General features: G+C 37.4%; 2 long non-coding RNA genes across 2 annotated transcripts; one reads left to right on the forward strand and one right to left on the reverse strand.

Moving 5' to 3' along the window:
* The first annotated feature begins 13,275 nt into the window (after positions 1 to 13,275).
* LOC311431386 lies at positions 13,276 to 69,163 on the forward strand. The gene is made up of 6 exons (XR_014689386.1): positions 13,276 to 13,337; positions 23,578 to 23,689; positions 26,709 to 26,787; positions 53,776 to 53,820; positions 55,544 to 56,388; positions 68,938 to 69,163. It is a non-coding gene; the product is annotated as an uncharacterized lncRNA (long non-coding RNA).
* Positions 13,961 to 23,557, reverse strand: LOC311431387. The gene is made up of 2 exons (XR_014689387.1): positions 23,503 to 23,557; positions 13,961 to 14,316 (listed from the first exon to the last, which is right to left on the reverse strand). It is a non-coding gene; the product is annotated as an uncharacterized lncRNA (long non-coding RNA).
* Positions 69,164 to 144,179: the final 75,016 nt, after the last annotated feature.

The following is a 144,179-nucleotide window of genomic DNA, read 5'->3' on the forward strand; positions in this document are numbered from 1 at the left end:
TTGCATGATATTTAAAAGTAAGCTACAGATTCAAATTCTGGAAAAAACTACTATAATGCAGGTGTAAACACTAAAAAATTGTGCTGAGTTTGTTTTCAAGGTAGAACATTATGTATTGTATTGGCTCAAGAAGTTGTTTTGTTCTTGTCCTGAGCTTCAACTTGCTGAATGTTTTGATTTGGTTTATGGCTAATGAAATGAAAAATATGTTTATTAAATTTATGGATGACATCAAGGTGGGAAGACCTGGAACTATGCTGGAGGACAGCACTAAAATTTGAAATGAGCTAGGGGAAAAAGTAAGATACAATTCAATACTGAAAACCCTACTTTGAGGCATGTATAATCAGCTGCATAAAGACAAAGTGAAGAAGAAGATCATCTATAGAAAAGGGTCTGCAGGATATAGCAGGTGTAAATTGCATGAATCAATGAAGTACCTGCTGTTGCAAACAAATGTAGATCTGCTGGGTTGTATAAATCATGTCTGCTAGATGTGGTCTTACAAAACAAACACTGTAATGTTAATTTTGGACACCATGTTTGGAAAAGGCGTTAACTGACAAGATACAGGAAATGTCTATACTGAAATCAAGAAAATATATGCTCTCTAGAATAATTTGGGATGCATTTATATCTTCCCATACAAAAAGAAAAAAAAAAAGCTTCATAAGAGAGGTTCGGTTTCCAATCAGTTTCTCCTACCAGGAGAAAGGCAGGAAGTAATGATTTCAAGTTATAATGAGGGAGACTGCAATTAGGACTCAAAGAAAGTAAATAAGGATAGCCTAACCTGGGAAAAAGCTTTCTTGAAAACTCTGGGCAACTTGTTATAAGAAGTTTGTAAGAGATTGAGAAGTGTCTGTCAGAAGCAGTGCAGAAATAGTAGGATAAGAGATGAAACAGGTAAGGCCTGGAGGACTCTTTCAGGCTTTTTTTTTTCTAATTTTTTTTTGTGCTTTCTGTTTGAAGGATGCAATGTTTATACCCAAAAGAGAGACTTAGGGGCAGATCTTCCCACCCTTGTCCTGTCATCATTTTACTTGGCCAGATTCCAAAGAATTGGTTCAATTTCTTCTTATTAATGAAAATAAACAGCTTCAATAAACCCCTTTAACCTTGCGGTTTTATTGAGCAGGATATGTTATAGTGGGCCCAAACTAAGGCTAATATCAGCGATAATATCAGTGACAAAAATCTTTATCATCAGGGCTTTGGTGCTGATAAGATTTATAGATTTCCACTTTTTTTTTTTTTTTTTTCTCTTCCCTATAAAATAGGACTGAAGTTCCTCCCTCCTCACTCTGAGGCAGGTATTGATTGTTGCCTCTTATACATGTAATATATTATAGCACGAGTCAATAAATATCAGACACAGTTAGAATTTTTGGGAGGGAGGCAATGAACTGCACTTTAATCCTACACCAGACATTTTGGTGATGCTTAAGTGTAGGTAAATTTTCACTTACAGGTCTAACATTTTCTCATGAACACTTTTGGATTTGTAATTTTATTAAAACAGTTTAACATCAACCATTGCTGCTTCTGTGCTATCTTTAAGTAATTTGTTATAGAATAAGCCCATTAACATGGCTCTGTTTACAGCCTAACAGTTCAGATGCAAGATTTTGTAAAGATGTTGTGGGGTAGATGTTTCTTTGGCTTTTGGTTATAAATAATATATGATTTCTTGGAGAAGTACATTGCTTCTAATTTAATAGAAAATACTTCAGTAATTGAACTGGCTCTTTGAATGTTATATTGGCAAGCTTGAGAAAAGTATACTAGATAATTTGGGTGAGATAAATAGAAGTATATGTGTCCTGTATGATGATTAGACGATTACCATGTTTATTCTCCACTATAATACCACTACTCCAAGGAAATAGTACAAGAAAGACACTTTTTTTTTTTTTTTTTTTCTTCCCATAGTCTGATATGACTCCTTTCTACAGTCTTTTTCATAACTGAAAGGAAAGTCATACAGCATAGCAGCCACACACCTTAAATTCGAGTCCAGCCAAGGTGGTTGTGTTGAAGAGTTCTGAGAGACAGAGGTACTCATTTGTGGAAATTTATTAGGAAAAATCTGCATGCTCTGTGCCAACAGGTGTAATATAAAGGCAGGGACCCTGTCATCTCATATGTTTGGCTCTTCTGGTAGGGCATGCAGCTGGGTATTGGAACCCAGGCTCTCCCGTGTTGCTATTTTTTTGTTACAGAGAGCTCCTAATTTGGGATGTTGGGTATCTGTAAGAATAGGCATCTAATCTAGATGGGATTTGGGTATCTTGCCCTAAAATAAGGAAAGATTCTGTCAATTGCTGTTTTTAGGAAAGTCATTATTCTTCCTTCAATCCATTCCCAGGTCAATGGACATTTTTTCCAGCAGACAAAAAAAAATTGGGCTGGTGATGCTACATGTGCTCTGCTTTCCCTTTAGTAAATATTTAGTAAGTGTTTATCTTGTTCATTTGCTCTCTCATGTTCTCATTTGCATTTGATCCCCTCAGGAACTGGGAAGGAAAGACAGTAAGAGAATGGTTTCTTGTTTCTGATTCTGCAAAATGTCAAGCTTTGTGCAGCAGTACTGGGATGGTCACTATCCCCTATAGGCAGTGCTCAGCAAATCAAATGGTCACTTGTTTCTAAGAGGAACTAGGAGGTACTAATATATAGTTAAACTGGCCCTTACTTGTCTTCACATTCGTTTGCTGCTATTTCCATTCCTCTTTTTAATGGTACAAACAGGAAATACTGCAGAGAGGCACTTTCTCTCTATCAAATGATGGTGTGAAAGCAATGATACTGAGAGTCGGATGTTACGTTGGCTCCCAGAGGGTCAGATCCCATGTGGTTATTACCTGTCTGAGCTGTCAATGACTCTTTACCTCACATGGACCACTTGGTAAAGGATGCACATTCTCAATCAGTGATTGAGGGTGAATTGCAGAGAATGAATTTACATGGTAGTACTAGCTTGTTTATAGTGATACTCACAAGGCAGGCATCAACAGAGCAACTGCTGCATAAAAGGCTCAGTGATGTCAGAAATGAAGCTGCATACCATAGAAACACTTAGGATGTGATCATTGTCTTTCCTTTTATTTGTGGTCCTAATAAGATGTTAGAACTGTAGGTGGTTTTGTGGTATTTCTTTTCTATTGGCATCAAAAAGGCAAATATTAATTTCTTTACTGAACTGAAATCCAACATTTCTCAGCACCTTTATTGTTTAAGCAGAACAGATACAAAATGCAAGGCCACAGGCTTCTCATATTCAGTGCTTGAATAAGAGCCAGGCTATGTCAATTAATTTCTCTAAGTGGTTGGACCCTTTATGGCCTTTTAAGAATAATGGCACCCACTGCATGTGCTGTGTTAACACAGCTGAAATATCAGCACCCACTTCTTCAAGAGCATCTGTGTTGCCATATACTTAAGTCAGCAATTCAGGTAATTCAAGGAAAAGCATATGCAAAGTCGTTGAGGGAGACTGGTGAACAGGCAAGAAGTATCGCTTGTTTAGGTGTTCCTCTACTCTGTGTGCTGACTTTGGTCAATCCAGTCCCTAGAGTTGTGGCCATAATTCCTAGGCACTGAGGCTGTTAACCATGTTGATGTTTAAATCTCAGTGTGACTACAAATGTTGTACACAGAAGCATACAGGTTTCTGGAAAAAAAAAGAGCAATCTTTGATTCTGTGTGGTAGTAACATATTTTAGAGTGAATAGTTTCAAGCCCCTGTTGATTCTCAAAAAGGAAAAATATTATGATAACTTTTATTTCACTTATGTTGTAATAAACTCTCAATTTAAAAATGAATTATCAATTAAGAAATATAAAAAAATTAAAATGAATTGTAATACAATCCTTTCTCCCCTCCATCCTCAAGAAATGGAAACACAAAATATATTTTAAGGAAAGCTGAGAAATTAAAAAAGCATTGTCATCTGCATTCTTCTGGGAAGACAGGAATTTCAGTCCCAAAATTGTAGGGATAAGATAAATTAATTTATTTTTATTTTCTTTATTATTTTTTTTTTCTTCACGGTTGTGTACGTCTGTCTTCATTATGTATAAAATGTGACTTCATGTTTTATATACATATAGGCAGTTTGGCTCTGATCCTACAAAGCCATTTCTTTCATATCTTTCATGACTTTTTTGAAACAATAGGAGCTCAGCACTACTGGCACAAGGACATTTATTTCAGAGCAGAACATTGCATATCTCCTGAAAATCTTGGTATTGATTCAAAGTGGAAAAGGAATGTGTCTGCATTAAGCAGATTTAGTGGGCTGGGGTTGCATTCTGTGACCCATTTCCCTACACAAAGTTGGCTAGTATATTTTATTTTAGCATTTTAAAGTAGCTGAATTCTTGTCTTTGGTTAAGATAACTGAGTACTACACAATGGGAACTCAAATGTCATGAAGACTGAAAAAAAACCACTGTATATCATTCTGTCTTCTTGTATAAAATTTAATAATAAAGTATTATTTTATTTTAATTTTGATTATTTTTTTTTAAATTACATGGTAATCTGGGCATGAATGAAAGATAATGCAGCCTTTGAAAATTTAATATAAAAATAATATTATAGCAAGACAAATGCTGGATCTAGTAATTTTCCATTTGGCTTTGAACAAGTCTTACTTGATGTTTGTTTGTTTTTGCTTGTTTGTTTGTTTTTGTATTTATTTATTTATTTACTTATTTTTCCTCTGGCTTTGTTCCTGAATGATTGTTCCTGAAGTTCCTTTGTGCTTGACCAATTCAATGTTGTACCTCTCTTTTGGAGATCTGATTATTGACAATTCTTTCTTGCTGGGTGATAGGGTACTTGACACCAGCTGTATGGTGGGACTGTCCCAGGGCATCTCTGTAGGATGAAGGTCTCTAGTGACTCAGAGGAGAGAAGGCATTAAACTGGGTATAGTCTGAGGGTTTGCAATTACTGCAGAGCTGCCTTAGGTAAAACATACAGGCTGTGTCACTGCAATGCCTAAATGTTGCAATAGGAATATGTTTCTTTTATATTTTTAGCATTTTTATTTATTTTATTTTATTTTTTTGCTTTTTTTGCTTTTTGCTTTTTAATTGATTAGTGCTCTTTTACATTTTTTATAATAATTGTTATTGGTCTCACTGCATCACAGATTAACAGGAGTTGCTTCTGTTTTAATACTGCTTTATTGCCTTTAAGGAGCTACAGTAAACAGCCAGACTTTCTTGTACCGGCATGTTTTATGTTTTATTGGAAGACAATTCTTTGTGGTAAATCCTCATCCTGTTAAGCACTGATTAACTTGTATGGAGTTAGTCTTTGCCCTTTTTTATATTTTAATAATATATTTTTAAAATATTTTAATATTTTATATTAATTAGTACCTTGAGATCTTGCTAGAGATGGGGCTGTATGTGCAAATCCATGTACAAATGCACTGTGAGAGATGGTCCTCAGTCCTTGCCTCCACCAATTTACAGTCTGAAGAGGCAAAGCAAATGCTGTGTGAGCCAGCAGAGGGATGATGAGATGTACCCATGGTTTCTTTCCAAAGATCTCTGACTATAGTCAACATTTTTAATATTAGATCGACCCCCCTTCAGACATTTCAGATACTACCCTGAGTCCTGAAACACCCATTTATTTATTTATGTATTTATTTATTTATTTGCTTTCCCTTGAAAAATTCATTTTCCTATGTTACCGTTTAACAGATCTTAGAGCTTTAAATACTATTCCTAATTGGAGCAGTATGGAAGTTATCAATATCTACATCCAAACATGAGAACCATAGTGTGCTGGTTTTGTTACTCTTTGTCATCATTTTGCTTAGTAATGTATACAGTTTTTCAAGGGCAAAGAGGTAAAAATCAGGCTAGGAAACATAACTGAGAGATTGTGCTGCATGAAAGACAAAAGGAAAAAAAAGTCACAAAGCCCTGGGTTTGTGAAAACTGCTCTCAATATATGTGGAAACAGTAAAAAAAAATAAATCTATGATAAAACAGAACTGACAGAAATGTCATTTTTCTTTTCCAGGTGGCCACGTGAATTTTTCTATACAGCTTTGTCATGTATTTTATCTGGTAACACCAGACTTCTTAACACTCTCAGCTCACTTGTGAGACTAAACAGTTCCTTCACGAGACAATGCTGTACTTTTTGTAAGAATCACATCATTCTCATTAATTTTAATGAGCATTTAATGCATCTCAAGTGTGTTATTTTTACATCCTGAAATTTGTGACTGTTGAAGGATTAGAAGAATTTTTATTATTATTATTTGGCCTGTGTGGCACTGTTCCCAGCTAAGAACTCACTGTTCCCAGCTAAGTGATGGAACAGTACTGTACAAGGTATATCTATATTCCTTCTGAGTGAAGAATTAAAGGTCTGGCACATCTGTGCCATAATACAGATTAATGAAACAGAATTTTAAGGCAGTCAGAAGGCTTTTACAGTGTTGTCTTCTTTGGTTTAATTGAGCATTAGAAATTCATAGGGAAACAAAGAAATTCAAGTTGTCAGAAGAGTATCATTGTCCTGTCAAAGCACCTGGTCCATTGACACTGTCTTGCTGTTATGCAGTATTTGACTGTGTTCAGTTATGGTTATTTATTTATATTTCAGAAAGATGGGCATCTTTCTCTTATTTCATGTCAAAGAGTTTTACTGGTAATGTCAGTCTTTTTTCCAGGCAGTTGACCACTTAATCAGAGAAAGCTGCTTCCTTAAATTATAAAGCTGGACTTGGTACCTGAATATTAGATCATATCAACTTGATTAAATTTTGCTTTTATTCATTTTCATTGGCAGAACTTTCTGTGAATAGAATGAACACCTTTTGAATTTGCCTCTTTCTTGATCAGGACATGCTGTTCTCCCCTTGCATTCTTCATCCTTCCCATTCTTGATCAAACTATAGCCTACCAAATTAGGAGTAGTAAAAGACAGGCAAAAACTAAATTCAATCAGCAATGCAGATATCAAAAGTAGGTACTAATATCCATAGGGGGAAAAATTTTTCCCTTACTGCCATTTACAGCTTAGCTCTCAGGCTGAGTAATTACTACTGCAAGATAATTTAATACTGTTTTATTAACGCTGACTTACATCTCAGAGAGAAGTTCATGGATCCAGGAGAACATCCATTTTCTATGAAATACTGTTTCATTTAAGGAAATTAAATTATAATCTACCATTTAATTGCAACAACATAAAGGAATAAAGACAGATTAGAATTCGAGCGTACAAGAATTACTTTTTTTGTTTGTTTTGTTTTTGTCTTGTGATCATACTCATTAAGAAATTCAGCATTTTGGTTGCACATGTCCTTACTTTTCTTGCATTCTTTACTAGTTTATGCAATTATGCAGGTGTCAGGTTAGTGAGACGGTTGAAAAAGAAAGTTTCTCTTATGGTTTGTTGCCACCAGGATTCATCTATATCAATAGAGCTAAGTGTGGAAGGCCTGTGTAATAAAAAGCAATGTTGTGCAGCTTGTGCCCACAGTATCCTGCAAGTTCAGAGTTCAATGATGCATGAGTTGTTGAGGCTTGTGTTGAGTAAGGCAGCTATGCTGCTGGCAAAGCAGAATATCTTACATGGTTCCAAAGCAGTAAAACACAGGGATTTTTTAGTGTATGATTTTTAATTTTCCACTAATGATAATGTGTCACTGGTATTATAGTTATTCAAAGGTGGTAATATTTCCCTGCATATCTCTGTAGAAACCAAGGTTCAAGGCTGTTGAAGCCAAGGTTCAAAACTGTTTCATGTAGAACAATGAAGCACATGATGCAAGGTGATAAATATGTGAAGTGCTGACATTTATTCTAGTATTTATGAAATTAATCATTCATAGATGTTTCTCTGGGTTTTAAATACTTTTTTTTTTTTTTTTTGATAATATTATTGGTCACAGGTGATTTCAAATATATATATATATATTTTAGGTAATTTAGAACTATGGATTTTTCCCTCTAACATTTTTTTTTCTGTGCATAAACATTATGTCCTTGTTTGCAAGGCTGACTGTCAGGTGCAAATGGCTACAGAAAGAGAATTCCCAGTGTAAGAAAAGCAGCAGTTACAGGCAAAGATTATAAACAATCAAACAATTAGTTGGCTGAATTAAGGTTGCAGAAAAGATTTGTTGGATAGTATCAAGTAACAAACAGTCTTCTGAGAATGAAAGTTGCTCAGTGTTTGAACAGTGGCCATGTTTATTCAGCAAGGTCCAACTGGCTGCCTCAAACCCAAAGAATTTGTCCACGTCTGGAACTTCATGTTTCCCCTGACCCCAACAATAGTGTGCTTTGTGGGTCTGAAGGAAGTTTCTTGGGCTCAGGTGAGCTCTCTTGCTGAGGGGAAAGTGCCGGTGGTGTGAGTACAGGGTGGGAGGGAGGAAGGGTCTGTTGGGGTAAGCAGGTGCTTGCTGTACTGTCTCTTCCCAGTATGGACCAGGTAATTTGCAAGTTAGTTGCAAATTTTGGCATGGAATGAAATACAGTGAATTTCAACTGTGATTATAATCACAAAATGGAGGTCAGGCTATGGGTCTTTCCAGCCCAATATTCGGTCTCTAGCAGCGGGTGAGAACAGATGCTTAGGGAAGCATATAGGCACATAAAGTCCTTCCCCTGTTAAACCTGCTCAGCAATTTAGGGATTACGCAGTACAGCACTCTGCTCACTGAAAAGAATAAAAAAATCTAGGAAGATTCCATGTATTGGACATCTGTACAGTCTTTGTGGAAATTGAGTGATTAATTTTGTTCCAATGGAGGTCAGTTCAGGCAAAGCAATAGGGTTTGTCATGCTTTGGAGTAAGAGGGCTTGAGTGGGTCATAAATAACTCACTGCTGTGTTATATTTGCAATACAGCAACGTGTAGGTACTTCAAGGGAAAGGGCCTGCTATTTTGGCCTGTACAATATTATGTCTGTACACAGCAAATCTATCCCCATTTCTAGTGAGGTTTAGTTTAACATTCATGGTGCATGCATATCAACAACTGATCAGTCTTAGTCAATCTCAACAAAAAATACAGGAAAACAGAGGATGATCATTCAAATAAGGAACCATCATAAAACTGTCTTCTTCAGTGAAACAGCAGGAGAAAGAAGGAGAGATGATTCTATCATTTGTGAGAGTCATAAGCTTTTGCAACTGCTATAATGCTGTGTGCTATAGCTTTAAGTGTATAGAGAATGCTTGGTGCAAAGCATTCTTGCAGACATCATTCTGTAAGGTGCAATTGATATAGGACCTTATAGCAGATCTGTGGATATATACTTTTCCACTCTCGTGTTCTGTTTGTGTGCACATATGTGGGAAGTTAGGTATTTGTCAGGCTTAGGGAGAAATGGCTGCATTGCAGTTAATGAGAGTTAAATCCTGGCTTTATTGAAATCAGTGGTTAAACCCAGAATGTAAGAAGTTGTTTTTTAAAAAACAGAGAGAAAAAAAAAAAAAAACTCCAGTTTGAGATTTCTGCTTGCTAAAATGGTGCAAATATAATTCTTGTATATGAATTATCTTCATGTGTCTAAAGCAAGAGAATATAGGGATAGTTTCCCCCAGAGCTCTGTCAGAATTTTTCATCAGCTGAATTTTATCATTGTCACTGATCTATTTTTCATCCAGGATTTTTCTTTACCAGAGTCTGATAATTATGCTGACTGGTTTGGTAACTATTTCCATGGGGAGCTAATCTAATAGCACTGTCATTCTTCTCACTTGCAACTGCAGTATGTTTTGAAGCTCTAATGGAAATGTTGGTGCATTAAATACCTCTGTGGAGGGGCTAGGAGGGGGAAGCTGGACCAAGACATTAACTTTTTCCAGGTTATTTGGAGTTCAGATTCATGAATAAATTGGAACATTGCCCCGAGGCTTGGGATGCAGGATAGCATATTGGAAATGACCTCATAACATCCTGCCTTGCTGAGCTCAGATAACGTTAAAGCACTATGGATTTGAAGGAGAAAAGGCAGTTACTTCATTGTCTGGTATGGGAGTTACCAAATGCTTGCCAGCTTTAACTTCTGACGGAAAGATACTGCCATCCTAACTGACCTTCTGATGACATTGCACACTTTGGGATGCAGAAGAATCACGAACAACCATAAAATAGCATTGTGCAAAATGAGAGGTGATGATTTTAATATGAAATTTTCCTTCAAGTTTCTCCCCTTTGTTTCTGCCCTTACCCCTGTTACTGATTTTGTTCTTATTTTGAGTTCTTTTATGACACTACTTTTTCACCCAGTTACCTTGTTTCTAAAATGCTGAGCATTGAGGACCTGTAAGTATTAGAGGCAGGCAGTACCATAAAACAATAAGAAAATTAATTATAAGAGAACATGAAGTAATTCAGTTAATCATAACAGCCTGAGGGTGGGTGAGCACTAAAGTGTGAGTGGACGTGCAGTGATTCATCTGCCTCCTTTTAACAGCTACCATTCAAATTGAATTTAAATACTGTAAACACAAGTCTTTTTGTGGTGTGCTTGGAACTGTAATACAGCTGCAAAGTTCCAGAGGAAAATGCTGCATTGCAGCTCTCTTTCTGTTTCGTAGCAAATCTCTGCTGGCATGTAACATGCAGGGGAGGAGCTTCAACACAAGCAGGCTGTTTTCAGCTTCATTATGCAGATCAGCCATCTCTATCAACCACATTATAAAAACATCTTTAACTTCTTTTGGAGATGGAGGAGAGAGAGTAACAGAGGAATGAAAAAAAAAAAAAAAGAGGTCAGAGCTTACCCACTGATTTCCCCTGGTATTACTGTTCCAGAGTCTCCCAAAGCACAGAATTTTTGCCTTTGTAGATATGCAACAGAATCTGACATCTACATTCTTTAATTTCAACTCCTGCTCACAGGAGCTTACTGTTAGACTTTGTGGCTGTGTTTCGGGTGAGTCTGAAAGGGGTACTTCAGTAATGCTTTAACCAACAGGCAGCCTTTGCTTTGCTCAGCATTGTGGTTCATGACTAGAACACTTTAAACTTATTTTCCGTATTACACTATGGAAAGTGAAGACCTTCAAATACCCTTGAAACAGAGCTGACCAGCAGCTTCTCACACACTTAAATGTGGTGCAGGAGAAGTAAGAGGGATTTTGGAGTTCCATGTTTACCACACTCATGCTTGGCAACTTGCCTCCCAAAGAAAATTCCCTGGTTGTCTCTAGTTCCTTACGAAAGGAAAAGCAAACACTGCATGCAGATAGAGCCAGACTTAGAGGAGGGTAATCCTTGGATGTCCCAGAGATCAGATTTGTGTAAACAGGAAGATTTAGTGCTGTGTCATTTCAGGTGAAAAATGGGATTTAGGGGAGGGTGCTCTGACCCTCTCAGCAGGATCCAGCAAAATGTCTGGAGGGGCAGGGAGAATATCAGGAACTTGCAGGACAAGAAGTAATATGGGAACTCCCAAGGTCCCATCCTATCCAGCAGAGACTAAGAAGATTATGCCTTCCAGCAAGAGCAGATTGAAAATGGAAGGAGAAGAGCTGCAATAAGGCTTTTTGCCATTGATACACTGCAGGTTAACAGAGAATATATTCTGTTGCCTTCCAGAAAGCTCAGATTTCCTAAAAAGATACACAGGGGTCCTTCTCTCTGTATTTTCACAAAGCAGGGAGATCAGAATGGAAACCTTTGTTTTCATATTAGAAATAGAAAGCTTAAAGAAAGAGAGTAGTGATGTGTTATCACTTTTTGCCAGATATATTTTCAAATGTGTTCGCCTTCCCCAAACAATATCTCGCATTGAAATAGAATTAGGAAGACAACAAATGCTGAAAAAGCTGGTTTTCTCACAAAAAGGAAGCATTTAAGCAAAACAAACAAACAAAAAACAAAACAAAACAAAAAGCTGCAAACCCACCACCAACAACAATAAAAAAAATGGTTTGTAAAGGTAGGGGAAGGAGTTTGTGCACAGAGCTTTTGTTCTTGTCTGTTTTGCAACCCAGGCCTTTTGCAGGCCTGTGCGAGTTCAACTCTTGCATTTGAAGCCTAATGCTGAATCCATTACAGGGCTCTGGTGAGCCTGCAATGAATTCTAGTCATTCCTAGGAGGATGCTCATGGCTCAGTTAACAAGGTTGAAGTTGCCTGGCCCCAGGCAACATCTCCTATTTTAGGGGGGAAATAGTACAAAGGTTGAAATCACTTTTTTTTCCTATGTCTGTCTCTTAACTTTTCATCAGGGATACATCATTTTTGCTACACTATTAAAATATTTACAGAATTGTTGGGAAACAGAAGAAGCATTCAGACAAAATATTAATAATCTTCCCCCATAGGTTCTACATCCCAAACTGCTTCTAACAGTGCATTAATTAATTAAAGTACCTTTCCTATTGTTTTTTAAAGTATCTGTCATTGCTGGAGTGCATCTGCTATTGAAGCAGTTGCTCTGAAAATGAGAGCACAATTATACAATATGGGTATTGTTTTAAAATTAAAAATAGAGAAAGAAACTGAGCTTCAGCTCTCTTGAGAATCAGTCTGAGTGCTGTAATTTGGATACCCAGCCTAGACAGTGCCTCATCCCATCTAAGATAAATGAAGAACTTGGGTCCTCCAAATTTTTACATTTAGCATTTAGAAACAGTTTCTCATGCTTGATTATGGACAGCATGCCTTGTTTAGATAAAAACAAAACCAATTGTTAGAATAGGGTAAAGATTGCAGAAAATGTAGGTATGTTGAACACTTTCATGTGGAAAATCTGGTCTGGCAAGCACACTGTGTTTGGTAATTGAATGCAAGAAGCAGCAAATATGGTTAATGGCTTACTAGTGTTCAGGAAAGCCGTGTGGGGGAAAAAAAAAGATGTGCATTGTTCCCAAAGGTGATGAATATCTTTTGCTTGAGTGATTTGTTTGCTGCAAATGTAAGTGCAGGTCAGCTGAAACTCTTCATAAGTTTTTGATAAGCTAGTTGAATTCATTTGACCAAAAAACATACAGAGAAATAATAATAAAAATAAGTTTAAACTTAAAAAAAAATTTCACTTTTTTTTTTTTTTTTTCCCAATAGATTTTCACTTCTTAGGAATAACCTCCCCATTTTTTACATAATAATAAAAGAATTTATTTTTCCATTTGAAATTTAGCCATGAAGCCAAATTATCAGCTTTTTCACATTGCTTTAATTGATCCCCATCTGGTAGCACCTGATCTTTTCCAGGAGAGAATACGGTGAGGACTGTAAATCCTCCAGTCTTCATTCTGCAGCACTGAGAGGTCACTTGTTACTTGAGACTCAATTGTTTGCACACTAAAAAGCACTGGATTCCTCAATTGTCAAAGGTAAGAACAAGTAATTCTCATTAATTTTAATGGGAATTTTAAACATAGATTTTAAAATAGATCCCCTTAAGAAAACTTCAACTGTTCTTTGTTGAAAAGGTTAGTTCTTGTCAAACCATATGTCTTCAATATTTTTCATATGGACAGATAAATCCAATCATTTTGATGATTAATTTTCTAGTGTTTTGCAAAGACAAAGTATTGTCTACCACTGAAAGTACAGCAGGTAGGACAGAAGGGTGGTGCGACTGGGAATAACATCAGAGCTTTGAACAAAACTGATCTTCAAGAAGTGCTTTGCACCTTGAAGCATTATTTTCTGAGGAAGTGCGGGGTCTTAAAATGTCACAACTTAAAGAAGTGGAAGTGACAGAAACAAAACTAAAAAGAAAAGAAACAGAAATGATGACTAGACTGAATGTTTTTGTAAGTTGCTACAGAAAAAGTGCCAAGATCCTCTTACCTGATAAGTGGACGAGATTGACAAATAATACCAGTTTGATGTGCTTTTTAGAAGATCTGCAGTTGAGAAATCTTAACTTCCTAAATCTGTTCTGATGGAAAAAAACTCTCAACTGGCTGTTCTCAATTGTTGTGGAAAGGTTAAGAAAGCAAGTACTGTATCTTCTTGTGAGCTGACAATTTACTTCATATTCACATTTATATTTAAATGCATAAAAACTTGTATTTTTCCTGCTGCCTGTAATCTATTCCGTATTGTAGTTTTCATGGTCAAGTATCTAATCCCTACCACTGCTGGAGTCTGGGATCAAGCAAACTATTGTTACCAGGTCTTGATCCTGAAGCTTGTCTCCTTCTGGGCACAGGAACCATCTGGAAAGCATCTGAGTTGAAAAGGGGCTTTCAAGTGTAGTCAGTCTTCACCAGAAGTTGCTTGCACTGAAGTCAATGGCAGAATTCTCAGAAAAAGTCGAAGTCTGTGACAACCAAAATTGTTTGCTCCTTGAAGTCAGCCATCCTGAAGTCCAATCACATAATAATAAACATTGAAAACAAGAGCACAGGGGAGATCTGGGGAATGTAGAGATAGAAACAATGCACAACATTTCCTAGAAAATTATTTCTAGAAACAGCTCAAAGGTCAAATGGTTTAGAAGTCCACCTACTATACACCTTTGAGAAAGCACTGAGTTTGACTCAGTAAAACCATCTTCATGGAGTAAGGAAAAAAAAAGCCAACCTATCAAACTTCTGTAGCAGAAAGGTGTTAGTAGGCATTGTCTCAGCACAGCACAACTACAGAATTTGGATGGATGGACCAGTCTGCAAGCTCATAGTGCAGAACTCCAAAATACATGACATGGTTGCAAAATACTTACAGCAGGTAACACTTGAATGAAGTAGACAAATAATATTTAGAAAGAGATTTTTTTTTTTCCCATTATATATCTGCAAAGTATTGTGGTCTTTGAAAGTAACTTCTCACTCAGACAAATTTATTATTGATAGAGCTTTTCTTCAGCAGTCTTATATTAGGTAAATAAAAATAAATGTCTCAATGTTGGCTAAGGGACTGAGAATAATATACTTGTATTTTCATTACTGTAGCTAGCTCTGTGCTGGTCACTGTGGAATATTAAATATTGGAAATCAATAGCATAGCTGTATATGTATAGTGCATTTTAAGAGTAATTACTAATACCTTACTGCTCTGCATGTCTACATTCACTTCAGCAAATAATGCTGGTTTTAGTGTTGATAAATGTGTAGTATGAACCGGCTGGTTTAATTAAAACTGCTGGGATGGAAAAGCTAAATGCTGTGTGATGTTTTATTCAGGATTACAGTAGCTTCTATGACTGTTTGTGTGGGTCATTGTAAAACCCTGAAACCTATGCCACCAGTCAAGGCAAGGAACATGTCAGTGTTTCTAGGACCCACACAACCTGCTGTAAGGCCAAAACCTCTCACAGCCATAGAGGAAAGCGATGGCAGCAGGAGGCTTTGGGGATCAGGCCAGAGCTGAGGCTCCCATGCCTGTAGGGGCTGGTAAGGCCACCTCCACCCAGCACCATTTCCCGGGATGGCTGCCCACTCCCCCCCTCACCAATATTTGCTCTATGTCCATTAGGTAGGAGGATACCTGGAGAAGTCACGTTGATGCTATCTGTGAGGTTAAGTCAAAAAATGAAAAATTAATTTAGATCTGCCCTACCTAGGAGCTTTGGGCCACTCCCAATTTGCCGTTATTGTACTCAAGCCAGTTTCCTGCTGTCATAGCATGAGAATGCTTCACAAGCATGAATGAATTTTCCCTTAGAGGAAAATATCTTTATTTTTATGAAACTGAGGCACATCAGGATGTACTGAAATTCTGGACACCTCATACAGGAAAACAACAACAACAAACACCAAGTAAAGCACAACCATTTTTTTCTTTCTTTTCTGTTGATACCGTAATGTCTTTTTGGATTATATTTTTAAATGATTCCCTGTTTAGTGTTTCAAACTAATATGAAACTTGAATTCATTATGAAGTTAATTTGTATTCTTTGGTATTAGATCAAGCTCTTGTATACGAAATACTTTTGTAGCTGATCTCTAGTCATTCAGTGTGCCAGAAAACGATGTACAATAAAATGGACTTCTACCAGGTTATCTCAGGCTACTGTTTTAGATGACAAATGTCCACAGACCTTCTTTTTTTTTTTTTTTTTTTTTTTTTTTTTGCTAAGAAATAAGTGGCCCCATTAATGAAGAAGGAAAACAGTTCATTTAAATTTGTGGTTGCTTTTTTTTAATTATTATTATTTTATTTTTTATTTAAAGGAATTCCCTGAAACAATAGTGGGGTAGTGGGGAAAAAAGAAAAGGAAAATAAAAAAAGAAAAAAAAGAGGAAGCGTTTGGTATTGGAAAGATGGAAATATTGGCAAGATGAGTTATCACAGTGCTGGATGGTGTCTAAAGGCTTCTGTGCTGAAGACCTGCAAAGGACACCAGGGTTGATATTGTCCTTATTAGGCTCCAAACTAAATAATGTTTATGATGGACTTCATTATTCTTCTATCCTTTTGACAGGGACTAGAGGTATGGTACCATTTCTGCCACCAGGCCCTCAATATTCAATTTTGTTATGTCAAGGTGCTGATTTCTTTCTACAGAAAGGAGTTCACAAAAATTTCTGCCATAACTTGCCTCATTATTTTAAAGCTCATTGGAATTATGCAATAATTTTCATAGTAAACCATGATTGCCTCCGTCCTTATCCTTGTCTCTTCTTACAGTGGGTCCTGTGTTAACTCATCTTTTCTGTCAAATTCAAATTCTATCAGTGGATCAATAATTTGGTTTCTACTTAGGAAACCCATGAGCCTTGCCTTATAGCTAGCTTATGTCAAAAGCTGCTTAGATCTGAATAGTTGCTCATCAGCATTTGTGAAAGCTCCTTCCTTGCTAGCTATCTGCTAAAAAAGTATTCTCTGGACACCTTCATTTCTTTCCAGCTCTACTTGAAGACTATGAAGCTTTCAAATGGTTTTCAGAAAACAAAGTGAAGGTTGTACTTAGATATATGGCATAAACAGTTATACTAAGTAGTCAAAACTGACATAAAATAGCTAGTGGATCCATCCTTACAGTCTCTTTTTGGTACTGCTTTATGCTTGATCTCTGCAGAAGTGTCCAGCTCAAACACCACGTATTGTTACTTAAGAAAATAGATTAACTTCTCTGCCAGAGTTCTTCAAGGAAGAATATAAAGCATCGGGATGCATCCTCCTACAAAAAATAACAGCTCCCTCATCTCTTTCTTTCCTTCCTGAACAATCATTGCAGTATTTAAACAAAAGATCTCAGTAAAATGCAGTATTTTATGGCATTATTTCATACAGCCACAAGAGGGTGTGTGAAGAACATGATCTGTTTTGAAATTTCTCCCTAAGCCTTTCCTTAGCACATGATATGTTAGATGTATCATGAAACCAGTCATTTCATGAAATGACTGAAATTTTCAGTCATTTTGCAAAATGACTCCTTCACTCACTCATTTGGTAAAATGACTAAAAGTTTCATGCGTTTTATGAAATGACTGACGTGCTAGATATTCTGCTACACTATTTGACTGTTTGTTTCACTCAGTAACAGGCATATTGTGAAAAGGTGTGGGGGGGGGGGGGCTACTGAAGAAGGATCCTTTTCTTGTTCTGCATTTACTGCAGAAGATGGCTCTGAATTTTGAAAGTAATTTCAGAAAAGAACTTTACAAAAAGTATGGGAAGTGCCCAACTACCTGATACTCAGGGAAGAATACTGTGCGACTACTGCTGAGATCAAAAAGGCAAGCCAAGATCCCAAATCAAAGTCCAGTCATGAGTACTATCTGCTTGCCAAGTTTTAAAGAACACTCTATTTTTTGCTTTCTGCTGTTATTATTATTTGTCTTTTCATTTGTTATGGATTTGACCATTAATTCTTCTATATTTCCTCCCCTGCTCATAGGTATGAAATTCTGTAGTTTGGTGATAACAAGAAGCTTATTAAGAAATGTAGGACTAAAGAAGCATTTCCCATATATTGTGTGAGCACTGAAGATGTGTGATATCAGAAGAGTGCGTGTTGCTACAGGCTATGGTGGTTGTGATCATTTTATAAATCACTTATTGTCTAAATATGCAAACATCACAAGAGAAGCTGTTGAGCTCTTCAGATCTTTCTGTCTTAAGTGCCAGAGGAAGAAAAAGAGACCCTTGATTAAAGGTGTTTGTATAAAACCAGCAATGAATACTCATCATGTTGACCACATTGATATGCAAGCTTTGTCTCAAGGGGATAATAATGTGCTAAGGCTACCTGCCCAAATTTTGTTTTCTGTGGCCTTACCTCACAGGGAGTGCAAGTAGTGATCTTTCAGCTTTTCAATATTTTTTCTCTTATGTGGTACCTTTGCTGTGTTTCAGAGTGATAGCAAGATTGAATTCACTGATGAAGTCATAAAATCATATAATCATTAAGGTTGGAAAAGACCTTCAAGGTCATCTGGTCCAACCATCACCCTATCACCAATGTCACCCACTAAAACATGTCCCTAAGCACCATGTCCAACCTTTCCTTGAACACCCCCAGGGATGATGACATCACTACTTCTCTGGGCAACTCGTTCCAATGCCCGACTACTCTTTCTGAGAAGAAATGCCTCCTCATTTCCAACATGAACCTGCCCAGGCACAGCTTGACGCTATTCCCTCTTGTCCTATCACTAGTTACCTGTTAGAAGAGGCTGACCCAAGAACTGAAGATTCTGTGGCCTCTGCTTAGCCTGATGCATGCAAATGTAAGATGTCCACAGAGCTAGGGCTCTTCCAAAGGTCATATTAAAAAGGTCCTAGCATGCATGGTAGACAGTAATTTATAGAACTGAACTGTAGGGATTTTCTTAGTCCCATTCTCAAAAGCACCTCCCACAAATATAGAATAAACTGTACATTGTTTAGAGCTGATGGTTACCAAATGTGGGCTTAGTTCAACCTTTCTACCACCAAGGATCATCAACCACCTCCACAGTGTGTACAATCCGCTCTCGGTGCTCAGCAGTCTTTCTATTAACTCTATTGCATCAACATATCCAGAAGATGCACTGGCCCCTGTGACACAGCTGTAGGTAGCCAAACTGGAACTACATCTAAAGTAAAGCTTCAACCTCTTCCTATATCTCAAGGTCTGATAGACAAGATTCATCCAGACACACCAAATGCTCCATCCACTGATATCCTGGCCCTTTACTTCTGGAGCACCATCCCAAAAAACTCCTGCAAAATCCTGCCCCGGGTGCTGCCCACAGTGGCAACAGGAAGGAGCCTGCTCAGCACAGGCTCTGCAGGTAAAGTTCCCAGCAAAGCAGAGTCATCTGTAAATTCAGATGGATGAAAACACTGAAAAGCAAGGCAGATATAGTAGCTAATGTCACAGTTGTCTCAGTTAGGAAGACAAGTTTTGTTCTGGCAGGTGTTGTATTTTATGGGATGATTTCAGAAACAAATGCAGAAATTCACTTGACTTTAGAAATAAATAAATAAGAAAAGTAATCTTACATATTGTCTTTTAAAGTTAATTCAACTAACAAGTTATGAGATGTTTTACATGGTGCCTCCTTAATAGTTTCACTAACTTCATTAAAGGTGTGAAGCTTTCTCTTATTTTAGAGTAATTGAATGAAACTGCCATTTTGTGAAATGGCTGAAAATTTTAAACATTTCCTGAAATGATTGGTTTCACAATATGACTAACATATACATCTCAGGAGTCACCCATTACATTTTCAGTAATATATACTTCCCAGGAAGGCATGTGGAACAGAAATACTACCCATAGTGTTGTTTTTTGCCATGTTGAGAGAAGAGAAGAGAAAAGTAAAAGAGGCATGTGTTTTAAACCCATTAAGACATTTTGTGCTGTACCAAGTGAAAATTGTTCTCTAATGATACAATATAACCTATCCTAAATTGGATTAGAATATCCAGCCTCCTTTGCGGTATGTATTTAACTATAACTTGCCTTTCTGGAAGGCAGTGAATGATATCACAGCAGTGGCATAGTTTAGAATAAAATAAATCATACAAGTTGGGGAGAGTTTTTTCTGTTCAGTTCTGTGTCTTCTGAAGGAATAGCTTTGATGCATGTTTTTGCTGTGCACTCCATCATAGCAGCATAAATAACAGTTCCTCTGCCTCTGTCTTTCCTCCCCTCCTTGCTCCCACCTTGCTGTTTTCTTGAAGTGTCTCATGGGTCAGATGTGAATATCCTGGCTGCTGTCTACTCAACCTTTTCATTAACATCCCCATTTCATTTCATTTCATTTCATTTACCCTTCTTCTGCACATTTTCTTTAGCTCTTTTGGTTTTATGTTAAGTAACAATTTTATAATTAAAATACTGGCAGCTTTTAACCATATTTTTTTCTGTTTTTCTTCCTCCTTTTTAGAAAACTTAATTGCTGCCTTTTTAACTTCCAGGTTAGAGTAGCAGGGCACAGGAGTGCAGTTCATTAAAGCTGCTGTATTGATGCTGATGCATAAACTGCCTGGCATGGGATACCACAGAGTAACAAAGGTTCATTATTTCATTTGTATTTGACACATGACCTTGAAAAATGTAAATGTTATATCTATGGTAATTTGAGAGTTCACCCTGTCATTTAATATGCATGGTCCCCTTTCTCCTGCTCTTTTTCCTTTTCTTTTTACTGTAAATTTGCTATCCCAAAGGCAAAAACAAACTACAAGTTATCTGAATTTAATTATAACTGAAAAATGATACCCTAAAATGTTATGTTTTGAAAATCTTAGTTGAGAGAGTGGGTCTGAGAGAAAAGCACTGTGGTTCTTTTAGGGAAAAAAAAATCAGTGAATGAAAATTTTCAAAAATGCCTGTGGGTACTGAACACCTGAATTCTTGGCTGTCCAGCCTGAGATGTTCTCAGAGGAGAACCTGTTCTGGAGATATTGTGGAATTACTTCCCTCTGTACATAGATTTCTTGCAGATGTCTGTCTGAAAAGTACTGAAATTTTGGTACCAAAAATAATTAATAAATGTTGAAATTTTTGGCCTTAGGCAAATGTTTCAAAAACATCCCCCTCTGTCTCCATCAATATTTGCTGTGCAGATCTGCGTTCAGAAGGATGTTTGTGGGAAGCAAACATCATATGTGGCTTTACATGAGGATTTGATTTAAAACATTTGGTGGCCTTTTGAAGCTCTTTAGGAGTTGTTCTGAGAGAAAACAGAAACCAAGCCAGGTGACTAGCGTGGCTGAGAGTTATAGTGCTAACAGCTAGCAGGCAATAGGAGCAATAAACAGATTGTGAGCCGCCCATTGGCTGCAGGATGTTTCCATGAACCATTTGCAGATTAATGTTTATTGACAAGTAAATCTGCAAAGCTTTGAATCTTTCAGTGAGTTATTTTCAAACAAAAGAAGCTGCTAAATATGTCCAACTATTTGGTAGAAATTTAACACTGTTAGTTGCTTAGTTGAGCATAAATTTCAAGTATAAGAGTGTATGACTGCCTTACACTGCTTTAATTCTGAATTTCCTGTCTTGCTGAGGATCTGTCAGGAAAGCATAATGTTTTTCTAAACACATCTGAAAGAGAGGTAAGTCAGCTTAATCAAAAAACTGTGGAAGGAGAGTTGTAGCTGAAAAATCAGTTTATATATTCAACATGTTGAGTCACAGAATACCTTTAAATATTGTAAATATTTTCAAAATGACATACAGCATGAAAACACAGAGTTGTTTCCTTTTCCAGCTAGAAGATTGAGCATTGAGAGATAGAGAAGTTAAAGAATAATTGACAGATTGTTTTGACTGAGGCTTATCCGTGTTGTAAAGCGGGCACTGGAAAGAAAAAAAAGCAATACTTTCTTCCCTATTCCTTGTAATACCTGCACTCTGCCATTATGGAGTTGTGCCCTGGCTGTGCACCTTACCTGTCAGCCATCACACCTGCCTGTCACCTGTAAATCTGCTTTTACAGACTGAATCGGACCTGATGTCACAACACTTACAGCACTTAATGCACACATTCTCAGGTCTCTCTCTTTTTAAAAAATATTTAGCACCTTAACACACTAACTTTTGCTTCTGCATTATAGCCATCCTTCGAAAATACTTTTCTTGCATTTCCTCAGACAGTCATGAAGGACTTGATGAAGAGAACATGCCAGATTAGGGATGAATTGGGAAGGAAGGTAGCCAAGAGTAAAGTAATTATCGTCAACTGAGTCCAAGCAATCTAGACATCTTATGTATGACCTTGTTGTAAGGAACTAAATGGAACAGGGCCAAGGAAGTGTGTGTGTGTGATTGATTGATTTAATCCTACCGAATTCTTAATTTTTGAATGGAGTCTGAGAGGTTTGTGAGCAATCCTTTAATTTCATTAACCAGGCACTTTCAACACATGATAAAACCAGTTTATTTACTGCTTACATCTAAAATATTATCTTCCAATACCTGGATATTTTTCTCTGCAACAGTAATTCATATTTCATTACCACTTGCTATTTCATGCTGGTCATTACTTCTCTGTATAAGATTAGGCTGCAATGCAATTTACATGTACAATCCATGGGCCGATTTCATCTGAAGCTTGACCATGTGACATTTTCACTCTGTGGTGCGAGAATTCTTAAACTAAGGTTGCCTGTGTCTGAAGGGATACGGCCTTCAGTTCTAATGTCATTTGTTATTATTTTGCTTGTTTTGTTTTGTTTTCCTGAAAGCCCTAAGCATTTTCAATAGTGTAGAATTAAACATATATCACTTGCATTTATTATTTGTAAACCAGGAATGACCAGAAGTCATATGTTGCATGTTGTTGCTGCTGTAGAAACATCTACATGAGCATGGGAAATATCCTGGAGGCATTATTTATCCTTTTGTAGTTGCTCCTGTTTACACTCACAGAGATACCTTCCCCCCTCCTTTTGTCACACTGGAAGGTACCAAAATCCTTCCCATTTCACTTTCCCCGGTTTTGAGTGAGGCAGTCTCCAGTTGTGTCTAGTCCAATCTTATTGCTGCATTGCAAAGATTTCTTCTGCTGAAGATCTGTAAGCTGCAAGCACAAAATCACAAATATTCCCAAATCATACTTACACCTGGACCTCTGCATTTTAACTACTGCAAAATCTTTTTACTTTGGGTATTGCTGCTGTCAACTTGCCTTCCCACTTACTCTTGGAGTCCTGCTGCAAAGGTGATTTTCTTGTCATGCCACTTCGCCCTTCGCACTCCTCTCTCTGCACCCTCCATGGATGCACTCTTTTTTCTTCAAACTAAGTATTAGCGTTCCCTTTCACTTGTAGAGCCTTTCACAACATCTGTTTCTCATGCACTACCAGCACTGCATAGGAAGAGTGAGGCCTAAAACACCAATAAAGGTAAGTCTGGATGACACCTATGGCTTTGGTCTTAGGTCTATTTTGCACCTCTAACTTTTCCATGGTGCATCTGTAGTCCATATAGTTCACACTCATACATGATTTACCTTGGAGGGAACTTTGATCTCTGGAAACCTTCCTCTTCCACCTAACCTGCAAAGTTTCATTTTGCCTAGTCATGGCAAAATGAAACTCAGCTACTGCCCACATAGTAACCTTTGACACAAGCTCCTTAGGAAAAGTATATTAATTTTTACTCACCTGTCTCTGCTGGCCACCCACTGGTGCCTCTATGGAGTTTCTCTGCATCTCACTTCACTTCCTCTCTCCGCACAGGAAGTTAGCACCAACTCTAGATAACTTGTGCAGACTTCAAAAGAGAGTGAAGAAGAATACCTCAAGCCCCGTTTTAATAGGGAAGCTTTCCCACCCTCCCCCACCTTTGCAGGTAAGTCAGATGTTTTATGAAAATTCAGCTTAAAAAAAAAAAAAAAAGAAAAAGAAAAAGAAAAAAGAGCCCTAGATCAAAATGGAAACACTGCTGTTTCTGGAACATAAATGTCTTTGTTAAACATGTCAGGCAGTCAGCCTGTAAGGTAATTTCTGTGGGGCATATAGAGACAGCATATTACATGTTCATTCTCACCCAACAAAAACCTCAAGCTCAGATGTGCCAGAAAACAGAGCTAGAGGCAACCTTCTTGCCCAAGGACCCTTTAACTGCATGGGAAACACTTCAGTTACCTTTCTTGGAAGAATTTGTTCTCTTTATCACTGGGCAGAGTGGAGCAGGTATTATGTGAAGATGAGGTTATTGATTGTGCCTGTCTGGAACTCACGAACAAAGCCTGTGTGAATCAGCATGTCAGTGCTGGGGGGCTCTGTGTGGAGATCAGCTCTCTTGTACTGCCTCCATGGCACAAGCAATGACCACATTTTATATGCCATTTGCAGGGTCTCAGAGTATGATTTGTTATTATTTACACCTGAGACAAGATACAGAACAATCTAGAAAAGACTGTAGGAGAGCTTTCTGCTAAGAGTGTTTTTATAAAAGTTGCTTCCATTCCTGCTTAAACAGAAATAATCCTTATAACAGCTGTTTTATGGTTGTTTTTGGGTGTAAGTTGTGTCAATTCAACTGATATTTAAAAAAAAAAAAAAAAAAAAAGAGCATGATTGTGAAAAATAAGCCCTCAAAACAAACAAACAAAAACCAAAAACCCAAACCAAAAAAGAAAACCTCAAACAAAAAACACTCCCAAACCGCAAACCCATCACAGTGCTTGTTTAGGCTGCACTTATAACTGTATAACTGTATAACTGCAGTTACACAAAGTCTGAAAACCTTTGGCTGTAATGGGGGATGTAATGACTATCTGGAGACAAATCAGAAACGTCCTAAAGCAGATCTGTCACAACAGTTTCTCATCTTTCTGTTTTCCAGCTTCAGAAGCTCTTGCTGCTTCAGCTGCTCCTCACACTGGTTCCTTGTTGGGTACCAGAAGACTTTGTGTGTTCTGAGAGCAGGCTGGTTTAATTCCCACATTATTTATGTGCAACTTGTATGTTTAGAATAAGCTGCAGCACTTATCATAGTGGAACACTTAAGCACTGTCAGCAACTCACTGTGAGTCTTAATTCTCATTTATACAATCTGTTGTGACAATACCAGGTGCATTACTATACAAAACACCAGTTGATATATATCTGGAGCTTGAACATTTCTCAGATCAGTGTAAATACCTTCAGTATGACCTGACTGTGCTCTAACAGCAGCTGTAATGGACTGGAAGCTACAAAGGTCATGAAAGCCAGTGTTACCCTGTTAGAGGCCTGTACTGAGCTCAGACTATGGGTGCATCCTTAGAGTGTGAGACAAGAATTAAGCTTATTTAACACTTTTGAATTCCATCACAATCCTTCTTTTAGGAAGAGACACACTGCAATGTACTGTTTCATTACATGAACTGAATTTGTAACTTGTAATCCTACGCTTTTTTTCTTGAATTATAGGGGCATATAGTGTAGTGATTTCAAGTGGCAAATCTAATAAATGTATTGTTTGTTGGAATCATATCTACTTTTTCCTTCATTTAGGCAGTTTAGACTAACTTAAACGAGTGTTTATTTCTTTTCTGTTCTCCTGACAGGTAGGAAGATGACAAGAACTTATGTTCAGGCTGTTCATCCTAGAATAGTTTTATATTTGTCATGTTTTTCTTTTCTCTCTTGTGGCAAAGCAGGCAACATGAAGAAATACCAGCAATCCATTTTTACTTTTTTTTTAATAGTAGATCCTGTCCAGCGCTTACAGATGGAAGTTTTACATGAATAACTGTCTGGTCAAGCAGAAATATGTCACTGAACTGAAATCATGGAGAGCTTTCTTGGAAACTGTGGTCAGTTTCTGATCTAAAGACCTCTTGGTCATGTATTCATGATGATCCAGCATATTGTTTCTTGTAATTTTTACAATTAAAAAAATCATAACATTTAATTAAAAATTAAAAACATGTACAATTTACAATTAAAAAATATATGGTGTTCATGTTCCTGCTTTCCCCTACGACTGTGTTTATTGAAATGATTCATGGTGGTGGTATTTAAGGTGTATTTCCCTGGCTTCTGCTGGCCTTGAAAAAAACAGCAAGAGTTTTATGGCAAACTTTCAGACTCTAGCTTGTTGAAGTTCTGTGTAACCAAAATCCTTTGTCTATATTCCCCATTTCTTTCTATTTTATGAAAATGAGAAAAGTCATGTTTGAAAGCCAGCACAGCTATTTGTGACTCCTAAATTTGTTAAAATGTTTAGTTCATCTTGAAGTATCCTAAGCATGATATAAAAGGGGAAATCCCAGGCTAATGCCCTGGTATGTGATATGTCTGCTTATCCCGGCTGTCTCATACATTGGAGGTTTTCTAGGTGAAGCTGACTGTCATGGCTCTCCATTAAGGCAGAACATTAGGCAGAGTGTTCCCACTCTTGTCCCTCCCGTATATGATAACAGTTTCTCTTTTTCCTCTTTTTTTGTCTGTTTGTCTGTTTAGGTGATAATCATAGGAAACCATGTGATAGCCTATGACACTGCAGCTGTTTGCAGTTTCACTTTTTTTGTATTTATGCAAATCCCCTGAGACTCTAGTGAGGGAGTATTTTGCTGCCAGAAAAAATCTTCATGTTCATGTGTTTGCAAACACATTTGTATATCTTTTCACAAACTCTTTATTTTTGATGGGTGGGGAGAAGAGTGGGAAAATCCCACTTTTTAGTAATTTAAAGTTATTTTTGGTTAATGTTGCATAAGCCCCACAAAACTCTTCACATGCATAGAGTAAAGCTAACAATATCAGTTACTGTTTAAGCAAGTGACACTTGCTTTCCTTAGCACCTGTGGTGTCTAAGACTCTGGTCTACGTAACACAAACTTGTTTCAGATAAATTTCTCTGATTGGTTTCCTTGTAGGAAAAGAGTAGTTGAAGAGAAAAGAACAACAACTGATAGGAGGAAGAAAATGTTACAAGAAGTGGCATGCAAATTCCAGGTGACTTTGGAAGAGAAATGTTGACCCAGTCCATGTCCTAAACATAAGTTATTATTATGATTTATTTTATTTTATTTTATTTTATTTTATTTTATTTTATTTTATTTTATTTTATTTTATTTTATTTTATTTTATTTTATTTTATTTATTTGTGGTGGTTGTGGTGTTTTTGTTTAAGGATGTAGTGTGACGGAGGTATGTGCCCTTCCATTCTTCCCTCAGTTGAATTTTTCCTGTCTAGGATAAAAAATAGCTTCCAGAGCTTAGAATCACAAAATTATTTTTGGTCACAAATCCCTCAGAAGTGCAAAGAGCTCAGCACTTGGTTCACTGTGGTTATTTTCTAGGCCTAATGATTTTTATATCAGAGGTATGGAGATGTAGCTCAATCTATAAAATGACTCTAGCTGATAAAAATAAAAGTAGCCTGTAGTCTTCATGGGTTTTGCTGTTGTTTTTTGTTTGTTTGTTTGTTTCTCAACAGTAGTTTGTTAGTTTGTTTCTCAACATGTAGTACCCCTAATGCAATCTACTTTGATCATACATGTATTTTGACTGAGGTATAGAGATATACAACCAGTTTTAATGTTCTGTAGGAAATAAGGGGCATTGCCAGTTCCAGTGCATGAAAGCATCAGCTAAGTACCTGCAACAGACCAATAGCTCTTCTCTGGCACTGTGGGCTCTGCTGCTTGAAGAACAGAAACAGAGTCCATTAGGAGTTATCTACCCTTGGATAAAGAAAATAACTCAATTTACTTGTTATGAATGAAATTAGGATGACAGTTTAGGAGCTGAAAGTTGTCTTCCACAAAGAAGATGAATGAATATCTTGCAGTACTTTTATAGGAGGAGAAGCAGTTAAGTTAGTTTGAGAAAATGTCTGGTAACTAGACTGGGAAGGCAGTACTTGATAGAGTCTTCTGTCCAGCTTCTAACACTGTATGCTTTTAAAAAACATTGATTGTTTCCCATTTAATTTAAAAATTAATGGTGCAAGAATTCAAGCTTAAAAATAAATGTTGGTATAGCTTTTTTTAGACACGTGGGTAGTATAATTAATTTTCTGACTGAGCCTCTGCCGTGACCTGGATGAGAGGTTATTTATTTTTTGCTCTGGGAAGGAAATGGGTTGAATATTCCACGGAATGTCAATTGTGCTCATATGCAATAATAAATTCAAGGCAAGATTTATGGGTCAAGTAAGATCTTTTATTAGAGCAAGTCATACAGTTGGAAGAAACAGATGATTTCAGACACATAAGCCCTCTTTCAGGTCTGAAATAGTAGTTATCTTCAAAGCTAAACACAGGTTAAGAACAATTATTCTGAGTTTAATTAGATTGTTAATCAGTTAGACTATCTGAGGGAAAATAGATAGCTGAAACTGCAGTTTCTCATGAAATTTCTGATCATTATTTCCCATTAAATTGCCAAATCTCAACTAGAAAAAAAAGTGATGTATGGTGATTTTCTGTATTGTTGTTAGGGACGATATGACTGACTTATTTCACCTGCTTATTTCTTTACCTTGACCAAGATTAGGAGACCTTGACAATCTAAAATTAATTCCTTCTGGAGAAGAGGCAAACACACAATGAATATTTGAACATAAAAGTGTGTGTTAGTATAAATGAGCTATCGAGCTCTCAGTGTGTGAATGGAATTGCACCGATGCCAAGAAAAGCAATGGCTGCACATTGCCTTCCAGCAGAAAAAAGGAAGAAGAAGAGAAAACAGTGCTGAAGGCTTTGAGGTGTTCAGAAATGTGGGATTCTTCCTAACAGAAAGTCAAAGTCTTGAGGCTTGCATGGTCTGTTAAAACATAAGAGAAGCTGTGGTTGTATCTGACCTGAAGACTTGAGACACAGCAGAAGTACCTGTTGGTCTCTACTAACTCACTGTTAAATGCATTGAATTCCATGCAATCTTCAATGTACTTACTCTAACAGCACTTGGGGGAGGTCAGTATTATCCCCATTTTATGGACAAAGAAATAAGAACCAAGGTGATTCTCTTCCCTGAGGCAAGAGATTCCAACCAGTGATGTCTGAAAAAGCAGAAAGACAAAATATCTGTCCTTATCCTTCCATGTCTCAATATTCAACTTCTTACACTTCTTGTGAGTACATGTAGTACTTCTCTTTTTGTCATTGCTGCTTCTGTGAGACTTACTGCAATTGTTTGGTTGTGTCTTCTGAAATCCGTGCTGGATTTTCCTTGGATGATAAAGCATGGAAGAGCATGTTCCTGCCCTGCAGTAAATGCTCTCTGCTCTTTTGTGCACATGGCCTCAGGACTTTCAGCAATGCTTAGACTCAAGAACACAGCCTTGTTCTATCACCTTGGCATGTGTGACCCATATTAAAAAAATTACCACCTCTGTTCACATCTTCTGTACTTGAAAATCTTAATTCCCTCATGTAAGGGAGGTACTTAATTCAACACTCCTACAGTGAGAATATTTAATTTTAGAATGTAACATGCAGGTATTTTATTTTATGTTTTCATATTATTAAAGGTATTTAAATAACTGGAGCTATGTAAAATTCTGTATCCTCAGGTTAAAAAAAAAAATCAAATAAGCAAATACACACAAAACCAACCAGCCAACAACAACAAAAAAAACTCTATCACATTTGCTATCCAGATCTGTGACCTTGATAGACCGTAAGGGTAGCTATTCTTTAAAACTGATAAAGGCAAACAGTTGTATCTCACAAACAGCAATTTTGTATTAGACATTCTGTTATTATCCAATGAGTATTCTTGGCTCTAGTACGTCTTTTTGATTTTTGATTGTGTATCCTCACAATCCACAAAGCAAATAGACATCTGAAGGTGTCTTTAGCATAACTCCATTTATTTGAACATTCTGATTAATGACAAATGTTTGGCTATGGGGTGGCAAGCGGACTTACTCTTACCTCTGTCTGGTAACACAGCCTAAATTCAGTCAACTGGAGATAAACATAAAGCTCTAATACACCCTTACACTAACCAAGTTTGTCATTATTTATATAAATTTAGGAGAAAAATGTGTCTCACTCTTAGGGTCAGATATTTTTTGCCAAGTTGCTGGCCAGATCAATACCAACTGTGATTCTGGGAAGTACATCACTATAATTAGTAATAAATGGAATATAAACAATGTGCTAACTAGTGGACAAGCATTTGTAAATATTTTAACGATGGAAGAATAAAGCCAATATTGTAATTAGAATACTATTAGAATACATAGAACACTGGAGTCACAAATAAAAATTGGTAGCCTTAAATAAAATTGAGGAGGTTTATTGTAGTTTCATTGTACCAATAATTTTACAAACAGTCTCCTTGCATCATGGAAATTAAAAAAAAAAATAAAAAATCAAACAACCAACAAACCAACTCTGCAAGGAACTTGTTTTGATTTGAGACATTTTCAGAGGGCTATTTTAATTTAATTAATGAAAAATCATAGGTTAATTGCTTTCAGCTTTAATGTGAGGGTATTATGCATGCAGGCATATTTTATTTATATCTTGACTGTTTGATGTACACAATCAATTCAAAAAGGGATAATGAAGAAGTGTTCCACCCTGTGTAGAATAGTAATTAGGGACTCTAGTGCAGTTTTTTTTTTATTATTAATTGTGCAGTTCTGTAAACATGTTTGACATAATGCTGAGAAAAGCATTTGTCAAATTTTGCTATTCTCCTCTTTTCTTCTTACTTCTTCCCGTCTTTTCTACCCCCATCCTTTTTCCCATTTAGTCAAAACGCATGCTATGGTATTAACCCTCGCTGTCTCAGCAGTATTCTGACTTCATATGACAGATGTACAACAGTCAACAAGACATCAAGGAAAAGCTCCCCCTTGAAGAGCCTGTCATGGGAAGTATGTACATAGTAGTAGTAATAGTAATGTTAAGATTGGTGGGTTTGGAAGGGTCTATAATACCTCATTTTCTAGATAATTTGAAATAAGTGTGTCATATTGGTCATAGAGAAACTTCTATATGTACAAGGTACCTCTTAAAACAGATCTCACAAAGAGGATAATAGTCTTCAAGAAACTCCTGAAGAGCATCCTTATTTTATCCTGGGTCATTTCATGGCATAAGTGAAAGGTTTTGTTGCCTTCAGCTGAGACACAGGTTCTAACCATGCACCCTAACATCCTCTCATGTTCTGAGCATTTGAAGATGATCTTTTTTGAGGTTACTTGCTTCAGAATTAATTTGGAAGGGATATCTTGGAACCAGACCAGTTTTATCTGCTCCCCAGACTATTCTTAGGGTCTTTTTCTACTCCAAAAGGTCTCATGGTAACACTATCAATTTGTTTTCTTGAGTGAAATTCCTCAGCTCCTGCTGTGATAAAACTCAGAATAACAGTCTTTATTCATGCAGTCTGTAAAGACTATGCAATGCTGTCACATGGAAATAATTCCTTAGGGCAACATTGGCACTACATATGATGATGTAAGGAAACGACTGAGCATGTGCAGCTGAATAGAGATCGTCTAGGTCCAGAGTATTATAAACTTGAGACTATTTTTAAGGTAAATAACAGCCAATATTTGGTCCACAGGGAACTACCACAGCTGCTCATGTCAAACCCTCTGTGGGTTACTACAGAATTAAAGGCGTGTTTGTCTTGCTGCAGGTGATCTGATAAAATATTACCTAATCTTGAGAGGTATGAACCCTCACCAAGAGAGTTGTTTCTGACATATTTTTGAATGTTGGAAGTATAGATAAAATAATTAAATAAGGACATTGAAAACACACTCAAAGTCTCTAATTCTCTTGAATAAAGCAGGGTAGAAGTGAAATGACCATCTGAATTCATTGTTTTTTGGTGCATGCTGGAGAATGACAAGTGGCAGAAAAAAAAGGTACCTGAGTTCACATGTGCACATGCATGTGAACACTCTTCTTTGTCTTGCTATCTTGGAACTTCAAGACCAGGAAATAGTGCATGATGTCAGCAGTTCTTTGATGGTCTCCTTCTGACAGCATGTGGTAGAAGTATTACTTCAAACGTCAGAACTGTAGTGTAAATGGTGGGCTATGGATTCTTAGCAAGAGTAGTCTTTACTTCAGTGGTACCAGCCTTCTCTACCTCCCTGACTTCCTCAGTGTCTGAAGACTGAACTGATTGACATTTGGTAGCTTTTTGGTAATTGTGTTGTTATTGCATGATGGCAAAGCGATGCCTGGAGTTCTTGTTCTATAGTTGGATTTACACACATTCATGTCGACATGGTCTCCTTTTTCTTATCTGACATAACAAGGAACATATAATCGTAGTTTGTATCAGTTGCCTGGCTCAATAGACACTCTCCAATGGGAGAAGACAGACAAAAAGTGTCTTACACATAGAGGACATGGATGCTGAAACCACAAATGACTTACAAACTGCTGTTCTTTTCCCAACAGAAAAAAAAATGCATTGTTTGATTCTTTCATTTTGTTTCAACACAGTATAATCAATTCCACATACATGATGAGCTTCTTTTAAATACTCAGATCCCAGAGGAAGATCCTCTAGTTTCATTTGGCTTTTCTTGGAATGATCTGAGTCCTCACAATAAGATAATAAAGTCTTGTTAATTCATACTTACTAGGCTATTGTATTTGAAAGAATTTCAGACGTCATAAGTAATGGCTTATCTTAGATTTCTAGCTTACCTTTATAAGGAAATATCTAAAGCTTTTTACAAACAGAAATGAAGCTTGAAAATCACCTGAAATAGTGTCATTCAAGGGCAAGTCCACTCTTTTGTCCTGTGAAAAAATAAAACTAAACCTGTTAAATAAACATTAATGGTGAAGAAACCTAAGAATCTATCAATGTTAAATTACCGGCAACAATGATTTTTTTTTTTTTTTTTAGATGGTCACCTGTTATTTTCCAACTCTAGTTTAATGCCATCTCCTAGAAAAGGCAACAAACTATGACTATATCACTAAATTAACTGAATAATGAGACAGATTTCACGAGGAGTAGAACTCACATCTTTCTTCATATAGAAAGAGACAAAAGTTCACCTAAGTACTTCTATAATACAGTCACTGAACAGAATTTCTCTGTGTTTATATCTCTATAATTAAAACCATTGGTTTCCTTAAAACCTGCCAGGTAAACTGAAGGAGGTTGCATGTCCAATGAGCAATTACTTCAATAATCTAGATTTGAGTTTCTTGAATTCCTGACTGTGTATGGTTTACATGATCCTTGCAATTAATACTTCTTGACCTATATTCTAGTGATGTGAATATGAAATTTTAAGCCATCTGCTCCTGGTCTAATTATTTTCTTTAATAGCTTAGGCAAGCCCCTAAAATTTTAATTATCCATTTTGTCATCGGTAAAATTTTCAGAGTTTGAATGAGGCCTATTAGTGGACATGAAGATAGATCACTGTTGAGCATGAAAATGCTACCTCAAAAAGGACCTGAGTTATTACCTACTTGGATATAAGATCATCTAAGTTTCTAAAATTGTAAAAATGATTTATCTATAAAAAGTAATAATTTTTGATTGAAACATGGCATCTATTTTTAGAGATTTTGTTATCCTGGTTTCTATATGTGGCAGAGAAAACAATGCAAACCTGGCTAATTTGTCTCACTCGTTGTTTCTCTTTACTTTTAAAATTATCTTAACTCTAATTCTAGCACTGTATTTATTGAGCATAAGCAACCAAGCTCTGACTGTTGCTATACTTTTGACTACTTAGATAAATAAGTTTACTAACACCTGAAATTTATGTCCTATTTAAGTAATTACTTGATCATATTTCCTCCTGAAATATACTAAATATACTGAAATACACTAAACAGCTTTAGCTTCTCACAGTAATTAGGTTTTCTAGTTACTGAATTAATTCTTGGAGCCCTCTTTCTTGAATTTCTCATGTGATAAACTTAGGAGCCATTAGCAGATTTTGCTAATGATCTCACTGTAGTGTAAACACCTCCTAGTTTCTATCTGACATTCCCTTGATCACTCAGTCAAGGGCCACATTTGCTTCTTTAGCTGCCACATGACACCATGTCTACTCTTGTGACCGCAAAACAATTTCTGAAGTATTTTCCTCTCTCATAAATATGTAAAATACCTTGATTTGTAGATTAAGTTTTATTAAAATGCATATTGCTAAAATAAGCCATTTTCTCTCTGGAACTGATCTGTCCTTGTTAATGAGTGTAGAAATTTTTATCTTATTGGCAAAATCTACCTTCAAAATCTTCCTCTTGACTGTTAAATATAGCAAAGGACTAAGAAAAATTACTGCTTAAAATATGCCCAGAAGATTATGCTTTACTATTTTAAGATTTATAGATTTACCTGGTTTTAATCCATTTGATGTTTTCTAGATAGTGCTGACCAGTCTTTCAGAAAATAAATTAGTTAACTGAAATTCAGAAAGAAAACTATTAATTTCATCAGACTGAAGGAAGACTAAGTCAGAAACATTTCAGAAGCTAAAGTATATCTATCTGTCTTGGGTAGCCAAATTATCTCATTAAAAATGATGCAAATTTTGTTGGACAACATCTGTTTTCCATCACAGATGTAAAGATATCAACTAATCACTTTTTACACAATATGTATCAAAATCTTTTGCTACTTTTGCATCACTGAAAATATTACCATGCTGACGTAGTATTATGCTCTACCTTGTATTATAATATGAATTTATACAATTGCATGTGTGATAAACTCCAACCCCAGTAGACCATTCTGTCTACTGTAGAATGCTGATTGATTTTGGTAATTGGTGGAAAATAGGGAGGAAAACTGTTAAGGAGGGCAGGCAGATGGATATGCATGGTAACAGATTACATTGGAAGCAAATATTCTCATAATTATATTACATTATTATATTAGGTAGGTCCCTTCCAACTAAGGTATTCTATTCTATTCTATTCTATTCTATTCTATTCTATTCTATTCTATTCTATTCTATTCTATTCTATTCTATTCTATTCTATTCTATCCTATCCTATTCTATCCTATCCTATTCCTGCCTGGTAAGCAGAATAAGAAAGAAGAGAACAGAGACAGAATTAAAAAAGAAAAAAAAAAAGTACTCCCCAGTGTTTGTTGTTTTTGCTGTAGAAGAAAAGAGGGTTGCGAGGAATAAGTCCAGGAAAACTTTAAAATGCTGCATTCTGGGGACAACCTACCAAAAGGAGAGCTGAAAGTCTCTGAGCTCACTGGGCTCTATTTAGAGGGCTGTGGATTGATGGGGTTGTGAACCCCTCTGAGGGGTAGGTGTTGTGAGCTGTCCCAGCTCTGGTAATTAGATAGGTTCAGCAGTCTTTATGAGAGGCTTACGTTTACTGATTAATGTTCCACTTGTGCACAGATGTGATTTAGCTTTCTGCTGAATAAACACAACATGAGGATGGAAAGGTGATAACTGCCATACTCAGCAAAAAAAGAAGGAGCCTATAAATATGCCAGTGGGTCAATAGAAGTGATTTCATTCTGCCTTCACAAGACTGCTGATGAAGTCTGACAGGGAGCTCTACTTCATTAATGCATCACAATGGTGAAGAAAGCCTGAAGGGCAAAAAGAGCCACCTGCAGCAGATTGGAGCCTGGGCTGCAGCTGTCAGAGAACAGCCAGGGAGAAATGAAAAGGGCTGCAACAAGGAAATAAAGAGGATATCATAGGCAGATAGGGTGTGTTTTCCCTCCTGCCTGAAACGGTTGATAGGGGAGGTGCAGTACTCAGGGCACTGACTGCAGATGAAGCTGTATTGTCGATCAGAAACAATTTGGGGAGGAAGGCCTAGCGGTGTGAAAAACATTTTAGTTATGGCACTGAACAGAAAGTACTGAGTCTGAGTTTGGGTAAATAAAGATGAGTTTAATGATTCATTAAAAAGTAGGAATGTCTACTGTAGAAAAAATTGGTCAGACTGCAGTAATAATAATAATAATAATAAATAAAAAAAATAAAGAATTCACTTGGGAGGAAGCACTGGGAGCAGTATCAGATAGTCTGTATATAGTGGATAATTACTGTTACATTTGTTCCTTTTCTAAAGGTCTTTCCATAAACATTTGCTAATGGCTGCTGCCTGTACTGGTTTCCCATCCTCCTGAAACTAAAATTCCTGTCTTGCATGGGAGAAGTATGTGACTGAATAACCAAAGTAGTGCAGAGGATGAATAAAGGAAAAAAAGAGAAGGATGTGGTGGCCATATGCTAAAAATAGTCTCCATGAAAGCCACCCATGGAGGAGGTTGAAGCTGTGCCATCATGATGTGTCCTAGCACACATCAAAGTAGGTATCAGAAAACAGTCCTGTGGTCACCAGGATCCATTGGGCTTCCTATGCCTGAAGCCATAGGTCAACAACCACAGGGAAGCTGATGAAAAGGCCCTGTTGCTTTGTGGTTCCTTGGCTGGGAAGCACATAAATGAATGAATAAGGACAGATGTTCAGCCAGGACCTAGGCAGAAACACCTGATCCATTCTCAGAAATTTTAGCCTGAGTCATCCATATCCACTGTTACATTTTCATGTGGGCACAAATTCTGATCCACACACAACTACAGAGAAACTCTGAAACACCCTGGCTCTTCTGAGATCAGGATTAAACCCACACTGTCTCTGGCTCTTTATCCATCTCCCATTCCTTGCAAGCCTGATCCTGTCTCTAACTGCTGGATCATAAGAGAGTCATCTATGCTCTGCTTGTTAGCTGTCTGCTTTTATTTTATTTTATTTTATTTTATTTTATTTTATTTTATTTTATTTTATTTTATTTTATTTTATTTTATTTTATTTTATTTTATTTTATTTTACTTTATTTTATTTTATTTTATTTTATTTTATTTTATTTTATTTTATTTTATTTTATTTTATTTTATTTTATTTTATTTTTCCCTATTGTGTTTCCATCCTATATGCACAGTGGCAGGAAGGAGATACAGGCAGATTGCTTACTGATCCTTTTGAATGCTTTCAGAAAATCCCAGGATTTCTTATTCTCCTTTTATCCTGCTGGGCTGTCTTTCTCCATCACTATGGTTTCTATATAGATAATTATTACTTACAGGCAGAAGTAAATTACTTACTTTCACTAACGGAAAATATCTGAACTTTCAGCAATGTGTTTCAAAATGATTTTTTTTTCTGCCTCCAACACTTGTAAGTAGACAGAGGCAAAAGCTGAATCTATCACCTGTGGTACTTCCAATTTTCCTCAGAAAAATGCCACTGTTGTTATACTACATTTTAAATGAGATGGTCTGCCACAAAGCTGACTTCCTGAGGTGAAAAAGAAAATCCTTAATATAAAGATATTACACTAGAGAGGAGGCCATTGAATATATTTTTGTACAAGCCACAGCTTGGGAGATTAAAATTAGAGACACTTAGAAAAATGCTCATAATCTACAGAGGGCAGAGATCAGTATTATATAGCCCTGAATCCTCCCCAGCTGACAGTTCCTCTCTTGGCTATTCAGTGACTAATGACATATTCAGATGACACAGCTTGAGCTGCAAACACTTATGAGGATGGTGAAGTCAAGAAAAGAAACTTAGAAAAGCTAAAAACAGACTGAGAGCAGCCACCAGGCATGAAGAACAGCTATTTCCTTTGTTGGAGAGAGAAATTAACTCTCTTTATAGGAGCATCATTCCCTACTGTGCCGTGGGATTGGGACTTTGTAAGGGAGAGGGTTGAAGTCTTCACCCAAGTATGGACTGCCAGGCGCCACATATAAATGAGGCTAATGGGCCACTCAAGGTCACTGTAGGAGCAAGTTTCCTATGGTACCAGATCCACCAGGACAATTCATAGCTGTTCCAGAATTGTCCATTGTCTTATCCTAAGGCCCCTGAGCTCAGGAGGAATGGGTTTATCCTTTCAACGGATCTTATCCATGACCTCTCTTTCCTTTGGGACTTCACAGGGTATGCTGATCCAGGCATGTGACAGAACCTGCAAATGTGGAAAGTGTATGACTGGGGGAACCAGTGATATGATGACTGCCCTTCTCCTTGTATGATGGGGCAGGGATGAGGGATGTGGCAAACCACACACAAGAGGTGCTGTTATGGGCTCTCTGAGTTTCCCCAGATCAGTTGCCAAAAGAGCACTCAAGGGAAAGTGTCTTCCCACAAAGGCCCTTTTGAGGAATGCTACTTTTGAAGCAAAGTCCTGGAGCTAGGGTGATCATGGCAGTCCTTGGCAGCATAGTAAAGATTCATATTGACATAAGCGAGCTTTAACATTTGGCTGACAGCTCTGGTCAACTTTACCACCCTTCAAAATTAATAATTTGGACTGTGCAACAACTAGATGAAAAAGTACTAAACTCAGTGAAGTTAGAAAAAACAGCAATGGTCAAGTAACATCATAAGTCTGACATCTGACTTAAGCACATGTCTGACAAGAACTATTATAATTGAGCTGCAATTGATCAGTCATTCTGCTCTCAGCTTATACCCAGAAACAATAACCCATATCCTGGATCTCACCAGCTGACAAAATGACCAGGCTTCCTAGCCAGGCAAATACATTGTGTGCAGTGCAAGAAGCAACATTCCTGTTACTGTGCCTCCGAGGATGACACGTTATTGCAGCTCATAGTTGTGTGAGAGGGTTGTGTATGCATGTATGCCTGTGTTTATAGGGCTGTGTATAACTGATCTTGAGATACTGCATCTTTCCAGCTCTGCCTCCCAACAAAGGGAGAGAATTCTACAGCCTTGCACAAAATGAATATAGGACACACATGTTGCATTTGGGGGCTGATGTCTCAAAAGACAAACTGCACCCACTGGTATAAATTGGCCCCTTATGAGAACAGAAAAACCCCAAGACATTGTTCTGCAGACTCAGTGCAGAGTATCTGCACTCCCAGCTGGGATTTGAGCTCATGGTTCCCAGGAGCACCAAGTCAATACTTTAAAGTAGGTGTATTAGAGCTAAGTGCCATGTTGGCTGCTGCTGCAAAGCCTCATATAAATGTTACACCTCACTCTGCAAGGCAAAAAATGTTTGGTTTCTGAGTTTATTAATATATAATGAGGATATGGTATAATTAATATAGTTTTGATTTTCCTATAAATTCGCATTACTAATAAGAATGCAAAGTAATTACTCAAAAAACCTTTTCAACAAATGGCAGTTTTCACTGATTAAAAATGGAGTTTGTGTTTTAAGTGTTATTTACGGGTTTGCTGAAATGAATAATTGTTAGGTTATTGAGCTACAAGATAATTAAGAAAAGTGTTTTTACTTAAACACACACGTCAGAAGCTAAATTGGAGAGCTTAGACACATGCAATGCCCTTAAAAAATAAATATATATACATTTATATCTTAGAAATCCTGTACCACTTGCACCACTTGAAGAGAGGAAAATGAAAGATTTTTTGTTTCAATAATAAGATTTGAACATTCTGAACAATTAGTTTGTGTATTCAGGTCATGAAGTTTTTGTGTAATCTGGAATAGCATTACAAAAGTATTTTCTGTCGTGGTTTAACCCGGCCGGCAGCTAAACACCACACAGCCGTTCGCTCACCCTCTCCCCTCCCTCTCTGGGACGGGGGAGAGAAATGGAAACTGAAGCCCGTGAGCTGAGATAAAGACAGTTTAATAAGACAGGAAAATAATAATAACAAAAATAATAATAACAATAATAATAATAATAATACAATGGTGATAATAGGAAAGTAATAAAAATATGTACAAACAAGTGGTGCACAATGCAATTGCTCACCACCCGCTGACCGAAGCCCAGCCTAACACCGAGCAGTCCGGCCCCCTCCCCCCGGCTAGCCACCCCTATATATTGTTTAGCATGACGTCAGATGGTATGGAATACCCCTTTGGCTAGTTCGGGTCACCTGTCCTGGGTCTGTCCCCTCCCAGCTCTTGCTGCACCCCCAGCCTGCCTGTTGGCAGGACAGAGCAAAAGGCTGAGATGTCCTTGGCTTGGTATAAGCACTGCTCTGCAACAATTAAAACATCGGGGTGTTATCAGCACTCTTCTCATCCTAAGCCAAAACACAGCATTCCACCAGCTACTAGGAAGAAAATTAATTCTGTTCTAACTGAAACCAGGACATTTTGTTCACTCATTAAAGAATTAACATTTGACATGTTCCTAGAAAATGATGTTTTGGTGATATTTTGCATATGCATATTGGTGTTAACCCACTTTGTGTTGATTTAGAGCCATCTTAAAATTTTAAATTTTAGCCTTAACAGGTGTACATGTAAACTGGTACATGACCAAGCTGCATGTAATTCGGATGCATTCTTCATATTGCTGTATTTGTGGAGAACTCAATACAGTTGTTCATACCTGCTTTTCTTTGAAATTGCTTAATTAAAGATATTTTGGTCCTAAATCTGAAGGGTAGATTCTTTAAGACTATATCTCACACAAACTTTTTCAAACTTCAGAACAGCGGAATAAGCTGTCCCAGAATGATCAAGCACCGATTTTGAATGTTAAGTCCTTGAAGTGCATTTTCTGGTTGATGTGAGAAACGACAGGAACATTGGAATACTTTCATTTATAAACGGTAGGTGTCCTTTATGTGTGCTGACCCAGTTTGTAACAGGTTTGAGTCTGTATCTGTGTTCTTTAAGAGGTGTTTTAGTTTTTGTGTCCCTCATGTAATAACTATACAGTATCCAAAACTTACAGAACCTTCCCAGCAAGGCAGTTTTTTCAAATTGTAGAGATGAGATTTTCTACCATAAAAATCTGGTAGGTGATACAACTTTGAACATGTGTTGCTGGAAATTTTGGAGTCCTTCAGTGGCATGTCTCAACTGGAGAGGACTAATGGAGTACCATGAAAGCATTTTTTTTTTTTTAATTTAATATAAGTCTATGGGAGAGAAGAGTGTCCTAGTAAACAATATAGCAAATGCATGAAGAAGACATTAGAGAACATGTTAACAGGATTGCCCTTTTCTCTTTCTTATGTCAGTTCTTTGTAATTTGAAGTCCAGCAATCAAGTTTATAGGTAATTTCTTCTTCTGTTACCATAACCCTGGGCTCAGTGACTTCTCAGTTCTGGTGCTAGTAGGCTCATGATCATAGTTAGCCTCTTCAATCTCCTTCTTTGCTTTCTTTGAGGCAATGAAGCAGTTTGCTTCAACTAGAGTTAATAAATGTGTTAATGAGAAGTTTAGGACATCTCAGGTGAAAATATTATTTATCTCTTATCTGGTAGTGTAGTCATAGAATAGTCAATACAACATGATCATGTTTTCCTCATTAAATGCTTCCTCATTTACAGTGTATTGGTTTCCTATCCAATCTTGGAACCAAACTATCAAATACCAAATGATCTTGAAGTTTACAATTAGGTAGAATGAAAATGCTGGAAATGGGAAGACCCTCAATAATTCCATGGCATCAGAAAATTAAATTTCTGCAATAACAGATTACGATATAATGAGGTCACATTAGAGGAATAAGAGACCCAGATGCCTCAATGATTTAATCTGTCTCTTCCTGTAGGCCTGCACCTAATTTTAATGAATATTTTGATAGATAACATATTTGGTTCAAAATAGGTCTTTAAAGACAGTTGTGAGAGTATTATATTTTAAAGATGCTATGATAGAAATTCATTTCATTAACTGCCTGATAAGAAAAAAATTACTCTACAAACGTACTGGTATCAGACACACTATTATGACCCATCTGCTCTTATTGAGTAAAGTGACAGTAATATATCTTTATTGGTCTGTTCCTTGAATGCTGTAGAGGCTCATTTTCCTTGTCTAATGAAAAGAGAAGTGAAACTAATGAAACAGGTACTGCATATGCTTCAACTTCAGGAGAGGGAACAGAACATCAAGTGAAAACCTCTGTAAAGAGAATAGTCATGTGTAAATATATGTATGCAAGACCACAAAAGAGAAAAATAAATCCCAATCCAAGAGCAGTTTTACTTTTTTTTTTTCTTTTTCTGTTAATCAAATATTTTTTTTGGTCTAATGGTAAAGACCCTAAGGAAGTCTCAAACACATTTTCACCCTTTTGAGATGAGTTACACCTGAGTTGGAGGAAAAACAATCTTGTTTACAATGTACTTATTTATATCACAGCTCTGAAATGTTTCCTTTTTTACTGTGAAGCTAGCTGAGGACCAAATACAGGGAGATCTGTACTGAATCGTCTCAGGTGGAGTGTGGTATCCCTTTTTCATTATTGTTTGATCTATTCAATCCTGGTGTGTTAAGACAGTGCCCATCACTCTGGTATACAGCTTCTTGTATAATTATAGAATCATAGAATTATTAAGGTTGGAAAAGACCTCTAAGTTCATCTGGTCCAACTATCCCCCTACCACCAATGTCACCCACTAAACCATGTCCCTAAGCACCACATCCAACCTTTCCTTAAACATCCCCAGGGACAGTGACTCTACCACCTGCCTGGGCAACCTGTTTCAATGCCTGACTGCTCCTTCTGAGAAGAAACGTCTCCTAATTTCCAAACTAAAGATTTCCTGGCACAACTTGAGGCCATTCCCTTTAGTCCTTTCACTGGCTATTTGTGAGAAAAGGCCGACCCCCAGCTCCCCACCACCTCCTTTCAGGTAGTTGTGGAGAGCAATAAGGTCTCCCCTGAGCCTTCTTTTCTCCAGACTAAACAACACCAGTTCCCTCAGCCCCTCCACATAAGATTTGTGTTCCAGACACTTCACCAGCTTTGTTGTCCTTCTCTGGACATGCTCCAGGGCCTCGAAGTCCTTCTTGTACTGAGGGGCCCAAAACTGAATACAGTACTTGAGGTGCAGCCTCACCAGAGCAGAGTACAGGGGGATGATCACCTCCCTGGTCCTGTTGGCTACACTATTCCTGATACAAGGTAGGATGCTGTTGGCCTTCTTGGCCACCTGTTCATCACAACATTTCCAACATCCATGTTTTTTCTTGTGGTTCAGTTTAGCTATGTATTTTCAAACACATCTGCTTTTAACTAAAATGGTAATGATGTGTGATGCAGCAGCTTTGCAGATACCCTGAGTCCACACCTTTCAATCATCTGCTATCCTTTCTTCCATAAGAACATGTCATTCACCTCAAAATAATTCAGAAGTGGCCAAGGATCCCAACAATGAAGAGTTCCTATCAAGAATAAATGTTGGTGCAGTCTATGGAAGACTGAAAATAAGCTTGAGTCTTGACCTGACTACAGGGAGGAGAAAGTAGAGCAGAGATAATGGGTTTTATATCATCTGAACACCTTGTCTTCCTAGGAACATGATGTTCTGAACTATATAATGGTTGTACTTAGACCTTCAAGCCCTTGCATTGCATTTGCTCATTCTATAGGATATGAAAGATCAGGGAAGGGTACCAAGAAGAAAGCAGATGATAATATCCTAAAAAAATTGTGGTTGTCCAGGCCATGTTTTCTGTACCCGAGTGTCTAAAGGAATTCCTTCTCTGAACATCTCATCCCCTTAACCTGGATAATTTGGAAGCTAGACTTACTGCAGAAGAATATTAGAACTCTCAGAAATTTTAGAACTTTTTTCTTTAATTAGATTCATATGGTTTAGTTTCAATCCCTCATCCATGTAATGGGAATAGACATAGCTATTTCCTAGCTGTCTGTGTGGAAACTTCAGAAATTTTCTAATACATACGTACAGATCTCTAAAAAAAAATAAAATCTGTGAACTGTATATATGTGTTATGATAAAGTTTTTACTCCACATTATCCACAACAGTCTTTCTTCATCCTCTTCTGGAGAGTGGTCCCAGATGTCATTTAACTCTAAACATCCAAAAGCTACACTGTGAACAAATGTATTCGTTTTTTTTCATATTCCTTTCTCTGATTCTGGTCACAGTGTCTTCTTGGTATATATTAATGAATGTATTTATAGCACTAGCAAGGTAATGGGATGGTATCACTCTTTTACAAACTGGTAGCAGAGACTCTGCCAAAATTGCCCTATATCAGCTCATTTTTGAGGCTAATTTTCAGGATTAGAGCCTACTTTTTCTGGGCATTCTACTGCTTTTTATGTGTTCAAAGCACAGTTCATATCAAACTTTTGCAACTATGAGCGTTTAGTACTCCAGCTGTTTCAGATTGGGCACTCATAAAATGAGGCAGCAGTTATCACAGAGAGTTTACTTAAATGGAATGATCAGTATCACACAGAAACTCTGTGATCTAGACAGATAAAAAAATGAGATTCTCCGGACAATAGTCAAGGCACTTAATCAGGAAGTCAGCCTCTCTTCTGGGAATTTTCATCTTTTTTCACCTGGTATGTCCCTCTCACAGCAACAAGCTGGACACAGCTACACATAACTTCCCACTTCACTTTGATTCATGCTTAGAACATGGTATATCTTGTAAATTGCATGAGGCAAGAGTATTGCAGATATACATGATATTCTGTGTTTATGATGTAAAGTCATACAGTTAAATATACTCTCATAATATATATGTACCTGGGTGGGTTGTATTTTACCTATTGAAATGGTTTGCAATATTTCATAATTTTAACCCTGTAAACTTAGGATCCCAGTAGTAGTTTGGGTTTTTGTTTTATTTTGTTGTTGTTGTTGTGCGCTTTTTTTTTTTTAATAACACCTTTTGAAATTTATATATATGTATATACATATATGTAAAGCAATCTCTTCTGCAATCACATGAAGACATTATTCCTTTTCCTCTCTCAAAATCAGCAGGAGCTTTAGAGAGCAAAACACAATTGTCTTCATGCATTGAACTGTCTGTGTCATTTAGTAACCCCAATTTAAATATAGTAGACTAATATAAATGTAGACCTTCTTTTTTCCTCTTTCACCATCCTCTTCTGTACTGGGTAGACCACTCGATGTGATTCAGAGTCCACCAGTGAACTGCAAAATGTGCCAGCTGGCAGAATTAGCTGTGAAATATAGTTGAAATAAAGGAAACAGTAGGAGGAATTTCCTCAAGGAGCTGATTTTGAAAGGTTCTTCTGACAAGAAAGCTGCACCCACTTTGATAAAGGTGTTTTGCAACGCCTTGAACTAGCATGATTCTGCAATTTGTTGTGGCAGCAGAAATATATCAGCTTCTGTCAAAGACTGCAAGACTAATTCTGTCTTTCCTCATTATTAGCTTACAAAAGCTAATAAAAAATTCAATATCTGAACACTAATGACAACACTGAAAACAAGTTTACGATCACACTCTTCTCTCCCTTTACTGCCAGTGCCTCAAACAATATTCCTACTCATTAAGATAGGGGCTGCAGCTGGTGACTTGCTTTCAGTGTAGTGGGCATTACATTTCAGCATTTCAGCATGTTCTTGGACTCCCAGACTGAAGCAGAAAAAGAAGTAACTTTCCTTAATTTGCTATTCTGGTATTTTTGTACCTCTTTGATACTGATTCCACTGTGTACATATGTAATGTCTCAGGCAGTGTTCTCATCAACATTATTTCTGATAGCAATCCTTCTTTCATGTTTCATTGTGCTCCATATTAGAAACTTAATTTACTTTGAACATAATGTCTTTGATGTTCATGAGACTTGTCATTCATATGTTAATGCTGTGAGATGAAGTTGACAGAGGGATTACGTACATGCCTGGATATCTGTCTGAGAGTGCTGCTTATTTGCCCTAATAGCATGTTCTTGTTTAGTTAGTGAATTTGCCTTATCCAGCTAGCTGTCTGATACCTGTACTTGTCCTTGAGTTATCTTGAAGGAAGAATCTTTCTGCCTGAACACCCTCCTGATGCCATGTAATCCATTCATGAGGTCCAACTATTTGAGGTCCCCGTCCTTCTATTTTCTCCTTTCTTGCTTGAGTAAACAGAAGAGATGCATTTGATCTGTTCAAGAGCCTGTCTGCATTTTGGTGCATATATGACTTCATATCCATCCTTTTGAGCAGACAGTGTGTGTGTGCATTCTGCTACCTTGAACCTGAGGTAAAAAATAACTATCCCTTTAAACAGAGCCTGGTACAGCATTTATTGAGGTAGGAGAACCATCCTTTAGTTTGATCTCTGAGCATTAGCTTTTTAACTGTATTGTTTAGAAGAGGAAGAGACAGCAATGATATGAACAGCCAAAATAATCAGTATCAGTCCAGCAATGTGTGACAGCTCCTCTCTGTGATCTCTCACTGCATTATGGGAATAGAAACACACATTCATCCAGTGCACATATTGTATATTAACTGAGGAGATACTTTCTGAACAAAAACAGCATTCCCAGTGTGCGTTTGCAATTCATTATATCTAGGAATGGAGCCATATACCCTGTTAAAGCCACATCTGCTACAAAATGCAACAGCTTGTCAGCTTTCTGCTTGCTGAACATACTACAGTCTGGTGCTCTCCTGTCTGTGTTGGACTTGTCTTAGAGTCCCAGCCTTGTTGATTCATCTATTGGAAGAATCAAAACTGCATGGAGATTGTCTTTTTCTGCTCCGTCAGCTGGGACTTGTGGGGAAATTATACTGGACTAAGGAAGAAAACCAAGATCCCCTAAAAAACTTCTCGATGTAGAAGAAGAATGAGATCATTAGTGCACATGGGAGATTTTTTCTTTGTAGAGCTCTGGATGTGGTGCAAATGTGGCTCCCTTCCAGTAGAAATCAAGGCACAAGGTGCAGGAGCACTCCCTGACCCAAGCCATTGCTAAAGTGTGCACACAGAACTGTGATCCTGGAAGAGCTCCTGGATCTGCCAGTTTGGGTGAGATTGTAGTACATCTCTAGTTCCTGTGACAGCTCATCTCAGAAAGCAAAAAAATGATAACTGAGCCCCTCACAAATGGATCACAGAATCATGCTATCAAGGAGTCTGGAAGGCAACTCTGGAGGCTTCCTTGTCCAACTGCCTTGCTCAAAGCAGAGCTGGCTAGAGCAGCTTGCTTAAGATATTGTAGAGGTGAGCTTTGAATACTTCCAAGGATGGAGACTCTACAACATCTTCTCAGCAGCCTGTTTCGCTGTTTGACTGCTCCTGCAGTAAAAAAAAAAAAAAAGAGTTTCCTTCAGTTTATGCCCATTGCTTCTTACCTTTTCATTGGGTACTACTGAGAAGAAGGCTTCACTGCCTTCACTCCCCTCATTAGGTAATTATACACATTGCCAGGATTCTTTACTCCACACTGAACAACCCCATCTCTCTCAGCCCCAACTAGTATGTCAGATACTCCAGTCCCTTAATTATCTTTGTTGCCTTACTTTCACTGAACTCTCCCCATTGTATCCATGTCTTGAGCTGAAGAGCCCAAATCTTGGCCAAACACTCCAGATATGTCTCACCACTGCTGAGCAGAAGACAAGGGTCACCTTCGATCTACTGGCAATGCTCTGCTTTGCCTGCAGCCCAGGATGCTGTTAGTTGCCTTTGCAGTATGGGTGCTTTGCTGGCTCATGGTCAGCTTGCTGTCCACCTGAGATCCAAGGTCTTTCTTTGCAGACCTGCTTTGCAGATGGTTGGTCCTGAGTGTGTACTGGTGCCTGGGGTTACTCCCCCCTGGTTGCAGGACTTAGCACTTCCCCTCTGTTGAACTTCACGATGTTCCTGTCAGTCTATTTCTTCAACCTATTGAGGTCCCTCTGGATGGTGGCATGACTCTCTGGTATGTCAGCCACTTCTCTCAGTTTTGTATCATTTTGTTGAAGTTTTTGCACACATATTTTGCACTCTGTCCCTTCATCCAGGTCATCAATGATGTTATGAGACTGGACCCTGTATCAGCCCCTGTGGTGCACAATTAGTTGCTGGACTCTAGCTGGCCTTTGTGCTACTGATCACAAACAATTCACTGGATCACCTGTCCCTACCTTCATTTTGTGTATTCTTCCTTGTAAAGTATGACTTTAGTCAGGAGCTCCTTCTTCATCCATGCAGGCCTCCTGTCACCACTGCTTGACTTCCTGCACATGGAAATGAACAATTCTTGAACTTGGAGGAGGTAATTCTTAAATATCAGCTATCTTTCCTGGATCCTTCTCTGTGGGGCTGTACCCCATGAGGGTCTTTCAAGCTGATCCCTGAAAAGTCCAAAATCTGCTCTCATGGAGCTCAGGATCATAGAATTGTAGAATGATAGTATGGTTTGGGTTGGAAAGCACCTTAAAGATCATCTAGTCCCACCCCACTTCCCATGTGCAGGGACACCTTCCAGTAGATCAGGTTGGCCAGGGCCTCATCCAGCCTGGTCTTGAACAGCTCCAGGGATGAGGCATCCACAACATCTTTGAGCAGGATTGTGACTCTGTTTTTTGTTTTCTTCCCTTTTTTCAGGATCTTGACTTACGATATGCTATGGTCACTGCAACCAGGGCTGTCCCTGACCTTCACATCTCCAGTAAGTTCTAACTTGTTTGTAGGTTTGAAATCCAGCAAAACTCTCTTCCTCCCCCCCCCCCCCCCAGTGGCTTCTTGATCACCTGTGTTGAGAACTTTTCAGCAATACACCCCAGAGACCTCCTCAATTGCTTATGTCCTTCTGTGTTATCCCTGCAGCAGATACTGAGGTGTTTCATTTTCCATGAAGGTCAGGGCCTGGAAATGTGAAGCTTCTTCCACTTCTCTGAAGAAAAGTCCTTCTTCCTGATCATGACTCTGTACCAAACAGCCAAGAACATGTTGTACATGTTGTTCTGCCCACTAATTCAGACCCGTAAGCTTTCATATGGTTCCTTACATATCCCCAGGCAAAAGTTTCACACATCCCCATTGCTCTCTCATGTACAAGGCAACTCCACTCCTCATCATCCTTGTCTGTCCTTCTCAGGGAGCCTATATTACTCCCTTCATTACTCCAATCATGTGAGCTATCCCATCACATCTCCATGACCTCAAAAAGATCATAGCCCTGCATAGCCCTGCACCTGCATTCAGACCTCTAGTTTCTTCCTGCTTGCTTCCCACACTGCATGCATCAGTGTATAGACACTTCAGAGAGACTCTCAACTCATGTTGATTTCCCAGAGAACATATGAAATCTTCCTCCATATTGCTTCCCTGTAGGTACTTCCATATTTGTGTGCATGTGGTGGGGGTAGGCCTTCTTCTGTCCTGTTTTGATAATTAAAGGTCTCTTTTGTTCACGTGACTCTTCGCCTTTCACTTACCAGCCTGGTCCACCTCTTCTGTCATTCCCACTGTCACTTCTAGTTTAAAGCCCTTTTCACTACATTGGCCAACCTATGTGTCCTGGTTTCAGTTAGAACAGAATTAATTTTCTTCCTAGTAGCTGGTGGAATGCTGTGTTTTGGCTTAGGATGAGAAGAGTGCTGATAACACCCCGATGTTTTAATTGTCGCAGAGCAGTGCTTATACCAAGCCAAGGACACCTCAGACTTTTGCTCTGTCCTGCCAACAGGCAGGCTGGGGGTACAGTAAGAGCTGGGAGGGGACAGACCCAGGACAGGTGACCCGAACTAGCCAAAGGGGTATTCCATACCATCTGACGTCATGCTAAACAATATATAGGGGTGGCTAGCCGGGGGGGGGGGGCGGACTGCTCGGGGTTAAGCTGGGCATCGGTCAGCGGGTGGTGAGCAATTGCATTGTGCATCACTTGTTTGTACATATTATTAGTAGTAGTACTATTATCATCATTGTATTATTATTATTATTATTATTATTATTTTCCTGTCTTATTAAACTGTCTTTATCTCAACTCACGAGCTTCACTTTCCATTTCTCTCCCCCGTCCCAGAGAGGGAGGGGGAGGGTGAGCGAACGGCTGCGTGGTGTTTAGCTGCCAGCCGGGTTAAACCACGACACTATGGCAAAGATGGTTTTGCCCTCTTGGTCAGATTTCATCCTTTCTTGGCACTTCTTCAGAGAGGATCCCTGGGTCCTAAAAGCTGAATCTCTGTTATCAACACCATGTGTGCAAACACTGGTTGATGTGCAGAATCCATCCACTCATGGAATCATAGAATGGCTTGGAAGAGACCTTAAGGATCATTTATTTCCAGCCCCCCTGATGCCTTCCACCAGACCAGGCTGCCAAAAGCTCCATCCAACCCAGCATTGAACTTTTTCAATGATGGGAAATTGACAGCTTCCCTGGGCAACCTGTTGCTGTACCTCACCCCTTATAGTAAAGAATTTCCTCCTAATGTCTAATTTAAATCTCCCTGCTTTTAGTTTTAAATCATTCTCTCTGTCCTGCCACTATTTGCCCATGTATGAAGTCGCTCTCCATCTTTGTTATAACCCCCTTTTTAAGTACTGAAAGGTCGCAATGAGCTCTCCCTTTCTCTTCTTCCCAGCTCTCTCAGTCTTTCTTCATATAAGAGTTGTTTCAGCCTTCTGGTCAATTTTGTGTCCCTTCAGTGGACCTGCTCTAACAGATCCACATCTGTTTTGTGCTGAGGCCTCAGACCTGGATGCAGTACTCCTTGAGCCCTTCATCTCTGTAAGATCCAAGGAGACACCACTGGACACGCATGCCCTTAGCCTTCACGTCAGAGCCATATAATATCCATGACCTCTCCTGGCCGTGCCATAGGTGCCAATGTAGAAGAGCAGATGAGCCTTGGTAGTTTCTCCACAATGTCCCAGATCCAAGCCCCTGCCAAACGGCAAACCTCCCTGGTGTCAGGGTGGCACAGGGGCTTCTGTCCCCTACTGCTGCTTCTTGTGCTTCAACCTTCGCTGCCACATGGCTTGTGTGCCACCACCTCTGGCCATGTCACAGAAGTAGGTTTGTCTCCATGGGGACTTCAATAAGGTCCAGAGGACCGCTTTCCTTATTTCTGATGCCACACAGATTTCCACCAGCACCCACTACCTGTGGCGAGGACCCTATCTCCCCAGCCCCAGCCTCTATGAGAGTCCCAGGCAAATAGCAGCCCAGCCTAGAGAATCATGTCCTATCCTCAGGAGCTCAAGCTGAGATGAGAAGATTGAAGTTCATGTCTTTGTGCATCCTTACACGATTACAGACCCCAGTCACTTCATCTATATACACACATCAGAGGGTGTCATTTAAGCAAATAAAGCCCTTTCTTCTACAGACAGGAAGGAAATGTGGGTGGTATTTTGTCCCTAATGTGAAAGTACCAGAGGAACTCAAAAAATTGGGAATATACAATTTATCTAAAAAGAAAAATTTGTTGCATCTTGGAAGAATTACTGTATCAGCTAGCTTCAACTAGCATGTAAAACTGCAGATAGTACTGTGAATCAGTGGTATTTTCTGAGAGATGTGTGTTCTTATTCATGTATGTATATTAAAATGCTTTACTGTTTTGATTAGCCTAATAGAAAATAGAACTTGGAAATAAACTTTTCAAAATATTTCCACAAAACACAGTGTTATTTAAAAACTGTCAGAAAGTGAGTTGGCATTATACTGATTTTTGCAGGAAGGCAAGTACAAGTATTTATTTTGAAGGGGATAGAATAAAGAAGGATCAGAGATACCATTTCATTCTTCTCTGTATTTTACTTCCTTTTAGATTTCTAAGTCTCTCACAAAGCAAATGTCATTTTGAAGATGCAAAACTAAAAAACACTAAAAATCAGCTTTTTTCAAGAATGTCACTATGCTTTACTCCCATTTGCCAGTAGAAAGTATGTGTTCTGAATTTCAATTAAGTACAGTTTTAGGAAGGCAGAAGACCTCATGAGGCAGCTATAGAGCCAGCTCCAAAATAGCACCATGGGATAACCGCATTGGTTCCAGTGTCTGATGTTTTTCTGTGATCTCTTCATATTACTTCAACTGTTATTTAACCCTTAGAAACTGACAAAAAAAAGCCCTAGGAAAAAGACTCAGTTCAATAAAATTCTATATTTAGTCTTATTGCTAAAACTGCTGTATAACCATTAGGAGCACTGAGATCCTCAATTTCCAAATCTTTGAATTTTCATGGTGAATGAAGAGAAATATAGTCTAGTCATTAAAAAAGAAGTTTGTATGCCCGTCATCCAAGTTAGAGCTAGTGTCCACTAAAAAGTATTTCCTGTGACCTCATAAGGCTCTGATTATTTTTCAATAAAAAGTGAAGAACAGCAGGATGGCTTCCCATGAGTTACTCTAGAACAATGGATCTCTGCAGCCCAATGTTTTAAAAAGAAATTTCTTAGTGCAATTGATCTGAAACAAACTAACAAACAAACAAACAAAAAAAAACCAACTTGATAATAAAGTTTTACCAAAAGATTGCACTCTTCTCTTAATACTAAAGACCAAAACTGTTAGCATTTTTGGGCCTACGAGTAAGCAAAGAACTGCTGATCTTCTGTATTAAGCTCTTTTTTATAAGCGATTGAAGAAACAAATACAAATTCTTTAGAAATCCTGGTTGTGTTCTTCACCAGAAAGTGGTAGAGTCTCTTGAGGCTAGATGACAGTGAGTTAAGGCAATCTTGAAGAGCAGTGTTTTCCTGTCTCTTGTGCCAGCTGTGTGTGTTGATGCAGAGCTGCCTCTTTAATTCCTTACACTCTTCTAGACTCAGAACTCTGAGAACCAGGAAGTTGGTTGCTATTTCAATAATGCATTTTTAAGCAATACCTCATATTTCTGCAGCACCGGTGCTGTTGCTTCCTCTTAGATAGGACAGAACAGTTAAAAGGCAGAAGAACAGTTGCACCAAGGAATCTGTAGCTATTTCTAACATAGCCTCACACTGCATTTTTCCCAAGAAAACACCATTCTGCTTCCTCAAAGTGCCTTACTACTTCCTTTTTCAAAGTTCCCACACCATTTTACAACACATGTCATTTAAGACCAATCTTTCCCCCATCCATCAAAAGACCCCCAGTCATTCCCAGAGTGTACTTGCTGCTAATAATTCCCTTGGTAATAAGAAACAGCTGTTAGAGCAGCCCTAGATCTCATCAACAAAATATGCTTTGCTGTATGTTTTTCAATACATACCAAGGTTGTGCTCAGGGAAGACGTGCATATACCCCTAGCCTATGGAGCAGAGTTTCTTTGACCTTGTATCTCAGTCACAGCCTTGTCAAGCCTCTCTAGCTTTCCCACCTAACACGGTGAATGTAACTGGAAGACAAAAAAGATCATTCCCAGAGGCTGCTGCCCACAGCATATGGCTAAGGTAAAACAGCTTGCAACTTAATTTGTTTTTCAAAGGCTTGATATTTCTCAAAGTCAATACATTGCAAGAGCAAGATACATTGCCAGGGAAACTTAATACTGGATTCATTAAGATTTTGTGTTGAATTCTGTCTCAATGGTTAGTATTTATGGACTAGGTGTTAAGTATTTTAGATTTCTTTGTTTTGGTCTTTTGTCTTTGCAACACAAAATATGTAGGCTGAAGTGACATGCGTATAGAATTGATTCAGCCCAGAGAAGTTACATGTGAGTTAAAAGTACATATTCTCAAGCGACCTGTACATGTAATATAAAGCTTGATGTGAATATTATATTTGGTTTGGTACAGAAACAAAACAAAAATATACGGAAACTTTTGTCATTACATGTCTGCATTGAAACATACCACAAACATGAGTTGTGTTTGGAAGATGTTCCTAAAGGTAGTATAGTGACATACATTATTAAAACAGGCCTTTTTGATTTCATAAATTGTGTCAAACATATCCCAAAACATGTTTAATTACCAGTGTCAGAAAAGCTTCATATATGCCTGCTCTGCTGATTGACCCAACCTATACTCTTTTTAAAAAATTATAAGACTTGGAGTCAATTCCCTGGAGGGTCCCCAGAACATTTCCTGGATAATAATGATGCAATAGTTTCCTATCCTATTGATGGTTGTCCCAGAGCACCTCAGAACAAATGCTCCTGTTCCCTGAAAGCTGCTCAAGTACCAGGATGCTGCTATAAATGGTTGAAATGTGATGCAGTTTCCCCTTCAACTTCCTCCAGCTCAGCCTAATGGGGATTAAGAGCCATTAAAGGCTCTTTGCAGCATATGCAGTTGCTATTGATCAGTTATGTTAGCCAATGATCTGATTACAATCGTCTTTTTTTTTTTTTTTTTCTTTTCCCAGTGCTTTACTGGCAGAAAGAAACATACAAACAACATACAATAAAAGGTAAGGAATGAAGGTACTGGGCCTCTCTGTGTGTGCTAAGAATTTTAGTTGCTAAAATGAAAGATTGCCTCTGTCTCTGTCCATGAGTAAAAGATTCTACTTGTAATCCAGGAAGCAAGGCTGGAGTGAAAACAGATATATGAGTAGAGCTCAGCTAGCTTGTCTTGCACAGTGGGTTCTACATTCTGCTGAATGATAGCAGAGCTGAAACAAGGTGAGTGTGAGAAATGCCTCTCACTTTCAGTGGTATAAAGTCAGGAAAACATCAGAAAGATAGGCGTGTCGTTTCCTGTCCCCTTGGGTTGGCCAAGTGGTTGCCTCTGCTGAGTCAGCATTCTAACCCCTGTGCTTTTCACAAAGCTATAGAATCACAGAAGCATAGAATATCTTGAGTTGGAAGTGACCTGCAAGGATCATCAAGTCCAATTCCTGGCTCCATGCAGGACCACCCAAAAAATCAGACCATGGGTCTGAAAGCATTGTCCAAATGCTTGATTCCATGATCACAGGCTTGGTGCCATGATCATTTCCCTGGGGAGCCTTTTCAAGTGCCCAACCACCCTCTCAGTAAAGAACCTTTTCCTAATATCCAACCAGAACCTCCTCTGATGCAGTTTCCTGCTGTCAGGTAGGTATAACACCTCTTGAGAAAAGAACCCAGCTGTAATTCTTTGCTGTACTGAACCCAGTTAATTGTGTGCAAATAGGTACTGGACTGAGCCTTGTGAAGGGGGTAGCAGTATATCAGCCCCTACTTAGACTGCCAAAGAATTTCTCAGGAAAGGGTCCAGGGTACCATCAGTAAAATACCAGCACATTACTTATGAAATGCAGCATGGGTGGGTGTCCAGGGCAAAAACATGATCTTAGCCTGACAGTGAAAGGAAATGTAAGGGACAGAATGTGAGTTAAGAAAAGAAGCAGGAGAGGTGTATTCCACTATGACCAATGCAATAATTTGATCTCAATTCCTAAAAAGAGCACAACATGTTTTGTGTTTTTCCTAATTTCATGAAGTGCAACTATCCCAGAGCAGTCTGGAATTCCACAAAAGATTGCTGAACCCTCCATGTCCAGAGAGACCTCCCTCAGAAGACAACGACCTGTTTCAGAAGCATAAACATGAGCAGAATTATGCTTGCTTGACTTTGGAAGTCCCAGCTCTTATTGGCAGCTGAATGACTCCCTAGAGCACTTTGTTGTTTTTAGAACGGACAAAAACTCAGGCAGGGCACAAATAAGCTATCTAGTTCAGCATTACCCTGGGGCAGGAGGCTGCTGCCCTGTTCTAACCTTTGATGATTTGAACACGTTTGTTTGCTCTATGTATGATGTAGAAATTCATAGAACATTTTACTGAGCCTTTATACATCTGAGTCTTGAGTGTTTTTCTTTTTGTGGTAGTTTCCAGCTGAATACTTCAGTTCTAAGAGAAAATGTTTTTGATAACGAAGAGATCACAATGCTCCAAAACCCTGACTCCTGCAGGCAACACTGGAGAACATGTTTCCTATGAAGTGTTCTCAGAGTTCATTAGATCAGATTTCAGATTTTCTTTCTAAAACAAGAGGATTTGGGTTGTGTTTGTGCTGCTGCTGCTGTTCCTGCACCATGCAGAGTTCTTGACATGGAGTGGGGAGCATCAGTATCCTTATAGGCTGCTGTTTGGCTAGAGGCATAACTCCTCAAGATAATTTGTTTATTACTCTTAACTTCAGTACAGAAATGAGCTGAGAGTCATCATCATCCCGTCCTGACAGATGCCACTGGCATGGAAATGTGCCTCCAGCAGATGCATGGTGAGAACATTCATATGGAGGGAGCTGTGGTGAGAAACAGGAGGGTCAGAGCAGACTTTGACCATGCTGAGAGAAACTGTGAAAGCTGTTACACAGCATCGATGGGTTCTTGGACAGGGGAGAATACTGTGGGACCTCTGTGTAGAAAAGGAAATAAGTCACTCTGGACTACCAAGTGAACACATGATGAGACACAGGGAGAGTGAGTGGGAGGATGGGATGCTTTCTACTGAGGCTTCCAGCGTAGCTGTAGGAACCAGGACAATAGCAGTGACACAATACATAAGAGAAGTCTCCAGTAAGTTCTTCCTCCAGGGCTACTAGCAAAGTAGCCCTCCAGTACACCACTAGCAAAAAGTATTCATAAATTATCAAGAAGAGCTCCTTTCCAGTGAATTGTTAGGACTTCTACCTGCTTTTCCATCTTCATAACCTTGAATTCAGTCACTCTGGATATATGCATCTCTGGATTTTACATTTAGAGCTGTAATGCAATCTTGCCATACCGACTTGCTTTACTTTGTGCACTTCGGTCTTATGCAGGGCTGTCTTCTCTCCAGCAAAGTTGATCAAGAAACTGGGTGCGATGGAACCGCTGACAGCAGCTACTTGCTATAAAAAGCTAATAGTACTTTGTGGACCATGAGAGGAATGACAGAAATACAACTTAAATTCTGGACTGTTTACAATCTACTTTGATGAAATAGTGCCCTGACACTGGAACAGTGAGATCAGTTTCTCCGCGTTGCAGCCATTGTTCACAACAGTGGTAGGTCAGAATTTTCTGCGTCAGTCAATTATTTTACCTGTGACTTTGAAAATGCTGCCAGCTCTTCGATATTGAAAATCTTATGATTTTACTGACAGAATATTTTTGACTAATCTTTTAATAGTGCCTGGCAGTACCCCTGTGCTGTTTTACTGTCTTGTCTTCAAATACTTGGCTTAGAATGGATGACACTTTTCATGGTTTTATATGGAAATGTGGTCTAAGTTGAAGCTGCCTGCCATTTCTTCAGAGAGGTCACCTCTAGTTTAGGTAGCTACCTGCTCCACTTATTTCTTTCATATGCAGAGAGTTAAAAAATAAAATGGGCTGGACAGCGAGTGTGGAGTATGCAGAACTGAAGCAGGAAGGAGAAGAAAGGAGAGAAGGATTCCTAAAGACGTAAATTTTAATAAATTTGCTGATAAAAATAGAGAAAACAAAACTTTGCAGAAAACACAGTTTGAGTAATTCCTTTGGAATCCAGTTATTTAGATTTTGACTATGTTACTTCTGCCAAAGATGATGAAAAATGTGTGTGCGTGTATGTAATATATATATATATAATGTATATATTTATATATAACATATGTCTGTTCTACAAGTCTGTAATTCCTGTCTTAACTTTATACAGTCAGGTTCACAGTTCCCCAGATCTCTTATGCTCCTGAGGTATCAAAAAATTTAGGTGGTTAAGTCTTCAAACTTTTAGGAAGTTGGAATATAAATACTTGAGTTTACCCTAGGTGAAGCATCTGGGACAGTTATGTCTCATCTAATGCTTAATGGCCCAATTGCTTGGTAGACCCATTCATAATTCATCAGACATCTGATTAAACGTAGCTTAGTCTGACTCATGTGGTAGTGTTGAGGCTAAATTAAAGGCAAAACATTATACTTGCACAACTTGCCTATATATGATAAGCATGTAGAATGAACTCTCTCCTGCTGATTAAAATATATGAATCATTTTATATGGTCCTATATTCCAAATAATACAGATTCCCTTTTTCTCTGGGATAGCAGAAATTTCTGTTTACTTTGATAATTGTTTCCTCTTTTTCTTTCTTTTTATCTTTTTTTTTCTTTTTCTTTTTCTTTCTTTCTTTATTTGGAAACAAGACAGGCTTACACCTTAAATATCCATATCTATTGCATATGTAGCACACCTCACACAAGACCAAGACTGGGTATATAAGGATCCCCTGGGCAGGTGATAAACTCACTATCTGTTTCTTAATATTATGCAAAATACTTCTGTTATGCGGAAGAACTGCATTCTACCAGTATTCTTTATTTCTTTTCATGTTGTAAAGTTCAGTACTATGTATTATTTCAGTTTCTATATCATTTTATTTCAGCTTTTAGAATATATGTCAAGAGAATTTAAGTATAGTACAGTGTTACCATTTACCATAATGATGATCTCTATTTAATAACATAACACAGGAAGAATCTTACCCCGTATATATCTCTTGAAAAGTCATAGGAAATAGGGTCTCTGACAAAATATTGGAGCAAAACAGCCACTAATCTCAGCTTCAGAAAGAGAAAATGAAGAGCAATTCTGGCAATAACAGTATGAGCATTTAATTACTAAGCATAGTGTTAAAAGAAAATGTAATATATTTATATAACCTCACAAGAACAATAAAACAGTAAATAATTAAAAGCATGCATTTGTAAGGAATTATATCTTACAGATAAATGTGATGTCCTGCTCATAAAAGGTTAAAGGTTGGATATGTTGAGGGAACTCATTGTATGTTAATATGGAGCCATCAGATGCAGCCCTATAGTTAAGTATGAATTTTGCACTAAAAACAGGAAATCAACTTTGTATTGTTTGAAAATTATTAGGTATTTTTCCTTTTTGAGTACAAAGTACTATTTCTGAGAATTCCCAAGCAGATTTACTAATTACAGTTAAAGAATCCTTTTAAAATTCCCTTTAAGGAAAGATATATCAAATCTTTTTTTTGGTGTCCTAAGGGATCTTGATAAATCAGACTTTTCAAATTCTCCATAGAATTAAAAGTCACTGGCATATTATGCATATGCTATATTTGAAGATTTCTTTAGGAGCAGTGATCTTTCTATATTCATAAATCATTTTCTCCTACTGTAAGGCTAACACATAAAATATTCAGAAAAGCTAGCAAGAAATTACTGTCTTTCAAATGACAGCCATCTCCCATTGTTGATAGGCATATGGACAGAGTCTGACCCAAGCAGAGGTGAGCATATCCACCAGTTTCAGACAGCCTAGCAAATCCTAACCAAGGGCAATTTGGCTTCATTCTCATTGTATATGCTAGAGAGAAGCAGGCATACTCGTTAAGGCTGCCATCAGTGGGTCATGAAACATATCATTTTACAACCATTATTAGAGATCATACCAGTCTATTAAGACTCAGATGATGAAGTTAGACTTCCCTATTACTCTGTCTTGAGCTAAAGCCAAGAATTTTTCAGGCTAAGGGTTGAGAAAACAACAAGGAATGGAAGGAGGTAGATAAGAGCTGGGGGCAGGGAAAGAGAGAGATGGAAAGACAGAGAGCTGTATACAATCCATATATTGATGGATTTGCAGCACAAATGCTTCAGTCATCCTTAGCAGTTTGACATGAACATTTGCTGGGGAATTAATGAATGGAGCGAGAACTGAGAAGAAAGTTCTTTTGGGGAGGAGCACTAGTGAGTTAGCCTCATCCTCTGATGAGGGGAATGGGGATTGGGCTGTGTATTTCCACTACTCACTGAATGCCTGTAGCTGTAGCAGAAAGCATATGTGGATCCAGACTCAGTAAAGGGGGAAGAATGGGAAAACCGGCATTTTTGTCATTTTAAAGCAGAGCTCTGTTTCATGTGTGTTTCGTCTCCCTTTCAGTAGCTTTTCAAGGGCATTTGTAAAACAATGATTTGATCATGGAAAACAAATTCTGGATGGCTAGATAAAAAAAAATATATATATGTTTGATTCAATGGCAAGAATACTTATTTAACAGTGCCTGGCTTTAGAAGAGGACACTCTCCAGTGAGATAACAGAAAAGACATCACATGACATTGGCATCTGACTCTGCAAAGAACCATCACAATAAATTTGGAGAAGAAATCCATAATATGAAAAGTACTTGTATAACATATACTACCTTATATAATAGTGGAAAGGATCGTAAACATTTGATGATTGCTAATACACTGTCAGGAGGAAAAAAAAAAAAAAAAGAGTATTAATTGTACTCACTTCTGGAACAGTTAGTCTTGTAATTTCAGTTTTTACCTTCCACATTTTCCACAGAAGTGTTAATCTTTTGAGCCTCCTAGCCAGAGTCTCTGGAAGGCTAGCTTCCCGCTGCTGCACTCCCCTCTTTGTGTGGAAAAAAAAAAAAAAAAAAAAAAAAAAAAAAAAAAAGTGATTTGCTTTTTGTATGCTATTTATAGAGAGCTTCTCCACAGAGATGGCATCCCCTCCCCCCGACAGCTCCGAGCATCCTCGTATTGCAGCACCCGCCACCTGATGTCCTATTTTCTCATTGGCTCTAGCTGTACCCAAACCCTGTGACTCCTCTGAGCTCACACCCAGCTGTACCAGATCCGAGTCTCCTGCAGCGAGGCATAATCTTCACTTTCACTTCTGTCATTTGTCCCTAATATGCCAAAGCATCTGAACAAGTGCTTGTATTCATTCCCAGAGCCCCCCATCCTAGGTTCAGCCTGGAGGTCACTATGGGAATAAATGTGCTCCTCGGCTCTCCAAGGTGGTAAGCAGCTCTGTTACGGGATCTCCGCTCCTTGCAGGAGGACTGTAACCCATATCATCACATCTGAAACAGAGATTTTATATTCAGATGACCTTCTATTTCTGGAGATTGTAAATACTGTTGCTCCCTACATCTGCTGTTTAAGTAAAAGTCAGGGGACCGATTAACTTTCTCAATGGGATTTCCCTGTGAGGATAAAGCCAGGTGACTGTGACAAGGTCACTAAGAAAAGCAGTCTTGTGATTTTAAGCTTGACAGAAATCTGGCAGGAAGCACAGATGAGAGAAATGTCACACTTAGGCAATGATAACCTTAAATATCAGAGACTGAGCTCAGAAATGCTTTTTTTTTCCTTTTTTTTTTTTCTTTTTTTTTTTTTTCGGCCCATCAGAAGGGTTCATGAAATATGTCTGTTTGTTCATTCCTCCAGGAGACCCTCTCTGTTCTTACATCTCAGTGTGTTATGATAAATAATGCATTGCCTTCCCAATAGCCTTGATAAAACTGCTTCTTTAACCATATGAGGAGTACATTTCAAAAAGAGAACAAGCAGAGCACAGAGATGGAAATTAACCCCAGGACCGCCAGCCTCCATTAGCAATAATGGTGTCTGACAATTCCGGGGTTAAATGAGAAGTAGGTGCCTTTTTACTGAGTTCTGCTCTTTGTTCTTGCTTTAGTGTGTGTCATTGTGGAGACTGTCATGTAAGGTTAATGACAGCCTCTCATTACCCTTGTCAAATATGTAATAATGTGGCCCAACAACAGGGCTGAATGGCTCCTGCTTGTCAGACCCCTATGTTTTGCCTAGCAGATGGTCACTGTGTTTGGAGAGGCCCTCAGATCCATCAGTGCTATCCTGAACACGTGTGTGAGGGCGGCATTTTTCCCTGATGGGACAGCTCGTGGATGGAATACTAATTGGGCACAGCAAGACAACTGAGGATTTATTTATTTTTATTCCTGGTAGAAATATGTTGTGTTCCAGGGAGAGGAGGGGGAGGGAGGGAGAGGCAATCCCCCACTTTCACCGCCAACCCTGTTCTTATTGTCTGACTCCTTACACTAGCAAAATCTCCACTTGTTATACCTTATGCTGAAAATCTGGGCTCCTCAGCTACAGTGTTAATGGACACAGAAATTCAGACTTTAACCAACTTTTGATTCTACATTTGAAAAATCTGACTTCTATTCCCCTATTTATTAAAAAAAAAAAAAAAAAAAAAAAAAAAAGTGATGGAGATATTGCTTATACATTCTAAGTTTTGGAGAGCATCATGTTAACTTATCCCCTTGATATTACCTCCCTTACCTCCCTAGTTATTAGGGTTAAATATTTATGTTGTGGTAGCTGATCCTCCTGTGTTAGGTAGTGTGCCAACAGAAAATACCTGTTCCTACTCAAGGGAACATAACCCCCTTTAGCATTAGGTTGGTGATGTGAAAGACAGTGGTTTGTATTTTCAGAGATCTCAGTAACCTGCTCTGAAAGTTGGTATTTGACTGTGTGGCCACACCTATTAAACAGAGAGCCCTTTGCAACAGGAACTTACACTACTTGAAGGCTTGGGCTGGGGCTGCCTCAGTCAGGTAGAGAGTTTTAGGTTTTTATTTATTTTCCTTTCTTTTAAAAACATTTTATCTTTTTATTGTTCAAAATGCAATCTTTGAGTGCTAAGCTAGTGCAAAGTGATGTAATATGTTCCCCCATTGGGAAACTTTGCACTAATAGAACTTCAATTTATTTATTTATTTATTTATTTTGAAAATGCATAATATGAGCAGCCTGCACAGCCATAAAATCATGTTTTATCTGATGTGGTTAGGTACAATTCATCTACATCAGGGAGTGGGATTGATGTGACTAAAATTAGGGTAGTTATAATGGTGCAAACGTTCTTAATGTAGACTATACCTCAGTCTGCAGAACATGAAAAATTTGTTCTAAAAAGAATAATCAGCCCTATTTGTTTCAGAGGGATGTTAACATTGAAACTTAAATATAGCAGTGTAGAAATCAACATGGTTAACTACTTCACTACTAAGCTTTATGATAGAAATAATTCCTATCACAAAGAGCTTTTTTATTTTAGTAAGAATTAGATTCAAATAATGTAACATAAATTAAGAGTGGGAAAGGGCACTGGTTGCCTTATTCCATTTCAGATTAAAATTATTAAAACTACTGATTGTTAACTGCAGTGAAACTGCCCTGGTGTTCCTGTCACCCCCATCAGAACAGTTCAGAATCACAGGTTTTAGCAGCAGCAGGTCAGGTTGTCAGAGTTCCTATAATCAATCCTGTTACAGGCTAAGAAGAAAAGCTGAGCATCAGGAAAAATAAATTTTTAGTCTTTTCCAGTGGAAAGACAAGGAAAACTTGCATGGAAAATCATAATCACCTCAGGAGTGTAAGGAAAACAAAGCATAAAAGCTATCCCTATGAATGCCCACAGGTCATTTTAGGAGATTCACTCTCCCAACTCTTTCAAATATCATTGATTTTTTTTTTTTTTTTTTTTTTTTGAGTAAAATGATCATCTTTAAATGATTAAATTAAAGGCCAGATCTCCACTTCTCCTGCAGTGGAGGAGCACATACAGCTTAGATACCTCATTTTTGAGGCTGTGAGTGTGCAGCTGAGAGAGTGAGAGGCACTTTTCCCACTGCCAGTCTGGCAGCAGTCTTCTAAAAAATTCTGCAGTCAGCAGCCTTTGCTATTTTTTTTTAAAGACAATTACTCTGAATATTACTCAAGTTGGCATAGTTCCCTTTTCTCTCTACTGAGTCTCTCTTACTGAAAAAGCAAAGAAATGGGACATTTGTTGTAAATGGCTAGTTCTCTAGATACTTGCTCCTTGATACTGGTGTTGTTCCTGACAGAAAGGAATCTAAGAATAGAAGAAAAGAAATCATGGGAAGTTACTGGAGCTTCCTAAGGGAAAACAAATGAGAAATAGAAAGGATGCAGCATTTGAGTCAGCTTTCCACCATGCCCACACATGATGATGAGGCATTATGTCTTAGGAGATTGTGACAGCAGAAAAAATAGTTGTAACCATAAAGTACATCTACTTTGTTAAGAAGGCTGGTGAAACACAAAGTTGTAGGCCAAAGCTGCTTATTAGTATAGGTGAAGACAATAAAGGATCAAAATTATGTAAATAAAGAAGGCAATTAAAACTAGTGACATCCTCAACAAGTATCTCTGAAATTAGCAGACTTACAATAAAGTCATCAGCCATCTCTGCTGGCTTTCTCAGTTTCATTTGGGAACACAAAGCAACATCAGTGTGGAATTTAAAACTCTATTTATTTTTTTATTTTTATTTTTTTTTATAAACCCTTTTCTAATGTGCAAGCTTACTGATTAAATTTGTATTTATTTTTTTTTCTACAGTTACTTTGCTAATGTGGTGTAGTTCATGACTTTACAAAATACTGAGAGAATGACAGAACTCAATGTAACCCATATTTAAGATGAAAACTCCCCGACTTAGAGGAAAGAAAGCAAATCTGGCAACACACAGATCTTTTTGGCTAACCAGGAAGAGTGGTGAATCTGACAGTATGTTAAGAAAAGGCTGGTAGAGTAGCCTGATATTCTTGCCATTAAAAATTAGTGAAAACTGAAGTTCAAAGACACAAAGCAGAGTATGGGAGAATACAGTGAGAAAGCCAAGTGGCACGGTTGTAGAAATAAAGTGTAGAGGAAAGACAGTAGCTCCAAATCAGTTAAGACTACAATCCAGGCTGAAAGATAGAGATGGAGGCAGTGTCTGTTGTGGTCATTCCCTCGCATAGTGAGAGTGGGCCCAAAACAACTTCAGAGATGACGAAAAGACCAACTTCAGTATTGAGAGGCACAGTTGATGACTACAAGGCAATTAAAATGAATCGGCTGAATTTGTTTATTTGAAGGTAGTATGAGTGAAAGCTCTCCTGTTTAGGAATTCAGGTAATGCTTGCATCTGCCTAGGGAAGGTGGGGGAATTGATTTGACTGATAGAATATATTATAGCTTACTGTTTCAAGAGTATTGATATGCTGAAGCAGAGATATATAACCTGGAGCTACACAGATCTTTTTTTTTTTTTTTTTTTTTTTTTCCTAAACTGCCTGTCTTCTGAACATGATATGAGAAAGGTATCAAGTTATTTGAGTGTCAATAAACCAGACTACATATTTATGGGTAGTGAGCAAAACATGTTTTTCAGTGTTAGCTCCCTGAACCCTTATAAAGCCCAATTCTTGTAGCATTACTATACTTTACAATTCTATGACAGATTGTGACAAACACAGAATAACAATGCCACAGCTGTCAGCTTAAGCCTAGGAGGGGAGTGAAAACCTGCAGCTGTGAGGGATACAGAAGGTCTTGGGGCAGCTATTTGGTTGGGTAGACAAAGTTGAAGATAGGGTGTGAATAATGACATTTGGGTCAACTCATTAAATGTTGTATTTGGGTTAGGAGGCATCACTTGACAGCATTTGATATACAGATCTTTGTGTCTTCTTCAGTGAACTCTAATGGTGAAATCTTAAAATTCTGCTACTTTGTAGATGTCAGAATCTGGACAATACTGTTGTGGTTGTACAAATCTAGATACAATGCAGGACGACAATGAAAAATGAATAAATCCAAATACAGGTCAAAGACAGTATCTTCTCTTAAAAACTGAGGTAATTAGAAATTGGAGTAATTTCTTATACTTGAATTATTGAACTGAACAATACTTGGAATAAAGGCATAAGTCCATGGAGATATGTAAAATGTACTTTTCCCAAACTCTAAGGAGTTGGGATTGGCTTGGACTGTGTGTACTACATAGCTCCCATTCCCTGACTTTTTTGTGTAGTCAAGGAGAGAAGATGGTATAACATTTACTATATTTAAATAGAGCGTTACAACTTTCTCTCTCCATTTACAGTATTTTGAGAGAGCTTAGCAGCTCTGGATATCTGGGTAGTCTCAATAACTGAACTTAGAAACCATAGCAGGCATGCAAGTTTACTTTGAATATTAGTAGTCTGAATATGGTCCCTGGAAGGGCTATGCTTTAGGTACAAGCCAGCTTGGGGAAATATTATAATGAATATCATTCTTCACAAACACAAAACAAAAACAAAAGAAACAAACAAACTATTAATTTCTAGCAGATTTCTTATTTATAGTTTACTTAGGGCTAGTATTTTCACTTGAAAATCAACCTATATTCACTGTGTATTTTAGATTCAGTAGAGTAGATGGACCATTGCATTAAATGTCAGAATCTTCAACACATTGAACAGCAATGAGCTAAAGATTTGACTTTCTTAATTGAAGGTTTCTATTTCTCACAATGTTACAAAGTTTGAAATTTTTTCTCCTAATGACTTGACTCTTTGTGAAAACACTGAATAACACAAAGAACTGGGCCTTATCATATTTAACTGCTATCAAAAGCAAAGAGAAACATGCCTTAGTTTTGTGTGGACAGACAGGACAGCTCTGTCTGTTCCCAGTCATTTTGATATGGCCCTCTAGCTCTTTAAAACCACAGAGAAAAACTTTTCCTAGATAACTAAAACTTAAACTTTAAAAAATGAAAAGTTTTCTTTGCTTTTTAACTGTCACTTAATTATGACAGTGAAAAGCAAAGTGATTTGAAAAGGTACAGAGCACTTCTTTTTCAAGAAATTGGCAAATTTAAGACTCTCCTGTGTAGTAGCACAGGGAAAAGTGAAAGCTAACTTTTCTATTTGGAATGACCATGATTTAATTGGCTCCTACTGATCCTTTATTAATTAAAAAAAATATATTGTAGGCTCTTCGAAGCCTGCATTTGCTTCCCGTTTAAAAACACACTTGTCAATCTTGCCCTCCTGCTGCAATATCAGGAAGTGAGTTTATGGATTTTAAGGATTCAGTAAAATATCTGTGCTTCATGCCTCCAGTGTTTATCCTAGGAATGGAAAGGTAGCTGGGAGCTGTTTCCCAGCTCACACATGACTTTTCAAACAATGCAGTAGATAGAGCTGAAGGCTTCTCCACGGCCAGTTCTTGAACATCAACCCCAGGTTTTGTTTATATAACTTGGAATGATTTCACTGGCAAGAACTTAAAGGGAAAATAATAATAATTATTATTATCAATTATTAATAATAATTAATATACTACTACTACTACTACTACTACTAATAATAATAAATAATATCTCTGCGGTTCCTAATGAGACCCAATTAAACACAAAATTCAAATGCATGGTTCAATTTCCTTGTGTGACCTTTGTGTCAGGCTACTGCAAATGGTCACGGTCCCCAGGAAAAATGACAGCCTGCAGAAAAGTGGCTGAACAAAAGAACCACATCTGTCTCCTGTTGGTAGGAAGAAGGCATGCAGCTCATCCCCAGCTGATGGTCTTAATGGTGCACCACAGTTTGTCTCAGAGGAAGACAGGAGAAACATAAACAGGCCTGACTTCCTCTCTGAATTGCTTCCTGAGTCAGGATGCCCTCTCCTCTGGGAGGAGCTCTGACATGGCTAGGTGCCAATGAGCCCATTTGGCTTGCACAGTGATTTCAGTACTTAAGTAATAGGGTAATAACAGTGGGGACTTTTCCATTTTGATTTCTTTAATATTCTTTTGAGTTTCCAAAAAAATCTGAAGCCTGCTGTCATTTTCTTTTTTTCATGAAAATATAGATAAACAAGATATATATCTGAACAGACAGGTTTTACTTGAATTCCCCTGCTACTTATAAATTTGATTAGGAAAAAAGAAAAGTGCTGAACAAATATTTTAGAAATCTGCCAGCTGATTAAATCACACTTTCTCCCTATCTTCCTGGCATATGAGGTCGGCTTGGGCATCATTTTAAATCTTATAGTTCAGATTATGATCTTTACAATGACATTAAGCTTGCTTTGATGTTTCATGTGAGTACCAGACAAAAGCCCAGGAATTAAATGATTGCTCACATTGCAGCATCATAATAACATAGCTTCAGACTCCAACCAAAAGATAGCAAATGAATCTATTCCAGAAATGTTCGTGCTTCTCCACTGAATCATGTCACTAGTTCTGCTAGAAACAAAATAAAAGTGCTCAAAATCTCAAACTAGATTTTTGACAGGACCAGGAAGAGTATCTGAGCTTTGCTTTTCTTAAGAGTTTCTGGCACTGCCCTAACTGTCTGCTTTGAGATACATGGATAGTCTTTAATGTCAGAAGCTGGAATTGTATCTTTATTTATTTATTTTTGTTTGTTTGTTTGTTTGGTGTTTTTGTAAGTTTGTGCTATTCTAGAGCCCAGTAGGAGCAAACTCTGGGTATGTAAACCATTAGCATTCCTGCTTTTCTCATTAAACATTTTCCCATTGCAGAGTTTTATTTGGTCTCGTGGAAGGTAGCTGCTGGGTGAAGCCATGGTGTTCACTGGGTCTGGTAAAGTGGAGAACAAAATGAAATTGCTAAGGTGTACTAAGTTGCTGCCTATCTGCTAAGCTATGGTAATTTTCCATTCTTGGTCTGTTTCAATTGTGAGATAATATGGCTTAGCATTAACCTCTTTCAATTAACTTTAAATTGAAAGGCTTAAATTAAGCCACATCACTTTACACCTGGATGGGCTAACAGCATGCCCACAGTCACCTGCCAGTGATTACAATAGCTCAGCTAACAAACAATAGCCTGGTAAACTCCTCTGATACAGCATCCTACGTGGAGCTAGTGAGAAGGACAAGGCATGTGGGTGAATCACTGTTAGCAGCTCCTGCTGCTGAGCTTCCAGGGAGCAGCCTTCTGAACTGGCTGTAGGGTTACCAAAGCCTGAATTACCTAGTCACTGACCATCTCAGTAGCAGCCCAGAAAATCATCAGGGACTGGCTAAATTCATCTGAGATGAGAGATGCAACTGTTCTCAGCTGTATAAGCAAACTAAAGCTTTTTAAGGTCCTTTATGGAGACCCCCAAAGGACCCGTAATTGTTTGTAGCTGCTTCTTGGGGTTTAACCCAGCAGGGAGTTCAGTGCCACTAAGCTGCTCACTTGTTCTCCACGGGTGGGATGGGGGAGAGAATCAAAGAGGTAAAAGTGCGAGAACTCATGGGTTGAGATAAGAACAGCTCACTAGGCAAAGCAAAAGCTTCACATGCAAGTGAAACCAAACCAGGAATCCATTCGCTACTTTCCATCAGCAGGCAGGTATTCAGCCACGTCCAGGAGCGCAGGGCTAAGCATGCATAACAGTTTCTTGGAAGGACAAACACCATCACTCCAAACATCCCCCCCTTCTTCCTGCTTTACCCCAGCTTTTATTGCTGAGCATGATGCCACATGGTATGAGATGTACCTTTTATCATTGAGGTCAGTTGCCCTGGCTGTGTCCCCTCCCAGCTCCTGGTGCACTCCCAGTTTCCTCGCTGGCAGCACATCATAAGAAGCTGGAAAGTCCTTGGCTCTGTGTGAGCACTACTCTGCAACAACTAAAACATTAGTGTGTTATGAACACTATTTTCATCAAAAATCCAAAATACAGCATCATGAAGAAAATTAAGTATATTTCAGCCAAAACCATGACACTATTCTAATCAGACTTCTCTGGAGATTGCAAAGTGTTACAGTTCAGGTTTTCTGTTTTTCTCCCCCGAAAGATAAATTTATATGAAGTCTCATGCTTGTGTATCATTGATTGCAAGTTGATGAAACTGGTTGAATATAATCTGTAAATGACATCTGTAAAAATTTCTCTCTCTCTCTTTTTTTTTTTTTTTCCTTTAAATATATTTTCCTATCATTTTGAAAGGCTCTACTTATTGATTCATATCTTCACTGGAAGAAATTGCTGTGGATGGGGTGAAGAATAGAACAAAACTGGTAAGAGAGCAGAAGGAATATAAGAAAATCAGGAGAGAAAAGAGGGAGACACATTAGGGAATCAGGATGCTTTAAGAGAGAACTCTAAGGGAGAAGCAAATAACTAGCTGTAAAATGTGAAGTTAGTTCAGAGGAAAAAAAAAAGAAAAAGAAGAAAAGTATTGTTTTCCACTGAGTTACTAATAAAGAAGGCTTTCTTTGAAGAGTTTTTGCTGTTGACCACCAGATTATGCTTTGAGTATGACTTCAGTCCTGGTTGAAGTAAAGTATACAGTGATAAAATCTCTCATAAGTGGTTAAATCTTTGAGAAAACAATTGATGCCAGAGTTTGGTGCCTTTAAGTAGCAGAAATAAAAATAACCCAAACCTGTGTGAAACCAACCTATAGTTCCTGTATACTTGTCCATAGAAAGAGAGACTTAATTTTGAGTCACAAAATAAAACTGCTCTAAGCTATGCTGTTTGTAAGTATAAGCTTGTGTTTCAGCTGGTGTAAATACAGTCTACCCTGCCAGTTGGTTATGGTCCCTGTAGTACCTTGTGAAAGGTAACCCACAGAAATGCCTTAACAAATGACAACCAGGGGAGGGCAGTGGGACTCGGAAACTCTGGTGTGCACATTGCTGTGTGGTGTGCTGCAGTTTGCTGGCTGCCTGCTTGATAACTGGCAGGGAACCCAACTCAAAATTGACAAGATTCATGTCTTCTGCAATGCTTGGACAGCAGGGTCCTGTCCGTTCCTTTCCCTGCCAAACAGCCTGGCACAGAGAGCAGAGTGCAGATGGAATGGCATAGCTCACCTGGACGCTTGAGTCTCTTGTATCTGCAGTCTTACTGAACTCTATTTGTCTTTTTGCTGGTATTTTCCCAAACTGAAAGCTGGAACTTAAAGCACTGCAGCCTTCTCTTAAGTCTCCTTGTGAGTATAAAGTAAAGAAGGGTCACTTTGCAAGTGACAAATATCACTTTGCAAGTGACAAATGAATGTTATAGAAATTGATATAAGCATTCTCACATTAATAGCTTTAATTTATCCCACTGCTGTCTTAAGAAAAAAAAAATCCAATTTATTTACTAGAAATTAGTGTAAACAGTTTGCAGCATCATATATTTATAGATATCCTTTAGATGTTACTCTTTTTTCACTGTTTCTTACTTCCATGTCTGGCCATGTTTGTTGCCATAAAATTACAGATGTATCAAAGAAAGAAGCAAAGTTAGAGTCAGAAAGGAACTGGCACTGGGTAGTTCAGGGAATTGGCAAAGCAATTGAGAGCCTTGGTCCGTTCAAACCTTGCCGATGGGAGCTGTACAAACAGCTAAAGTGGATAAATGGTGCATGCTCCTCATGAAGAATGCTGGAATACGAGATGTTTTCTGAGGGAGAGCTGGAAGCAAGAATAAAGGGCAGGTTTATGGAAATAAAGGAAAGAAAGAAATGGTATATAGTGAGATCACCAAAGATGATACAAAGAAATCATTGCTGTCTTTCCTAGGTTGCCTTTGTCTCATCTTCAGTGAACAAAAGATTTTTTAACACAGAAATGCTATTATAAATGTCCATTTTCTCAAAATAAATACAATTATTCACAGCCATGGGTGCGTTAATGGTTAAATACAAATAGTTTCTATGGATCACTAGAAGGTGAGAGTGTCCAGAGTCATTTATCCAAAACCTTTTGTGAGCTATAAAGTTGTAGTTTTGTTTAAACAGAGAATACAGGCAGTTACTCTTTCTAAGCTTCAAGGTAACTTCAGCTTGTATTTGCTGTAAGCTCTGATTCAGACCTGTCTTTCGTGATTGTATTTCATTTGTCCTTTTCCTGAGTATCTTGGCGTGTTGATAATTTGAATCATAGGCTTCATGACATTTGTATTGTAGCCATGTAAGGCAAGGAATTTAGAACCTGTAATTATCAATATTGTGACTTATTTTAGTGTTTTAGAGACATCCACCTTCCAGAGGTTAAAGCAGAAAAAGAAAATGACATTGCTTTGTAATGTATATTGATCACAAGTATGTAATAACATCTCTGGCTCTGAGGACATCACTGCTTACAGTCAAAACCACAGTTTGCTTTTAGCTTTATCCAAATAGGCCATTAAGCTGGCAGGTGAATTGGTTGTTGCCCTTCTTTTTCCTCCTCAGCTCCTCAATGCAGTATATTAACTGCAGGAGCATGTTAAAGTGATGTTGATTTCAATCTAAACCAGTAAAAGCAGCAGGGAAAAATTGCCAGCTTGATATCTTCTCACCTTTGCTGACTGGAAGGCTCCTCAAAGTTTGAGGAGATTGGAAATACAAATTATCGAGTCTGAGAAAATAAATAAATAAAGCATTCCTAGAACAGGCATTGCTCCTCTAGTTTAAAATCAGCTCTGCTTTCCTTGTGCCAGTTTCTGAGGGAAATAAAAAGTATGCAGTTGAGCACAAATGCGCCCTGAGATTTTTAAGGAGAATGCACTCTGACCTTTAAGGAACAAATGCAGTGTTGAGGACCCGACCCACCAGCAGGCAATTACAAAGTGTCCGAGTCCGTGGGGAATTCAGCTGTGGTTTCCTGCCTGCTCCTCTCCTCTTGGAAGCAGCCATATTATGCAGCATGACCCTGACAGGGAAAGCTGGAGGGAGGTGTGCAGGGGCTGAGCTGAACTGCTGCTGCTCTGGTGGCACAAAGAAGAAATCTGCAGCTCTGTTGCTGCCTGTACACGGTGCTTTGTCTCTGTGGTTAGCAAGGGACATTTTCTCCTGTGCTTCTCGTCACATTCCCTCAATCTCTGGTACAATGAGTTCAGTGATGCTTTGACTCTTGCTGGATTTCACTGCCACATTTGTGACTTATCTTTGTGAGGCTGGTTATGCTGTTGGCCTGAGAGAAGTGAAGGCACCAGCATGCTCACGTCACCATGTTGTGCGTGGAGGAGGAGGGCAACTGAGCAGCACTGTAACCCATTGCGAGCAGGTAGAGATATGGCAGGGGTCAGGACCGCCTTAGAAGGAGGTGTGGGAAGGCTGCTTTGAGGACCTTTCTGCTTATATCTGGCAGGGGCCAGTGATGCATCTTTCCCTGTCCTTGCCCCAGTTCTTGGCACCCTGCTGGTACTGTCTGAGTTTAAGAGTCATGACTGCTGAAGCGTGTAAGCCTAAGGTGAGATCTGAGCACACATCTCATCCAGGTGACCTAATCTAATCTTTCTTTGTTCAACATCACTTTTTTTTTTTTTTTTTTTTTTTTGGGGGGGGGAGGGGGAGGGGACATCTTTTTCTTTTTTCTTCTTTTTCTTCACTTTATCCTGGGATGAATACAACCTTGTAACATATTTATCATTTTTCCACAAGATAAAATAACTTTATCAATTAAACACAAAGGCTAACAATTTCAGAATAAGCATAGCATCTTCCTCTGTAATGTGTCCTCCAAGTACTTTTTAAAAGGATTTTTCTTCTGCAAGGCAAGTCTCAGATTGTATGAGGTGTTTGTGTTAATTTTATTTTTATGTTTCATTTTTGTCCTTGTAAGACTGGAGATATCAAACTCTATTTCCTTTAATGTCATTGTTATTGCATTTCTTTGGCAGTCACACCCACACCATATCCATCCAAACTTGTTACCTGTGCCACTCCGGGGAGGAGAAAAAAAAAAGGATGGAAAAAGATGGGAAGGGATTTAACAAGGACAGCTGTAATTTTCCTAACAGGGTAAAAAGCAGCCAACTGGAAGCCCTTTCTCAGTAGACACTGATGAGACACCAGAATACTCACTCCTCAGGTGAACACAGCAATCGCATCCCTTGCTAGCACTACAGCATGTCAGTGCAGTAGAAGATGGTAAGCTGTAGGCTGCCAGCCTCCTCTATTTATAGCATCAAGAGCTTCGGGGTGTGAGGCAAGCTGTTTTTAACACAGTGGCATTTTCTTGTTTAATCATGGAGTAATATCATTTGTAGAAAGTCATTACTTCTGCCCAAGAGAATTAAAGAATTATGCTTCTTTACCCAATTAAATAAGAAGTGCCTGTGAAATAAAAAATAACAATTAAAAAAAACACATACTTTTCCAAAACTGGTTTAAAGGTCATTGTGTTGTCTGGCAAATATAGAAAAGTAAATCAATTAACAGCATGCAAAAGAAAAAGGTAAAATGCAGTGAGGCATATCAGTTGAGCTCCTGTTCTCTCTTTCCCATTTTGGCCCCATCCATTGCAATGCTGAGTAGAGAATGGAGATTCAAGGCACAAGAAGATTAACAGAATCCTGCTTGGTCTGAAGCTGTGTTTGCACAACTTGATAAACAAATGAACCAACTAATTTTTTATTGCAGGTTTATTTACAGTTCACAAGGACCTTTTTGTTTTCTATGTTTCTCCTCAGCATTTTCTTGTGCAGTTATATCAAAAAATGTAACCTGAAGTTATATCCAAATACTGAAGTAGATGTATTCCAGGGTCTTGTCTTTTTGCAATAGGATTTAAATAATTCCCATTGAGTCACATGGTTTTACAGAGATACTCAGCATGCAGAACATACCAGGATGTTCATCAGTTGTTAGGGAACCAGGACAGAAAATCTCCAGTGAAGGACTTCCAGTGTTTTAACAGTATCACCTTTTAGAAGGTGCCCCAGGGTGTCTCACACAACTTGAAGAACTAGTTTATCTTTGTGTCACACAAAAAGGTGATTGGAAGCCATTGGGAATGCAAGAGACCTAATTTAACTTGAAAGGAGGCATTGTTTGGTGTACATTTTGTTATATGGAGCACCCACAGATTATTTTAATTATTGCAATTCAATAGCACCCACAGATTATTTTAATTATTGCAATTGAATAGAATTCATAAGTGAAAAAAGAAAGTAGAAAAAAAGTATTTTCACCTTTGGAACAATGAAATGGTTGGATACTACTTGTACATTTAGAAGCATAAAATACTTCTAGCTTTTTTCCTCGCTGCCCACAGAAAACAAAGTAAAAGCAAAAAGCATGGAGGAAATTTGAAGGACCATGGTATGTCCTTAAACGTATAGCAGATGTCCTCTCAGATTCATAAGTGACATGCAAGGAAGAAGGAAAGACCCATGCAGACATAAAGATGGATGAGTTGACTGCTGCTGGTTTACTATTTCCTCTGCAGCCCCAATTCAGGCCCAGGACCTACCTCCATGAGTCAGATCAGCTTCTAGAATAGCTTGAAAAACTGATGATGACTTTTAAAAGGGTCCTGGAGTCAATGAGAACAAGACTAGAACATACGGGTCTGGCAGGGGGAGCCAGGGATCATGTAGTCTGTGTTCAAGAACAACATCATCTAGGAAACTTGACCTTGACCTTAGGCTACCTCTCAGCTGTAAGACCAAGGAGGACTCTGAGTTTTTTGACTAAAGTGCTGAAAGTGCTGGATGTGTGCCTCATGTATATATTGGGATTAGTCCCAGCTGTGTGTCATCCCTGTTCCACTCAAAGCACTGAGAAAAAGCATGTGCTCCTATCAGGTCCCATTTGCAATGACTGGGGGACAGGTCTTGCTGTGCTGTGAACTCACAGATCACTTTGTTGGCAGCTTAAGTCTATTTTTTGTTTTGTTTTGTTTTGTTTTTGCTTTGATTCTCCACATGCAAACTAGAAACAATAATTTATATTATATTATTAAACATTTTAATCTAAAATGATAATTTTACTTTGTTTTACTTTGAAAAAAAAAAAAAAGCCAGTGCCTTCCCTTTATAACAAAGCAATAAATAATCATGCAGTTCATAATCATAAAATGTTAGTCTTAATGAATATGTCTAAATACATAAATAGCTAAGAGAGTCATGAAATCCTTCTATGTTGAACCCAAAATATGAGCAATTATTGCATTAAAAAAATAGACAGACACTAAAACCTATTTTCCTGCAAAGTTTCTTCCTACCTGTTGCCTGCCATGTAAAGGGCTCCATGAAGTCAATGGTGCCTTAAGTACCTGGATCTATATGACTACAAGAATCTCTTTTGTCAGGAGCCAGGCTGTGAGATATAAACTGTGGTCCAGATCATAAGGACTGAATGTCTGTTTTTTTAGCTCTGACTGTCTGCACTGAGAAACAATCCTTAATCCCCAAACCCCAAAGTCCTTAAGAGTTCTCACTCTGTAAAGACTTTCTGATTTTATCTGCTTACACTTCTTTAAAGAAAGCTCTTTCACCTCTGACAAACTCTGTCCTTTATTAATAAATAAACTAATGCATTTTTAGGTTGCTGAGGTGACTTGACCTTAGGCCCCTTAATTATAATGTACCCAAGGCCTTAGTTAGTTTGTGTGACTGAGCAAGAGATGATTTCCCAAATAGCTTCTGAAAGTACAGTCTAAATCCTGTACTTATTAGAAGAGAAATATTGTTTAGGGCCAAGTATAATATTTTTGTATCATTTCCAGAAATTGAGATGTTTTTGTAGGAAACAACGTGCTTTTAGGGATGTTATGGTTTTATATGGTAATATCGTGCTCCAGCTTCATGATAAACCACTAGTGTAGGGCTACTGCATTAAGGAAAACCTGAAATGTCATACCTTGGGAAACAGACAGACCATTTTGCTCAGGGCTTTTTTGTTAATGTTATCTAAGTCCAAAACCCTCAGCCATTGACTTCAGCTAGGGAACGATGGCATAGGCTATGATAGCAAATAAAGCATCCTTATTCCACAGAAGAAACAGTGGTAGCTATCTGAAATTTTACCAATAGAGGGCTCTATTGGTTTAATAGAAGTCACAGAATAGGGGGAACTAGACTTTTTTTTTTTTTTGAGGGGGGGGGGGTGGTTGCTATAGTAAATCCTATAACCTATATAAAAGTGGAGTCAGTCAAAGTGAATTGAAAGAAATGCTTAAAGGGACACCATTTAAGTGTTACTCTTGTTGCTTTGTTTTGGTATTTTTGAATATTGATGTTGGCTGATATGCTTATTTGTGCTTTAGAAAGGCACAGTTTACAATGCTGTGAGTTATTTTAGGAGTAGGATGATATTAGCAGTGTGATAATTTTAAATGACCTGCAATGTTTAAAACCTACTAAAAATAAATGAATGTCTATATATGCTTTACCAAATTTTTTTAGTCACGTTTGCTCTTATCATGTATGTTTCTAAGCACAAACCACCAAGATAGATGTACATGTTAATTACAAAAGGAGAATTCATGTTAATAAATATGAAAGTGACTTAAAGAAAAATATTTGCTTTCCCACCTAAGTAGGGTTTTTATTATATCTCAATTAAGGTAGAAGATATTATTGCTTCAGCTGTAGCAGGCCATTTAATAAAGTGAAAAATAACCTAACATCTTTTTGGGGGTGTTGACTGCTAACCAGTGCCTGACCTCTTTCACTAAACAATGTCTTGATGCCCTGACTCATCTCTTCATTACCATAATAGACCTTCCTATTCTACTTTTTAATTTTTGGTATTCATTTCTTAGTGACTGGAAAGATGGTAATCTCATAGCATGTTCATGCTTTCACAGGGAAGCTAGACTGCAGTGTATATGTTCTCTAATGCACAGTAAATTAAATTAATTATTTTCTAACGTAGACTGCACTGAACAGAAAAAAATGAAAATAGTACTAACAAACTTGTATATACATGTATGATGGCTAACATAATTTTGCATATAAATATATCTATATCCTCTTAATAAAGACCAATTTTTAGGTGCACTTGCCTTCTTAAGACAAACATTATACAGTAAAGCAAGAAAAAGCCATCTCTGCATAAATGTGTGTTTAATGCAAGGTACATGCATATATGTGTGGATATGTACATACATACAGAAAATTTATATTTGGTGTAAATTTCAACATGTGTATGAATACAGTGCATTGAAGTTCCTTTTATTGTGCAAGCATAGTTCAAATTCCATTTTTATGCAATGGTGCTGTGACAGGCTTCCTAAGAAATAAATATGGGCCACAAATGAAAATACTTTAGCTTGCTGTTCTTACATTTTTTTCCTAGTAATGAATACAGACTTCAACTTGAGAAAATATAAAATGATCCTGCTTTCAGTATAAATGTCCCTACAAAAATCAATTCCAATTTCATCTTTGTTTTAGTTAAAAAAAAAAAAAAAAGAGAGAGAGAGAGAGAGAAGAAAACAGAATAAGAACAAAAGGTCAGGGCTATAAATAATGGCTACCTGTGGTTTTCATAAATAAATATCTCCAAAGCAGTGGAAGGCTGTAGAAATGCATAGACATTTTATTTTCCCTTCCCTCATGAATTTGGTGTGTTGCAGGAATGTACATAAATAGATGGCTAGATATGGCGTGGATTCAGATTCAGCCATTTTCTTCAAATAAAAACATACGTTTTCCTGTTGATGTTGCTTTTTGTCCTTTGGAATGCATTAACACTTTAATAATGGAAAGACTTCAGTAATATATGGTCTACCTATGATGTTTTAAAAAATCTCGTAAATATGAATCTATAGGTTCAAGAAAGCTGTATATGCTTATGCACGTCGTAAATCATCCATCCTTTGTTTAAAAAAAAAAAAAAGGTGGGGGAGGAGGGAGTCAGAGTTTTCTCACTGGAACCTTTTCATCTTGTCTAGGGAGGGCTAAGAAATGTGTCCATTAACACTTACCTAGATATTTTTATGAAGCCATGTCCCATTCACTGTTGCTCTGTAGGAAAGATATTTTCCTTCTCTTTAATTTTCAGGAAGGGAGAATCTTGTTCTGTTTTCTAGCCTTGTAAGAGAGAAATGACTGTCTTTCCCCACCCCCAGGTTACAACTTTAACTCATAATCCCCCTTCCATGGAGATATGTAGATAACATAAATAGCCATGATGTTATGTACAATGTGAACTGATTTGGGAGACTCTCAATTTAGTTCTCTTAGGAGAAATGGATGTAGCTCGGTTCTTTCAATAACTGCACATACATTTTTATTCTGGGGTCCATGCTATGTTTATCTAGAGAAAGACAAATATAATAACCATTCTAGCATGTACACCTCTGAATATAGTAGAAACTATATCACTGCATTAATTGTACCTCATGCAGGTATTATTACTTAGAAGAGTTAAAAAAAAAAAAAAAAAAGGAAAACAACTTAGAAACCACTAGTTAGTTTAGCTGATGGTGTTTATCTTGTAAGACAGTGTTTCATCCTTCTCTTTCTTCAGGGCAGATTGGTTCAGCCATCACTTTATTCCTGAAACAATATTCATACAAAATGGATTGCTAGATTTAAATGCACTACCCAGTGCTGCTGACTAATATAATGTTATTCTGTCCCTCCCTCACCCCTCTGTAATCAGCAAAGCATGCATAACTGTGGAGTGTTTCTCAGTAATTTTGGTGATGTTTTGCCTTGCTTGATTGGAAAGTATTTCTGAGGAGGATAAATAAGCTCGCCCCCAAACTCTCCCCTCTATTTCCTATGCTGATGTTGCAGAGAGTAGCTCACCACAAGATATGAAGCAAGAAATACAGTAGATAGGTATGCTTCACAGGGAACGAAATATGTGGCTCACTTTTTTCTTCCGTCTCCATTATTAGCACTGTATAGATTTAATAATTAGGCAACTGAAGACATTTTGATGATGGAGCAGTTTCTATGATCTGCAAAAGAAAGCATCTGTTTTCCTCATGTACCAATTTATTATTTATGCAGCAGAAAATATAGTAGACTACCTTGAGGATGAGCAGGTTGGGAGTCTGAGTAACACCAGCAAGGCCTGGTCTGGAAATTATGTCATCCTGACCTTCAAAGGCTCTAAACCAATTATTTTTGAGCAAAGCAGTAAACAAACAATACTTTCTCCTGTCTTCACTTCCACCTCAGTTTTCCCCCTCCTATCCTCACAAAGGGCCTATCAGCTTAAACATCACCTTTCCTTTTATTTTCTGTTTCCTGTCTGTGTATATTATTAGCACCTTTTTCTATTTTACAGTCCCACACACTGATTCTATGACATCAGCTTCATCCTTAGCAAACACACTAAGCACCATTCTGCTATTGGAAATATTCAAAAGCAACCAAACCTTTTTGTGATTGTCAGGTGTGGATTCATTTGGGGAAATATATATTTCTAGAGGCTAAGACTTAACAAAGTTTGCAAATGAAAGAGGAGCACATCCTTGGATCTCACAAAATGTGTTTCTTTGTATTATGACAATGGTGTTCACATGCCTGACATCCTCATAATAATATTAAGCTCTTTTTTTCTAGCATTATGTACTTTATACATTTGTATAAATGTCACAGCTTGTAATCACTTCCTTTGTCATCGACGATTAATCTAAAAAAATCGAATAATTCACTGCCCCTTGCCATTTACATATCGCCTGCTACCATCTGTTCTTCTCAGCAGCAGTAAATGATGGGTAATTAACTCAGTGCCTTTGTCTTTCCCTTGCTGAATGTCTGACACATATAGATTTTCCTCTGTGTGTGTGCGCGCATGTGTGTGCATGAGTGTGCGTGTGTGTAGGGAGAGGAGAGGGGGATAGGAACAACAGAGAGGAAAAAAAAAAAAAAAAGGATGAGGCTGTATGCCTGACCAGAGGAAACAAATCAGTGCAAAAATTTTTGCAAAGGAAAAAACAATGAAAATTCTGGGCCTGAGAAGGGACTATGTCACATGGCCTTTTCCTCCCTTAATGGCAAAAGAAAAGGGGACTTGGCTGCAGACAATAGACCTGCACATGCAAGTCGCCTTTTGTAAAGCTGTAAGGTCAAGGTCAAGATGCAGCAGCGAGAAAAAGCTTCATACGCGTCTCTTGTCACTCTGAGTGCAAAGGGGGAACATGAAAATGAGGCCAAATGGAGAGAATACACAATGCCATTTGGCTCCTGGACTGGAAGCCAGAAGGTTCACAACACGTTATATTGAAACTATGATATAGTGGCTACACATATTGCATCCTTAGACATGAGGCAATATTCAGTGTGAAATTAAGAAAGGAAGGTAGCATCCAGAGAGCTTTTTCCCTTCCTGCAAAGCAGTACAAGCCACCAAAGGCTGCAGAAGAGCAGAAACATAAGGCATTCCCTTGCCATCGTAGGACCTAAGCAGCACTTCTTGGCATGTCTTTTGATACAGTTTATAAGGTAAGGAAGAAATAAAAACTTGAAAGTGGTTCAAAATTACTTTTTAGTAAAGGTTTTTAAGATGGAGAAAGCATAACAATGTGTCTCGACTACCATTAAATGACTGTTTATTCACATATATTTATTATAATATATTTGTCCTTAGGTAGTATGTAGAAGCCTCCTTCAGGGCTGAGGGCCACATTGTGCTAGGCATTGTCAAAGCATGTAATACAACATAGTATTGGCACTCACAACATCCTCAGTGGTTGGGCAATGTTGTGTGTGATTGTGTGATGTGCTCTGTGGTTTTTACAGGGGAAAAAAAAAAGTTCCTTTTTAAATGTGATCCTGTTAATCTCACGGGAGTTACATGGCCCAGATATAGCTACATGCCAACTCATTTATTCTACTTATGTTATCTCTATGCCACATGGTACCATGTATGAAGCTGTGGTTTCAGTAACATGAGAGAAAAAAACAATTGGAGATAATGCCCCTATGAATCAAGACTTTCCCTTCCCAGATCTCTGCCCAAAAACTCTGTCCAGGGGCTTTTTTCAACCCTCTCCATTCAAGACAATGCCATAGGTAGCATCTACAACTGATTTTACATGAAATTCCTTAATGTTTGCACATCTCCAGCTTACTCTCATTTTCAGATACCCATATAACCTTGCGCAGATTGGACTCCCATGTGACTCCATACTTCTTAAATGCAATTCCCTACATAAGTAATGAATTTGGAAAGTGACTTTTGTTCAAATATCTTAGTACGTGGCACAAGTTTAATTATATTTAACTTGAATGAAAGGCAGTTATTTTATGCATTAACTTAAAAGCTGAGGGTGTAACCTTGTATGATGGGACATAAACTGTAGTATCTGTGGGAAGTCCAGGGGACTTTTACACTTCTAATCCAGCTAGTTTCTATCATTACAGTTTTTCTGCCCTAAAAAAAAAAAAAAAAAAAAAAAAAAAAAGAAAAAAGTCCTCTTGTGTCTGTCACTACAATGGTCACTTCCAGCTTCTCTGAGAGACACAGTGATGCTGCTATTAAAGCCTCTCATTAGATTTCCTTTCAGGATGGGAGGAGAAGTTTCTTGTTGCAACAAACTACAGGCAATTTCCTTATAATGTTTTATCTCCTAGGTTTTCTCTATCTAAGCAAAGGGATGCTTAGGTTAAGAGACTGGCTGTATGTTAATATGGAACCACAAGTAATTGGCAAATTGACTCAAAGTGCCTAGAGGAATAGATAGAAGTGCCACAAAAGTAAAAGGAGCTAACTAATAAGGTTTTACCTCATTATATTGGGTATAAAAATTAGAATCTAGGATGATTAGAATGATCTCACCGATATCAATGGGATGAGACTTTTTGTCATGTATATAGTGCATGCTAAGTGTGACTTGAACTCATGAATAAGTGTCCAAATATATGAGCGCGATGATTATTGATTATTAATGGTTAGTATTTCTAATTTGTATTGTCATAGTGGATAGGAGTCTTAGTACAGACCAGAAAACCAATAAAAAGATTGACCTCACCCCAAAATGCTTAACGGCAAAGAGGGGCCATAGGTTGCCAAAAAGCAGGTGGGGGCATAGAATAATAGAGTAATAGTTGGCACACCAGGCAGAGATATCAATCACCTACAACACAGCTCTCAGCTATTTTTCTTTTGTGTGGGTGTGTGGTAGTAAAACAGTGCTTAAAGGCAGGAAATTATGAGGATTTTCTGGTATTTGCGGGAAACATTTTTCAAGTAAGTGAAAAATGGAGAATCAGGGAGGAAAGGAAGCATGAAAACCTCTGAAAAAAATGTAATAATTTGGTGATGAAGGACCATCACCTTGGTTTGATTGGAAGAAGCAGTGTATCTATTTTTACTGAGTGAGAAATGACAGGGTGGCCCAGGCATAGGCTATGAGAAACTTGAAAGTGAATCGAAGAAACTTCTCAATGATAGCCGAAAAGAAATGGGAGTGATAAGGGAGAAAAAAAGGAACAAAGTGGGAGATGAGGATGACTTAAAGGGAAACTTCTGTCTGTAATGGAAAAACTTGAATGATGCACATTAGGGAGTGTAATAACCTGTAGCATGTGGTGGAAGGATATTTAGCTAGACTTCGAAAGAAAAAGAGAAAATGTGATACAGGCAATAATCTTGTATCATTTGGCAGATGGACTGGGTGGTTGAGATCTTTTCTACTTCTTAATATCTCTGATAGGTATACAATCTCTATACTTTTTGGCAGTGCATTTGTACTGTGAAAATACAGAAGTGTACACTAGCATGTCAAAAGGCAGTGTAACAGAAAGAAACACTTTAAAAATCTTTGCATATGAGGGGAATTTTCAAAATATTTATGTATACACACAAATGCATATATTTGTATATATATTCATATACATGTATCATTGAATGCCACTGCTCTGTCAGAAGCAAATGTTTCCAATGTATTCAAACCAACCCTCATTTGCAATATTGACAGTAAACTTGAGATACATCTAAAATCCAATAGTTTTTATATGATGTGACATTAAAAGGGAATGATGGCAAAAATCATACCTGAAAAGCATACTTACTAGTACAGGTCTTTACAGCTATGTACTTATCAGACTGAAAGCTCCATTCCGAAGCCTCTATCAAATGAAAGTATACAGTGTGTTTATGTTTTTAGACAAACAATATATACAACTAATGAGGACAGCATTTCTTCTTCCATCTATACTGCAGATCCTTTCCCTGCAGTGCAGATTTCTAATGCATAGCCTGTGCTTGTTCCACAAGCAACAGAGATCTACTCTTTAGCTCACAGATGGGAATTTTGCCTGCGGTCCTATGATTTGTTCAGCCTTTAGGAGGGCTTACTTCCTGAAGGTGTGTAACTGCCATTGATGTAAATACACAGTGTACATACTGAAAACTGAAAGGACAGCTGAGCACAGAGACTTGGGCATATGCGCATCATTGGTATTGCCTGAATTAGGCAGAGTGTGACTTCATTGAACTGATGACTGACTTTTGTTAGGTACTAAAACAGAAACCTTTTACTCATATCACTCACACTGTACAATATTACCACACTGGGAACTCCCACTATAATGGCTTTCTAAATCTGGTATATTCATAGTAATGTAACATTTGATGAATTGCTATTCAAGGGTATTTGTGAAAACAATATTTTTGATGGAGAATGAGGAAAATATTTATATATTATATCTTATATATTGTATATAAGATATTTTTATACTATTTTATACTATACCTTATACTTTATATATTATATTTTATATATATAAGATATCTGCATTAAAGCAGATATCTTTTGAAGCTTCTGAATACAGAAAATGAATTGCAAAAAGAGAACTGTATTTCCCACACAGGGAATAATACACTGTATTCTGCGCTAGGTCATTGAGGAGAATTTTTGATGACCTCAGAGGTTTTCATCGAAAGAAAGGGTAGGTAACAAATGCCAATGGACTTTAGCAAAATTTACTAGCCCAGGTGTCCCCTAGTTGCTCTGTACATCAGTACATAACATGGTCTTAATGTACACAAGCTGGGCCATTATACAAATGTTTGGGGTAGTTTTACTTAAACATTTTTTCCTCCCTGTCAAAAATAAAAAAATAAACAGTCATAGCTAACAGTCTTGCAAAGGGTCCTTCACTGTGTACTGAGACTGCATTTTATGGAGTATGGAGAGATCTTATTGTTCCCCTTTGGTCAGTATTTCTTAAGGTCTTATTAAAAACAAAAACAATACATAGTAAAAAAAATAACAAACACAAATTAAACATGTGTAGTGAAACAATGAAATAATATGGATATCTTGCTGCCATTTGATAAAACCAAAGAATTTTAACTGATATGTTCATGGTATCATTCCCTTTTGTGGTGCTCCCTGATATTGCAAGTGTAGATATTTGAACCTCAGACATTTACTAGACTTGGTCCACTCCTTTGTATTGATCTACCTCACTCCATGTCAATGGTGATGCACTTTACTCCCTCCTTGGTGGGAAATTGCAGCTCTGAAACTGAAAAAGAAACCAAAGTAAAATGAAAAGAAATCACAATTCCTAAACTTGTTGATTCAAAGCTGTTTCTTTTATCTGTATAAAAAAATAGGTAAAGAATTTTTTTCACAGACTTTCTTTTGCATGCTAAATTGAAGAGACCTGTCTTAAAGTAACCTGGATCCTAGCTATATGCCATCACACTGGCAAATACAGAATTTATGACTCCTGTTTTTATCAGAATCACAGAATCACAGAATTGTCTAGGTTGGAAGAGACCTCAAGATCATCGAGTCCAACCTCTGACCTAACACTAACAAGTCCTCCACTAAAACATATCATTAAGCTCTACATCTAAATGTCTTTTAAAGACCTCCAGGGATGGTGACTCCACCACTTTCCTAGGCGTCCCATTCCAATGCCTAACAACCCTCTTGGTAAAGAAGTTCTTCCTAATATCCAACCTAAAACTCCCCTGGTGCAACTTTAGCCCATTCCCCCTCATCCTGTCACCAGGCACATGGAAGAATAGACCAACCCCCACCTCGCTACAGCCTCCTTTAATGTATTTATAGAGAGCGATAAGGTCGCCCCTGAGCCTCCTTTTCTCCAGGCTGAACAAACCCAGCTCCCTCAACCGCTCCTTGTAAGACTTGTTCTCCAGACCCCACACCAGCTTCGTCACCCTTCTCTGGACTCTTTCAAGCACCTAGATGTCCTTCTTGTAGCGAGGGGCCCAAAACCGAACAAAGTACTCGAGGTGTGGCCTCACCAGAGCCGAGTACAGGGGGACGATCACTTCCCTAGACCTGCTGGCCACACTGCTTCTTATGCAAGCCAGGATGCTGTTGGCCTTCTTGGCCACCTGAGCACACTGCTGGCTCATATTCAGCCGACTATCAACCATCACTCCCAGGTCCTTCTCTGCCAGACAGCTTTCCAACCACTCATCTCCCAGCCTGTAGCTCTGCTTGGGGTTATTGCACCCCACGTGCAGGACCCAGCACTTGGCCTTGTTGAACTTCATACAGTTGACTTCAGCCCATCGGTCCAGCCTATCCAGATCCTCCTGCAGAGCCTTCCTACCCTCTAGCAGATTTACACATGCACCTAACTTGGTGTCATCTGCGAACTTATTGAGGGTGCACTCGATGCCCTCGTCCAGATCATCAATGAAGATATTAAAGAGGACTGCCCCCAGTACCGAGCCCTGGGGAACGCCACTAGTGACCGGCCTCCAACTGGATTTGACTCCATTCACCACAACTCTCTGGGCCCGGCTATCCAGCCAGTTTCTAACCCAACGAAGCGTACGCCAGTCCAAGCCACGAGCAGACAGTTTCTAGAGGAGAATGCTGTGGGAAACGGTGTCAAAAGCCTTGCTGAAGTCAAGGTAGACCATATCCACAGCCTTTCCCTCATCCACCAAACGTGTCACTTTGTCATAGAAGGAGATCAGGTTTGTCAAGCAGGACCTGCCTTTCATAAACCCATGCTGACTGGGCCTGATCACCCGGTTGCCCTGTAAGTGCCACGTGATGACACTCAAGATAATTTGCTCCATGAGCTTCCCTGGCACTGAGGTCAAACTGACAGGCCTATAGTTCCCCGGGTCTGCCCTCCAGCCCTTCTTGTAGATGGGCGTCACATTTACTAGCTGCCAGTCGACTGGGACTTCCCCCGATAGCCAGGACTGTTGATAAATGATCGTAATTGGCTTGGCCAGCTCCTCCGCCAGTTCTCTCAGTATCCTTGGGTGGATCCCATCTGGCCCCATCAACTTACGTACATCCAAGTGCTGTAGCAGGTCGCCAACCATTTCCTCATGGATAGTGAAGACCACGTTCTGCTTCCCATCCCCTTCCACCAGTTCAGGGTACTGGGTATCCAGAGAACAACTGGTTTTGCTGCGAAAGACTGAAGCAAAGAAGGCATTAAGCACCTCTGCCTTTTCCTCATCTTTTGTAACTAAATTTCCCCCTGCATCCAGTAAAGGATGGAGATTCTCCTTAGTCCTCCGTTTTGCATTAATGTATTTGTAAAAACATTTTTTGTTGTCTTTGACGGCAGTAGCCAGATTGAGCTCCAGATGAGCTTTGGCCCTTCTAATTTTGTCCCTGCACAGCCTCGCAACATCCTTATAGTCCTCCTGAGTGGCCTGCCCTCTTTTCTAAAGATTATAAACCCTCTTTTTTCTCCTAAGCTCAAGCCACAATTCTCTGTTCAGCCAGGCTGGTCTTCCACGCTGGCTCATCTTTGGGCATGTGAGGACAGACTGCTCCTGTGCCATTAAGATTTCCTTCTTGAAGAAAGCCCAGCCTTCCTGCACTCCTCTGCCCTTCAGAACCACCTCCCAAGGGACTCTACCAACCAGTGTCCTGAACGGTTCAAAGTCGGCCCTCTGGAAGTCCAGTACGGTGGTTTTACTGGTCCCCTTCCTGGCTTCTCCAAGAACGGAGAGCTCTACCCTTTCATGGTCACTCTGCCCAAGACAGTTTCCAACCGCCACATCTCCCACCAGTCCTTCTCTGTGAACAGAAGGTCTAGCGGGGCACCTCCCCTGGTAGGCTCAGTAACCAGCTGTGTCAGGAAGCTATCTTCCACATTCTTCAGAAACCTCCTAGACTGCTTTCTCTGGGCTGTGTTGTGCTTCCAGGATATATCTGGGAAGTTGAAGTCCCCCATGAGAACAAGTGCTGACGATTTTGCAACTTCTGTCAGCTGCCTGTAGAACTCCTCATCAGTCTCCTCATCCTGGTTCAGCGGTCTATAACAGACCCCCACCAGGATGCTTGCCTTGTTGGCCTTCCCACTGATCCTAACCCACAGGGACTCAACCTTATCATTCCCAGCCTCAAGTTCCACGACATCAAAACTCTCTCTGATATAGAGAGCCACACCACCACCCCTTCCGTGCTGCCTGTCCCTTCTGAAGAGCCTATAGCCAGACATTGCAGCACTCCAGTCATGAGAGTGGTCCCACCATGTTTCCGTGACGGCAACCAAGTCATAGCCTGCCTGCTGCATCATTTGCACTTGTCTTTATTACTATTTACTGCCTAAGTATAAGGACACTACAAGGATCTCTGAGATCTGCTTGGCCAATAAATTTGTGATGAAGCAAATTCAGGACTTAGGAGCCTAACTTCCACTGCCTTGTAATGTTTAAAAAAAAATGGCTTCTGAAGGAAGGAAATGTTATCTTTTCGTGTTCTGTATTTTCTTTTGCTGCTTAGTTTTGAGCTTTATTTACATTCCCATCCCATTGATTTCTGATGAACATGGAGAAAAGATGCTTTTTTTAAAAAGAAAAAAGAAAAAAAAAACTTTAAGAAGAAAGAAACAGCTGAAGATGACATTCCCAAAAAATAATTAAAATGTTTTTAGTGATTGCAGGTACAAAACTAAATCTTGGTGGAAAAACCAGGAAGCCTAACAAAAACACTGATCTTTATGAGAGAAAGGAAGTCAAGACATATGTGTTAAGCTTTGTGTAAGATTTATCTCCACCAATTGCTTTCTTGCTATAGTAATATTTTAAATATATTTTTGAATTGTGTATGTAGTTTATTTAATATACATGTAGTTTATTTAATACATAATCAGAAAGTACGTCTAGAGTTGGAGTAGTGTACTAGCAAAAGACATAGATCTTTTAAGACGTCAAAATAAGCTGAAAGAATAAAGGAAAAAAATCAGAACACACTGCAGTAAAAGTTGGACCCCAGTCAGTGCCAGACTGCCAACTGTTAATAAATTATGTCTTTGGTCTGTCGTATTTGAGATGTTGAACTAAAATGTCAGTAAGAATGTTCATATGCTGCTATTTGATGTTGAAAGCTTGTTATTAAAGACAGGTTGTCTATTCAACTTCTTTCTTGTCTTATTTCATGCTTAACCAAATGGATGTATGTCTGTATCACAATTGTCCTGGACCATTAGCATGAATAAACCAGGATCTCTATAAGCTTGTGGTGCATCTGTAGGTACTTGCTGATTATTGTTTCTGGAAAACATGGCTAAGATGTTTGGGAAGTAACTGGAAGAACTGGTGAAACATTTCAATACCTACTGAAATAATATTTTGGCTTTTATAACCCATATAATCCATATAACCCAGCTGATGTGATCTTTTTGGTCTTTTGACATAGTTTCCCATAGGATCTTACTGGACAAAATGTCCAGCATACAACTTAATAAAAACATCATATGATGGGTGAGCAATTGGCTGATGGGCAAGGCTCAAAGGGTTGTGGTAAACGGGGACTGTCGTGGTTCCGCTCGAGTGGGCAGCCGAGCTCCACCACAGCCGCTCTCTCACTCCCCCTCCTCAAAGAGGAATGGGGAGAAAATATGTGAAAAGGGCTCAAGGATTGAGATAAGGACGAGAAAATCACGCAATAATTATTGTAACGGGCAAAACAGACTCGGCATAAGGAGATAGTAAGATTTATTGCCTACAACTAACAAGCGAGAGAAGTGAGAAAACAAAGGAAAAAAAACCAAAAGCACCTTCCCCCCCCATCCACCCTTTTCCACCTCCTCCCCCCCGAGCGGCGCAGGGGAACGGGGAATGGGGGTTATGGTCAGTCTACAGCACTTCTTCTCTGCCGCTCCTTCTCGGTCACTCTCGTCCCCTGTGCTGTGGGGTCCCACCCACGGGATGCAGTCCTTGATGAACTGATCCGGCGTGGGCTTCCCACAGGCAGCAGCTCTTCCAGAACTGCTCCAGATATGGGTCCGTACCACGGGGTCCATCCCTCAGGAGAAAACTGCTCCAACCTGGCTCCCCTACGGGCAGCAGCTCCTGCCAGATCACCTGCTCCTGCGTGGGCTCCTCTCCACGGGCTACAGGTCCGGCCCGGAATCTGCTCCGGCAGGGGTCTTCCACAGGCGGCAGCCTCCATCAGTGCAGGGCCACCTGCTCCACCGTGGTCTCCTCCACGGGCTGCAGCGTGGAACCCTGCTCCACCGTGGTACTCCATGGGCTGCAGGGGGACATCCTGCTTCACCATGGTCCTCACCACAGGCCGCAGGGGACTTCTGCTCCGGCGCCTGGAGCACCTCTCCCCCTCCTTCTACACTGACCTTGGTGCAAGGCTGTTCTCTCACTCCCTTGACTCTCCCGGCTGCTGTGTGGCGCAGTGTTTTTTCCCTGTCTTAAATATGCTCTCACAGAGGCGCAAAACAACATCGCTTATTGGCTCGGATCTGGAAAACAATGGGGCCCTTCCCAAACATGGGGCAGCTTCTAGATCTTTCTCACAGAAACCACCCCTATGGCTCCCTGCTACCAAAACCTTGCCACGTAAACCCACTACAGGGACACATCTGGCTGGTGGATGGTCACTAGTGGGGTCCCTCAAGGCTCCATTTTAGGGCCAGTCCTCTTCCATGTCTTTATAAATGATTTGGATGTAGGACAAATTTCAGCAAATTTGCTGACGACACCAAACTTGGAGGAGCTGTGGACACGGATGAGGGTGGAAAGGCCTTGCAGAGAGATCTGGACAGATTGGAGAGCTGGGCAATCACCAACCACATGAAGTTTAACAAGAGCAAGTGCTGGGTCCTGCACCTGGGACGGGGCAACCCTGGCTGTACATACAGACTGGGTGATGAGGCACTGGAGAGCAGCCCCACAGAGAGGGATTTGGGGGTTGTGGTTGATAGCAAGTTGAGTATGAGCCAGCAGTGTGCCCTGGCAGCCAGGAGGGCCAACCATGTCCTGGGGTGCATCAAACACAGCATTGCTAGTCGGTCAAGGAAGGTGACTATCCTACTCTACTCTGCGCTGGTGCAGCCTCACCTTGAGTACTGTGTGCGGTTGTGGGCACCACAGTACAAAAAGGACGTTAACCTGTTGGAGAGTGTCCAGAGGAGGGTGACGAAGATGGTGAAGGGCCTAGAGGGGAAGACATACAAGAAGCGGCTGAGGTCACCGGGCCTGTTCAGCCTCTAGAAAAGGAGGCTGACTGGGGGCCTCATTGCGGTCTGCAACTTCCTTGTGAGGGGGAATGGAGAGGCAGGTGACCTATTCTCTGTAAACACCAGTGATAGGACCCATGGGAACAGTGTTAAGCTGAGGCAAGGGAAGTTTAGGCTCGACATCAGGAAGAGGTTCTTCACTGAGAGGGTGGTTGCACACTGGAACAGGCTCCCCAGTGAAGTAGACACTTCACCAAGCCTGTCTGAATTTAAGAAACAATTGGACTCTTAGTCACATGGTCTAAACTTTTGGGTAGACCTGTGCAATGCCAGGAGTTGGACTTGATGATCTTTATGGGTCCCTTCCAACTTGGGATTTTCTATGATTCTATGATATGTAGAATATAGCTTCAGTATTACATTCTCCAATATTCTCATGGGAATTCATTTTAAACCTAAAGATTAAACCAAAGAGTAGCAAGAACTATGGTATGATATGTTTCTTACAGCATTGGTTGAATTTCCTTCATGTTTGTAAACAACAGTCTGTTTTACTTGAGTAACTGTTATTACTTGAATCAGCTGTTATTTCCCAGCTTAAAAGGATCTTGACAATAGGTTTTGTTTGTTTGTTTGTTTGTTTTTACTGGTGAGAAATCTTTTCCAAAGTGTCTTTTGGTAAAATCACTTTTAAGAATATTTGAAAGGGTTGTTAGTCATGTAATCTTGACCACTCTTGATGATCCTATAGATCACAAGGGAGAAGGGAGCCTGAGCCTTGCTTTCATGCTTGGAACCAACATTCTTTGAAAGAAGTGTGTCTTTCAAGTGAGACTTTATCTTCTTCTGAGATTTCAACATTTTTATTTAAGAACTGTTTAGCACTTGTAAGATTTGTACATAAAATGCCAGTTAAACCATGCACATATGTCAAACCATGGATTTTTACTTGCCCTAAAATCTGTGGATGAGATTTTTTTTTAAACTTATCTGAAATAAAATTGATAGAAATCCAGGTTTTTAGAGCAAGTGCACTCAATTAAATAAAATCCATTAATATTCAGGATAGCTGTAGATTTTTTAAAAAGAAATTGGTTTATCTATGTCCCTTGTAATTTATGGTTGATACTACCCATAAACCTAGAGTGTTACAATGCAAGACACACCTTGAATCACCTATCATTCTGATATAATATCCACTTTTTATTCTTACAACAGTACTTTCATTTTAAAAATGATGAAAAAGAAACACATCCAAGTGTGGCAATGTCTGATGTAAAATACAGCATGATTTATGCTGCAGCCATGTCCTTAAAAATTGATCACATACTGTCCCACCAGGAGGTGCTTGCTTACTGGGACAATAGCTTCATTTGTAAGAATCTTCAGCCCAGAAAAAGATAGCCAACTAACTGACAGCAGCACAGCATTTAAGTCATGGTTCTGATGCAGAACTGAATATAGAAGAGAAGCAATGACTAGCTATTGAACTGCAGCGAAGAAATGATTTCTGCTGCCTGCTGGTATATAATGTATATTATGCACAATAAGAGTTGTTTTTTTCCCCTGGCTTTTAGATTTACAGCTTTTTATAATGTTGGTGGGATGAAATGCACTGGGCAAGTTTATTTTTTTCTTATGGCTTGGACAATTATTTGGCATTGGTTTTCTTAAAGTTTTGTCTTGCATGTCAGCTTTTTGTTGGCAAACTTTGCAGAAGAGTTTGATCAAGTCAGTAAAGATGTGAGAATACAGATGAGATCATCATTTGGCTCATGCTTTTCTTTTACAAGACAGAAATACATAAAGGTTTTCAGCCCTCCTTCCCAGACATAAATTCACATATGGAAGGATGGACGTGTATTAAATTTGTTGGATTTAATTTTTTCCCTGATAAATATCACACTTAATATTTCGGTCTACTCTGCTTATGCTAATCAAAATACTCTGAATTGACACCACATGATGGGACAGCTTTCTCATTTGCATTTTTTAAGCAATGACTTTATGTTGATTGAAAACAAGTTGACCAGTTTTGATGGAGTAATATAATTTCATTGGTTTTGCTGAATTAAATCAACCAAGACTAATTATCAGCTATTTAACTGAATATTTACTAGTCATTTTCAGCCATAAAAAAAAAAAAGAAAGGTACCACTATTCTGATCTGATAGCAGTTTCCCTCTTTGCACAGGTGAGAGTGAGAACATGAATTATAAAGCTGTGATGAATCTTAAACTTCTGTCTGCGTGCTGTTTTGTTTTGTGATGATTTTAATTGGAGCCACTTGCTGGTTGTCCTTTTCCCTAATGTGAACATCCCAGGAAGTGCTATTTGTGATATTATGTAAATCAAGAAGATACTTTTGCTAAATTGGCTTAAGAAGAAAATAAAGACCACCCTCTTAATTCCTGATTATGCTACTCTTACCTTTGTTATCTGCAGGTATGAGGAATATTTCCAAAGAATTTCATAATGCTTTAAAAAGTATTTTAAAGCAGTGAAAAGTATTCTAAGTGAGGATTTTCTGTTTTCTTTGATATGTATTGTCCTCTTTAAAAGTTCATCTTTAAAACTAGGGTGTCTAAATTTAGACACGACACATAAAGCTATGTTTAAGGTAGTATTTAAAGTTGGCAGAGATATAGATACCTGAATCTTAGGCACTACATTTGAAACATCCTTCTATCTATAGATACAATAGCTCCTGAGGACATTAATGGAACTGCACCTGGGCCTGCACCTGGGTGTACCAAGAGAACAGAACTGCCCTTTATTGCACTTCACTCTTAACTTCTCAGGTGAATTCAGAAAGCCATAGGTTTCAACTTGTTTGTTGTAATGAGACCACTGGGCACACTAATACAAGCTGAACTCACAGGGGGCATTCCTGACAGAGTTCAAATCTCTTATAGTATCTTAAGTAAGACCTTTCTTTTAAGTTGACTGGATAGACACCACATGAAAGGTGGGATTTTCAGTTCAGTACGTGTGTGTGTTATACCAAATACAGGCCCTGTGAGCAGAAGAGAAAAGCTGAAGAACCTACTCTCCTGGATTTCAAACACTCATGAATATAGTCCATTCCTGTAATGACACTACCTCAGTGCATAACAATTACTGACATGAATATGATTGCAGGAATGACCCGACCCACTTTCTTATTCTCATTTTCTTAATTGTCATAGGACATTTGGTGCTGTGTCACAGTAAAGGTGTTTTCAGCTGGGTCAGCCTCAGAGCTGATGTGTAGTATAGGTGAATACCCTATAAAAAGACACATTTGCAAATCAGCTCCTGGGAAACTCCCAGCAGAATGACCAGGTGAGATGTTACCAATAGCTCACAAACTAACTTGCAGTGAGAGGTCATGTAAATGTCTGCTGCTTTCTAATTGCCCCAGCTGGGTCGTGACCTCCAAGTGAATTACCTTGTATAAATATACCTATCTCCTCCTGAGCTTCCAGCATACCCTTAAGCTTTGTCAATGTGCAGTCTTGTGGTCATGTAAGATTGATCCAATGATGAACTAAAGACAACCAAAATCACCACAATGGTCTTTGTCCAGTAAGAGCTGGTTTTAGGATCAGTTTTAAACACAGAGGTAACCCAGCTGATGACCTCCTTCAATTCAATGAGTCAGGGCCAAATCTCAAAGCTCAGACTACTTGACCTCACTCTGTGGCTTATGCCAAAGTCAGGCACAAGAGGCTCGTGACCTTTTTACATGGCATACAAAGAGTAAAGTGTATAGCAAGTTCTTCTAGAATTCAAAAACAGGACCAGAAGACTGTGACAGGTAATTGTGCCTCATTCCCAAAGCATTTCCCCTTGTGGAAATATCTGTGGATTTTTCCTTACGTTTCCACTTCTCTATGTATATGAGACTCCTCAGAGAGGTGGTGAAGAAAAGGTACATCCTTAGAGGGATATAGAAAATTTTCAGAGTTTTCAGAGCATAAAAAAAGTACTCAAATCCCACAGCTTTTTGATAGAAAACAGTTGTGTAATTCTCTTGGTAGACTTGGAAAGCCTGTCTGTCTGCTTTTAACAATAGACTCCTAGCTTTCCGGTGTAGATTTTCTCTTTAATTATCATAACTTATAGTCTTATCTCGATGTTTCCAAAAAGACAACTTCTGGTTAAGTCTATCATTCAAAGATCAGACTAAATATGCATTAATAATTTTACACTAGGAGGGAAAAGAGGATTCTAGTGGTCTTCCAAGGCATACCCCAGGCAAGAAATATAAATACCTTTAAAATAGGTTTTATAACGTTCATGAAAGGAGTTATGTACTCATGTAGGCAAATTCTTGAAAACAGAAAACAAACAACAACAACAACAAAACAACAAACAGAAAAAAAAAAACAACAAACTATTGTGGTATGAATTGTTGTTTTTCAGATATTTTTGGAGTATCAAAGTTAAAGCATGACAGATTCACATTAATTATTCTTAGGCTATACTAATCTCAAACTTCACAACTTCACCTGAATGTGTGTGGGACCCAGAAATGGACTCTTCTACCCAAACATATAATTAAGTTTCTGGGTTTCCCAATCTTTTTCTGATATGTTAGATATTGGACAGAATTGGATTCAGTATACAGCAGGTTGCAGTGGTACTCCTAGTGATGCTACATTTTGTTAGGAGTCTCACTGGAACATCTTGACCAATGTTCACCCAAATCTGATGCCTGGTTTAAAAGGGATTATTTTGTCTTAGTTTAGATTAACAAACACCACTACTGTGTGTTTTATTCACTCCATAAAATGAATAAGAATTCCCCCCCCTAGAAATTCTAAGAACTTTATTCAACAATATCTATTATTATTGCAGGGATCTGGGACACGGGCAAAATTCTCAGTGTCTTTTCCTTAAGATAAATTGGATTTATGACCCATGGGGTCATTTCTAGTTCTTTGTTCCTATATAATCCCCTTCCACAGAGATTAGCATTGTTCCATTGTAAGAACATAAAGCAAAATGCAAAACAAGAAAACATAAACAAAAACCCAAAGGCATGACTCATCAGGGTCCCATTAGGCTTTTCAATGACATTGGTCAATGACTAGAAAAATATTAAGAGCAAGAAACACCTGCTTTCATTTTCATATTTTCTGGATATTTTCTACATTGCTTTGTGTTGAAGATCTATAATACTTAGAGCCAGATTTGTTTTATTCTCCTGTGTCTACTGAAAATATATGGTTAAAAGTCAATCCACATAGAAGTATGTATGTAAGAAATTTTTGTTCCAGTGATTTTCTTCATCCCTACATTTTATTTGCCAGCAATTTCGTCTATTGTTTCTTCAGGACATCGTAGATCTTTAGGGCATGATAGATCCACTGATCATATTTCCAGAGCCAGTCAAATTGCTTTGGATTCTTTTCTCACCTCTCTTTGTATAATCCCACTGCACTGAGCCAAATTTGCCCTTTCTTACCTTGTCTTACCTTGGTCATTATTGGGTGAATACAAGGTTATGAGGAAACTACTGTCCTCATTACCTCAACAAGATGTGCTTGCCGTTTATAGCAGATTCAGTTTTGGTGCAGTCACTTCATACCAAGACTAAGGGAGCTGAAGATATTCGTGAGATATAGCAAGTGATTTAATACATACAGAATGTTGACTGCATGGGTGCCACCATTAAAAAAGAAGCAGATTTTTTTTCTACTATTATTATTATTATTATTAGTAGTAGTAGTAGTATTTAATATTAATATTAATATTAATAACAAAGGCATGTCAGAAAAACAAACAAACAACAACAAAAAAAACGATCATCTCATCTACATGTATAATGCCTTAACACCAGTCCTTTATCCAAAATCAAAGGAATGCAGCAATCAGTTGGGCCAATGATGGCAACTGACTTGCTCTGAAGATGTTTTATGCACTCTGCTGTTACAGTGCAGGAGAATTGTTTTACAAACTACACAAAGTTTGGCTACACCGTTTAAAGGGCACACCTGCTGCTGGCTCTCCTTTAAGATATTAAACACAAAATGTGAATACAATTGTTGATGACTTATCTATTGTGTAATTAACAATAAACATTTTCTGTACAGGACATAAATATATGTTTATATATTAATACATTTTTGTGGCACCTGCTTAATACTTTTGTACACTCAGGTCAGTGGGTAATGTAGCACATTTCTATTAGTTTATCTGTTTCTGGGATTCTGGTTAAAGATCAGAAAAGAAAGTACTAGAAAAGAGGCTGTCGGTTTCATTCCAGTCAGCTCATGGACTTCTACAATCTGTTAAATTCTTGTCTCTAACCACAACATTTTTCTACATTAATACATTTCATATTATGAGCACAGTGTCTTATTTAAATAGAGACAAAAAGCTAACAGTCAGCATTGGGATTTTGCTATGCTGTCTGGCTGCAGGTGTTTTTCTGATGCGTGGTTGCACAAGCACAACACATCCATTGGGATTTACATCCATCCACTGCTTAAACTGTATATCACTGCTGCATGATTAGTCACTATTTGGGCAGCTCAGGAATGGCCATCTTGAAGAAGCCCCCTACACTGGACATCCTGGTGATGGGTATGGGCTGAGGCTGAGCTGGGACATCAGCCTGTGTGTCTGCACACACAGGCTCAGGCTTGGTGAGAGGAACCAGGGTCAGACATGACCTGGAATGGCTGGGCAAGGCCACTGGGACAGAAAAGGAGCATACAAGCTGAGGCGTCCACAGCTATGCCCATGATACCACTTGGGGAAACACAGAAGCAATACACCCCAGCAAAGCCCTTTGCAAAATTCTGAAGAAGAAAATTTCTCTTGATGAGAATAAATAGATAATCTTGCATTTGGAATCACATATTTTAATTTAAGGAAGGAGAGTATATAATAATAGCTATAGTAATACTGATAGAATAATACAACACTAAGCATACATCTTTTTAAGAAAAAAAGAATCATTACAGTTGTTATTAAAAAAAAAAAAAAAAAGTGAACCCAAGTTATTTCTCATTTTCTTCAAACTACTTTATTGCTCTCACTGAATTTTAGCCCATTATAGATTTACTCTGATTGTCCTTTGTGGTTATATTGCGTTCATCCAATCTATTAATTCTCCTCTTTGTTACTGAGGCTAGAAACAGAACTTTCATGTCTTTTTGGTATTCTTAAACTTAGACATATTTAAGATACATAATTAGGTTGTTTTAGAAACGTGGTGTTCCACTGTATTTTGTTTTCTGAGCTGCTTCTGCCAAACTTTTATTGATAGATTTCTATGTATGAAAATAGAATAAATCTTAAAAAAAAAAAAAAAAAAAAAAAAAAAAAGTAATAAATTCAATGTTCTAGAATACAAATGAAGAATCTAAAGCAAAGTAAAATATGTCATAGAATAATGGAATCATTAAGGTTGGAAAAGACTTCCAAGATCATCTGGTCCAACCTTCCCCCTGTTATAAATGGCTCAGGATTCAAATTAGGATTAGATAAAAAAAATAGGATTTATTGAAAGAATATAAAGGAATAGAGGTAAGCAAACAGCGCTGGGTGCACCGGGAGTCTCCGCTCCACCAGGACGCACACCAGTTACATCAAGCAGCTGAATTTTATGCTCCCAGACTAATAAATATTCATTACTACTTCTAAAAAAAATAGATTATTAAAATTAGCTTCCGGGGTGCAGTCCCTCCTACTGGAGCATGCGCAGTCTCCTCTGGGGTCTCTTCTGGGGTTCTCTAGGGGTCTTTCATGCTGAAGGCTCATAGTCTTCCTCTCCCCCTTTGTACTTACTGGGCACCATACCAAGTTTATAGAACATCCTCTTCAAGTCTTGTCTCCCAGCCGTCCTTCAGCTTCTTTCTCCTTCCTCTTTATCTCTCGGCCCCCCCTAACCATATACCAAAGATCCACATAGTATCCCATAACAGTCACTAGTTGTTATCAGTTGTTCTGAAACTCCCAGACACACGAGTAATTAAAACATTCTTCCCCAGCCATTCACAGACATATCTATAGCAGTGTTAGAAGTCTGGAATAACAAAAGCAAACAGGTTCATAAATTTAAGAAGTGATAAATTGACTAGAATGAGGGGGAGACTGGGACACACTGCATCTGTGGTTCAAGAATTAAATTGCCAGTGCAGGGCCCAGAGGCAGACAGGATTCAAACAGAATTGTTCTTTATGGACACGAATTGTTAAAACATTCCTCACACCCCTACCACCAATATCACCCACTAAACCATGTCCCTTAGCACCACGTCCAACCTAATATAAAAGATCAAGAAGAACAGGGGGATGTCCATTTTTATTTTCTCAAACCTGTAAGCATTTTTTTTACCACTTTAGTGTAAGTGTCCTTGTAGCAATGAAATTATGGCATTAACAGGAGGAAAATAAATATTTTCATGGTTAAAGTACAACCTTTCATTTTTTCAGGGTCAGAAAAATTACTTATATTTTGTTTTTATTTATGTGTAATACTGTAATATTTTTTTTATTATTTTTTATTAAAACAAAACAAAACAAAACAAAACAACAGTCTCTATCTTTGCCTCATTCTAGGTTGAAATGAAATAATGAGAAATGAATAATTTAATCCAAGAATTATCTAGCAAAGTATTTACAAGCAGACTGCCATTTCCTTAAACTAGTCTTCTGTATATGTTTATTAGACCAAAATAATTCTGAGCTTTTGTTTCTCTGTTGTTATACTGGACAATTAGTGTGCACTGTTCATCTGCACTGTTCAACTGCTGGTGTTCAGATTAAAATACTGTTTCTTTGTCCTGGCTGAGCATAGGAAACCATTCCAACATAGATACTTGTCTGAGCAAATTTAAAATTTAAGAGAACATATATATATTCCCCCATGCAATGCTAAAATTATATTTCTGTCAACAACTGTACCAGTGAAGACCTTAAATGCTTTATGAAGAAGTGCCAATAAGGCTTGCTGTGCAAGGAGTAAGTGTGCAGAAGGTGTGAAGCATGGACAGAGTAAACCGAGCCAACCTCCACATAAATATTCCTGCATAATATCTGCGTGTTTCATTCAGCTCTATTTTCTCACACATGCTCAGTGGAGAAGCTGGGAAAGTAGGTGTCATCATTTGTGCAGGTGAGGCCTTTCCTGAGAAGAGAAAATGCCAGAGTCACTGAGTGAGCATTTTTAACTTTTTTTTTTGTTGTTCTTGTGTTGTTTAAAGTGTTTTTTAATGAGGTGCATTTTTAAGGTAAAAAAGATCCTTAAATCCCAAATTTAATGGCTGAAAACTGTTAGGGATGCCCTTTAAATGCCAAATTCCTTACAGTCAGCAGGTGCTCATCCCCCCAAATGGTCAGTGCAGGCTGGTCAGTAGGCCGGAGTTGATCAGGCTCTCATTTCTCCACAGTGTGTCTACTTGGGGTCCTAACTATTGTGTTTGGCAATATTTGTGTTTAAAATCACAGTGCAGTTACATCTGTTTTAGAATTTCAACCCCAGCTCCTTTCATCTGGCAGAAAGTGGACGCTGCAGGCATATGTCCACTGTGTGGGGAGCTGCAGGCAGGCCTCCATGACAGGCTGTGCCTGTGCCCACAGGAGAAACAGGGTCGGCAGAACCCTCATGGCTTCACCCCAGTCTGGATGCAGCCAGCTGTGTTTCCAGCTATTGAACCCCATCACTCCTTTTGGCACAGCTAATCAAATTATTGGTGATCAGTGATCACGCTGCCTGAGGTGAACTAAGGACACGCCCTGGTCTGACCCATTTACACAAGCGCCGACTTTGCTGTACCAGATTGATTTATTAACATGAAGGGAAAATTAAGGTCTTTTTAAAATGAGGGTTGGTGCATCTGTTTCTAAATCCTTAGCCACAGGAGAGATATCTGCAACAATATGGTTGTTTTGTTATCACAGAATTTTTAAACACCAATAAAAAGAATACATCAAGTGAATTTAAAAAGTAGCTGAGATCATACAGCATGTAAACTCTGTTTTTGAAAGCCAATTCAAACTGCTTGTAAATAAGAGAGCCAAGAGAGTCAATATTATCTTTTAAGAAAAATATTTTTGAGCAAATAGTGGAAGTGCACTTAAATCCATTTTTTTTTTTTTTGCACAATGAGAGATTTATAATTTTCCATGAAAGTGGTAGAATTCATTATTTTTTCACACACATTCCTGTCTGCTCATGTTTCCATTTATTTTTCTTAGTTAATGAAAACCCTTCAATATAAAGACCTTTAAGACTGATATCTAGGCTTTCTTGATGACACAGATGTCAATGTCACATAAATTCAGCAGCTTACTTTACCTATTTAAAATCAATATTTAAAATCAATATTTAAAATTTAAAATTTATGGAAGCTCAATATGATATTTGTCTCTCTGTCATCCTCCAAATGATCTATACAGAAAATTCCTTTTTGCATCTTTTAAAATATTTTTTTTACTTATTCCCACATGTGTATAGTTATATATTATTTATTTGTCATGGAGGGCTCATAAAACAAACTCATAAAATGAATTAAGAAAAATAATGTTGTGATATGCTAAACTGCCAAATAAAAGAGCTGCAGTATGTAACAATCAAGAAGGAATTTTGAAAAACTTACTGCAACTCTCTTAGAAACAAAACAATGCCTAGTGTTATCCTTGGTATCTGGTGTAAGAGCTTACTGTGCAGAATATATGTTTTTTGTTTGTTTTTATGACTGAGCAGCTTACTGAAACTGAAATTTCTAGACCAAAACAATTTCATAGCCATCACTAGCAATAGCTATAAGTAAACATGCACATATACAAATACCTTTGCCTGATTTTCCTGTAAATTCTTTGAAGGAATGCTTCCTATGTTGGGCAGCTGAGTTTCGATATGCCTTTCAAACTAAATCTGAGGATTTGAATTGTATAAATTTATCTTGCTTTTTACATTTTACAAAGTAAAATGATCCCCACCCCCATCCCCTAAGCACTCCCTGCTAAATTTAGCCACATTTCGACAGTTTGCCAGCATTGCAGGAGAAATGCTATGGGGTCCTTTTTTGGAACATGTTGTTCTCTACATTTTAGTTAAGCAGAAATATTTCCAGGCTATTTTATGTGAAGCTCATAGTAGGAATTCTGCATTAACACTTGCCCCCAGGATCTAGCAGTGGCTTTATAGCTCACTGCTGATCCTGTTCATTTGGTGGGTTTTGTCACTGTACCAGTCAAATTGAAAAAGAAGGATAGTTATATTCTGAATCTTGTAGCCTGTGTTCTTGCTCTTAGTTTTCTCTTCTGCACACAAGAAGTAAACATTGTCCTTGTCAAGTGATAAATGAGGCACAATTGGTGACTTGCATGTTTGTCAACATAAGCAAGATCAAATGATTGCTCAGCAGGAGGAAACCACAGGAAATCCAGTGATTTTTGACTAATTAGCAAAATAATAATAACGTCTGCCTAATGATTACCTTGTACTGGGTTGTGGTCTTTTATCAGGCAGCTGCAGACTATTGCTTTGAAGGGAACCAGTGGTTTTCTTTGAAACTGGTGTCATGGACTTGGAGGATTTCTGACAAATCTTCTGAGACTTATTGCTCCTTCGTGTAGTTGTTATAATTGGGAAGAAAAATAAGCCTGTTTCTAAATGTTTAAAGAGGAAAGTACCTTCTCTCTAGATTTTATTTGGAAATATTTTTAAACTGCTTGGCATGTGTGTGTGCATGTGTGAGTGTGTATAATTTCTTTCAAAAGTTTGAATGAATCTTAAGGTCACCTAAAACCTACAAAAAAATATTTATCTATGTTTTCACATAGTAATGGCAATAATAAAAAAGAGATGAGCTTACCTGAAATAGAGTTTTGTCACAAAATTTAAGACCTGTACAACTTTGGGAGTAAAACAAGGAAGAAGACTAACAGTTTGGAGACTTTGGTCTGTATTCTGCATCTCCCTACCATATTTTCAAAGTGAATCTCAGTAAGTTGCCTGCAGAATGAGTCATGAGCACAAGCGTGAACACCAGAGATTTGAATGCACCAGTTTCAGCATGCAACCAAGTGCTAAAGTCAGCAATTCAGGCAGAGCTGCAAACAACAAAGGCAGCCTATACTTTGGGAAAGATGGGTCATCATCTTTCCCCATGTTAGTTGATTCATTTTCAAAGCAAGAATGGTACAGGTTCAACACTGTGCAAGTCCCATATTCTTAGTACTCTCCTTACCCTAATCTATGTCAGCCAGGAGCATTGCATGCAGTAAATGGTAAGCACAGTCTCAATGTGCTGTGGGATTGAATTTGGTTGTCTTTGAAAAACCCTTTCATCACACAGCCAGTTCACATTAGCTCTAATCTAGCAATGTTAAGACAAGTAAGTCCAAAAAGAAAATGAATGTGGAGTCATACAGGTCAGTCCCAAGCTCGATTAACAGAAGCTTGTGGAGCCAGAGGCAAAATGCCTGCCTAGATTAATGCCACCAGTTTCACATGTAAAAACTTATATACCTATAACTCAAATACTGACTCATTTTTAAGGTATCTAAATAAAATTTCCTGATTTGAGAGGTGTTGAATAGCTCTAGCTTCCCCTGAAGTTATTCGGCCTCAATAAAAATATTAAAGTTCAGAAATCTGTAATTTGATGCTAACTGACCTGTAAGTTGGAGCCAGAATTCATGGTCAGTTTGTATGCCAAGCTCACTATATATATAGGTATCTGTCTCTTATTGTGAGGAGCACAGAAACTCTCTCCCATTAGTTAAAAAGAGGGTGAATAACAGAAAAGGTACTGTCACAGATAGTGGTGGAATTAGACAAGTCAATACATTTCAGCAATAATGTCAACTATAAGGTGAGTTCAGTGAAGGGTTTCATTTTAAGGTTTAAGCCGGAGTGCCCTCATGTACCGTTTTTTCCTTCCATTCTGTTTAGCATTAGTTGGCCAAATTCAGGACTCTCTCTGAAGAGAGGAGACAAAGTTTTGCTTCAAAGCTCTGAAAGTCACTGCCCAGCCCTCAGAAAATAAAGTCTTGTGGCATTGTCTGGCATGTCATTGCATTTTGGATGGCTTCCTGCTTCTTCCCCAAATGGAGTATTGGGAATATGGAGTGACAAGTTGTAAATATGTGTTACAATATTCAGCTCATGCCGTTGGTGTTGCAATGTTGCCAGAAGATCTATTCCAGATGAAGAGTTTGGATTGGTCTAAATCAAGTGAAAATCACAGTATTGTTTACTAATGAATTATCTGCTCTCTCTTTGTAGAACAGAGGTCCATCACTGACTTTGGTGAGTGGCAGTATGAAAAGCAAGGAGATATCTGTATCCATTTCCATCTGTCCATCTGGCTAGGGCATTTTGTCTTCAGGTTCAGAGTGTGTGACCACTCAGTTATTGCCAGAAGAGACAACAAAAAACATGTACTTAGCACCATGGAGAGCTGGATGTTTGGATGGTTTTTTTTTTTTTTTTTTTTTTTTTTTTTGATTGCTGTGAGGTAAACAATGATAGGAAGAAACTATCTAACTTAAAAGTGCAAAATCCATTCATCAGATTCACACAGAGCTCTCAACATGTAACACAAATAGTTGTCATGATAAATAGTTCCTTAGTTCCTCTCTAAATCTTATCCCATCCTACTATCCCTGCAATAAGATCCCAGGATAATAAGGTATCCTGGGCCTCCTGTTCCCTGACAGACTCTTTTCCTTGCTGTTTGATGGGTATGAGCTGTTTGTTAAAGTTCTAGGGGAAGGCAGTGTCAGATCCCACCACTATGCCAGTCTGAGCAGCTTCTGAGTTATCCAGAAATGTCTGCAGAGATCTCTTCCATGAGATTAAGATTTGCTGCATTAACCATTGTCCATAACTTAGTGAAAACTTTGGAGACCAAAACCTTCCTTCCACCTTAAGGTTACAAAGAGTTTAGAGTTACCAGAAGGGTAGGTAGGATGATACCTCCAATGTGCTGCCTTTTTAACTACAGACAGTGAAACGTCTTCTCACCTACAAAGAGCAGGGGAGAGACTGCAGGGCTGTTCAGGGTGTGCAGAGAGAAATCAGAAAGTGCCCAGTTAGTTGGCATTCTGCCCAGGTTTCTAATTGGTGTCGGATGAGTTGGAGCTTGCTAAACTATCCAGCATATCTCTGCAGAGTAGAAAAACATGCAACTCATAGAAGGAACAACTCAAATAAAAGTGATGTACAGGCCATTAGATTAAAAGCAACACTCAAAAGTTTGTCTTGTTGACTGTGTTGCACCTCTGGATAAATGCAGGGTCATTTCTAGGTTAGATCTTGGGAAAATGTATTATGTTCATATAAAGAATGAATAAAAATTTGAAATAAAATTTTGAATTCTGCTGGGTCTTTTTTTTTTTTTTTGTACTTCTTGAATCTTATTCCAGAAGTTACAAATGTGTGATTGATGTCCTGCAAAAGAGCTCTGACTGGGAATTACTTATTTATTTTATTTAAAAATTTTATTAAGTTGAATAATCCTACTGAAGTCACAGTCTTGTTTCAAAGGAGACCCGGATGAAACAGGATTGAAAATTTCACACAAATTTCCATAAATTCCAATACATGCAAACACCAGCATTAAACTTTAACAATTGTGTATCCACAGGCTTTTAAAATGCTGCTAGCATTTCCTTTAAAATAATTAGGTCATGTTGCATGAATTATAGTTCTGCACCGCTGTTACATATTTTTCTTCTGTCAAAGATAATTTAAATCCTGCCTATTTATGATATCTTCTTTAAGCTTTGCTTGCTTCTTTCTGATCCAGATGTGCAACCTGGTATTCAGGTATAACATGTACAATCAGAAACTGTGCAGCTATAGGTATCTGTTGACATTTTAAGATTCTTGGTCATGTGTATTTGATGGGTTCAGAATTTTATGAAACTTTTGATCTGCACCTACTGTGGCTGCAACATCTTCCTCCTGGAAGCCCTGGCCTGTTCTTAAATTCTATCTTTGTTGCTTAAGCACTCAGTTTTTCATTATCCATGAAACTGAGCCCTTATCTGTCAAGATGGAGGCAGGTATGTCTTTTTCCAGTGGAGGGCATAATACAGCAGTATTACTTACTCAAGTCCATAAAATTAAGGATGTGAATAAAGACTGAAGCTGTAAATCATCAGCTTCTCAAGGCAGAGAATTGCCATGCATTATATTTGCGCAGTAAAGAGCCTACATGTTGTTTTTGAATATAATGCAATAATATGCACACCTGAAATCAGAATTAGAGCCTAACTTACACTGCTTAAAAAGAAAGGAAGGTTCACATTTGCAGATCTGAATGACAAGCATGAAGGTTCTTAATCAATATTTATTTTTTCATTTTTTATTCATTTTTTTTTTTTTTATCTTTACCTTAAACAAACTGTGTTTTGTTTTGTTTTTGTTTTTGTTTTTGTTTTGTTTGTTTGTTTGCTTGTTTTTTTCCCAAGCAACAGTACAGAAAACATTCAGTCAGTACATTTCACTGGGCTGTCTTCATCCAATAAATTTTACTGTTGCATCTTTAGCATTGCTCTCTAACTTTGGCAGCTAGCAGGAACTCGGTTCACAATGTTCTTAGAAAAGCCTACTTTGCTTTTGAAATTGCCTTTCATTTCCTTTCCCTAGGTGCTCATGGCAGATAACATGGGGTTAAGGCAAGCTTGAAAACTGCACACTTTTGAAGAAAAAAAAACAGTGTCTGAGCTATCTTTCTGCTCTCCACTTCACTGCCTGTATTTGGAGGAACTACATTGGTTTTGACAGCATTCACACCAGTCTTTCTGAGACAAGACTCAGTCACAGCCTTGCACAGAGAAAAACTGCATGGGTCCTTAAATTCAATAAAATATTGATAAACTTTTTGCAGCTTTCATAAGACAATAACAAAATTGTGGCACAAAAGATTTCCCCAGCCCAGTGTATTCAGTGCTTAAAATACATTATGCAAAGCCTCAGAAGCTGAATGACCACAGGACATTTTATTTCAAGTGGGATGCCCACAAGTCTTTAACAAAAAGACAAGATTACTGAATTTAGCTTACAGTCATAAGGAAAAAAAATAGCATCAATACTGCATGATATAATTCAAACCAGAATCTCTATCATTAAGGAAAATATCTTTCTTTAAAAAGTAAAAATAGTTTCTGGAAGAGTAGACAATGGAAAAAGACACTATATATTAAAAACTTTAGATTTTTGGATTACAGATTTTGTCAGCTTGCTGGAAAGCTAATATTTTAAAGGAAGAGTTGGTTTCACTTTTACGATGGAAAACTTGTTAAAGAAATTAAGCTTTTATTAGAGTTTAGAACTGAAGATTCTATTATAGTTTATGAGGCTGAACGGTTTATTCGTCCTGTTGTTGCATTATAGTTTGTGCTCTTTGATTAGCATAAGCAAAGCTTTCAATTGTTTTGGCGTGAATTTTTTTCTTCAGTCTGGTAGGCCAAACATTGGCCCAATTTTTGCTTTGCCTTTTCCTCCTTGCAGAGTTATATCTGAATGGAACTATTTGGGCTAGAAGTCACAAGTTCTGGCTGGCAAGAGAAAAAGGTCTTGTATATGTTCTGACCTAAAAAAAAAACGCCCTTGAAATCCGAGACGTTGAACACTGCTTTCTCAATAAGACATGTTCATGTTCTCTGGAAAAGCTTCACCCAGTAGGATCCAGTTAGAGCTATGGTTGACATGCCTCCCTCTACACCTCCAAAAGAAGTCCTTTGCTTGCTGATGTTAACAGTCCTTGGGAACTGGCTGTAGTCTGGGATTTATAACCTAAAAGATGCTTGTCTCAAATTTGTGCCAGTGTTTAAAAATAAAGCCATATGCTCCCCATCATTATTTAGATGGATGCAAGCAGTGTAATGAAGAAGAGATTGCAAATCTATGGAAAGACGCATGATACCTCTACAAATCAATGAGACTCTGTGGCAGGCTCCCAAAACCTGTTACTTCCTGGTACCTTCTCTAATAATTTGTTTCCTTTAATATTGGTAATGTGGGTACTAGGAACTTGTGGTTGATTCAAAATACTCAACGTATGCAATGGACAAATTCCAGCTAGTAATAAGAGTCATGAGTTGCTTTAAAATGCCATTAACTAAACCTCATGGCATACCAGGGAAATAGGTGGTGATAACTCTATTTAGCATATGGGAAACAGCCAGCAAAATGTTAGCAGTTCTCCATTGCATTTGAGTCAACAAACAGCAATGGTATTTGAGCTTTTCTGTCCAGTTGCTAGTCTTACATGGGATATCACTTGTTCCTGTGAGTGGATCACAAAACCTCTGATGAAAGAATACACATAATCAGGTATACCATGTCCATACATGGGGATAAATTCCGTTTTACAGATGAAAATCTCAAGTAACTTTCCTGACACTAACACAATTGCACTAGCTCCCACTGGTGTAATAAGAGCTGTATGCTGGACAGTTCTTAATATAAATTAAGTCAGAACTGGACACTGAACATTGAGAGACTTTTCTTTCAAATGCCTTCTGCTACACAGTTTGTTCAGGACACAAATGCCAATTCACACTGATATAGTTTTGTACCAAAAGAAAAGGCAGTCTTTTCAAAGACAACTGTTTCTATTCTCTCCTCAGTGTATAAAGGCATAAGCAGACATTTCCTATTAAAAGTAAAAGGAATTATGCAGGCTGAATATCCTATTCGCCAACATTAAAATTGCTAACCGATGAGAACGATGGGTGTGCTGCTATTTGTAACACAAAATGATCAGAACAAAAGTCAAAGCTGTAATGTATTCACTTACTTTAAAATGTGTATTGTTATACAAACCAATTAAAGAGTTTCAGACTATTCTCTATGTGATCTGCCTTTCAGATGAGACCTAAAATTGAATCATTTGATTATTAAAGCTCAAGTGGCAGTTTTCATTAGAGGTGTTAACCCTAATATGTTCTCCAAATTCAAAATCAGTTGATCATGCTCTCCCTTCCAAAATTCTCCATGGCTTTTGTGTGATAAAATATTCTTCTCTTCCATTCCTAAAAACCAATCTAAAAGTATTACTTCTACCATATGGCTGCCTTGCATATCCATTTCAGTATTGAATGGAATAACCTTTTTATAAGGACTGTAAATTATTTTAAGAGAACTGACCATTTGATCTGCACAATATGTTCTTCCCATCTACCTAGACAGAGAAGCAGATAACAAGAAATGCCTTTTATCTATATATTTACAGGCAAAGTGAAGCTCTACCTTTGACTAGGAGAAGGTCTCAGCATTTCCATAACTAATAATAATAACCATTAAAAATGCAAATACAGATATCTGGAGCAGCTCAGTATCAAAATTTGGTTGGTGCACTCTGAAATTACACAACTAAAAACTTTGTAAAGAAACATTTTCGTGGCTTCCCTTCCCTTCCCTTCCCTTCCCTTCCCTTCCCTTCCCTTCCCTTCCCTTCCCTTCCCTTCCCTTCCCTTCCCTTCCCTTCCCTTCCCTTCCCTTCCCTTCCCTTCCCTTCCCTTCCCTTCCCTTCCCTTCCCTTCCCTTCCCTTCCCTTCCCTTCCCTTCCCTTCCCTTCCCTTCCCTTCCCTTCCCTTCCCTTCCCTTCCCTTCCCTTCCCTTCCCTTCCCTTCCCTTCCCTTCCCTTCCTCTTATTTCAAGAAAGTAATATTTCCTGCACCTGCAGTTTTCTTGCACCTTTTCATGCACCTCAAGTTTACCACATTCCCTTGAGGTCACACAAAACTCAGCTGCAGTGACTCTAAGAAACAATGAGAAACAAAGACAAACAATACAATCCTGGGAAAGGGACAAGGTCTTTCGGTACCTACATTATTCTCCGTTACTTTAACAATTTTGTGAGTGTTTATTAATCATGTATCCATACTCTTTCTCAGCTTTTCATTACTTGCCATTTGTATTCTTTGAAACCACACAGCAACTGAGGTAGGAGATATTTTTGCATATTTTCACTTTATCTAGCATATCAAAGCAAAACCATATTTGTAAGACAGGTAAAGAAATATAATATAATATAATTAATATAATATAATGTAATATAATATGGTATAGTAACAGAAACAGTATCTTTTTACACTCATTAGCTAATATTAGCTTCAAGGATTTCAATAAGTAATAGACAACACATATGCACAACTTAGGTTTTAATTTGCTTGTGATTTAAAAAGGAACATAACTGGAATTACTGGATATTTTAAACATAATCGTGATACAGTTCTCATTAGTGGCAGAAAGTGAGCTGACCATGTCCTATTTTAAATGTACAGAATTTAGTGGTGACTACTGGCATTTGTAAAACCTCTGTTTAACACGATTCCATGTTTACTCTTTCTTTTCAATCACAGAAAATAACTCAGTAGCAAATTTTCTTATATATAAAGTGCAGTCAGAATGGCTTCACCACTGAAAATCTGATGTGTGGAAAAAAATCACCAGTAAAACAAAAAGAAAAATAGAATTTTAATAAACTTTAATTCCCAGGAGGACATGGGTGTACAGTAAATATAACACAGTGGTATCAAAGCAACATTTCTTTTGAACTGAATAATGCAAATAAATTTTACCTTACTTCCATATTATTTTCTGCTTTTAATCCAAATAATATATTATTTTCAAAAGAAAGATAGTTGTACTCTGCCCTTGTTTTCTGCCAGAAAACTAGGTCTTGCTAACAGTTCCAAAATTCCTAGCTGTCAACATTTTTACAAGCTCTGAAATGTATTTTCAAGTTTATTAATAAGTTAAGGCAGAAAAGTAATCTACTGTGAATAGGGTAAACTTTTGATCATTCAAGATTGATGATATTTTTTAACTGCTGTGCTGCTGTATTTTGCCCTCCATTAATACATAAAAAACAGTTCTTCTTGAAGGCAGGGGGAGATCACAGAATCATAGAATTTGAATTGGAAGGGACCTGGCATTGAGCCCACACAGGACCATCCAAAATTCAGGCCACATGTCTGAGAGAGCATTGTCCAAAGAATTCTACAGCTCTTGCAGGCTCAGTGCCATGCCCACTTCCCAAGGAACCTGTTCCAGTGCCCAAACACCCTCTTGGTGAAGAACCTTTTCCTAATCTCCTGACACAGCTCCATGCCATTCCCTCGGGTCCTGTCGCTGTCCCCAGAGAGTAGAGCTCAGTGCCTGCCCCTCTGCTCCCCTTGTGAGGAAGCTGCAGGCCACCATGAGGCCTCCCCTCAGCCTGCTCTTCTCTGGGCTGAACAAACCAAGGGACCTCAGCCACTACTCATGCATCTTACCCTCTAGACTTTTTACCATCCTTGTAGCCCTCCTTTGGACACTCTAATAGCGTTGTGTTCTTCTAACATCGTGGTGCCCCAAAATGCACAAGGTGAGGCTTCACCAGTGCAGAGTGGAGTGTGGCAGTCCCTTCCCCTGACTGGCTAGCAATGCTGTGCCTTACACACAACTGTACGGTACTCCTGGCCCTTTTGTCTGCCAGGGCACATTGCTGGCTCATGTTCAACTGGCCATCAAACAGAACCGCCAGATCCCTTCCTGTGGGGCTGCTCTCCAGCCTTTCATTACCCTGTCTGTATGTTTAGCCATGGTTGTCCCATCCCAGGTGCAAAATCTGACACTTGCTCTTGTTAAATTTGATGCAGTTGGTGGTTGCCCAGCCTTTCCACCCTCGAAGAAGTCAACAGGTCCTCCTAATTTAGTGTGATCTGAAAACTTACTTGGTACGCATTTGAGTCCAGCATCCAGATCATGTTCAAAAATGTTGAAGAGAACTAGGTCCCAAATACTTGTATCTGGATATCTTAGTGACGAGTTTGGCTGAGTTCAACATGTTTAAATGTTTGTAGTGTACAACTTAAATAATATTCAGCAGTAATCTCATTCAGGGTCCAAATCTGCTCCTGACGATGTCAGTCAGATCAGTTTCATTACTACTGGATGAAGCAGGATGAAGTCCACACAGAGTCTTGTTCCTTCCTAGGAGTCAGCTTCCCTGCCTAGACTATATTTATTGTCACCTTGGTATTTTTCGTTACAGATGTTTAGCTGTTACTTATATGTATTGACCCTTTCTTCCCCAGGTCCTTTGCTTTCAGTACAGTGGATAATGATTACAGTGCAGGTCACTCTTTTTTTTTTTTTTTTCCTTCTTCTTTCTTCTTTCTGATCATTGTATAAAATGTTTATGTCGTAGAAGAATTGTATTCAGACAAAGTTGGTCATTTTTCAACTTTTCACATTAGGAAAGTTTTTAGTTACTTATGCTTCTGCTCTATGAAGCAAAATACAGTCTGACGTGGAAGATCTCTTGAAAGGTAAGGTTTTATGTGGTTTCAGAGTGTAAGAACTATGACACATCCTTGCTGTCAGTGCAATAAATGAAACCAATGTAAGAGTTGAGGTGTAGCTAGTAGAAGACCCGTTATATGAGTACTCACAGAAAATTACTGTGAACATTCATGTGTACCTACTAAATCATAAGACCAGCTCTTGGTTCTTATCTAACCGATGAAGAGAATCACTGACTTTTCTGGGTATTCATAAATTCCTTTCTTTTGGTTCTCCTGTGGAAAATGCTTGCTGGGTGCTTGCATGCACATGCATTTTGCCAAGGAAAATGCATGTGTAACTCCAAACGCCTGTATACTAGCTGTTTGTAGTGCTCCTCACAGAGCTTTGCAGTTGACAGAACGACAGGGACTGTAAGAAATACCTACTCAAGTTGTTCCATTCCCCTTAATACAATGTACATTAAAAAGCTACTTTGGGATTCATCTCATCTCATTTAACCATTCTAGAAGTTAAGTTAGATTATTCCTCAGGCTCCCTTTTATCAGTAGAGAAAAAAAATAGATATGTCCAGAGCACAGTTCATCAGCTGTCTCTAACTGCTATTTTGGGATGGGATGATTCATCCTCTTGAAGTGCTTCCTACTTTACATTGACTATAGAAGAAGACTAGGTGTCTAGTTCTTAGATGGCTAATAGCAGAAGAGATAAACGGCACTGTTGTAAAGTATTTTGTACTTGCTTTACAAAGGAGTGTGGCAAAATTCTGGTGTACAGGTGACAACTCCTGCAACTCAGGAAAAAGGGCTTTTGCTCTTACCTGAATGCCTCCATCTCTTGGATATGTGCCTTATTTGCTCTGAACTTCATTTTTCCTTTCTGGGGAATAGAAAAGTCTTCTGATGAAGACTTATCTTGAGGATCTTACACAATTAAATTTAAATTGTTAAAGAGCTTAGACAAACCTAAAATAAAGCCAAATATATGCAAAGGCAGCATATAATTTTTACGTGATGGGGAAGTTCTTTTGTGAATTACAGTGTATATGTGGCCATTCTCTTGGTTGTAGTAAAAACTGCTTAAAGAATTCTGATATCTCTTACACTGTTTTCCACAAACCATGTGCTAGAAGAAACATCCTTTAAGTTAGGCTTAATTTTATTTTTTTTTCCACTTTCATATATATATATAAATAAATATATATATATATTTAATCTCAGGTAAATACCTGCATTTAAAAGTCAGGCAAGTAGACAGTAGGAAACGAGAACTTCAGGTTTTTATAGAAGTGGTAAATGGATGAAACTTTACAGGCATCCAGACATTACTTTAAAAAGATTACCCCCCAGACAATCTCTCCTAGCACTGTCAACAGAGAAAACAAGTTAAAAGCTTGAGTTAAATGGTTTGTATATAATACATTGTCCTTTTGAATAACTGAGCTTGAATCCATTTGAATCAACAATATTACCTGTCATAAGGAACTGCAGTTTTCAATATCACAGCATCTTGAATAAAATCCATTACTTTTTTTTTTTCTTTTCTTTTTTTTTTTTTTAACGTAAAAAGTGATTGCATTTGTGCTCTTAGCAGCAGAAGTCCTACTGTTAGTTTACGTTTTACGTTTACTTAAAGTGCCCTTTCTGTGGATACTTCTTTGTAACATTAATGCAATAGCTGTAGTTCAACAGCATCCCCTATTAGATGATTCAGTAAGGCTGGAGGGGAAAAAGCCTTTGCCAATGTGTATATCTCCAGTTTTGCCCTATGTGCAGCCTTCCTTTAGGTGTCAGTTTGGGTATGACATTTTTAGATTTTGTTGTTTTGTTGTTTTGGTTTCATTTGGCTTATTTAATATGTATTAATTCAATAGGGAAGACTCTGGGAAGACAAAAAAAAAAAAAAAAAAAAAAAAAGAACTCCTGTCAATTCCAGTAAATGCAAAAGAAGTATTACTGTTAAATCAGAAGTAAATGCTGCTGCTGTGTGACTGTGACTATTTGCCTTTGTCTCCCTATGTGTTTTGGTCTGCAGCCATTAATAACTTGGACTCCATGAAGCAGTAGCAAAGGGGAGTGTGTCAGAGCAGCAGGCCAAAATTAAATTACAGCAACCTTGCGCTTTGCATTAAAATCTCCACTAAGCAATGGAGGCTTGTAATCGTCCTGATTTTCCTTAAAGACAATGGCCCTCCATGCAACTGGCTACACTCTGTTAATTCATGCTGTCAGCTTCCTTTATTGGCTGTGGGGAATGCAGTATTGATTCTTGAACTCAACAGCAGCACAAAGAGCCACTAGTGCATGGTCAAAATGCAGCAATAAAGGGCTGGCAGCCTGAGAAAAGCAGCCATTCCGTTGCACAAACAAGGTCAATTAGAGGACAGTGCAGCATAATATAAATAGCATTAGCAGCCCTCTTCAACCATGATGATACCATGCTGGGAAGATGACAATAAATAAAATAGGGTTTAATGCAGAATAAATACAAAAGCATTTAATGTAATTTAATTAAAAACCTTGCATCTCTACAACTAAAAATACCTTGGGGAAAAAAAAAAAAAAAAAAAAGACATTCTTTTCAGGTAAATCTCTGTGTAAATGAATTCTGTACATATGTAAAATTAAATGGGAATGTATTGTTTAATAAATAGTTAATTTTTAAATTACAGCTGTGGGATATTATGTCTGTCTGTGTAATCTCTTTATTAACACAAATCTTTCAGTGTCATTTGAGTATAATAATAGGACAAAAACATATCAGCATTTTTAGTTCAGAAGTTAAAAAAAAGTTGCATTGGATCTTTATGTCCTTCTTTAAGATCTTATAATTATTATCTTTTTTATATGAGAGACTTTTTCTTATTATTATGCCAGCTCAGAATTAATTACAAATGTAATATATATCATTTGGCTAACACAGAGTATGCTAAGAGAATTAGGCTCTTAAAATAGATAACAGGCCTTGGAAATACAGCCGATAAACCTAGACTGTATAAGGAATCTGAAAAGGTTTCAAAATTATTTAATTGTTTAGATAGCAAAAGAAACATTTGTTTGAAAGCCTTGCTAAATAATGAACAGAGCTGATAGAAGAATTAGGTTTAGAGCTCTGATTTACCTCTACAGTCTTGGAATTTTTTAGGCAGCCTATTGCTGGACCTCTTCTCATTTTCTCGAGCTTTTTGGAATATTCACATCACCTTTTAGTAAACTTTAATATCCATTTAAAGTAGAAGTAGTCGGACTGAACCCTGTGATAAAGGTTGAGTATAAAGTCATAATTTCTGTCAAGTCTTCTCTATGATGTAAAGATATACCTTGTATCTGCTACAATGCAGTAATAACCATATCATTCTACATGTAGTATATGTAAGACCTTTGAGGAGGGAGAGAAATAACAAGGCTTTCCTTGTAAATCAAATAGGTCTTCCAAATTGTTCTATGATAAATTCCTTCCCATACTATCAATGGAATCAGTAAGAGCTATTTGCATTAGAGAGTACAAGAAGCACCTTCTGGACTGACTGAAGCACAGGAATTTTATTCAGCTACTAAGTAGAGTAACGAGTACAATGATGCTTCTATTTTTATGAGTTTGAAATATCACTACAATTTGAAGGTAGTGAGGAAAAGAGGAACAAATTAACTTATTGTGATTCTTGCGAGCTAGGAAACACAAGGTAAAGGATTGCAAGTCTTAGTGTATATGTCCTAGTCTGTGACAGCAGCTTCATGGAAAATGCAGCTGTCTTTAATTCATTTTTGAAGTTGTTGCTTTTTGTCACACAAGGTAAAAACAGGCAATAAAAACAGCTGGAAAAGGACAAACACCATTAAAATACAAGGAGCGATTACAAGTTCTAATTTTTTGTTTTCTAGACTTTTTTTTTTTTTTTTTTTCCTGTCCTTTCCATCCCTCATTCTGAAAAGTCAAATTATAAGGTAAAGGTTCTTATTAGAAAAATAAATGCATTCAGTGACTTGTAACCACTGGTTCCTCTGCATATTTTTGCTGCTCCTTAGCCCCTTTTCCTCCTCAATTATGTAAGCAATTGGAGTAGTTTGGGATTTGTTCCTTTTCTGTAAAGCAAGATTGACTAATAGTGTATTTAAAATAATATCTTTTGAAGAGAGTATTAATGAAGCAAATGCCTTGGAGTAGCTGGCTGTAAAGCTTGTGTATCTTTTGTGCATTGAGGGTGGTGAGGCACTGGAACAGGTTGCCCAGAGAAGCTGTGGGTGCCCCATCCCTGGAAGTGTTCAAGGCCAGGTTGGATGGGGCTTTGAGCAACCTGGTCTAGTGGGAGGGGTCCCTGCCTATGGCAGGCGGGTTATAATTATCTTTAATGTCCCTTCCAATCCAAACCATTCTACGATTCTATGATTTTAGAAAACAACCATAAGTAGAACCAATGTGTTCTGAAGCTAAATGTGAATATTTCTTAAGCCAAAGATTAATGATAGTTGCAGCAAGATTAGTAGAAAGATGAAATATTTGCAGTTTTGTTTTAAATTAAATATACTTTTTTTTTTTTCTTTTTTTTTTAACGAGAAATGAGAAGATCAAGAAACAGTAAAATATATAACATGTAAATGGTACTCATTCTTCTGGGCCATGTCAGAGAAGTGAAATTCCACATTTTTTTTGGTTAAAGTCTGTAAAGGAAATAAAAGTGGGAAGCAGAATTTGAAAGGCATTGGTTCTATCTGTTACTGGAAGAAACTATCTTTAAAGTCTGCACAAGTATAACATGCAGTAGCACCTGGAAACTGAGTCAATTATTTAGATTTCTTATGAAACATAGGAATGTTGAGGTTCATCCACAACAGTTTAAATGTTGGGAAAGAAAAAGGATAGCAAGCCAAACCCAGATAAAAATGCATTTAGTACATCGCTAAAGAAAAACATAATGGTGTAGAAGTGCTTATGGGGATATTTAAAGCAGTGGGATGTCTGCAGAAGGTATTTTGTCATGAGTCAATAAACTGTACAGGATGTAGAAATGGGAGAACCTTGTGTTTGTATCAAAGACCCCAGTTTAAAAAAAAAACTCATTATTAGAGCAACAAAGTGACATTTTTTGTCAGTATTCTACCACCTGTCAACACCACTCCTTCCTCTTTATTGCTTCACTATGATCCATCCAAAAGAGTGGTGGAAGCAGAAGCAAGCTGTGGAGTCCCAGGCAATTCACCTCTTTTAAATGCCTCATCAGAGTTACCAAAGACTTTCTTTGCCACATCTGTATTCATGAGAGTAATGGAGGAAACAAGTAAGATATAGGAAACACTGTCAGGTAAGTCACTCTCATGCTCAGATTAGATTATAAAAACCGAGCTTCAGATGGTATATTTGGAGGAATTGTTTTCAAGTTCCTTTCAGGAATTTTGTTCACAAAAATGCCCCTAGGAAAAATCAGTTAAGGAGTAGTTTTTCTCCTTCAGGTGTTTCTAATACTAGCTGTACTGATAGCCAAAAATGAGAACCATATGACAGTAAGGTTGAGAAATGAGAGCCTGTTTTTTTTTTTTTTGTGTGTGTGTGTGATGATCAAACAGTCTCAAGAGCTGAATTCATAAGTCTTCATGGGTAATGATGCTTACAGGACAGCTGTATTGCTAGTATGCCAGGGGCTATTATTCACTGCAGAAGATGACCCCCCCAAAACAGTTCCCACTTAAAAGGAACATAGGATTTCACAAATGGATTTTGTGCTTGCATGGACGGGGAAAGACTTGATACTTTACGAGCAAGAGTCCTTTCTGCTTTAGTAACTTCTCCATCCTTACAGGGCAAAAGAAATTCTGAAAAAGAAATTCTGAAATGACTTGTACAGAATTCATTTGTTATAGGATGTGAATGCTGGGCAGAGAACAAGAGAACATTTAAGTATCTCTTGCATATATGTATATAAAGCCTATACCTTCTTCATTGTTCAAATACATTCTACACTTTTTCTTTTTTTTTTTTTTTCATGTATCCTAGTTAGGTTCCCAGTGGTACTCTTGTAGACTATATCTGTATAGAATCATAGAATATCCTGAGTTGGAAGAGACACACAGTGAATAGCAAGTCCAACTTCTGTCTCTACGTGGGATCAGCCCAAAATCAGACCATGTGTCTGAGAGCATTGTCCAAATGCTTTTTGAGCTCCAGTAGGTTTGTTGCTATGACCACTTCCCTGGGGAGCATCTTCCAGTGTCTGACTACCCTTTTGGTGAAGAACATTTTCTAACGCATGCTGTTTTGGGTGCCACAGTATAGGAAAGATATAAAACTCTTAGAGAACGTCCAAAGGAGGGCTACAAAGATGGTGAAGGGTTTGGAGGGGAAGATGAGTTAGGAATGGCTGAAGTCACTTGGTTTGTTCAGCCTGGAGAAAAGAAGGCTGAGGGGAGATCTCTTTGTGGTCTACAGTTTTCTCATGAAGAGGAGCGGAGGGACAGGTGCTGATCTCTTTTCTTTGGTGACCAGCAACAGGAACCAAGGAAATGTCTTGAAGCTGTGATGGGTGGTATAGGCTGGATGTCAGGAAAAGGTTCCTCATTGAGAGGGTTGCCAGACACTTGAACAGTTTTGCTGGGGAGGTGATCATGGCAAAGAACCTGATGGAGCTCAAGATGTGTTTGGACAAAATAAGACACATGGTCTGTTTTTTTTCTTTGGGTACCCAGGAATTGTACTTAATGATCCTTATGGATCTCTTCCAACCTGAGATATTCCATGATTCTATGATTTAATATCCAACCTGAACCTCCTCTGATATAGCTTCCTGCCATTCCCTCAGATATTAATGACTTTCCTTCCTGTGGGCTCTTCCTAAAATCTTACTATCAAAAAGCTCTTTTCCATTTTATTTTTTTAACTGCATGTATATAAACATTTAGACATCAAAAAGTCTGCAGTAGGTAAAAACATTTCATTAATGATGGAAATAAGCCTAGTGATAAAATATGTCTATGAGTTAATGAACAAAGGCATATCTTTTAATTTGCATACTGTTTCATTAGGAAATTCGTAATACATTTAGCCCAATAATACACAAAGCAAATTATTGTGAAACGTGTTGATACCTCTTCAAAAACTAATGAACTGAGGAAAAGGTCTACCAAAGAAAATAAGAATGACAGCTCATTCTAAGTGACCGATCTTGCTACTCTCTTGTGCTCAAATGATGTATTCTGAAAATGTACATCCTAGGAACCTTAGCAACTCTCAGTATCCTTTCAGTGTCCTCTAAATAGCTTATTGTTTTCTTTTTTTCCCTGCCAAAAGGAATTGCTTAATTTCCTCCCCCCTGTCTGGAGATGTTAGAATAAGAAAAGTGGTTTATGAAAAAATAAAAATAAAAAATGTGATTTTACTAAGATACTTCATACTGTAATCAGTGTTTTAGATATCTTACTAGCAAGTACAGAGATATCCTTAGATCTCTGGCACTTTATGACCTCTTCAGAAAAAAATGTGAAGACCAATTTCCCCAACATCTTTTCAGACACCTAAATTCCCATAATTTATTTCAAAATGCATTGTTGTTTTTAGAAGAAATTCTAAATATTTAAAATCAGGAATGATCCAAGTTATTAGATTTCCACAGCTTACCTTTCCTGGGAAGCACAGTACTCACATCTAAGGCACCATAAATTTCAAGAGATTATCCTTAAATATGAAGGCAATCAGATAATGTATGCAGTTTATCTAAAGTTGGTCAAGCAACACAGTATTAAAGAGGAGTATATCTTTTAGTTTAATGCAATGTCATTCCTCAATAGTTGCTGGACAGGAAGCAAAAGAAACAATGCCGTTAAACCCTAAAGCATATTGGACAATATATATATAAATGAAATGCATTATTAGGATTATAAATAGGGAATTTCTAAAGGAAATACAGAGGGGAATAACATTATGTGTAAAAAGAAATTATCTCTAACTGAATAAAGAACAATAAATAGAAGAGACTGCATGAGAGCTCTCTGCTGAGAGGAGCAGTTCTAGTTTGTTGGGGAGGTACTGCAGAGGCTGTGCGTCTCCTGCACTGGGAGCTGTTGCAGACTGCAAACAGTTGGCTGCAATTTGCAGTGCATGCAGTCTGTCCATAGTATGTGCAGGTTAGGAAGGGCAGAAGAAAGGGCTGAATACCCAATTATTGCCTCTGGTTGTTTATCACCACTGAATCTAAACAGAGAATGGAAGGGATTTAAAACAATATAAGAAAATCCAAGGCACCCTTGACCCCATTAGCAGGGATAATAAAGATGATTCATAAATGGAGTTGTGCATATCATGCTTCAGAGAGATGTCTAAGCAGTTGTTTTGGGGATATCCAGGCTTAAGAAATAAAAGAATGATGATTTTTCTCAGACAAAGAACTTCACCTAGGTAGCTGGTATTATAAACAGGGGGTATATCTTAGGGTGTAGATTAAAATTTAGAATAATATTTCGTTTGTTTGCTTGCTTTTCCTGATACTCACTATCAAGTCATTCTCTTAATTATACAAGGAGAGAATGATAGTTACCAATATCATTAAAATGACGAACTATAAAGTTTTTGTCTTCAACAGAAAATTGTAAAATTGTGTACAGAAACGATTGAAAAGAAACAGAAATTCACAAGGTCTCAGGAGGGATTTTGTAGGAAATGTAGGATGAGAGTACAGAATAAGAATCAAAGTAAATTTATGAAGCTTTATTATTTTCTTTCAAATTAGTCTTTCATTTAAAATTCAGTCTTTGCATGCTGCGTAGAACTCAGAATTTAAACCAAAATTTAGTCTTAATGCTGAAATTAGTACCATAAGCAGCCACAAAACAAATGTTAACTCTGCCACTGCATACATCGTCCAAAAGGGCTTATCTGCATATGCTTTATCTCAAAAGTTGTACAAAAGACTTCCTTCTCAAAATAGGGCCAGTCTGAAATCAGCACATCAAAAATTCAGTGCCATGTAGCCACTGTGAATTCTTGGCTTGGAACTGCAACTGCAGTGCCAGTAAAGAGACCAGAAAGCATTTGGCAAGAGCTTTCCATTTTTGGCTCATATGCAAAAACTGTATAACATTTTCCGAATTTAAGTGTTTAAAGAAAATGTCAGATTTTTCTACAGTGGAAATTCTTTATTAAAAAAAAAAAAAAAAACATTTTTTTTTTCTTCATATGAAATCACATGTTTACTAAGGCATTTATTCATCTCTATATATTCTCATCTTAAGGGATCCAAAGATTTCTCTAATACTCATGCCCTTTGAAAGCAGCATATTATAACTATGATATTAATTCAGTAAATTACATTTTTATTTTCAATTGCAAATCATTATTTAAAAAAAAAAATCACTCACAAATAACAAACTCGTGAGATACTGGGAACTGGGAACATGAGATACTATTGTCCTGGAAACTGATGATAGAAAAGAGCCTTTGAGTCAGTAATGGTAACCAAGGATTCATCGCACCTGTAAATATTATTTAGCCACACTGTAAGCATTTGTGGTTTATACCCATCCTAATCTGTCAGGTTGAGACCAAGAAAAAGGATGCCAATGTTACTAATTTTTTCTGAACCGAAAAAGTTATTGCAGTGAAAAAACTTGTTTATATGAACCACTAAGTAGCATGTGAAATGGGGTATTAGTTATCTTCAGCCCTGGAAATTCCACATCAGTTTTGATTATCTGCATAAATTCAGTCTACAGTTAAATGCTTTAGTAGTTTTATTTTTGTTTCTGCTTGTGCTATCTTCTTGTTTTTAAGGCTGAAAACAACATCAGTTGCAGTTAAAAACTCCTGACTTTTTCTGTGGAAATGAATTACAGGGGGTTCTTAAAGACAGAATGAAGAGACATATGTACATATGTTCACAGACTATACCACTAATCCTACAAACTCTCAAATATATTCATATCAACTAATGCCATAGAAAAAGATCTTGCAATTTCAGACCTACAGTTTCCTGTAGCACTGATCATGCAAAGATGTTGGCAGATGTATTTGTAAGCCTGCAAGACATGAGGAAAATGTCTAAAATATCAAACAGTTAGAGGAGGTAGAACATGAATTCATTGCATGTATTCTAATGCACAAGAAAGGGAACACTTGGCAAGTTACAAGAGTTTTTCACACAGTCTGATTTATTCTGTGAAACCCATTGCCACAAGAAGATACAAAGATCAAGAATGTATCATAATTAAGAAAATAATCAGACTTTATTAATAGAGCAGTCCAGTCCAGTGTAAGTGTAATAAGCTATAATCATGTGATGTAGAGTGTTCAACATTATGCTTTAGGATAAAAGCTGTGCCAACTCTGTTATTGATTAGGATGAGACTTAGGGTATGAGGCAGATGAATTTTGTGAACCTGTTGCAGGAAATATATACTGTTTTCCAAATAGTTTATAATAACAGATGGACATTTTTCTGACCCAGGTCAGCAATTCACTTTTGAAATTCACTTGCTTCTATCCACCTATCCACCTAAATAAACTTTTTTTTTTTTTTAGTACCACATTTAAGTCTAAATGCAATTTATTAATTCTTCTGAATAATGGTCCAATTTCAGATAGTAAAATGATCTGTATGAAATTAAATAGCAACCCACAGTAGTGAAAAAAAAAAAAAAAAAAAGAAAAGTAAAAAAGTGATTGTATGAGAAATATTCTCTTGCTAGCTGTGACTGTTTGTGAGGTCAAAAATTACCCCAATAAGTTGTATAAAGGTCACAAATCTCTCCATTCAATGAAAATAGCCATTTATTCAGGAGTTTTCCTGCAGTCAAAACTAATTATCACCACCATACTACATAATTTTTGCTATATATGTAGATGAGTAGAAGTGTTGTAAACAGACCATCAAGCTCCAGGTTGATCATAGCATGAGTGAGGCAGCTACCTTTTAAATCTCATTTCCAGGAGCTGCTGTAAATTAAGATCAGGAGACATAATGCTTCTGAATCTTTGAACTCAGCTATTAGACTTTTATTGTCTTTACTAATTTCAAAAGTAAACCTTGCTCATGGTTCTTTTTACTGAAGTATAATTACATGATTGAAGGTTAATGACTCTAGAAGTACAGTCCAGGGACTCAGGACTCATCCAAGGTCTAACTGGTGGCAGGATTTGCAATGTCTGTCCATTGGCCCAGAAACAATACTTCCAAAGAAGAGCAAAAACCTCTGGTAACCGATTTGCAAACACTCATTTGTTTTGATCTCGAAAGCTATTATTTTTATAACTGCAGGATGGTGCTTTAGAAAGACTCTTCCAGTTATAACATAAAAGCTTTATTCTTCAAGGATCTGAGCACCATGACTCTACCTAGCAATTCACATTAATAGATGCTTACCTTTAAGCACTTAAACACTGTTTTCTTATTGATTTCAGTGGTATTTCTCTCATGCTTCAGGTTAAGCTCTAGCTTAAGTGCTTTTACAGATAAGGAAAAATTTGCTCAGTGCCTTGCATGACTGCACAGTAAATTTTAGGCAAGGAAAAAACCTAGTACATTTTTTTCTTCTGTCTCAGATCTTTGAAATACCACTTACAATCTGGAAATCGTTTTTGTTTCTTGGACAGTTTCAAGGAATGCAGTTTTATTTCCTACTTTTTGTGGAAATATTATGGTCCTATTTATTTTATCAGATTCTTTCACTAACGTTTTATTAGAGATGATTTTGTGTGCTTTGAAACTCTTCTCAGTTGCATGGTCCCTTCACATACCTTCACAGTTCAAGCAGAAACTTGTATTTTTCACTTTAAACTAGAATTCAAATTAGAAATTACAGCTTCATTGTCCTAAATCACTTTCATCATCGTTGATAAGTAACATTGTGTAACTTCACAGGTAAATCTGATAATTATTTTAGAAGTTAAAATTTAAAGCTGGGTCTTTTGCAACATTTAACATTTATGTCAGCCTTTCATTGTTTCTGTCCCATGTAACAAAATAAAATAATGTGATTTCTTCAGAGTTTCTATATAAATCAAAATAATTTTCTTCATGGGCTTGATTTGAGGGACAGAGGTTGCAATTAAGAGAATTAATGAATGTTCTATCAAGCTGTCATGCTCATATAGGCTACTGGCATCCTTAGGTAACTTCTGAATGGGAAAGGACAATTCAGCATAGCTTTTCTTTGGAGGTACGGTGACTTTATTAGTTGCCACAGCTTTGAGGTTTGAAGGAATCTGAATGAATATTTTAAGAATTTTATCTGGTAAGTAAACTGGCCTGATTGACTGTTCTCTTGAGATGTGGGATTAGAGTGCCCTTCTCAAATTGGTGTTGTGAGCTAGAAATGTAATTAAAAATGAGTAGAGGATCTCTGAAGTGGTATTCTATACAGAGAACAGCCAATGGTCCAACCTACTGAACTAAGCTCCCTCTCTTCTAGTCTCTGAAACACACCATTTAAAATCTATATATAGAGTGATTGCATACTGAGGGCCAAATTAATCGATGCATTTTGGCACCTTTATTCTGTCTGCCCTGAATTGTCTGCTCATTTTAGTTGGGCAATGAATCGTGCTGTCCTCAATTTCTTTACAGTACCATCCTGAATGGTACCTTCAAAGTACTACCCTAGGAAACTTTCAGGAAAAATATTGGTGGTAAGTGCTTGTTTTGTGTCCTCTCATCTGTTATAGTCAAGCAGTACAGAAAACTATAAATCTGGGTGATGATAATTAAAAAAAAAAAAAAAAAAAAAAAAAAAAAAAAAAGGAAGTTATCCTTGCTTGGAAGGATGTGTGCTTGTTTTAGAGCAATGCTTAAATTAATGATGTTAGTATTGTACTTCTATGATTTGAAATGTTTTCTAAAATCACTGGATATTTCAATTAGTTCTTTCAGAACCTCAACATTAGATATAAACAAGTCTTTTATACAACCCTTTTTACTGCTGCTCTTTAATAGTGTGCTGTTCTAAGTGCACTTTGGTGAATATGTAAGGAACACAATTAGTTTCCAAGCTTTTCTTCTAAAAGGTGATTTTCTTTTGTATCAGCATTATAATATTATTTCTGTGCTTGCACATTATTCTGACAGTATATGGCAATAATAATAATAATTTTATTTTATTTTCTCTAATTTTAGAATTAATTCATGAATATTCCAGTCAATAACTTTTGTGTGGTAACTAAATGATATATTACATGTTTTCTGTTCTTAAGTTTAGTTCTGAAAATCAATCAACTGATTAGTATATTTTATTTTACTAAAAAAATTGGGCATTTGTTATGATGACCTCACCGTCCCCCAAACTCTAAGATTTCTCAGAATTTTATATCTCATATCACTTGATATGCTGTTAATGCTAATTAAACAATAATCAATATGATAATGTGAGTACAAATAAGGGGAAATAAGATTCTTCTTTTTTATTTGGTGTTTATATTTATATGAAATATTCAATAAGTTTAGAACAAGAGGAGTTGCCAGTCAAAGGATTATATTACCATGGAGGCAAGACCAAGAGTATTTATCTGTAATTTAAAGAGAAACAGATATACTATAACTATCTCTAAATCTGGCATTATACATTTAAGAAATTCAAGTCCAAGGTTATACTTAGAAGAAAATCAGATTTAGTGAGGTAATGAATGGAAGAGGACTTTCAATAGCTGCTGGTGGAGCCACTGGTGAAGAGTGTATTCTATTCAGTCTGATGGTGGAGTGTCTGTTCCACTTTTCCTCTTTATGTTTTCTCTTGTCTCTGCCCCAGTCACTACTACAGTTGTGTAAATAATGCTCTAAATAGTGCCCATTTCATGTATGCAAAACCACTTAACTCTGTCCTGTAGTAATGCTGCGAGAATGAGAGGCAATAGAAACATATTTCAAAAAGACTAAAATGTTTATAAGGCAGAGCACTTAATTTAAGATAACAGGTACTAAAAGGTTTTAAGTACATTTTTATGCTTGTGACACGCTGTTTGAACAAGACTACTAGAATGGAGCAAAATATTTGATACAATACAGCTGAAAATCATGGTGAGATCATTTATCTAAGTATGGAGAAAAAAACAGTCTTTTTGCACTTTGTCAGATTAAATATATTTCTTAATTTCTCCATGTTTGATTTTTTTTTTTTAATTTTATTTTTTCAAGTTAATAGAAAATTTCCAGCTAACAGGAGATTTATAGCTTAATTTTATGCCAAAGTGCAGATCAGAATTGGTAATGATCAGTAAACACTCAATGTCCAAAGCCTATTAGAAAATGCCCGTTCTGACATGTCTTTAGAAGGTTATAGTCTAATACTCGTTCATATGGTTGCTTCTGTATATTTTGTGCATGTATGTGTTCCTAATGCATGTACATCTGAAGATTTAATGGAAAATACCTACAGAAGTATTATAAAATTCTTGCACCTTGTCCACATTGATGTAAGCTTGATTAGCTTACATGTTAATTCAATTTTTAAAAACCTTTGTGCATAACTACACACTGGATTATTAAAATAATATTTACAATCTGAGCCTTAAAAACTATCTTGTATCTTGTAGAAACAAAAAATTTAAGCATCCAATGTCTACAGTGCAGCTATGAGGGGGGAAAAATGTTTCACTGTTATTTGCCTGTAATTGGCTTTGAGCATCACAATGCATGTGTAATTGGGTCTGTACTTGTATTCTTCAAGGGTTCTGTGCTATTTCTACTTGAACCCATTTTTTGATATGGTTCAGCTCAGCAGTGCCAGCTACCTCTTGTTATGCAGTTGAAAAACTATGGTCATTAAAAATAGGATACGGTGTGATTTTGTTTTGCAGCACTGCATGGAAAATCAGTTGCTGTTCATAACAGCTCTGTGGTTGGTTGATTTAAAGCAGGAGGGTGACTTCGTATTGACAAGCAGACAGTTCATGAAAAAGGATATTGTATCTTTAAGGCTTTCTGACTGATTGTGTTTAACTGCGCTACTCAGCAGGCAGTAATTAGGCAGTAGCTTTGCTGAGAAACTTAAAGCAGAGGCTGTGTTGCTCTCTGCTCTTGAATTTAAAAAAAAAAAAAAAAAAAAGGCAAAAAATTCTGGATTCGAACAAATGGGATTTTTACTGTTTTTTAGCCAGTATGGGAGCAAACAGAAAGCAGACCCCTAGAGGCTCCTAAAGTTATCTTCCCATGCAGATAGTCTCTAGGGAGCTGTGGAGCTTGCAAAAGGAGGCAATGAGAACCATTATAGAAGCACATGACACTATTGCTGAAGGTCAGAGTGGTATTGGAATAAAAGAGAGGCTGCTGATACAAAATGACATGGCTGCTACATCTTCTGGCCCAGTTCACAATTTAGATTGGAATGTAGCTCAAATTCATCATGAATGTGATTAATAAATAAAAAAGTACATAATAATCATGATGGTTAAACTGGTGCTTCCCCAGACTGCTGCAGAGCAGGAGAGAATGAGAATCTCAAATAAAAGGAAGCAAAACAAAAATGTGCAGTTAGTATTACCTTCAAACGAACAGTTTGAATAGAAAATTTTTGAAGTGGACACTGCAGTGCACCTTTGCAAACACTGAATGCAGGAATACGTTGTAAACCTTTTCCTTTTGATCATTAAGTTAAAGTTATAGTTTCCTCAGAAGTAGCACAGGAAGTTCATGGAAGCATTTTTCTTTCCCCTCACACCTCCATTTTCTATTGCTGCTATTTGGATATTTGTATTTGGAAATGTCACCAGTTAATAACAATTAGTCTTTGAAAACCTTGAGATTCTATTACAGTTTACTCACATTTCAGCATTTTTATCATCTTTAAAAACAAACAAACAAACAAAAGAGATAGTTACCTTGTTTATTTGGTATCATAATATTGCTGGAAGATGAAATAATCCATTAACAACATAAATTAAGCTTATGTTTTGATTTGGAATCAGATAGTAGATATCTGGTAGATAATGGGTAAGATTTTAAGTCTGATGAGCATTATTTTTACTGCAGAGACCAAGTTTCTGCATGAGGTCCAGAAAAACTCTTTTGATGACTATGACTCTGAATAAAACTACTCTCTAGAGTTCTGACACTGGTTCTGATAACTTTGAGGTAAAGTCATTTGAACTTAATGACTTCCTCAGCAAAATTTTGTGGTCTGATAAATCTTTTTTATTTTATTTCCTCTGTTCACATGTTAACCAGAAAGTAAATTAGTGTGTAAATTGGCAAGAACAGTGAACTGAGAAACATGCTTTTTCACAAGACCATTGCTCTGAGGTTTGTAGTTTTTAGAAAGGTTTGACCTGAGTAAATTATGAAAGCTTATCAGAATTCTCTGACTGATTGACTATAAGAACCAGAACTGCTGTCCAATTACAACTGGGTTTGCAACACATAGATGGATTCAATGCCATTGCCTAAAATTCATCTATCTTTATTTCCTGGTTTGAAGGTCTATCGTTTTTGTATACTTCATAAATGCTCTTTGAAACTGGTATATACAAAGCGTCAAGGATTAAATTGCCAAAGTATTTTTTTCTAAATGACAATGAGCCTAATTCACTGTCAGTTAATGCCAGGTGTTTTTCCCTCTAGTATTAAGTTCTTCAGAACTGTAGCTGTATAGGACACTATTCACAGGGGCTTAACGTAGGGAGAAAAATGATTACATTAAGTCAAATAAAATGAATAATTCATGACATCAACTTTGTAATCCTGGTGTTAAGCATAAAACCAGTGGTTTATTTTTCAGCAAAATATTTTTGTATCATTTCAGATAGCATATAATACAAAACAATAACTGCATACATAACGTGAAAAGCCTATTAGCAAAGAAAGTCCTTCGTGGTGCTTCTAGCTTCATCTGGGATGTCACAATATCCATGCTTTGATTCAATATCTATGAATGCCTATTATCTCTTGTGATCTTCTGGGGCCAATGGAGTGTCTGTCTGTCTTTTAATTTGATCATAAAATATTGCCCCATCTCTTTACCACAAATTTGAAAATCAATTTTTATATGTTGCTAAACTATGTACCTCTCATTTATTTATTTGGTAATCCTATTGAGAATAAACAACTCAAAGTGAAAAGGTTTTCTAAGTTTTTCTGTTACACACTGTCTCCCCCTCTTTCTCAGATGCACATGTGCATGTTTGGACGCAAACATATCATATATATAAACATACATACATACACATATACATATACAGTATTTATGCAGTTAAGAATGAAGTAACTGTAAGCTGAGTAAAAGATAACATAATATGAAATTTACCCTTTTTTCCCGAGTCAATACATTTCTTTCTAAATTTCTTCCATGGTTTTTCCAACCTGGATTTTTTTTTTTTTTTTTTTGTGTGTGTGTGAGTGTTTGTTTGTGTGTGTTTATATATGCGTATGTAAATCTCATGTTTTTTGTTGTTTAAGTTTGTCATCTGCTAAAGCCTTTCTCTTCTGAGATGGGAACTCTCACTGGTGGAAGGTTATTCTGCATCCTCAGTGTCACAGTTTCCAGATCAGATCTACTTCAAAAATGTCCTTACATGGGCTGCTTATTATGCTATATTCCAGACTAAAATAATTGCATACCTGGACCATCTGCTTCTGCTTTTTCCAGCACCTTCCTGTGGACAGCTCCAGGGCACTTGATCAGGGCCAGGGCAGACTCCTACTGAGTTGTCCACATATCTGTCTTGTGGGAAAGGACAAAATCTGTCAGTAGCTTTCAAAGCTGTTTAACAAAGCACTTCCCCTTTCCAAGAATAACAGCCTTTTACAGCCTAAATTTGCACACAACAACAAATATATAATTCCTGTAATGTAACTAAAATATCTGATAGTCATAATGTAAAACCTAAAAGGGTATTATAACCACTTTTAAAATTTAAAATAACAAACCACTGATTAATTGTAATGGTCAGTCATCTCCAAACTAGATTAAGAAACTTGAAGACTCTGAGAATAATATATAGGTACTAATTTCCAATATAGCAATTTTGGATTAAAGTATATTTCTCAAAATGTAGCAGGATGAATTTAATTCATTCTGTGGTGTTAATGGCATTTAAAAATGATTTTTGTGAATTACTGTATAAAGCATATCTTGTTCTTTTAATTAATCTTTTATTTAAAGAAATGTTTTCATCCAAGATACTAAAGAAGTACATTATAAACATACTTAGGCAAAAGGTAATAGATTTAGACTTTAATTGTAATGTTCTGTTAAGCATTTTTAATGGAAAACCTGATGACCCAATTATACAGCAGAAGTAGAAAATCAGAACACAGTATCTGGATTTGAATATAAAAATGCTAAGATGCATAATACATAGGAGTTCAATATCTATTCTACTTCTTGTCAAGGTGTTATAAAATTATCAAGAATTAGGAGAGCACAAATCAGACCCCAGAAAAGAGCTGAGCGTTCTGGAGAGGAGTATAAATTATATTTTAACTTAGAATAGTAGCCTGCCTGTCCCTGAAGTGCAGAATCTTTTATTTATTTTATTTTATTTTATTTTATTTTATTTTATTTTATTTTATTTTATTTTATTTTATTTTATTTTATTTTATTTTATTTTATTTTATTTCATTTCATTTCATTTCATTTCATTTCATTTCATTTTATTTTATTTTATTTTATTTTATTTTATTTTATTTTATTTTAATTTTACTTATTTTAATTTTCCTGCATTGACATCCCATTTTTTCTGTACTATCATTGTTCATGGTGGCATCAGCAAGACCTTCCCAGGATGAATTCTTCCCACTACTGATACTGAAATCCCACTGATACTGAAATCCTACTGATACTGAAATCCCGTTACAGATTTGAAATTAGCTGGTTTGAAAAGAGATTTTCCAAGATATCTGCCATCACTGAAAGCAACCAGGAGCTGGATCCTTTTTTTTGCCTTGAAAATGTCCATTTACCATCTAAGCTGAACTCCCAGACTGAGGTCTCAGCATGCTCCTGGTGAAGCCATGAAGAATAAGCAAATGGACAAAAAGACCACAACTTCTTAATAGCCTTTTCAATTATATAAAAAAGTAATGCTAATAATGCATTGCTGACCTCTAACAGCTGTGATGATTCACAGAAAAGTCTGATTGTACTTGGTGCTCCAATAGTACCAAAAGTTTAAGAATGACTGCAGTGTTTGGTTATTTCATCTTCTCTTCCTAAAATAGATATATAGCTAAACCAAAGTTCCTGAGCAGCAGCAGATAGAAGTAAAATCTATCTTTAATATCCCAGAGACCACATAGAAGAATGATATACCACCATTCAGTAGGTGGTACTTTGGGTCTTTAATGGTGAAGGAAGAAGTAATGTGGCTGTGATTGTACAAATAAAATTATTCAGGGGAAATTATGTTGTTATGCGCTGTTCTTAAGAAAAGATCCTAAGGAAAATAAGTGGACATTAGAGCACAAACATATCAATTTCACTTACTGCCTTGAAGGAGATGAGTTTGAAGATATCTGAGCTGGTGCTTGGGAAGATGGAACACATATCTTTGATAGTTTTGTGGTATTTATTTTTTAGCCTTCCAAGAGTAGGATTGTTCAATGTCTCTGCATATAAAACTCCGGAGTACCATTTAGTTGTATTATTTTACCTAAGTTGTTAATAGAAATCTGTCTGGGTTTGACCATATTTTCAACATGAAAATGATCAATTCATATCCAACCTTGTACATTTATTTATTTTATTATTATTATTATTATTATTATTATTATTATTATTATTATTTATTATTATTTTTTTTTTCACATGGCTATGGCAGGCCAGTATCATTTTCAACTTCTTTAGGATCATCAAGTGTAGATACTCAAAAATTTGTTGGCTCTACAATTCAGGCTGTGGTGGCATTCTTGAGGAACCACTGCAGTGGGAATAATTGACTGACTTTTTAAAAAAGAAATCAAGTCTTAGCTTGTGACCTTCTAAAGTATTAGAAAAATCTAAAGCCTTAACATCTATACATCTATACTGTTTCCCTGGTGACTCAGAAATAACCATAACAATGTTTTACATAACATTTTGTATGTAAGTTATGGAAAACATGTCTGGAGAAAAGCTTGTTCTAGATTTGATTCTTCACATTAGAACAGCACTAGCTGCCAAAGTGGAGATTGAAGGTAATGTCACTGTGACAATGCAATGAAAGAGTTCAAGATCTTTATGGAAAAAGGAGTCATGACCAAATTTATGAATTTAAAGCAGACAGCCATCAACAGTGTTAGAGAATTACTGGCTTAGAGAGTAAGGAAATAAAGAAATTATTTAAGTAATTCCTCTAAAGAAATGAGCAATATTTATATCAATATATAGGAAGAATAAGAAAAGCACTAAGATCTACTACCAATGTAGTAAAACTATCAGCTCTTTAGCAATTTAAAAATCCAAAAAGAATTCAGAAAGCAGAAAGTAGGTTACATGACTAGAGAAGAATATGAAAGAATACCAGAAACAACTGGGACAAATGCAAAAGTGCTGAGATAACAAACAAGATGTCATTCACAAGACGCATGAAGGGTAAGAAGAAACTAGTTATAGTAGAAGCAACACTAGGAAAATTGAGTGTGATATTTGATAGAGATGAAGAAGCTGAGTCTTACATGCTTAATTCATTTCTGCTTCAATCTGCACTTTAAATACTATGCACAATAAGGATGTTAGCACTACTAACATTGAGCAACGCTGTAAGATCTCAAGTAGGATAAGAAAGAACAGTTTAGAACAGTACTTAGATAAGGAAGGCATTTTCAAATTGCCTGGCCATAATGAAATTTTTCCTATAAATGTGGCTAAAGTAGCTTTGGAATATTTTCAGAGGTGAGATTTCAGAAGAGTAGAGAAGGGCAAATGCAAGGAGGATGAAAACAAAGTGAAAAGACAGTTAAGAAACTACCTTAACTTCACCTCTTTGTGAGGGATAAAAGAACATTATTTATAGGCACCTCAAAGAACACAAGTAGGTATTCAGCCATCATGATTTAAAGACAAATTATGTCACACCATTTCATCTAAGTGACAATCTAGTAGACCTTATGGATGGGAGAGAGGCAGCAGACATTACTGCTCTTGACTTAAATAAATGCTTAGGTGCTACCTCAGATGACCATCTCATAAAGATGTTAGATCAAACTCTTTGAAACCTTATATATGCAAAACTGATCCCCCATTCCCCCCTCCCCCCCCCCAAAAAAAAAAAAAAAAAAAAGTACCTACCATTCTGGTACTAGATAGACAGCATTTTGCTTATTGAATTTATGGGAAACACTATTGTGGGGGGAATGGTATATATGCCAGAGGATGAGATTAGAACTTAGAATGATCTGAAGAAATCAAATCATCTGGAAAAAAAGAAAAAAAAAAAAAAAAACAAAAAAAAACAAACACAATTCAATGAACAGAAATATATAATTCTACTCTTAGATATAAAGAACTGTATGTATATGAAGTAAGATACAATGAGCTAGGCTTCAAGTTTGTAAAAAAGGCCGGGAGACTTAATGGGTCACAAGCTGAGTATGAATTATCAATGCCATGATATAGTGAAAAAAGCAAATATTGCATGAGAGGATATGTATAACCAGTAGTGAGTAATCCTCCTTATCTATTTCATATTATTAACATTTAGCTGTTATTAGGCTTCTGGGAGAGCAAGCATCAAATTGCAAAACAAAAACTACTAAAAATATTAAAATAACTTATTTAATATATAGAAGAGAAGAAGGCTGAAGAGACAATGATAAATTTGGAGGGGTGGGGGGCGGGGGATGCTGTAATAATTCTGCTATCCAAAATTTTTACAGATATGTTATATGATCTTTAGTAAGAAATTATACCATTCTAGTTGATACTGCTCAATGCTAGGTTGCCCAGGATCTGTGTCCAGATGGGTTTTGAATACCTCCGAGGATGAAGATACCACAGCCTCTCAGACAACCTGTTCCAGTGTTAACCACCCTCATTGTACAAAGACTTTTTGTTATGTTCAAACAGAATTTCTTGTATTTCAGTTTATGCCTAATGCCTCCTGTCTGTTCATAGAACATCACTGAGAAGAAACTGCCTACATATTAATCACTGCCTCCCATCAGTTATTCATAGAGACTGAGAAAGTCCCCTGTTAGCCTTTATTTTTCCAAGCTGAACAGTCCCTCAGCTTCTCCTCGTATGAGAAGTTCTCCAGTCCCTTAATCACCCCTCTGCTGAGGTCCTTCCAATATATTTGTATCTGTCATACTGGGGAGATAAGCACTCCAGACATGGTTTCCAACTGAGATCAGCTTTAGCTGATTGATAGGAACTTGTATCTTACCTTTATTTTTTACTCCCTATCCCATGAAAAATGTCTAGCAATTTCTATAAAAACAATAGACCTGCTATTATCCGAACTCTTTAAAAAAGTATGCTGGGCCATTAAAAAAAAAAAAAAAAAAAAAAAAAAAAGTTTTTGAGGTTCTTCTGAAAGAATGAAAAGTTTGTTGGTTGGTTCCAGGTGAGAAAGAAGGGTTTTAAAACATCATAGGCATAGGAATTTTTGTTAATTTATCTTAAGAAAAAGTGTTAAAGAACTCCAGAGAAAAATAATAAAATAAATACCAAATAAACTATTCAAATTGAAGAAGTTTAGCTGGATTTTAAGGTCCATTTTAATATACTATCAAAGTAACTTACAGTAAATTATTCTCCACCAAGCTACAAGTTTACACTTCCAGTAACATATATCCCTTAATTATCACTGGGTTGGTGATTCAACCATACACTGACCTCTCTCCCTTTGTTCCTCCCACTAAAGACTTCTGTGATTCAGTGAGGAGAAAAGGAAACTATTTATTGTTTTATTTTTCTCTCTTATTTCTATGTTCAGATATGTATGCAAATTAAGATGTATACATTTAAATATGTATAGCCCTACTCTGAAACTTGCTGTGCTGGTTGGAATTGCCTCAGCATCTCAAGCAATTTCTTTTAGTCCGTTGAACAGTGTAGGAATATCAGTGGCAAAACAAAGATAGTTAAGTGGAAAGCATAGTCAATTATTAATCAGCTGAATAAGAGCATTCATTTTTAATAAATATTTAGAAGGCTGTATAAAAGTACCATGTTGTATTACTGTACATCCACAAATTTACTAAATATGAAATTCAAAGCACCTTAGATGATAACTTCAAATAGTACAATGTACAAAGTACAAGCACAGCATCAAATACTGTTTTATTTCTAATTCTGCTTGGTGATGAACGCTTTTCCTGAGAAGTGTTCAACCACCTCAGTCCCTCTGACTTAGCATTTGGCATATGGAAAAAGATTGGTTATTTTTTTGTACACAGTATTAGACTGTGTACAAAATTATTGTTGCCTTTTGGACAGCAGATTGGATACTAGCACAAAATAGAGTTCTCACACTTTATTTCATAAGGCAAAAGTAAGAAAAATAGATTTAACTGGGTACACTGTCAGGCACCGAGAAAAAAAGATCAATGTGTCAGTTTATACATTCTGAAATTTTTGTTTGCTTTTTCCTTTGAGAATGTTAATCTATTAAATATTAAAATTAGTGTTTCATGGTAAAATTTTCTCAGAACTTTTTTTTTCTTTCCTGAAAAGTAGGGAAATTTCTTTAATCCAAATGCTTTATTGGAATAAACTGAACAAAAGTGTCTTAACCAGTCCAAGTCCCATGTTTGAAGAAAAGTATATTCTTAAGTGCCATGTTGAATAGGAAGAAAATTACCAGAAGAGTAGTAAAATCTTAAACTGAATTTCATTAATGGGAGATCTGCAGAAGAATGCTAAATTTACTAATGTAAATAAGATGTCACATGACTTCAAAGGAAATTGTTGGTTTCTGTGACTGTTTCTGGCACAGATTTACATGACAATGTATAAGTCACTTAATCTCCTTTAGTTTCTCCATCTGTACAATAATATCAGCTCCAGGGCAGTTATGAGACTTAGTTAATTGCACAGAAATTATTTAAGATCCTTCAGCAAAAAGTTGTATTGATATTTTCAGAAACACAACACTTTTTATGCTAATAATTGTCTTTTATCTTCCCTTAGAAATGACATAAGCCAAAGAAGTAATTCTCTTTTGACCAGTGATTGTTGTATAAATAAATTTGGAAACAGCCTAAAGAACTTTCATAAGCCAAATATGCCACATCCTGGGAATGGAGAGAAGGAAAGATCATTTCTCTTTCCTTCTTCCTGGGACAGAGGAATTTGATAAAGCTGATGTAGCTCCACAGAGAAGGAAAGGCTGTGCAGATGTGAACTTCTCCTTCTCCCTGGCTTTAGTTGTTGATTCAATGGAACAGCCCTAGTGATATCTCTGAGTGGCCAAATGTCCAACCTTCAGTCAGGGCAAAGAGTTGCCATGGTTGCAGAGTGAAAAGCAAGGGATCAGTGGGGGGAGGGCAAGGAGATGGGTACAGAAGTAAATCCGTGTGAGAAACAATAACAATAATCTGAGGTAAAGTAGCACTCCTATAGAGTGTTTTGTCAAAACAACAAAGACTGAATTTTTCAACAAAAATTATTTTAAATATTTTTCTTGGGCCCTCTTATTAATTATGTTGCCATTCTTCCTGCTGCTATAATTAATAGTTTTTACAGTACTTCCATTCGAAAATGCGCTCTCTCTTAACTCCTGGCTGAGGACAGATGAACATTGATGACAAGAATAAAAATGAAGAAAAGACATTAATGAAGACTCAAAATGCGTGGTTGAGTGGCAGATGTTTATCTTTACAACCACAAGAAGCTGAGGAGCATCTAGAAGAGTGAATATTCCAAGCAAAACTGTCTTTCTTGTTTGTACTAAATATTATAATATACACATATGCAGGTACACATGTACAAATATATTAAAAATACCAAGTAGACACAATTGTGAGAATATGCTAAGATACCATGGTGACAGGAGACTATAAAAACCCAAACAGATAGCAAAGGGCTCCCGAATGTAATGAGCAGCACGGCTGATTAGGCAGAGAGACCACACTGTGCAAGAATGAGGCCTAAAGCAAAGAACAGCCTGAAAGAAAGCCATGAGAGAGAGAGACTTGGAGGAATGAGATAAGTAGACTTACAGCTAGAAACAAAGGCAGAAAAGAGATCTGTAGGGCTTGTAGGAGAAGGAGTTTGGTATGCAGCAGACAATAGAGGGCTTAGAAAGGAGCAGTTAGCCTTAGGCCCTCAAAGAGTGCCAAGAGCTCAGGGAAAAAGAGACTTAAACAAGGAAATGTGCAAGTGGTAAAGAAGCTGGTGAGAGGCAAGAGACAGCAGGCAGCTGCAGGTGACCTCCATGACAGAGTGCAACAGATATTGAGAAGCCAGGGTGAACATAGAGGGAAGGCACAGAGTAGACCTCTGTCAGTGAGGTGCAGTCCCCATCTTTGGTCTGTTTGCAAAAAATGCAAGATTTTCTATCTTCCTTTTTTTTAAAAAACAACAACAACAACAACAACAACAAACAAACAAAAACAAAACAGAACAAAACAAAACAAAAAAAAAAGCAGACAGTATTCTTTAGTGAGTATAATTTCCCTTCCTTTCAGGGGCCTGTCCTTTAGCCTTACGTCAGGGGTGTGTGTTTTTGATTTATTTGGATGTTTTACATGACGTTAAGGTGAAAATTATCAAAACTCTTACCAACATTTACAAATGCTGTACAGATTCATATTCATCCTCTCTTTCCATTTTAATTCATTTTATTTTTAAAGGTTTAGAGGTGAAATCGGATCTGGAGTACAAGGGCTGTATATGTCCCCCTGTTTTGATGCCAAGTGGTTGTCAGTGGGTAAATATCATCCAGCAGCTTTAAAACCAGTAACTTCAGACATCACATGCGTACATGCACATACACACAAAGGGGAAACATTTGAGCATCCTGAACCCTCATTTCTCTTTGGATGATCTCAAATTGTGGGTCCTTGCTTGTAGCAGAAGCAGGAGACATATTTCGCTATTATACATTTTTTATTTTTATTTTTTTAACATGGTGCACAAAAGGATAGGGTGATGTTAGCCTCATGCAAACACCTCCACACACATATGTTTCCACATCCAGAAACTAATCTTCAACAAAATAAGCTATCATCCTTGCCATTGTAGTTTGAGTTGTCAACTGCCTCTTACAGTGGAATGTAAGACTCTTGCATAAATCTTCTGTCTTTATGTAGCTACAGTAATACCAGTGAAATCTTGGAATTTAGTTTTGCTCTCTTTTCCTTGAATCTCAGTATAAAATCACACTGACTGATGAACTGTGGCATTTTTCTCCACCTGTCAGAATTGATACAACTGCTGTACTTCACCAGCAAAAAAGTACTGGGTAATTTTGAGCTAAAAAACACATATTTTTTTTTCAGGAAAACCATTAACATAAACTTAAATAGTCACTGGTGTTACTATAATTGAAATATTTAGGAAATTCTCGGTGTTCATGGGTCATTTACAATCCCATTTACAGTCTATGTATTTTATGGATGATTTTTTTTTTTTTTTTTTAATTGCCATAGTATAAATTTGTAGCAGAACACACAGTTGTCCAAAAACTGGCAAAACTAAAGAAAAAGTTTGTTGACAGTGATGCTGAAGTTGCAGTTAGGTATCCAGCCAAGCTCTAGGAGATCAATAACAGGTTCATATTCTGAGACTTTGGATAAAGAAAACAGCTACCTGGAGGAAAGATAAAATAAAATAAAATAAAATAAAATAAAATAAAATAAAATAAAATAAAATAAAATAAAATAAAATAAAATAAAATAAAATAAAATAAAATAAAAATTTAATCAATTAAGTATTAAAATATTAAGAGAAGATGAAATTCTAAACTTTATTTTCAAATCCAAAAAAACTTTTTGTGGGAGACGACTTCATTGCTTAATTGACTTTTCCCTCTTTTCATTACAAAACCCTGAAAAAAACAACAACAACAACAACAACAATAACATGAATAGTATAGAATAACACCTGAATTGATTCAGTATAGCTAAAAAAAAATCATTCTTTGAACTCCTGCTTTTCTAAATCCATTTTGAATAACAACCCAGACAAAAGGCCAATTCTGTATCATCTTCAGAGCTCTCTATTCAATGAAGCTGATGAGGGAGGAGAGGGAAAGTAATGTCATGGTCTTTATTGGTATTCCAGCAGACAAGGTTCCTGCCCTGAGGAGTTTACAGTACAAAACCAATTCAACCAGCTACTGAAGCTAAAGACTTAAATTGATGGGAGTTTGCTCATACTAATATTCATCCAGTTGATAAAGTACTTTGTACAAAATAGCATACATATTCATAAGCAAAAATCTTTGCTAAAGCAATTTCAGATGAGTAGTTTTAGCTAGCCTCAACTAACTTCTAAAAACAACTTTCAGCTTTGAGTCTGTAAACTCAACACCTTTGAAACAGGGTAAGTATGCTGTTGAGTGGTTCTATATAATTATCAGTGGCTGTAATAATCTGACATTTATGACTAATCTCTCCAATTTGTTTCTATCCCAGATTTTTTCTCTTGCTTTATTCTTGTAGGTATATACACCTCATTTTATTTTATTTTATTTTATTTTATTTTATTTTATTTTATTTTATTTTATTTTATTTTATTTTATTTTATTTTATTTTATTTTATTTTATTTTAAATTAAATGTGTAGGAAATATTTTTTGAGTTAAGAAAATCTTATAAAATGTAATCTCTTATGTAGGTTCTAGACATTTTCTTTTCATATGTGACTGCTGAAAAATACTACTTTAAGCAGCAATTACGTGAATGGTCTCTTTGGTGCCATAGATATATTGCTTATTAGGTATTCTTCATTCATGTAAATGTGAGGAAAGCTCTTATGCTTCTAACAACAATCTGATATTTAGATGGAACAGTAATAAGTAGGTACAGGCTTTTTTAGCAAGTTATAAAATTAAATTTATTGTTATATTAAAAAGATTTACATCAGCTAGGAAATATAACATCATCCTGTAGTACTAAACTATCTATATGATAAATGTTGAATGGCATTTTCTTGAATAATGAATTACTTAATAGCTAATAATTAATTAGATCATTAATTAGTTGACTGATTGATTAATTCATTCATTTAAAATAATTTCAGTAGATTCATTTCCATCATGCTAAAGCTCTGAACATAAAGGCAAGTACCAGATAGGAGGTAAAAGTGGACTGTGTATTCAGATCAATACTGTGTCCCATTGACACAAAGACAGTACTGCTGAACACACCACAGGAGATCTGATTTCACCTGCAAAGTGGACCTGATTCTTCACTTCTTTGTATTCCCGTGAAGGAATATTATTCATTCAGAGCAACCAGGCAACGAATGCTTAAGTCAGCTAACAAACATTCGGCTGTTACAGGGTATGTGAGTGGCCCAAACTGTCAGCCTTGTTCATTCCCTGCATCAATGCACTGTTGGATACACTGTCATGCTGGAAATGCTATAGTAGTATGTGACAATTATACAACATACTCATTAGCTACTGAATTGAATAGGTAGATATGCAAGATCTTCAGCTTGTGTAAATTGGTGTAGCTCCGTTTAATTTAGCTGAGGATCTGGCCTAGTATGTTGCTGTATTATATGGATATGCTAAATTGTGTAAATATTCATATTCCGTGCTGAATGATTTTTATTTTAATCTAGCTGAGGGTATTCTATATGTTACATATTAATTTGCCAATTAGTAGATTTCTAAAATGACCTAATAAAGTTTACTCTTTAGCTGCTTAACATCTCCTTGTTTAATAGCAAATTTAGTTTCTCCATAGTAATAGTAACAGGTGAACAAAATTGTCCTTGAAAATGTAATGCAAATCTGAGACCTTTATATAGAATGACACTCTGTTCTCTTTCTTTGATGATAGTTTTTGCATATAAAAATAAATGTACATCTCCTTCATTGTTGTATGTAATGCGATTTAGCTCTAATTGACTGGAAGTTGTGGAAGTTTGATTTAGAAAAAATATGTAACTTTGATCTGAAGAATGCTGTACCACTGCCATTTCACCATTGTACCATTGCCATTGCGGTGAGAACATTCAGGGCCTTCCCTTCCCTTCCCTTCCCTTCCCTTCCCTTCCCTTCCCTTCCCTTCCCTTCCCTTCCCTTCCCTTCCCTTCCCTTCCCTTCCCTTCCCTTCCCTTCCCTTCCCTTCCCTTCCCTTCCCTTCCCTTCCCTTCCCTTCCCTTCCCTTCCCTTCCCTTCCCTTCCCTTCCCTTCCCTTCCCTTCCCTTCCCTTCCCTTCCCTTCCCTTCCCTTCCCTTCCCTTCCCTTCCCTTCCCTTCCCTTCCCTCCTATTTTCTTTCTCTTATTTTCTCTTTTATTTTCTCATTTTTTCTTTTTTTCTTTTCTTTTCTTTTTCTTTTCTTTTTTTTTTTTTTTTTTTCTTTTCCTCCTAATATAACCAGGTCCAGGTAAGAACACTGTAGGATTAAGTGAAATTTAATGTGAATTAAATATAGCACCATGCTATAGTAATCTCTCTGAGAAGAAAAGCACCTGTAAGTTAAAATTTCAGCTAGAGAAGTGAAAGTATGAATGTTTTGCCTTCTCCTTTTATTATTCACTTTATGAATTAGTCCTAGTTTACTTGTTTCAATTCGTGTCGACATATTTTTGAATACTATTAGCATAGCAATCAGGCCTGTTCTCAGGTTATTGAATGGTGTGTTGACTTCCAAAATAAATAGATATGCAGTGTGAAGGACGAGCTGTCACTTTGGGAGAGCTTTGCTGATCTAAATTAAAAGGCACTTCTAATTGAAAACTGTAATAGAAAGATGTTTAGGAAAACAGTGAAACTACGCAGTCCCTTTCAGTTTTCATGGGACTGTGTTAAGAGATACAGAATAAGGAGGAAAATGGGTTTATTATATGAGGAGGTAAGTAACAGTGTTAACTTAAACTAAAATAACCACATCTGAGGGAATCTTGGGTTCCTGTGATTCCCACTGAATTCAGTAATCTAAACCAAGTCTCTGTTCAATCAGCCAGTTACAATTCAGTCCAGGTTCAGTCTGAAGGCAACTGAGAAGAGTGGAAATATTCCCACCCAATTTAACAGGCTTTTGTTGATTTATAGAGTTAGAGTGTTTTGCATAGTTTGCTAATGACACTTGTGTCTTTCAAGTGATTTTCGTAATCTTGCTGAGGGATGTTTGCAGGGCACTACTAAAACATAACATGTCCAAGATCATGTAGCAAGAAGCTATGCTTTTTTATCAGTTCTCCTACCTGGACACTTTTTCCAATGAATGAGTAAGTTCAGTGAAGTAATTATGGAAAGTTAATACCACAGATTAAAATCATTTGTGATTTATCTTATCTGAACAACTACCCTCTATCCAGGGTTGTGTTTCCTCCTTTTTTCATTCTTGCCCTGTAAGGGTTAACAATTGAGGCCTGTCTATAGCTCATTTCTATAGTAACAGCAAGACTGAGACTTTTTTATGGGCACCTAATAATTAGAAAGTGCTAGAAGGTATAACAATATAATGAATCAAAACTGATAGACTTGTGGGTTTCCATAGAAACATGTATAATTATGATAATCGGTCCCTGGCGTACCCTCAGAATCGTATACATTCAGTTAAATGCAATAAACATTAGGCACTATTTAGTGAGCTGTGATGCAGATTAACAGTGTGAGATACAGGGAGGCTATGAATAAAATTGCTGTACAGTTTATCTCAAACTAATTTCCCAGATTGCTTTAATAGACGTGCTATGTGGATGTGAAGAATTGAAAGTGTATTTTTGTTAGTGGTAAAGCTAACAAAGATAATATTTCATAAAGTGACTGTTAATTTTGATGCAGATCAGAATGTACTGGCACATTATTGCATGAGAGATCACTAAAACCACCGAGCAAAGGACATGGTGGGGCTCAGCTGAATTATTTATTTCTCAAAATATTACATGGGAATATTAGGGTTTCCTGTGTTCCCTTTGCCCTGCTGGCTTAGGAGCTCTTTTTACTTGGCTCCCATTTCAGAAACATGCTTGCCAGTGCGGCTGGTCTAATTCTAGCTCTAGCTTTTCCAAAGCAAAGCAAATTTTTAGTGACTTCATACATAGCTGCTCAACAGTACAGGCTGCGTACTCTTAGGTGTCCTGTGGAACTTTGTTGTTGTTTTTGTTGTTTATTTGATTTATGGTTAAAAAAGAATTATAAATCTGTGGTAGTCCTTTCAGGATCAATTAGAACTGTATGTAGCCTCAGACTGATTTTAAAAAAAAAAAAAGAAAAAGAAAAAAAGATCAGATGACTAGCACTCCATTTAAAGCATAAGCTATTTGTAGATGAAAACGTGCTACAGGTATATTATATTTGAGATAGAAATTTTATGGGTATTTTAGAACATGCAATATAGACCAGGAAATCAATCTGATCATTCCTGCAGATGTCTGAGAAACAGAGAAACTGTACAGTAAAACTGTGCAGAAGTATTTAGCTATGCTTAAATATTTCCTAATCCTCTCTGAACATACAGGTTTTAGGTAAAGGATGGATTGGGATTATTCTGTTCCCTTTAGAGAAGGCAAAATTTTGCCCTAATTAGTACTTTATTAACAAATGTGTATTTCAGAAGAGTATCAAATGGGTTGCGATGAAGTTGTTGAATATTAAGAGCAGAGACACATGATTGCCAGACAATAAAATCTAAGGATGGAACTTGGTGACCATATAAAAGTGCATTCACCTTAAATGCACTCTGTTCACTATATAATTTCAGGGAAAATTCTTTTTTTCCTTTTTCCTGGGAAATTTGCTTTCCAAATGAAGAAGTTTAGCCTGCTATGTTTGTGGTTTGTTTGTTTGTTTGTTTGTTTGTTTTTCACGGTTATTGCTGCTTGTGACTTGGTTATAATGATTGTGTGTTGTCTGTTGATTCAGTCCCCAGGACTTGGGTTCTCAGGGATCCTGTACTCTGACCTGAGTTGTGGAGGGCAGATCATGAGGCTACGTGTCTTTGTTACTCTGTCTTGAGGTCCTTGTCTGCGTTAAAAAAAAATAAAAAATAAAAAATAAAATTAATAATAATAATAATAACAACAATAAAAACACCTTTTATCAAAATGTTTCTCACATCTGGTTTCCTCTCTGCTCTTATTTCTATACTAGTACTGAAATGCCAGAAGCTGACAGGGTTTCATAAAGCTATTAGACAAATTCATGGAAGAAAATCTATCAAAGGCTACTAAACATAGAGATAACACCTCTGGGTCAGGAAGTCCCTGAACTGTGGATTTCTAGTGGCTGAAAGCATACCAAGGCAGCATCTTTCTCTTATATTCCTCCCTAGGCATCTGCTATTGGCCACTGGTAAAAACAAGATACCTGAGTTAGATAAACCCTTCATCTAACTCAGAACAGCCGTTGTTACATTCTCATGTAAAAAGACTTGGCTGCTAACACTGATGCGATAAAACATTTTCAAAAGCTTTCAAGAAAATATGATACCCAAGCTGCACTGTAAAATCTTTTTTGTTTCTTTCTTTTTTTTTTCTCTTTATTTTATTTATTTATTTATTTATTTTTCCTGTTAGGAAAGAGGAATGTGATTTACTGCTGACATTCTGTCATTTTGAAGCTGGAAAATCAGATCCTTCCTTCTTCCTTCCTTCTGTTGCCTTTGTGGAGGAGCACTGGCTCTGTTCTCTCCTTTTGCTCTCCAGGAAGGGAAACATACCCCTGTACTGGAGGAACTCCAACAGAAATGCTCGAGTGACAGGGGAATTTCCAGTTATCCCCGTGTTTTCCTTGACATTCTTCATACCACATGGAGAGCCCCTTTTTTAGTATGTTAGAGGTAAAGTAAGGCCCTGCACAATCAGTTCAACACCTTTTTTTCAGGGAACTAGGTCATAACAGCAAGTCCTGTAAATGACACACTGTTTTACTGCATGCTGTGT

Source organism: Aythya ferina (genome assembly GCF_964211825.1).
Source record: "Aythya ferina genome assembly, chromosome: 2".
In the NCBI taxonomy this organism is placed as follows: Eukaryota; Metazoa; Chordata; class Aves; order Anseriformes; family Anatidae; genus Aythya; species Aythya ferina.